The following is a 138,893-nucleotide window of genomic DNA, read 5'->3' as shown; positions in this document are numbered from 1 at the left end:
ATCCACAGAACAACAGCACTGTGGGTGTGTGGAGGGGAAGATTGTGGGTCCCTTTGGTGAGAGCAGCCCCAGAGGTGGGGAGATTAAATTGGAAAGCACACATTAAAGGCCACTCAGCAGCCGTAGCAGAAGGCAAGAGACAGATCTATTCAAAAATACTTCAAAGGATGCAAAGGATCTGTGTGGAAAAGCCACCACGCATAGCCTGATTTTGAACTCCAAATTACCATCCTTTAAAGCTTTGCATATATAGGTCACTGTAGTCTAGGCCACAAATCGTTCTTGGGTGGCAGAGGGACCTCAGAGGCAGAGTGAGAAAGGAAAGGCTTCGGTCGCTTTCTCCTTTGCAGAAATCCAAGACACAGAAAGGTCTCTCTCTCTCCAGGTTGTGGCATGAAGTACACGATTCTCAACGAAGGAATGTCTTGATTCCCAAACACAGATTGGGCACATTAAAACATTCTGGAGCTTTGAAAACCTTTTGGGCTGGGGGCAGTCTTCCTGAACTACAATCCCCATCATCTCTCTCTGGTCACCGTGGTCAGAGCTGATGGGAATTTTATAGCCCAACATCACCTGAAAGGTGACAAGAATGGCAACTTAAACTGACGGAATACGCACAGCTTGCAGATCTAACATAGAATAAGAGAACAAGAACATTTCTTTAAAGAAGATTGGAAAATGTTTATTGAATATATGGGGGGGAATTGTGTACACTTGAAAACGTCGGCAGCATTAAGATAAATTCAACAGTGTAAATAAGTTTCAGTAGAAGTAATAATGGAATACTGAATGGTTTAGTTCATGGGTAGGCAAACTAAGGCCCAGGGGCTGGATGCGGCCCAATCGCCTTCTCAATCCAGCTCGCGGAATCAGCATGTTTTTACATGAGTAGAATGTGTCCTTTTATTTAAAATGCATCTCTGGGTTATTTGTGGGGCACAGGAATTTGTTCTTTTTTTTCCCTTCCAAAATGTAGTCCGGCCCACCACATGGTCTGAGGGACAGAGGACCGGCCCGCTGCTGAAAAAGTTTGCTGACCCTGGTTTAGTTCATATAAATTATGCAGGGATTTATGTTATGCAAAATGAACCATGGAAAGAGAAGAAGGGAAGCCACTGATATTTTAAGGTTGTCTAAATGAATATTCTAAATTGTAAAACATAAAATCTAATACAAATTGTGTGTGAGAGAGGTTATCTTCCCCTGCACTCAATGGAAACAGCAAGCCTTTTTCAATCAAGTATCTTTGCATTCCCTACTTAGGTCCCAGACAAGCTGTATGTAACTTCAACACCTGCTCTGTGACATGTTTGCAATTAATGCAGCAAAAAATACATTGCAACCTTCCCTCAACTTGCTGAAAAAGTCTGCAAATACTAATTGTTGGGTGTTAGCTCCATACCCTGGCACATGCATCTGGTTTTAAGGACCAGCCTGAAGAGTCCTGGACCTGTGTGACCTGGAAGACTGCGATCAGACCAGCCAGACCAACTCAGTGACTCTCCGGTTCTTTAAGGAGAAGCAGAGCCAGGCACAGAGAGGTCTCCCGGCACAGAAACGCTGCGAGGACAAGGCAGCTTTCACCATCCCTCGGCGGCAGGCGCAGTAACACAAAGGCACACAAAGAAGCTATTTTTAAAATACTTTATTTTCTTTAAATATTAATACGGGACATTACAAAAGAATAAAGAAATACAAAAAAACCGCTATAAAACCACTCGGGGTCTCCCTGAAACGGAGAAAAACCCCAGAGGCGCTCCTCCCAGCCCCGCTCTCACCCGCCAGCCCTGCCAACCACCACCACCAGCCTGAGTTTTTTTGTATTTGTTTTAAAAAACACACACACACGTTGGGGGGGGGGGGAGAAAGGCATTGTCTTAACCATTCAAACTGGTTGGTAAGTTCAACACTGCGTTAACAGTTTTAATCTCCTCGGAGAGAAAAATTGCACATTAAAAGGACCCAAAGTGTGAGGTTCTGTACAGCTATACAGGAAGCAGCAGCAGCCGCTGCGCTGCGTCCAGACTCTCTGCCCGACCACAGGGCTAGTCGAGGGTCAGCTCAGGAAAAAAGCCAGGCTGAAGCGGGCGGTCACTCTGCTCGCCGCCACCCCTACCCCCCGGGGCACTGCTGTGGGCAGCCCAGGCAGGCGCCCGTTTCAAGTCAGAGAAAGCAGGTTCCAGACAGGCAAAACGGAAGTCAGGGATCCCAAGGTTTTGGCACCACGTTTTGTCAGGGAGGGGTTTTAATAGGGGGGGTGGGCAAGAGAAAGGGTGCTCTTGCAAAACAGCGTCAAAACCCTTTGGAAGCCAAGCCCACTTCCCAGAGACGTCCCTGCGGGTGGAGCAAAGTCTCAGCTGGAGAGGATAAGAAACACTTCTCTGAAAATGTCCCTCTGAAAAGTTTTTAAAATGCAGCCTCTAAAATAAAGCACCACACAAGCAGGTCTCCCGGCGACTCTCCTCCTCTTCCCCACGCTGGCCTGGCCCTTCCGGATCTCCCTGATAAATGGCACCCCCGTGCCCCTAGCCACGCACACGTACACCCCCCTCGGACCTCTCCTCGGACCCTGGCTCTGAACCTTGAGGCCTACATAGCTTGCACCCTTCTCAGGCCGGCTTCTCCCATCCCAAGGGAGCGCTCAGATGAACCACACCAGACAGTAGAAAGCAACCCTTGCAAAGTTTCTATTAAGCGTAAAAAAACCCAAAAACCCAGGAGCCGCCGAGCCAAGCAGGCCTCGAGCTCCGTGGCAAACGCGGCAGGTTGGCACACCGGCTGGAAGACCCACCCAGGCAGGTGAGCTTGGCTCCGCAGAGCCCAGACGTCTCGTGGGCTCCAAAGCGAAGGTGGCGCGGGAGCAGAGGGCAGGAGCAGGCCTTCTCCGTTCCCCGCGGAGGCACACAGCGACAGAGGAATGGCACCGTGGGGGCCCAGTCCAGGTGTGGACAGGCCCTGCTTCTGCAAGGCAGGATCGGACGGCTCCTTGGCACGTTGCCCAGCGGCAGCCAGAGCAGAGAGTCGCTTAGAGAGGTCCTCAGACCGTCCACAGGAAGCAGGAGAGAAGTCCGGGTCCTATTTACACCGGAGCAGGTTGGGGGTAGCCACGTCCCGGCTGCTTGTCAAACTGCCCAGTAGAAACCCTCCAGGAGCGGCGAGAGGGGTCTCGAGGCTTGTGCCAGGCTCAAGAGGGAGGGAGAGGGGGAGAGAGCGAGTGGGTGGGTGCCAGCCGGGCCGTGGGGCAAAAGAGGGAGTGCGCACACAAGCCAGGTCAGAGCGTCTCTTGGAAAAGGAGGATGTGGGTGGGCAGCCAGGGGCGCTTCCCCCTCCCCGTGCATCGCGAAGGTCGAGTGGACCGCAGCACCCGTGCGTGAAGTATTGCTGCTCAGAAGGCAAGGTGGCCGGCCTGGCAGGGAGGCCGGGGGCCGTCCAGCCCGGAGGGGGGCCCTAAGAGCAGGGGAGGTGCTGCTTGAGGATCTGCCGGGTCTGGGGGGCTATTCTGTCCGGGAAGCGGACTTTGAACTCTACGATCAAGTCCCCGCGCTGGGTGGGCACCTTGGGGAAGGGCAGCCCCTCACCACGCAGTCTCTTCACGGTGCCCGGCTTGATGATGTCGTTGCAGGGCAGCGGGATGACGCGCCCATCCACGGTGGGAATGTTGACGGTGCAGCCGCACAAGGCCTGCAAGAGAAGGAGGAGGAGGAGGCAGGGTTAGGCCAGGCGCAGGGCTTGCAACCAGGAGGAGAAGCGTTGCTCATGCACAAATCGACGCAATACAGGTGGCATGCAAACACCAAGGAACATAGAGAAGATTAAATGCTTAGAAAATTAAAACAATGCAAAATATATATCAAGACTCAGATAATAAAAGTGGCACAGCTTTATTTTAGGCAGGCTCAGGGAACAGCCGCCAGGTGCACACAATACCTGCTTTTTTAAAAATGCACTTTCTTTCAGAACCTTTCTATTATGTCGCCCCTGAACCCCACCTCAAAGGATCAGAAAAGGAAACATCTTGGGGGGCAGAATTGTGCAATTCCAGCCGGCAACTTGCACTGAGCCCGAGTGAATGAGCCAGCACAGGCTAAATTTAGACAGGCTTTACGGCTTAATCCCCAGCAAGGGAACCAGAACTGGGGGGGGGGGGGCGGGCGGCCGTGGCTTCCAGCGCCTGCTCAGCTGTTGCACACACAGCGGCCTTTGCTCAGTTGGCAGCCAGCAGCCTCCAAAGCTCATGAAAGCAAGAGTCGCGGGAGGGGACAGCTTCAGCTTTCAGTGTGGCGGGGGGGGGGTGCATGCTACTTCCAGGAAGTTAAAACTTTCGAGGATCCTCTCCTGCCAGCTTCAAGGATAATGGTCTGGAAGGGCGGAGGCAGCAGAGACAGGCCTGAAGCAGGGCTATTTTTACCCACCAACGCAGAAAGAGAGCGGCCAAAGGGTCTGCCCTGACCCTGACCAGTGTGGGGAAAGAGGAAGGTGGCAGGGCACTCCCTTCGGCACCCTCCTGTCTCTCCCTATCCCCCATACAGTATTTTTCGCTCCATAAGGCGCACCTGACCATAAGACGCACCTAGTTTTTAGAGGGGGAATGCAAGAAAAAAAATATTCTTTAAAGGGAGCGCTGAGCAGAACCTGTATGCATCCCAGGCTCTGCTCAGCGCTCCCTTTCACGAGCAGCACACACAGCTTTTCCGGGAGGTGGGGAAAGGGACTGAGGGGCTAAGCCAGAAGATAGAACAGCAAGAGGGAGCACTGCGCAGCGATCCCTCTCGCTGTTCTGGCTTCTAGCTTAGCCGCGCAGCCTGCATTCACCCCATAAGACACACACACATTTCCCCTTACTTTTTAGGAGGAAAAAGGTACGTCTTATAGAGCGAAAAATACGGTAATTGCACAGCAGGGAACATAAAACTGGCTGAGTCTCTCCGCTTTGGATCCAGCCTAGGCTGCCCTTTGCCTCTCTCCTGATGGGACCCTGAGGAGCAAGCCTTGAGGTTCCGGGCTGCTCTGCCTCCCCAGAGACTCTGCAGGTCTGCTAGGCTTCCCCAGGTACACCAGAGGCAGCTCCTAACTAGGGACATGAAGTCGAGGCCTTAAGGCAGCCTTCAGAACATAGCTGCCCCCTGTGGAAGTGAGTTCCAAAGTTTAACGACAAGCAATGTGCTTGCTTTTATGCTGCCTTCTTCCTGGGAGACAGATGTTGCGCTCAAAGGATGAAATAACGGCGAGATGTTGCATCGAGAAGGAGTCCCATCCCACCTTCCTCCACGTTAGCCCGGCTGCTTCGACAAGAGACCGGGTCAGATTGCTCAAATCACCTGGTCCTGGTGGCACCTTGCAACTGGCTGGCAGCGCCCCAGGCTGCATATGCCAATGTTTAATAGGTCTTTTTATTTTAACGTTCTGTTGGAAGCTGCCCAGGGAAACCCAGCCAGATGGGCGGGGTATAAATAATAAATTATTTATTATTATTATTATTATTATTATTATTATTATTATTATTAGGAGAAAGAGATGCAGCTGCCTTACTTGTTTCCAGCCTCATTCTGTCCTGTTCAGACCCCTTTAAAGCTCTCCCTCAGGTCTGTGGGTCCAGAGAGACGTATCCCATGGCCCCACACACCAGCCCAGAATTATCAGTGTGTCGGCTTGGAAGCCGCTGTGTCTCCAGCTCCCCCTCCCCCTTCCCAAAGAGCCACCCGCAGACTTTTAGGAATGGATAAATTTGTTCCAGCCCACAGTATCTCTGGGAAAATCCACCCGCCTTGGGTCTTCGCCCGCCAACGAGCACGAAGGAGAGAGATTTCACAGCAGATACGCAAATGGCCTCGAATGGCTCCCACCCAAGAGGAAAAGCTGGAGGAGGAAGGCCAGCTGAAGAACTAGGAATGGGAGAGAAGACCAGACAAGCTTCTCCTTCACTGAGGCCTGAAGCCCTCAGGCAGGCCAGTCCAGCTCTGCCACTGAGCAAGAGGGCAGGGCCCAGCTTCCTTGGAAAGCCCCTTTCATGCCGTAAGGTAAAGGTAAAGGGACCCCTGACCATTAGGTCCAGTCACGGATGACTCTGCGGTTGTGGCGCTCATCTCGCTTTATTGGCCGAGGGAGCCGGCGTACAGCTTCCGGGTCATGTGGCCAGCAGGACTAAGCCGCTTCTGGCGAACCAGAGCAGCGCACGGAAACACCGTTTACCCTCCCGCTGGAGTGGTACCTATTTATCTACTTGCACTTTTTGGTGTGCTTTTGAACTGCTAGGCTGGTAGGAGCAGGGACTGAGCAACGGGCACTCACCCCATCGGGGGGATTCGAACCGCCAACCTTCTGACCGGCAAGTCCTAGGCTCTGTGGTTTAACCCACAGCGCCACCCGCGTTCATGCCATAGGGAGGCTGAAGATCACTTGTCTCTTGACACCGTGCAGAGTGCTAGATGACTTCCAGGCCAGAGAGATGCTGCAGGTGGAGCCAGAGGCTTTGCTATGCAGTTCAGCTCCCTCAGAGGCTTGGAGAAAGTCTTCCTTCTCTCTCCCAGCCTCTCCAAGCGATGCAAGCCAGGGCACTCGTCTTCCCAACAGCCCTGCAAGGCAGCTTAAGCCGGGAGGGAGGCGGATGCCCAAGGCCACTCCATGAGCTGGGGGGCCAGGCATGCAGGTCCAGTGGCTGTGACCCAATCCCGCCACCACAACCTGATCCCTACTCCAGCTTCTTAAACGTATTTCCTGTATGCTGCAAAGTGCTTCCCAAACTCAGGTCTCCAGCTGTTGTGGTACTACAACTCTCATCATCCCTAGCTAGCAGGACCAGTGGTCAGGGATGATGGGAGTTGTAGTCCCACAACAGCTGGAGACCCCAGTTTGGGAAGCACTGATGCAGCGTAAAAGGAGCTTGTGTGCCAGTGCAATTGTTTGGGAAAGGGTGAGAACATAGAATAATTTGGTGTTGGTAGGAGAGAGGGGGGAAAGGTGAAGACTCAGGGGATCCATTGGGATCCTCTTGAGCCCCCTCCCCACCTGTCAAGCGCCAGAGGCATCCCTTCTCCCCCTAACTTGCCCTCCGTCTCTCTCCTTAAGAGGAGCACCCAGCACAAGGCTCACATCTTCAGCCAGATTAAAAGGTTGGGCAAAGACTGAACTACACACAAGCTGAGGAATCGGGAGAGGGGGGTAGACTTGTAACAAAAGGCTTATTTTATTTGTTTCCATCAGACAAAGGCCCGTTCTGTGGGGAGGCGGTAAACAAGTCAATCTTATCGTTTCCTTTAACAGCTGCGACCTTGCAGCATCTTTCAAAGAAAGGGGAGAATCGAGGAACTTTTTACATGTCTCAATTTCATTTCATCCCTGATTTTGGAGGAAGCAGCTGCTGCCCGGCCCATCTAGAAGGCTTGCCCTCACCCTGCCTCTCTTTGCCCAGGCCTACTGGAGTCTGCCTCTGCAGGAATCACAGAACTGCAGAGCTGGAAGAGACCCCCAAAGCTCATCTAGTCCAAACCTCAGCAATGCAGGGGTTCTTCAACCCCTTCTAGGGTAGGCTATCCTCTTTCTCTGGGTAGTTTCACAGATGCCTGCCTGCCTGCCTGTACACCTCAAGGCATGAAATTGCCTCCTGAAAAGTCATGTTGCTTCACCACATATCACAGAAGGGACCTCGAGGGTCATCCAGCCCAACCCTCAGCAATGTTGGAATCACAGCCGGCGAATCCCTGGCGGAAGGCCTTCCGCCCTCTGCTTGAAAACTGAAGGAAAGCCCACCACTTTCCCAGCTGCGCTGTCAAGCAGCCCTTGCTGCCAGTGCACCCTTTATCCCAAAGGAACTGCACCCTCCAAAATCCTGGATAATGCAGGAAAGGGCCCCCCCCCACAAAAGGCAGCCTTTGCCAGGACGGAGTGGGGCAGCAAACAGCCGCATTGCCACCAGTCCCTGCCTTCCAGTGCCCACCTCTTGTCTGCGGCACCAGCAGCCCCTCGGGGGACGCGCAGAGCCCCTACCCCGCCCTTCTCGGCCCGCGGACACACCTCTTTCAGACTGATCATGGCCGTGTAGATGATGTTTGTCCCGTCCCTCCGGAAGAGCGAGTGCGGCTTGTCCTTCAGGATGAAGACGATGTCGGCGGGGATGTTGTCGGGAGTGGCGTCCCCTTCCTTGGGGAAGGTGATCTTGGTGCCCTCCTTCCAGCCGCGCTTGATGACGATGTTCAGGATCTTGTCCTCCGTCCGCATGGTCCGGCCGTCCGGGTTCAGCCGCCGGCGGGTGATCTTCATGCGCTTGGTGGCCCCGTGGTAGATCTCCTCCAGGGACACCTTCAGCTCGTGGACCACGGGAGGATCCTGCACCTTCCGGCGCATGTGGATGGGCTCCGGGTGGCGGCGGTGGACGCCGTTGAGCCCGTTGAAGCCGAACCGGCCGAAGGCACTGAAGGGGTCACCGCCGTCATCGTCGTCGATGTCCATGTCGTCGTGGTCAAAGCCGTTGAAGACCCGGGAGCGGCCGCTGGTGAAGAAGATGTCGAAGGGGTTGGAGCCCCCAAAGAAGGAGGCGAAGGTGGCGTGGGGGTCTCCGTGGAAGGTGTAGTGGAAGGTGTTCCCAGAGGTGCCCGAGGAGCCACCGCCGGTTTTGAGCCCTGAAAGAGAACCAGAGAGAGAGCGGGGGACAGTCAGGCAGGTGCTCTGGAAAGGAGTGCTACAAACAGACCAAATTCACTAAGAGAAGCAGGATTGGGCAGCCTGAATTGGCCAGCCAAGAACTTGGCCGCACATTTGATGTCTCCTAGCCAGGACAGCTCTGCTCTGCTGGAAACCACAGGAGAGGAGAGTGGCTCTTGTGACCCTGTGAGAACAGGAGGCTGGAATAGGTGGGCCATTCAAGTGTCTTAATAGCACAAGGATGGAAGAACGAGGAAATCCCGACCAAAGAACTGTGGCAAGGGAAACTGATGGGCTCTGCGGAATTGGTGAAACTGACACACAACCTATGTGATAAGGAGAACTGCGACTTTAAAGAAGAATGGGAACCTTTTACAAAGTATTTAAAGAAACAACAAAACGAACTGGACTCCTTGGCAGGTTTTGAATACACATTCACAATTTTATAATATGCAGAGAACAACATGTGCTGAGAAACCAGAGAGAGGAGCTGAGGGAAGTCTGGGGCAGGGTCAGAGGGTGGGTTTTTTTCTTTTTGGGGAGGGGGGAGGGGAAAAACGGGGTGGGGGGAAGGAGGATGACGTATTTTTGATAAACTGTTATGTCAAAATTCCTAATAAAAATATTATTTAAAAAAAGATAGACTAGGTGGGCCACTGGCCTTATCCGGCAGGCGCTTCTTAGTTTCTTATTCCACCACCACCACGAATCCTGGGAACTGCAGTTTACCCCTTCCAGAGCTACAGCTCCCAGCCTCTTTAAGAAATCCCTTTCCAGGATTCCTGAGGGAGATCTGCTGGAGGCTGTGGGAGAGGAGAGGGCTCTTACGCGTGGGTCCTGCTTGTGGGTTCCTCATCTGGGCATCTGGCTGGTCCCAGGGACAAGAGGAGGCGGGGCGAGAGGGGCCTCTGGCCTCATCCAGCACCATCTTCACAGGTTCCCCAGTGACAGGGCCAGGAACCCAACAGTGCAGGACACTGAAGCCGTACCTGACCCCAGGGCGCTGGTCCTTTGCCTTTCAGCAGAGCCCTCCTTAAAGGGCCTTCAAAACACCCCCGTTCCCCATGGCCTAACCAGACCACACGTCTTGGCAAGGTTTTGCACTGCAAGGAGCCCAGCTGGGAATCAGGGAAACTGAGATTACAGCTGGCATAATTTGGTACTTCAGAACAAGGCTGGTTACAGGGAAGGCGATTCTGACTAAACATCAGGAGCAGCAACTGTCTGGACAGACTCCTGTGGGAGGTGGTGAACTCTCCTTTGTCAGAGGTGTTTAAGCAGAGGTTGGATGGCGGCCTGTCGGGGATGCTGAGATTCCTGAATAGCTTTTAAAGTTTAATAGATTATTGTATTTTAATAGTCTGTTGAAAGCCGCCCAGAGTGGCTGGGGGAACCCAGCCAGATGGGTGGGGTATAAATAATAAATTGTTGTTGTTGTTGTTGTTGCAGGGGATTGGGCTAGATGACCATCGGGGTCCCTTCTAACTCTGCAATTCCATGATTCATAAAGTGCTGGCAAGGGGGCTTCCTCCCCTCTAAGCTAAAAGATGAGCAAGGATTATTGCAAGAGCAGAGACTGAGCGGGGGGGGGGGCGGGGGTGAGGCTGGATGCTTCCAAGCCCAACAGGAGATCCGGCGGCAGGACAAAAGGCCCAGGGGAGACAGGGGTGCCAGGAGCCCGGAACTTGGGGAGAGAACAGGGAGCTTGAGAGGCTGCAAAGAGGAGCAGGGCCAGGCCAGCACTTTCTGGGTCCCCATTTAGCAGCCAGCCTGCAGCTGCAAAGCTTTTAATAGCAAGACATTCTAGCGCAGCATCCTCCACAGCTCTGGCCCCACCAGGGAAGGGGACGGAGCGTGGCCAAGAGAGCTCTCTGGCCTCCCAGAGGGCCTGCTCCGCCCTCCCTCCTTAGCAGCCAGAGCTTTCAGCTTAATCCCATAACCACTGGATCCCAGAGAGAAAGCATCTAAATGGGGCCGGGTTCTTCTGGGGACTTCACTTATTCCCTCAGGAAAGAGAATGGCAGCTTTTAGCTGAAATTACAGCAATTTCACATTGTCAATCACAACTGTGACCTCGTGAGACACACACCCAAGTCCCAGGAGGCGGCAGAGAACACCTGCCAGATCCCGGCTTTTATTTCCAGACCAAAGCTGGAAGCCAGATGCTCCTTCTGGCATCTCAAAGCTTTCCCGGGAGAGCATCCCATCTTCCTCCGGCCCCTCGCCACACTTTGGTCACACGTTAAAAAAAGAAGACTAGCCCTTAAGTTGGCAGAGAAACTGTGGGACTGCAAGGAGGAGAGAGGGAAGGAGCCAGCAGAATGCCCCAAGAAGTCACGGCATCAGCTACTGGCCCACCCCCAGGAACCCCCAAACCCGTTTCCGTGTCCCCTGTCAAACGTCCCCTGCTGCCCCTCCAAATTAGTTTGCAAACTATACTCCAGAAACTAGATTCACATAGAGCAAATGCATGCAATTTCACCCAATCCGTGTCACTTGTTCCCATCAAAGAACATGCATTTCCAGGCCAGAATTTGGATAAACTCTGCTGGAGGTTGTTTATCTGAGACCTTCTGCTCAGCAAGTCCTGGGCAGGACCGGCTGATTAACACCACTGCTATTCCCAGCAGTTCCCTTCCTCCTGCAGAACCTGACATGTTCCCTGCCAACAGGCTGGGTTTGCTTATGAAACAAGGAGCTATTACTAAAATTGGGAAAGGCTCTCTCTCTCTCTCTCTCGCTCACTCACTCACTCACACACGGCAGCATGTACTGAAAAGGAAGCGGAGGAGAAGGAGAAGGCATGAGCCAAGCCTCAATTATGCCACAGGGAAGATGTTTGCACCCACAGATCACGGTGCCAGTGCATTTCCACACACTCCGGGAGGAACCAAGTCCTTGCAAGCAGCGCCATTAAAAGCGCCAGTTTCTCCAGGGAGCTGCCGCCAGCTTTCCCCACAGCCCAGGCCCACAAGGGGGCTTTCCTCCCCACTTAGCCGCCTTTGCACACAGGTGAGTGAGGTGCCTCACAGGTGCCCTTCAAAGGTTATCACAGGGAAGCAGGCCAAGACACTCTCTCCAGCACATCAGGCCAGAGGCTGGGTGTGGGGTCTTGAGCCCTGCAAGCCTGCAGCTGGGCAGGGAGGGGCTGTGGACAGGAGGCAGGCTTAGACCCCCACCCAAATAAACCACAAGCTCCCTGGCCAGCCAAGAGACCCGGCCACCCGCTTACCTTCTTCCCCGTACTGGTCATAGACGGCCCGCTTCTTGGGGTCGCTCAGCACATCGTAGGCCTCTGCGATCTCCTTGAACTTCTCCTCCGCGTTGGGGTCCTTGTTCTTGTCCGGGTGGTACTTCAAGGCCATCTTCCGATAGGCCTTCTTGATCTCGTCTTCGTTGGCTCCGGACTGGATCCCCAGCGCTTTGTAGTAGTCCTTCCCCATGTTGGTGGTGGAGACAGTCCCGGCCGCCGCCGCAGACTCTTTATTCCTGGGGAGGGAGAGGAGAAGGAGGGAGAGGGGGTGTCAGAAAGGACTCCAGGCTGACCACTGAACGGCTCCTCCACACCCCCTCCAGCCCTGGTCAGTCTGTCCACACGGCTGCCCGCTAGCTCAGCACCAACCTGCGCTACTGAGGGGGGGGGATTCGAGGTTCTAGTGCCCCGACGTCCAGGCCGAGTCCTGGGGGAGGCCTCTCAGAGCTCTGCCAGCCGCTGCCCCTCTGGATCTGTCAGCAGTTTGGGTTGGGGGAGGGATTTTAAAGGCGGTTGACTCACCCTCCTGCCGCACAATTCACAGGGGCAGAACGCAGAGCGAGCGAGAGGGGTGGTCAGTGTTGTTATTTGGAGGCAGCACCACGTGACGCTGTAACTGGAGAGGGCGGCCGGTTTTGCCAGGCCACAAATAGGTGTGCAGGGAAGGAGCCTTGGGAAGGACAGAACTGGCGGCCCTTGGACCGGACAGCAGAAAAGCAGCTGCCGTGCGTATGTCGAGGGCAGCATGCGGCCAGGGAGGCGGCAGGCGGCCCTTCCTAGCGCCTGGCCGGTCTCAGCGTTCCCAAAAGGGGGAGGAAGAAGGCAGGGGCAGCGGAATGTATTCAAAGCAGGCTTCATAACGAAGCAGAACGAGAGGTTAATTAGCCAAGGAAGGATTCCTTCCCCCAGCTTTTCTCTCTCCCTTCTGTGCTTTTGCAGATTGCCTTAAAAGAACTTTTTAGAACAATACAGCGCTGGGAGTTCATGCGGGGACATGTTCCCACCATGTACCAGCGGAAAGACGGCAGAGGATGAAGCTGTTAGACAGAGACATCTTGCGATGGGGGGGCGGGGGGGAGTTATTTTTAAAAGTAAGCGCCAGCCCAGCTGAAGACAGAGGAGAGCCTGCGATTTGCAGAGAGAAGCCAGAGGAAGTGACCAGGAAGCCAGAGAGGACACACCCAGGCAAGCAAGGGGGCATGTCAGATCTAAGGGACGGTGGTCTTGCTTTGCCAGAGCTGGTCAGCTTCTCACTGTCCACCCCACGCAAAGGTCTCAGACCCACGTCCAGACAGGTCCTCTTGGTTTTCAGGTGCTAGAGCAGACGAAATCCTTCACAAAAGGGAGTCCAAGACTCCAAATTCCTTCCTTTGCAGAACTTCAGAATTCAGGCAGGGATCCAACTTCCTGTTGCTAACTCCCCTCTCTTTCCGCTGTTTGCAAAACTCTGATGAACTTCAAGGGCTCTCTCACCAACATGCACACAACACTCTCCCTGCCTGTCCCTCTCATCCCAGCGTCTGGAACGGCCACATCACACCCTGACCTCCGAATAAGATGCCAGGTCAGCGACTGCCCATCTTGGGCCAAACCAGAACCATCTCCGGGGCCCCCCACCCAAAGATGCAAAACTCTCCGGCAGGTGCAGGAGGAGCCGCTTCAGCCACGGCCCCACCTGCAAATTTCCCAGTCCGAACTGGTTCCCAACGACCTTTGCATAAGCAGGGGGGAATTCAGGGGGAATTTGGTCAGGAAATGCTAAAGCACCCGTTCCCACTCAGTTGCTAGACTGATGAAGTTCACAGTCTTCCCTATATTACATTTATATATATATAGATTGCACACACACACAAACACACAAAAGCAGGAGTCTTTTCACAGAGACTGCACCCGTTCCAGCCCTAGCAACCATCGACTGGATGTCTGCCAAGAGATTCACACACACAGCACGGAAACAACCTCCTCCAAAAAACTGAACAGCTCTGTGAAGGTCACACGTGAGGCCGTAGCAGGAAAAAAACTCTCCCATTCGGCCCCCGCCTCCCTGTTACCTGCTCAGCTCATGGCCTCCCACCCCGCCAGGTTCCTTGGGGCTTCTTGGGGGAGTTCCTCACCCCAGCCTCCCACATACCAGCAGTGCCCTCCTTCCTCTCTCCCCAAAAATGTTCCTCTGACAAAGCAACCAAGCGCTCCCCTGTCCCAAGTTCCTCCAAGAGGCTCCAGCGGGCACCTGGGGTCACAGGATGAAACACCTGCAGCCACTTTTAATTTGGAACAGGTCAGGTCTCTTGCCTGTGAAGCAAGTCACTGCTATGCCCAATTCACAGATGGGGAACTGAGGCTGATGGAGTGATTGCGGCCAGAAAAGACAAAGACTTGGGTCTCTGAAGCCCAGGGTCTCTCCCTGCCATAAGCACCTGAGAAGAGCATCTACTGGATCCGGCCAGTCCAACATCCTGGTCTCACAGTGACCAATGGGGTGCCCATTATGGGAATGAGCAAGCACCAGAGTCGCTCTCTCCCCTCCAGGGGTTTTCAGCAACTGGGGTTCGGAAGGCCAGGAGCCCTCGATAGCCCCCTCCTCCATGAAGCTGGCCAGTTATCTTTTTAAGTCCTCTAGGTGGCTTGCCCCCGCTGCCTCCTGGGACAGGGAGTTCCGTAGGAGATGATAGGACAAGCACAGGGCAGAGTGGGGCAGTTTGGGATAAGCTGCAAGGAAATCTTGAAGCTGCTCTGGGATACTGAAGGACAGGGTCACAGTGCCTCCACCAGCCAGCCCCAAAGTTCCCCGTATATTTATCTCCCTTTCCTCGTTTAATCCCCACCACAGCCCTGCAAGGTGGGCCAGGCCGAGAGGTAGCGACCAGCCCAGTGAGCTTTAGTCCCCAAGGTCTTGACTCCATCAAGGTCACCCCGTGAGCTCCATAGCAGAGTGGGGATTCGACCCCTGGTCTCTCCCGGGCCCTCGTCCCACACTCCAACCACGACACCAACGCTGACAATTGCAGACCCCTCTGGCCAGGCAAAGCCCCCAAGACGCCCCCTTCTGCATCCGCACGGCTGAGCCCCTCCTTCTCTGCCGGGCAGAAGGTTAAGGGCCCACTGTGGGTTCCCCCTTCACCACCAGACCCACGGCCGCTGACACATGGCGCCCAGAGCACCTCCACACATCACGCTCAGCCCTTTCCCGGAGAAGCATCTTCTGAAGGGTAAGCCGGGAGACAGAAAGAGAGTTGCTGACACAGAAGCAGCCAATTCCCTCTGTTAATTAGTGAGATCACTAGCTGGAAATAAGGCTCCAGCAGGTGGGGGCAGCGCTGACGGGGCTCCTCAGCCCCACTCATCATGGTGGGAGTTTCTATTGTTAGACACGCGGGGACCATGGAGGGAGGGGGCAGGCGCACAAGGCGGCCCACGGGGGGTGGGCTTGAAATGCCAGGCTGCATCGGGAGGGAGGGCTTTCCCAGGCCAAGCGGCTTACCTGGCGGCAGGTAGCAGCTCTGGAACACACTGGCAGAAAGGAACGCGGAATCCGCGGCGGCGACAGTTACAAGCTGCTGCCGGAGCAGACGTTCCCTGCCCAAGTCTCGGGGGCTTGGCATGGCAGCTTGGCAGGGACCTCACCCACAGGAATGGGGCTCCAGCCCCCCAGCAGGGCCCAGGAACAAAGGCATGGACTCAGGCTCCAAGGGGAGCGCATCTCCTTGCTCCCAGCCTGTCTGGGGCGGTGTCACCTTGCAGAATTGAATTCGGCACAACCTTTCTTGGCCAGGATTCCTGACCACCGCTGGGGATCGCCAGTCAAGCAGGGGGTTGGACTGGATGACCCTTGGGGTCCCTTCCAGCTCTACACTTCTACGTCTTCTCTGGAGAGGGAGCCTCCAAGAGCCCAGCTCCACTTTGGACCACAGGGGCCGGAGGCTCACTAAGCAGCCATGCGCAGGTTGCCTCTGAGAGGCCCGCCTGGCGTTAGGTTAAAGGGCAGTGGGCAAGATCCAGGAGTTGCACCTGCAGGAGAGCCAGGGGCGCAGGTTCATAGGGCACAGTGGGGCAAAGCCCCTTGGGCAAGTACAGGGGCAGGAGGGCCGGGAAGATAGAGTCCCCTTCCTCTTTCTCCTCTGAACTACAAACCACCTGGGCTTCCACTGGTGGAAAGGGGGGGCTGGCGGAGGAACCGTAGACTCAGATGGGACCCTTAAGGGTTGTGTAGCCCAGGCCCTGCAATGCAGGAAGGAGGGGTGGAAGGGAAGCGAGGAGAGATTACCCCCAGCCTCAGCAGTGACCCAGCAGGACTGATCCTGCCCGCAGCTCCCCCAGCTCGGAAGGGCATGTGGAAGCGGCCCCCCTCCGACAGGCACCACAAGAGCGGAGAGATCTTCTCTGCGTGGGGGCTGCCTGACGTCAAGCTGCAGGGAAGACTGCCAAGCCTCATAGGTCACCGTGCGGCTCCACCATCCTCTCGGAGCAGCACCCCACACAGATTTTGGTAAAACACGACTCGGTCCCTGGATAACCCCCTCCCTCCCACCTGGAGACAGATGCACAGTTTCAGCAGCGCAAGCCTGAGCGCGCTTCTCAGGAATCCCTGGGCAGCACAGCCCTACTCGAGCGGAAGGGGGCAGGAGCCCAGCCCCCCCCCCAAGACACACACAAAACCACACACACCAGCCCTTTCCACAGATAAATCCACACACAAAAGACTGGACTCAGTCTCTGCTGGAAGCCAAAGGGGGAATGCAAGGCGACCCCCGCCCAGCTCCTTTGCAGAGGGATCCGGACCCCCAAGACCACCCACTAAGCATCTGAAGCACAATCAGTATGCATCTCCAGCCCCTCATCCTGCCCCCCACCCTGGGCAATGTCAGAGCTGGGTCAGGCGGCCAGGGAGACCATGGGGGGGGGGAGAGAGAGAGAGAGAGACAGGAGAGAGGCACAGGCTATCCTCCTCAAGCTCCCCATCCATCGCCCTCCACAGATGCCAGACGCTGCACACGAGACAAAGATGGATGCCAGCAGACAGACCACCACCCAAGCGTGGCAAACGCAAGCAGGCAAGGCGGCCAGCCACTTACCGAAACTTCACAAACACATTCATAGCCCAGGCGCTCATTTTTAAAGGCTCCAGCTTGATCCGGAACATGGCTTGCGGGGCCTGGAGCTCCAAGATGCAGCCGCCGCTAAAAGAGTTGCCCGGGAATGGAGGCGGAGGCGCCTTCACCTGCTCCCAAAGCAGCCCCCTCCCCAGAGCCAGGAGGAAGAGCTGGCCAAGCCGGACAGGGCACTTGGACCCACGACGCACACCTGGACTCCGAAGCCAGCTGTTCAGGAAGAGGGCGAAAGACTCCCCCACAGAGGGAATTTGGGGAGCAGCGGTGGTTCACAAGGCAGCAGCCTCCCAGAAGCTTCCCTTCCTGCGCTTCCCCGCAGCCCCCTCCCTCACCGCTTGCCACAGAAAATGCTCAATGAAATCACTCGACAGTCAGGATTCCTCCTCTAATTGGTTTCTCCGACTGAAAAGCAGACCTTACCAGCCTTCCTGCCCAGCTGAGGGGGGGGGGTCTCTCGCCCTTCTGCTCATCCTCGGAGGCTGGGCAGCAGGTGCACAGCCCCACACCGGACAGCCTGTTGGCGATCCTCTCCCCCCCCCCCCCGAAAGACAGAACAGGGCAGGGAATGGGTGGCCAACTCAGCCCCCAGAGTCATCAGGAGTCAGCTTGGCATCTTCCATGAACTGCGTTTGAGAAGAAGGTGCCAAATTCTTAAGCCTAAGTGGGGAGACAGTCTGCCTCTCGAAAACCCTCTCCCCCCCCCAAAAAATGCATACTTCAAGGCTTCCACACAAGAGACAACCGGCTCAAAGCTAACGCCGTCCCTGCGAGGTCCACCAGTGTCAGAGAACACCAAGGAAAGTGACTCTTGATTGGCGCTGGGTGAAGTTCAGCGTCCGCAGCCCTACAGCATCCATCCCCGAAGCACATGTCAAAAGCACCAGCCCCACGCTGACTCCCGAGTCTAACTAGCACCTGCGCATGCAGTCACTCCACTTACTGAAACTCTGGCGCCCAAGTGAGCGCAAGTAAGCAGGAAACCTCACCGCTGAGGAAAGAGGCAGCTCGGGACGACCCGGGAGCCGCTCTGCTCCAAAAGCCACTCTCGGCTGCCGCTGGACGTCCATCCGAAGCCCAGGCAGCAGCAGCCACAAGGAAGAGCCTGAGAGATCCCCACCCACGGATCCCTCCCGGTCACACTGCCCGATCACCTGGTCCGCTTCAGAGTCCCCAACACCCAGCGGCCACCCCAGGCAGACAAAAAAAAGCAAACAACAGCCACACAATGGTCCTTCTCAAACAATCCACAGCCATCCCCTGAAATTCCAGAGAAGCCCAGACCGGACCAGAGGACCAGATGTCTCCAGAGCTGGGCAGCGGCTCCTCTGCCCCCTAAACAATGGGGCATTTCACCCACCACTGAACCAGAGGCAGGCACAGCCGCCTGGCCCCGACCCCAAAGGGATGCAGCTGGTGCCGGACCCCCAGGGAGGAGGGTGTTCTTCCACATCCCCTGCCTGAGGACGGGCAGGGAGAGCGGAGTCCCGATCCGGGGAAGAGAAAGCGGGTACCTCTCCACGCGGCTCCAGAAGAGCAGAATTGCTGGCATATCAGCGGAGGGAGTCACTCGTGGTGGTGGCAGCAGCAGCAGCAGCGCTCAAAGCCCAAGTTTGGTCAAGGCGCGCAGAGTGTGCGGGAGCGAGCGAGCGAGCGAGGGCTGGAGCGCGCACAGGCACCCGCAGGCAGGCAGGCAAGGCAGGAATGCCGTGCGCTCGCTCGGGCGGGCAGAGGGACCCTTCCAGCGCCACCAGCGACGACGACAAAGACGGCAGGGAGTCAGCGTGCAGAAATGTCATGATTACACTCCGGGTGAATCATCACCAGCCATGCCCACCCGATGCCCACACAGGCAGCAGCGCCAGGGGAGAGGGAGCCGGCAGCAGCGGCCGCCCCCAGACCCCTCCCCACTCCTCCACCCCCGACACACACACCCCGCACCCACAGCAGGGAAGTCAACTCTCGCCCCTCCTGGCAGCGGGCACTGGCACTCCAGATGCCCCTGAAGAGGGGGGGGCTCTGCCCCACTTTGCAGCTGGGACTGGGAAGGGGAGGAGATGTCCAGAGGCATCATGTCAGGACAGACAGCGTGGAAGAGGAGGAGGGGGGAATTTGGCTGGGCTGGGGGGAGGACATCCCCAGGAGACCCCCCCAGGAGACCCCCCCCATTGCCCTGCTCGAGGAAGGGGAGGGTCGTCCTCTCCTCCCCACTCCCCTCCCCCGCAGCAGGGAAGTCAACTCTCGCCCCTCCTGGCCCACCAGACACCCCTGGCGAGGGGGGGGGCTCTGCCCCACTTCGCAGCTGGGACTGGGGGGGCAGGGGAAGCGCCCCGAATGGGAAGCGGAGGAGACGTCCATGGGCATCAGGTGAGTTTAGCTGGGCTGGGGGGAGCGACATCCCCAGGGCCCCCCCCCAGGAGACCCCCCCCAGTAATTGGAGCCCGGCCTGGGCAAAGTGGGGAGGGGGCGACAAGTCCCTGGGGGGCATGATCCGTGTGTGTCCCCCCCCCATATCTACCCACGGGGGGGGGAGCCCACTGGCCTTTTCCAGGGGGCGTTGGGGGGCGGGGCCAGAGCCCGAGCCCCGCCCCCTGCTCCTCGGGGCGCCGCCGCGTCCCCCCCCTCCTCCGCCTCCCCCTCCGAGCGAGACTCACCTCCGTCCCGTCCCGTCCCGCCCGCCCGCCTCCCTCGGCCGGGCCCTCTGCCGCGCGGGGGCCGGGCGCCCGCCCCTGCCTAGCAACGGCCCGCTCCGGCGCCGCCCTCGCGCGCCTATTGGCCCCGCCCGCTGCCCATCTCGACGAGACGCCGCTCCCTTTGGAGAACGAGGAGGAGAAGCTCCGCCCCCTCCGCTCCGCCCCGCCCCGCTCCCCTCTCCCCAGCCTCCCTCCGGCTCGCTCTCTCTCCCGCTTCCTCGATTGGCCTCGCGGCCAGCCAGTCACGCCCATTCTCGCCTGTCATTGGCCCCTCCGCGTGCGCCCTGGCCATTGGCCGGAGCTGCCTCGCGTGCGGGTTTTCGACCCGCCCACCCGGCCGCGGGAGGCTTCTGGAAGCCCCGTGACGTCACAATGGGGAGCGCTCCAACCAGGGAGGCCACGCCCACCGGGCGGGCGGGCGGGGCGCCACATGAGGCGCCGCTACACGCGAGTAGGAGCTGCCTGGCCAGGCGGTCTCCTCGCTGGACTGGGGCTCCGCACGAGCCTGGCCTCCGGAGGTCAGCTGGCGCAGGATCGGGGCCTCGCATGCCGCTTACTCGCGAGGAAGCCGCCCTGGCCCCAGCGGCCCTTGCACGATGCATGCGTGAAGTTTGCGCCTGCAAAGGTTTCGTCCTTTCCGTCCCGTGCGAGTCCCGGAACTCCTGCTGCTGAAAGTGGCAGCTCGTGTCCTGAGCTGCATTTATACAGCAGGTTTTTTGCTCCAAGGAGTTTCAGGCGGCGGACACGTTTCCCCACCCCCACCCCCCTCATTTAATCCCCACAACAGCCCTGCGAGGTAGGGGTGGTTGAATCCTAGAATCCTAGAGTTGGAAGAGACCACAAGGGCCATCGAGTCCAACCCCCTGCCAAGCAGGAAACACCATCAGAGCACTCCTGACATATGGTTGTCAAGCCTCTGCTTAAAGACCTCCAAAGTAGGAGACTCCACCACACTCCTTGGCAGCAAATTCCACTGTCAAACAGCTCTTACTGTCAGGAAGTTCTTCCGAATGTTTAGGTGGAATCTTCTTTCTTGTAATTTGGATCCATTGCTCCGTGTCCGCTTCTCTGGAGCAGCAGAAAACAACCTTTCTCCCTCCTCTATGTGACATCCTTTTATATATTTGAACATGGCTATCATATCACCCCTTAACCTCCTCTTCTCCAGGCTAAACATGCCCAGCTCCCTTAGCCGTTCCTCATAAGGCATCGTTTCCAGGCCTTTGACCATTTTGGTTGCCCTCCTCTGGACACGTTCCAGTTTGTCAGTGTCCTTCTTGAACTGTGGTGCCCAGAACTGGACACAGTACTCCAGGTGAGGTCTGACCAGAGCAGAATACAGTGGCACTATTACTTCCCTTGATCTAGATGCTATACTCCCTGGACCAGAGCAGACCAGGCCCTCCTGTCTTCCACTGCCTCCCACAGTTTGAATAAAAAAATTCCTTCCTGTAGCACCTTAAAGACCAACTAAGTTAGTTCTTGGTATGAACTTTCGTGTGCATGCACACTTCTTCAGATGCACACGAAAGCTCATACCAAGAACTAACTTAGTTGGTCTTTAAGGTGCTAATGGAAGGAATTTTTTTATTTTGACTATGGCAGACCAACACGGCTACCTATCTGTAACTGGTCCCGCAGTTTGGTCAGACTCATGTTGGTCTCTTCGAGAACACTGTCCCACCATCTAGTCCTCCGTCGTCCCCTTCTCCTTGTGCCCTCCATCTTTCCCAACATCAGGGTCTTTTCCAGGGAGTCCTCTCTTCTCATGAGGTGTCCAAAGTATTGGAGCCTCAGCTTCAGGATCTGTCCTTCCAGTGAGCACTCAGGGCTGATTTCCTTCAGAATGGATCGGTTTGATCTTCTTGCAGTCCATGGGACTCTCAAGAATCTCCTCCAGCACCATAATTCAAAAGCATCAATTCTTGGGCGATCAGCCTTCTTGATGGTCCAGCTCTCACTACTGGGAAAACCAGAGCTTGAACTATACAGTGGTACCTCTGGTTACGTACTTAATTTGTTCCGGAGGTCCATTCTTAACCTGAAACTGTTCTTAACCCGAAGCACCACTTTAGCTAATGGGGCCTCCTGCTGCCACTGCGCTGCCGGAGCACGATTTCTGTTCTCATCCTGAAGCAAAGTTCTTAACCCGTCCGAGGTACTATTTCTGGGTTAGCGGAGTCTGTAACCTGAAGCGTATGTAACCCGAGGTACCACTGTACGCACCTTTGTTGGCAAGGTCAAGGTAGTGGTACACACCCACAAAGGCACCCCAGTGCGTTTTATGGGCAAGTGTGTGGATTCGAACCCTGATCTCTCTCAGGACCTGTTCCCACGCTCTAACCACTATGCCACACTGGCTCTCCACTCTGTGACAGCGAAGCAATGGCAAAACAGAAGGATGTTCGGATGGGCCAGTGTCAAATCCACCCCTAAGCTGCTCCTCTGGCTTCAATGACCTGTGGCTGGGTGTCAGGGAAGGAGGCACCCCAGAGAGGCCCTAGGATTGCAGCCAAGCCATTGTGGCCGATGCCCTGGGCTGTGTTCTAATTTTGGCGATGGCTTTGACCCTGGCAACAGCCGCCTGTGGCAGCCTTTGCCTCCTGCTCTCCCTTCCACGTAACACAAAAGAGCTTTGCCTCTTTGAATGGGCGAGTTTAGGAGAGCCAAGGCGGCCTGCGCCACCCGACTCTTGGGTCAGAGGAACGCCAGGGTGGACCAGAGGTCATCCCTTTATTTTTAACAATTGCATAGAATCCCACAAGCAGCATTTGAGCACAAGAGTAGCCCTCTCCGCTCCTGCAGTTCCTAGAAACTAGTATTCGGAAGACGCATCACTGCCTCTGACTGTGGATGCAGTGCATAGCCATTGTGGCTAGTAGCCCCCGATAGCCCCCTGATCCTCCATGAATTTGTCTCGTCTTCTTTTAAAGCTACCTAGGCTGGTGACCAGGGACGTGGGTGGCACTGTGGGTTAAACCACAGAGCCTAGGACTTGCCGATCAGAAGGTCGGCGGTTCGAATCCCCGCGACAGGGTGAGCTCCCGTTGCTCGGTCCCTGCTCCTGCCAACCTAGCAGTTTGAAAGCACATCAAAGTGCAAGTAGATAAATAGGTACCACTCCAGTGGGAAGGTAAGCGGCGTTTCCGTGCGCTGCTCTGGTTCACCAGAAGCGGCTCAGTCATGCTGGCTACATGACCCGGAAGTTGTACGCCGGCTCCCTCGGCCAGTAAAGCGAGATGAGCGCCGCAACCCCAGAGTCGGCCACGACTGGACCTAATGGTCAGGGGTCCCTTTACCTTTACCTTAGGCTGGTGACCACCCCTGCTTCCCGCCTTCCTGCCTTCTACATAGGACAAAGAAGCAACAGACACAAATTCAGAATGTTTCCATTTCCCTAGACATCCAGCTACCGCCTGGAAAGTTGCCTTCATGCAGCAGAGCGACTTGGAGCAAATTGGAGCAAATAACCAAGTGTGTTTCTGTTCTTCAGGGACTGGAGGAAAATAATGGCTTCCTGTCCCCCTTTAGGTGTTAATTTGCTTAGCAGCAAATACAGTTGTTCCGCCACCAATTACCGCAGGTCACTGCTTAATTTGCATAGGTCTAGCCTGTAATTGAAGGGTCACAGGCTGTACTTATTTGCTATTATGTCCCATTGTTTACCATTCTCTCACCTTCCAACTCAGAATGAGACCAACGCGCCACGCATCTGGTGATGTGGACTCTAGTCATAGTAGTCTATTGTGCGGTAATAAATCTCTTCCCCTTTGTTGCTACATAAACCTTCAATGGAAGAGGGTGCATTATTCTGCCGGGGATGAATGAAAAATGGCCCCTTTTGAAAGTCTGCCTTGACGTCGTTCCTTTCAAATCCTTATGTAACAGATCACCTTTAACAGGACAGCATAAGGACATAAAGAGGAGTGGGCAGGATTGGGCCAAATGTCCATCAACACCTGTATCCTTTTCTCACAGGGGCCAACTGATGCCTCAATGGGGAACCGACAAGCGGAAACTGGGTAAAACAGCACCCTCTTGACCTGTGGCCCTAGCAATGCCGTTCAGAGCCTGCATACTGCCTCTGACAGTGAAGCGCAGCCATCCTGGCTAGCAGCTGTCAATAACCCTCCCCTCCTCCATGAATTTGTCTAAAGGGGACGTGGGTGGCGCTGTAGGTTAAACCACAGAGCCTAGGACTTGCTGATCAGAAGGTCGGCAGTTCAAATCCCTGCTTTGGGATGAGCTCCCGTTGCTCGGTCCCTGCTCCTGCCAACCTAACAGTTCGAAAGCACGCCAAAGTGCAAGTAGATAAATAGGTACCACTCTGGTGGGAAGGTAAACGCCGTTTCCCTGCGCTGCTCTGGTTCGCCAGAAGCGGCTTAGTCCTGCTGGCCACATGACCCGGAAGCTGTACGCCAGCTCCCTCGGCCAGTAAAGCGGGATGAGCGCTGCAACCCCAGAGGCGGCCACGACTGGACCTAATGGTCAGGGGCCCCTTGACCTTTACCTCCATGAATTTGTCTAATCCTCTTTTAAGGCCATCCAAGTTGGTGGCCAGCCATCCCTGCCTCTTGTGGGCACGAACTGTGTGCTGTGTTACGTCTTTTATCTATCCTGAAAGTTAAGGATGCAGAGGCTATTCAGCTCCCGGCACAAATAGAATTCAGTCCAGCTCTGCCAGAATCCACAAGAATCAGGCTTTCCTCCAGGAATTAGTGAGCGAGTGCCTGGATCTTACCCTGGCATTTTGGCAGAGGGCAGGGTGAGGCTAGCAGAACAACAGACGGGGTGCCCAGCAGTCCCAGGTTTTTACACTGGGCAACAAGAATAGACTTGGCAGAGCCTGTCCGATCTGTGGAGCCAGGCAGAAAGAGAGTTGAAACAGAAGGGATTGCGTCATGCACGTTGCTCTGCCCATCCCAGAATATGCTCAGACATGGGCTTCTGGTGGCCTCAAGGGGAAGCAGGGCCATCCCAGGGGAGCAGCTGCTCCAGAAAGCACCTCATCTCTCTGAGGATGCCTCCTGCCTTAGAGAGAAATCCACACGATTTCTGGACCCCGTTGATGTTCATGGAGCTCCTTGGAATTTGCTCATCGTTCTGCCAGTAACTCCAAGACAAGGCTGGGAAAGGATGGTGCTTGCATCTTGTGTACACATAGATGCCTGCCGTTCCGGAGATGTTTTCCTTGCCCCGTCTATGTGGTGATGAGGGTGACCATGACACAAATCATTCCCAAGTGATGAGCATTATCTCCGCTCTGTAAACAGAGTTTTAAGAGACTTGCTCACAGCGCTTGCAGAATGACAGAATGCCTCTTCCGAGACAACCCTTTTGCTCAGGCACTTCCATGCTATTTCAGAGCAGGCACAAACATTGCTGACATGTGACAGAAAGCAGAAATGAAGCATGTTTTTCTTTTTTAAAAATTGAATGTACATGCTAGCCTGTATTAATGCTATGTTTATACTGCAGACACCTACAAAACTCACCTCTGTTGACAAGTGTGAAAGTGGTCTAAGCATTAGATCACCACAGCTACACTCCAGTTCCTAGTCCAGGTTCTACCCTAATTCCAACCTAAGACTGGACGGCACCCAGAACCAATAAATCCACCATTCTGAAATTTTGCTCCACCAGACCAGCATTCTGTGTCCAAGAGTGCCCAGCCAGACACCATGGAATGTGAAAGCATAACTCGCTCTCCCCTGCTGTTTATCCCCAGCAGAGCCTAACTGTCCCATCTACTATTCAATGCACACAGGCAGGGGCTGTTACTTGGAAGGAAGACAGAGAAATTTGTTCAGGCAAGGAACAGTACAGGCTCAGCAGCAGACACAGGGCTGGCTCCCGTCAGCAATTCTGCTGCAGCATTCTGCCCCAGCCGCAGCCTTCAGCTCAAGCAGGAGGGAAGCCCCACGCAGAATGCATTGCAGTAATCCAGTCTCTCATTTTGAAGAGGATCTCATTCCGAAGTGTGGGTGCCACCACACTAAAAGCTGCGTGAGGCACCCACAAGAAGGGCCTCAGTCAATCCCTTCAGTGTCCAGGCTAGAAAGACACCCTCTTTATAATAAATGAAACTGCAAGCTCTTTGGGGCAGGGACCTGTCTTGTTTCCCCACATTGTAATGAGAGCCAGTGTGGTGTAGTGACTAGAATGAAAGACTAGGACCCAGGAAACCAGGGTTCAAATTCCCACTGGGCCATGAAGCTCGCTGGGTGATCTGGAGCCAGTCACTGCCTCTCAGCCTAACCTACCTCACAGGGATGTTGTGTGGATTAAATGAGGAGGGGACCAATCATGTAAGTCACCTTGAGCTCCTTGGAGGGTAAAGGTGGGATATAAATGGACTGAATAAATAAAGCGCCATATAAGCTTAACAACAAGAGCAATGGCAGTGATAAGCAAACACACCAATTGGCAGAATCTTCAAATTCACTTGGGCAAGCCCAGGGCAACGTTTCCGGAGGCTTAACCCATTAGGACCCAACTGCAGGATCCTTTACAGACACAAGGGATCCAGTCTGTGGCAGGAGCCCTCGGAAGAGAAAGTCCAGTGGCCAAACACCTCAACCCTTCCACACACAGATGGACACCCTCTGCAACAATTGCAGCCTTGCATTTGAAAATCTCCCCGTATCCCCACTGGCAAACTTTAGCTGCTTAAAAACCCCTCCAAACTCACAAATAAGTTCTCTTCCTGCCTCTCCTTTTGTGGTGGGTCTGGCGATTCCTCTTTCACACCGCAATTTAGTGCAGTCAGGGGGGTCCCCGTCCTCTTTGAGACCTCTTTTTTCAGGGGGGATTTCGGCTCTCCAAGATCTTTCCTGGATGTGGCTCTCGCCTTCTGATGCCCTTCTGCCACCTTCTGTGCCCAGGTACATAATTATTGCCTCTCCTCCTGCCCTGGCCCTCCCCTGTCACATGGCCTCTGGGCTCCACTTCCCAGCTGCTCTGTGGGGCCTCCCCAGTGCCCAGAGGATGACACCCCTCCTTCAGGGTGACGTAGGGGAAGAGAGGCTGGCTATTTGCCACCTACAGGATGTGAGCAAGTGCCATCAAGGAATCCTCTCATCTTGCTGACATGGAGTGTTTATGGGATGGGCTCCTCTTGGAGCCGGCAAGGTAAATATTTTCCCTGGATTATCAGCTGGGATCCTTGAGTCATCGTGGTTGGAACCTGCCACTGGATCCGCCCAAGTCTCCAAAAAGGCTGCTGCACCCAGAGAAGGGGTGGCCGCATCCGGTCTCCATGGCAACCGCTTGAAGGATGCTTTGGTCCATGGTGACATGCAGTTCTGTGCTGCTCAGCCCCCTCGCCCTGGACTGAAATCCATTGAGGAAGTCAATTGGGGGGGGGGTAGGCCCAAATGTTCTCAGTAAGGAGCAGCCCAGCAGGGGGCTCGGCTCCATTCAGGCAAGGCAGGCTGGCTGGATTTCCATTCAGAAAGAAGGCTGGGAGCTCAGGCTGAAAGTGGAGGATTTCAAGAGCCTTCCCTGAGGATAGGAGAAGACTGGGGTGGGCAGGGGAGACTTCCAGGGGCCAGACACAGAGGGCCACATTTAGACCAAGAGCCGGAGCTTCTGCTCAGGCATTTGAGTCCCGCCACAGACTTCTACTCTGCAAGCAAGTCCTGCTCTCACCTTCACATTGCCAGTGGCGCAATTTTTCTGAGACTGGTGAGAATCCTTGTTCTCTCCCTGAGGTTTCAGGTCAAGAGAAGCCTGGCTTGCTGGCTTGAGCTCTTCAGGCACACCAGTGGGACAACCAACTCTCCACCAGCCCTTGTGTGATGAGAGCCAGTGTGGTGTAGTGGTTAAGAGCGGTAGTCTCGTAATCTGGGGAACCGGGTTCGTGTCTCCGCTCCTCCACCTGCAGCTGCTGGGTGACCTTGGGCCAGTCACACTTCTCTGAAGTCTCTCAGCCCCACTCACCTCACAGAGTGTTTGTTGTGGGGGAGGAAAGGAAAGGAGAATGTTAGCCGCTTTGAGACTCCTTCGGGTAGTGATAAAGCGGGATATCAAATCCAAACTCTCTCTTCCGCCTGCAACCACACACAGCACCCCTTCCAAAGTGGGGGGAAGACTTCCCAGTTGCAAACGTAAAGCCTGGTTCATGGAACCAATGTTTATTTTTAAAAAATACACTCCTGCAGAAGAACATAAATATAGCTTGCTGGATCAGGCCAGTGGCCCATCTAGTCCATCACCCTAATCTCACAGTCGCCACCTTCTTTTAAAGCTATCCAAGCTGGCAGCCACTGTCACCACCTTTTGTTAAACCGTGGAACTCCCCACCACTGGAGGCAGCGATGGCAACCAACTTTGATGGCTTTAAAAGAGGATTGGGCAAATCCATAGAGAAGGAGAGAGCTATCAGTGGCTACTAGCAACAATGGCTTTGCTTCCACGGTCAGAGGCAGTGGTGCTTCTGAATCCCAGTCTCTGGAAACCACGGAAAGGGAGATGAATATTGAGTTCGAATCCTGATTGCTGCTTTCCCTTGGGGGAATCTGATTGTCTGCTATAACAACAGCAGATCCTCCAAGGGTCCCTATTTCCCAGGGGCAGTCCCGGATTTACAGAAGCCGCCCCGGTTTCTGATTTGACCCTGGAATGTCTCGATTTTCCTTAGGGGCTACCTTGGAAAGTGATTCGGAAACTGCAACTAATCCAGAATGTGGCGACTGGTGACTGGGAGTGGCCACCAAGACCATATAACACTGGTCCTGAAAGATCTTCATTGGCTCCCAGTACGTTTCCAAGCACAGTTCAAAGTGTTGGTGCTGACCTTGAAAGCCCTAAAATGGCCTTGGTCCAGTACACCTGAAGGAGCGCCTCCACCCCCATCGTTCAGCCTGGACACTGAGGTCCAGCTCTGAGGGCCTTCTGGCGGTTCCCTCATTGCGAGAAGCCAAGTTACAGGGAACCAGGCAGAGGGCCTTCTCGGTGGTGGCGCTCATCCTGTTGGAACACCCTCCCATCAGATGTCAAGGAAATATCCAACTACCTGACTTTTAGAAGACATCAGAAGGCAGCCCTGTTTAGGGAAGTTTTTAATGTTTGATCTTTTATCGTGTTTTTAATATCTTGTTGGAAGCCGCCCAGAGTGGCTGGGGAAACCCAGCCAGATGGGTGGGGTATAAATAAATTATTTATTATTATTATTATTATTATTATTAGGACGTCCATATTTTCATCAGAGAAATGTTAGACCAGGATACTGAAGCAGATGGGCAGTTGCCCTGATCCAGCAAGATCTCCTTCTGCAAGGGAGAAGAACGCTTTTCCCGGAGGAAAGGACTATCCATTTGTGGCATTGGCCACCATGGTTACGCTTTGCCCTAATGGTCAGAGGCTGCCGTGCTTCTCAATCCCAGTCGCTGGAAACCGCAGGAAGGGAGATGAGTCTTGCGCTCAAATCCCGCCTGCGGGCTTCCAGTCTGGGCACCAGTTGGGCCACTGGGAGAGCAGGATGCGGCTCCACGTAGTCACTGCACCGGCTCCTCTGGTGTTCTTCCGCTCAGAAAGCTACGGATTACTTCGTCCTCCGGTTGCTTCGCAGAATCCCCCTCCCTTTTTTTGTTTTTTTGTTTCCAGGCTGCTTCCACTCTTGCCAAGCGGAGGCGGCGTTAATGAACGCTATCCCCATCTCAACCTGAGCCGATTCTCCGCCTGGCGCGCCGCGGCTGCCAGCTGGGAGGTTTCTCCCCCCGCTTGTGTTATGCAAAAGTCATTCACCGCCTCGCCAGCCAGGCAAGTTTCCCCGGGAAGCAGCACAGCCCATTCCTTCCTCTCCCGTTGACCCCTCCAGCTTGCTCTCGATGTGCCAGCCACACCTCTCTCCTGGCGCACGGTCGCTAACTGAAAGGGCTAACGGGCACCCGGGAAGCGCCCACCAGAGGCTCCATCTCGCGCTTGCAAATGTTCCCCACGTTCCCTTGAAACGCTTCCCTCCCTGGGGGGCTCCCGTTTCCTTCCATCCCGGCGAAAAACAGGATGCCGCCGCCAGAGGCGTAACGTGCGCGCCCTGACCCGACCAGCTGCTTCTGCGCTGAGTAAGGCCCGAGCAGGGCTGCTTTCCCCAGGCTGGGTGAGGCCCGCTAGGTAATGAGAGCAATTGGAGGTAATTGGGCTGGGAGAGCCTCCAAATGGGGCAGGGCAGCCGCAGACACGTGTCCTTTTGAGGAGGAGCGGGGAACGTGAGCCTGGGAAAAATCATAGGAAAAGTCGCGTTCAGAAGGACTTTCTGGGGAACCAACCACCTCGGAAGGTGGTGGACTCTCCTTCTTCGGAGGTTTTCGAACAGAGGTTGGATAGCCACTGTCATGGATGCTTTAGCTGAGATTCCTGCATTGCAGGGGTCCGGCTGGATGGCCTTTGGGGTTCCCTTCCAACTCTACAGTTCTATGATTCTATGGCCTCAGAGGGTGGTGGCCTCTCCTTCAATGGAGGTTTTAAAGTAGAGGTTGGGTGCCCATCTGTCAGGGATTCTTGAGCTGCAGTTCTTACATTGCAGGGCATTGGACTCGGTGATCCGTTGGGGTCTTTTCCAACTCTACGATTTTATTATTGTAAGTTGCGGGATGAGAATTGCGACTTAGGACTAGGTGCATTTGAAGCTGTGGCTTACATTGCACACACTCTCAGCTGTAGATTCAGGTAGGTAGCCGTGTTGGTCTGACGCAGTCAAAATAAATTAAAAAATTGTTCAGTAGCACCTTAGAGACCAACTAAGTTTGTTCTGGGTACAAGCTTTCATGGTATCTGAAGAAGTGTGCATGCACACAGAAGCTTATAGCCATAACAAACTTAGTTGGTCTCTAAGGTGCTACTGGACAATTTTATATATATATTGACGACTGTTAATGACTGCAATTAGTCCTACAGGAAAAAGCAAGGGATAGAATGCAGATGGTTAGCATATGTAATGAGACATCTTATTACATATTTCATACATTATTTCCTTGGCATCTGAAGGGAGGGCGTTCCACAGGGAGGGTGCCACTACCGAAAAGGCCCTCTGCCACTAGAGTCTCATTGGCATTTTGTAATATCTGCATTCATTCACAAATACGGAGGCCTCAGGGGAGGAAGCTTAAGGGGAAGGAACCCAGAGACCCTCCAAAAGCTCTCAGACTCTCAGCAACCAGCATGGCCAATGGTCAGGGATGGTGGGGGTCCAAGAGCTCGCCCCCCCCTTCTTCCCTGCCTGACTCTCCTTCACACCAGGACAGTGAGATTATAGCATGCTAAATCTGAACCTTCTCTGATTACTTTCTCTTGTTCAGAACATTCTGGGAAATTTCCCCTATCAAGAAGCAATTGTCTGACCATTTACAGTAGTTCCCATGGCAACACATCACCCATAGTTTGCCTAAGAAAAAAACGGTGTGCCTGGTCCACAGGCTGCTTGACCAGCCTGAAGGAGTCCTTGTGGTCATGAACTCTCCTCTTCTGCAACTCCTGATCTTAAAAGAAAGCCTTTCTTCCCACAGCAGGGAGTTAAACTATGGAACTCACTCCTGCAGGGGGCAGCTATGGGTCTCTTTGAATCTCTTGGATCTCTTTAAAGGACAACGGTCTCCCTTGGAAGGCTGTGTGCTCTCCTTTCTTGGAGGTTTTTAAAGAGAGGTTGCCTGACCATCTGTCATGGATGCTTGAGCTGAGATTCCTGCCTTGCAGTGGTTAGGCTAGATGACCCCCCGGGGTCCCTTCCAACTTGATGATTCCAATTAGACAAATTAATGGAGAGGGTTATTGATGACTTCTAGTCACAGTAGCTATGCTCTCCCTCTGCAGTTGGAGGCATCAATGCTTTTGAATACCAGCTGCCAGAAACCACAGGAAGGGAGACTGGTCTTGAGTTTGAATCCTGCTTGCTGGTTTCCCACAGGCAACTGTTCAGCCACTGTGAGAATACGATGCTGGACTAGATAGGACATTGGTCTGATCCAGCACAGGCTCTTCTTATGTTCTTATATACAGTGGTACCTCGGGTTACAGACGCTTCAGGTTACAGACTCCGCTAACCCAGAAATAGTAAGGTTAAGAACTTTGCTTCAGGATGAGAACAGAAATCGTGCTCTGGTGGTGTGGCGGCAGCAGGAGGCCCCATTAGCTAAAGTGGTGCTTCAGGTTAAGAACAGTTTCAGGTTAAGAATGGACCTCCAGAACGAATTAAGTTCTTAACTCAAGGTACCACTGTACAGCAATCCTGTTAAGGCCTCTGACCTCCCCTTCCTTTGTGAGGCAGATGGCTGGCAACCAGGCCAGGCTGGTGGCAAATGTTTAATCTGTGGGTGATGGGAGGGCACCCAGTTGGGGAAGGCTTGGCTGGAGAAAACAGAGGAAGCTTGACGAGGGTTTCTGTCTGCTGCCTTCAAGTTCCCTTGCTGGGTCTCCTAGAGATGTCTGCCTTGCTCTCCGGGGATTGGCTGCCTATTTTTAGGACTGTCTCTTCTATAACCTATTTGCTTCCAGCACTTGCCTGTTTGTAAATAAAGGAAATATTGCAAAGACACTCCTCTCTCATCCCAAGGAAACAGGCTGCATGCACATGACCGACATATGAAATGCAGCAAAGTGCTTCTCTTTCTCAATCTCTGTCGAAGCTGGTTTGGGGAAACCCCATTCAAAATGCAATGCTTTTTTTGTAAGAAACAACAGGATGGATATAGGATAGGTTTTGTTTTATCCTCTTTTCAAGCAGAGTAAACCAAAGTGTGTGCACAGCCTTATTTGACTTGGAAAGGCATAAGAAACAAGCTCGGAGAAGCAGGCTCAGAAACTTTGGTAGAAAAGGAGAGTTCGCTTCTCCAGAGATCTGTCCAGGGCTGGAGAATCAAGGGGAAAAGTTCATTCCAGATTTCTTGGTTGAGGTTATTGCAGGCCAGAAACACAGCAGAGTCATTCCTCTGGGAATTGGGCAATTGACCTGGAATGACCCTGCAAGGTTACTAAGAACAGAAACTGGTTTCGGGGAAGAAGGAGCGAGCCAAGTCAGGGACACAGCAAGCGCAGCAGCCCTTTCTTTGTGGCTTGAGAAGTGACATGCCAATTGCAGGTTTGGCTGCTGCTGGGAGGCAGCGAAGGTCCTGGGCTGCCTCTTGAGCAGCTGGAGAAGCTAATCACCATCATCAGAACCTGCTCCTGTCGAGCCCTGACCCTGATCTGGGAGGGCAAGGCTGACTGGGGTGGGTGGGACTGCAAAGGGAGCTCTTGTGGGCTTCTCTCCGGCAATTCCCAGAATTAAAAACAACAGAGTGGAACTTGGAACTCTTCCCAAGGCCCTGAATTGCTTGCACAAAGGCTAGATTGTATCTGTTCTTTATTGAGCATTCATCCTGATTTGCCTGCGGCAGGGAGAGAGGTGCTCAGCAATGAGCGTTCGTCCTGCATTCACACTGAATTGCTTGCAAGCTGTTCATTCGTTTCCCCCATTGATCACTCCTTCATCCCACCGTTTTCAGTGCACATCCTCATCACTTTCCAAACTGCAAACAGTCTGATTAGTTTACCAAGCCTGGGGCAGCCTGGGAATTTTTAACTCCACAAACCTATATTTCCCAGGGTGTGCTTGAATTCCCTTGCATGAAACACTCGCGGTCCAGATGTGCCCTTAGTTATCTCCTAAGGAATAAATTCTGCTAAGGAACTGTGGAGTGATGGATGGATTCTGCTCCTCAGGGCCCCTTCCAGCTCCTCAGTTCTACAGTGGCCAACTAGGCACCTCTGGGAATGGCGCAGACAGGACACAAGCCCAACAGCACACAACAGTATTCAAGAAGGCAAGAGTCTGCCTCTGAGCCCAGGCGGGACAGGCAGTTTTCTGCAGAACTCTGGAAATTGTGATTGCTTCTCCCAGTCGTAGGGTGCTCTTCTGCACCTCGGGAAAACAAATGCATGCCAGATACCTCACAAGATTGCAAAAGGACCAGGTTTCCCCTACTCCATACAGCCTTGGGGCTCAGCTATGCCATCGCAGTGATTGACTTCATTTATTCAACATGAAGTAAAGATAAAGGGGTAAAGGGACCGCTGACCATTAGTTCCAGTCGTGGCCGACTCTGGGGTTGCGGTGCTCATCTCGCTTTATTGGCTGAGGGAGCCGGCGTACAGCTTCCGAGTCATGTGGCCAGCATGACTGAGCCACTTCTGGTGAACCAGAGCAGCACAGGGAAACACCATTTACCTTCCCCCCAGAGTGGTACCTATTTATCTACTTGCACTTTGATGTGCTTTTGAACTGCTAGGTTGGCAGGAGCAGGGACTGAGCAATGGGAGCTCACCCCGTCGTGGGGATTCGAACCGCCGACCTTCTGATCAGCAATTCCTAGGCTCTGTGGTTTAACCCACAGCGCTACCTGCGGCCCTCTTCAACATGAAGTACTTGCCCCCAATCAGCAGGGTGGTAACCTGGGCTAGCAAAGTTACCCAGGAGAAGGCAGGCATAGATAGTCATACTACGTAGACCAGGGATGGGGACCCTGGCACACTCCTGAGATGGTTGCAATCCCAGCTCTCTCCAGCCAGCATGTCTAGTGGTCAGCAGGAAGGGTGGTTGAAGTCCCCCCTCCACATCTGGAGGGCCACACGTTCCCCCTCCCCGATGCGCCCAGAAGCTGGTGGCATCAGTTTCGTGTCGGGGCAGGTGAGGTAAACATACATTTCTGTTTAGGGGAAACACGTGTGACTCATGGCGAGAAGGAGAGAGATTTCGGTGGTGAATCACATCGGAAAAGGGCAGGAATATCCTCAGGTAACGGATGCGAGGAAGCAATGGGTTATCCTTAAAGGACTGCGCCAGAGACAGTCAAGAGGCCTCCCAAAGAGATACAGAGGGATGTGTCTCTCTGGGGAAGCCTCCCCCAAACTGCCCCCCCCCAGATATAGCCAAACTACAGATCCCAGCCCCAGCACCCCTGGCCAGAGGCCTTCCTGGGTCTCCATTGGGTCAGCTTCTCCGGGGTCACAGAGGGTCTGATGTGGGGCCATGTGGAGGCCTCTGGCTAGCCAGCGCTGGCACTGGGAGAAAGATGCTGAGCTGGATGCCCCCCGGTCTGAGCAAGCAGGGGGCATCTTCTGTCCTGCTAGGCCAGCCCCTTTGCCAATCTGGTGCCTTCCATATGTTTTGGTCTATAGTTCCCACAAGCTCCAGCCAGCACAGAAAAGGTTGGGCAGGTAGATTAGGGAACACCTCTCTAAAATGGGCAAGGATGGTCTTGGGGGCTTTTCAGTTTAGAGAAAAAGTGAGGCCACAGGAAAGACATTTGCAACATCATCATGGCATTGAGGAAGCGGGTAGAGAAAAGCTTCCCTCCCTCTCTCCTGAAGCTCGAACTTGGGAACATCCACCAGCTGAGTGGATTCAGGACAGATAAAAGAATGTGCTTTTTCATGCAGTGCAGACTATGGAACTCACTGCCACTGGAAGCAGTGATGGCCACCCACCTGGATGGCTTTAAAAGAGGATCAGACAAATTAATGGAGGAGGAGAGGGCTATGGGTTGCTCCTAGCCACAGTGGCTAAGCCCTGCTCTCCACAGCTGCAGCCAGTTTGCAAATACCAGTCGTTGGAAGCTGCGGGAGGGGAGAGGCCTCTGGTGCTCAAATCCTGCTTGTGGGAGAACAGGATGCTGGACCGGCTCTCCTTAAGTGCAAGGGATGCACAAGTGTGCACAAAGCCCAGGTTCCCGCAGCCCCGAGCGGTGGCTGTCATATGCCCGTGCATGGTGCGCTGACGTCTGCGGGGTCTCCAGAGCGACTGCATGAATGAGGCCATTCACTCCCGTCAGCCGTGTGACATCGAGCGGATCCCTCTCTCTCTCACAGGGAAAGGTGTGCCAGTGCGTGGGCGGGCGCGTCAGCGAGGGGGCGTGTGGCAGCGCATGGCTGCAAGTGGGGAGAAGCCGTTCGCCACGTCACGGGATTCACTCGCAGGGTCTCTCGCCCCCACACTGCTGGCTGCGTCGGCTGGTGGGAGCATCTTGCAGCATTGTATAACTTCCGACGCCCCCGGCGCATCGCCTAAAGTGGGCAGAGCGGGAAGCAAGATTTGGGGCAGGGGGAGGAGAGAGAGAGAGAGGCAGCAGTGGGGGGGGGGCAACTCCTGCCCATTCAGGAGCACTTGGTACTCCCCAACCTTGGAAGGCGGAAAGGCAGCCACTCCCGGCCTCTGGTTGCCAAGCACCAGCGAATCTGGTTGCCAAGGGTACGGTAGCCACAGCAACGCAGCCCTGCCACAAGCGATGCACACTCGGAACGTGCCTGTGGCCGTTCACACACAACCTCCTTTTTAGGTGTGTGTGAAAGAATGCAGAAACTGGGAGTTGGTCATGGTGATGCTTGCCCACCCACCACCACAAAGAAAGGGGGAAGGGGTCACCTGAAGCTCATGTAGCTCAGCCTGCTTCTGAGCCCACACATTTTGTTAAGGAAATTAAGATAAGAAAACAGGCTCCCCCAACATGGCGCCCTGCAGAAGACTGGACTGCAACTCCTGTGAGCCGCAGAATCATGGGCTGTGCTGGCCATGGGTAAGGGCACTGGCAGTCCACACACATCTGGAGGGTCCAGGGCCGGGTTTAGGTTTGATGAGGCCCTAGGCTCCTGAAGGTGATGGGGCCCTTTCTATGTCCAGCTGTCCTTTGTCAACAACAAATTGTCTCTGGTTTTTGTGTTGAATATGTGCTATATGGTAATTTATCTATGGTAAGGCATCTAAAACCATTTGCACATAACAAAATATGTATTTTATTAAATGTACATCCAGGGGTTTTTTCCCCCTTTAATTTTTTTAGGGGCCCCCAAGAGAGTGGGGCTTGTTTAGCTTATACGTAACTCCAGCACTGAGGGTCCCTGGCTGGCACAGAGGACTCTCTGCGGCTTCTTGTTCCTGCCTTGCAGGGTGGAAGAACACTTGAGTGCCTTTGCAAAAGACGATGGTCCCACCAGAGGACTTAAGAGGCTGGTAGGGAAGTGGAAGATTTGCATCTGGGACCACATTTCCCTGCGTGACCTTGGGGCTGGGGCTGGGCCGGCCCTGGTGTTCCCTGGCTGTTGCTGGGGCCACAGGAGCCCTTGGGAGATACAGTTCCGTGGTCCTGGGGTTCTGTCAATAGATTGGTCCCTGCTGGCCTGATCCAGCTGCCTCTTTGTACGTTCTCACATCCCTGCACCCTGGGAGCATGAGATGGTCCAGAATCCCTGGGGGTGGGTCCAACTCCCCCCTCCACACACCTGCCCTCCAACATTTCTCTGATGAAAATAAGGACGTCCTACTCAATGATGATGATGGTGATTTTATTATTATTTATACCTCACCCACCTGACTGTGTTGCCCCAGCCACTCTGGGTGGCTTCCAACAGATACAAAAACATAATAAAACACTATGCATTTAAAGGTCTGTATAGTTAAAGCTATGGTTTTCCCAGTCGTGATGTATGGAAGTGAGAGCTGGACCATAAAGAAGGCTGATTGCTGAAGAATGGATGCTTTTGAATTCTGGTGCTGGAGGAGACTCTGGAGAGTCCCATGAACTGCAAGAAGATCAAACTTCTCCATTCTGAAGGAAATCAGCCTTGAGTGCTCACTGGAAGGACAGATCCTGAAGCTGAGGCTCCAAGACTTTGGCCACCTCATGAGGAGAGAAGACTCCCTGGAAAAGACCCTGATGTTGGGAAAGATGGAGGGCACAAGGAGAAGGGGACGGCAGAGGACGAGATGGTGGGACAGTGTTCTCAAAGCGACCAGCATGAGTTTGACCAAACTGTGGGAGGCAGTGGAAGACAGGAGGGCCTGGCGTGCTCTGGTCCAGGGGGTCACGAAGAGTCGGACACGACTAAATGACTAAACAACAACAACACATTTAAAAACTTCCCTCTACAGGGCTGCCTACAGATGTCTTCTAAAAGCTTGGGGGTCGCATAACCTTCCAACATTTCTCCATGAAAATAGGGACGTCCTAAGGAAAAGCGGGACATTCCAGGGTCAGATCAGAAACCAGGACGGCTGGGAAATAGGGACACACTTGGAGGGTCTGCCATCTTCTACAGGCAGAGTGAGGCCTCCGGCTCCCTTGGGAAGATGACATCACATCCTTCCTGCCACCAAGAGGGTTTCCAGCCCAGCTCCTGGCAAGTTTCCCACCTTTACAGCGACAACGGCGACTGTTGAGTGGGAGGACACACATTGCCTTTCATGGCGATGGCGGGGAGGGGGGGAGGCGCATCTCACTTTTCACCTAGAACAATTCCCACGCTTGCCTGGATGCTTATTTACAGCCTGCCAGCCCCCACACCACCCCCAGACACCGCTGAGCTCCCAGCCAGCAGACCTGATCCACAGGTGTCCCCTCCTCTTCCATCAACACAGACGCTTTGCAGCTGCCCGTCTCCAAAGGAGGCTCCCCAAGCAGAAATTCTCCCCCCTGGGGCACCAATGCCACCTGCGCCCCCTCCACCCAGCACCCCTTTCCAAGATGCACTGGGAACTAAAGGACATGGGCTGTTCCCTCTCAAGGGCTCTGCCCGAACTGGGCAGTGATTTATTCTACCACTGAGCAGTGAGCAGCCATGTGGGGGGGTGGAGGAAAGCCCCCCCCCCAATCAGGCTGGAGGGGCTCATCCCATGGTTGTAGCTCCTGCAATGGGGCACATTCTTCTGTGATGCTGATGGAGACATCTCGGTGGCCAGCTGAGGTCAGGAGCACCATCTGGGTTGGGCTGAGGGGCCAAGGCCCCCCCCCCAATTTTCAAGAACAGGGCCGGGGCACCTCCGTATTCTGCAGCGATGTGTGCACGCTTTGTGCGTACTCCATGCGATGTGCTCACGTCACTCATGCCTCATGCCACGCTCAGGTCACATGCCCAGGCATGCGTGTGACACACCAGCACATTGCGCAACAGGCACAAATGATGCCAGCATGTCGGGTGGCACACACAAATGACATCAGCGTGTTGTGCAGCGAGCATGCATGACGTGAGCACATTGCACGGTGTGTGCGCATGGTGTGAGCATGCGCTTGGCTGAGGTCCTGGTCTTACAAAGGAGCTCATCTGACCCATTCCGCATGCTCCTCACCCGCCCTGAGTACAAGACCCCAAGAATTGGAGGGGACTCAGCTCATTTTCCCCAATTAACCCCCCACAACTCATAACACTCTGTGGGTTTCCGTGTGTTGGTGAACTAGATGGAGCAATGGTTTGGCTCACCATAAACAGAGCTTGGCCGGCCATCTGCCATGCCTTCAGTGTAATTCCTGCATTGCAGAGGGTCAGACTAGATGACCCTAGGTTGTCCCTTCTGATTCTACTATTTGGTGATTCCATAAGGTTGTTTTCTGGGCCCACTGGGCCCCTGCGATTTGCAGTCCAAAAGCAACAGGCATGATCAGTGCCATTGCCTGGGCCAGTTACACACACACTCCTTGATTGCACACCGATTTTTGCCCGCTGAACCATGCCAGCCAAACTGGGGGGAGGCCTGCTTGTGAGTCAGGTGATCACCCGCTCTCTTTGCTCAGGGCGAGGCCAACGCCAGGGTCCCTCCCACCAACTCCCACCTGTTTTCGCCCAGGCCTCCTTCCACAAAGGACAAGTCACCGTCCAAGCGGCTCATGTCCCTCACTGCCCCCTTCCACCACCTGGGGGGCTAGAAAGCTGCTGCACCCCCCTCCAGTTCCTGAGCAAGGCATGCGGCTTGGCAGCCTCAGCTGCAGTCAGGCGGGGGATTGTGTATTTGTGTGCTTGCACAAAGCAGGAGGGGGTGTCTGGCAGCGCGCGGCTCCCCGTCAAGACGGCAGGGGCTGGCAGCAAGTGGGTGGCGGAAGCTGGTGGCACAGACATCACAGCTGAAGGGTTCCAAGGCGCCCTCCCCAGGGACGCAGCGCCATCACCGTCTGGGTCTCTGATGCTGCCAGCAAGGCTGCGTGGCGTCCCTGGAAGACCTTTCCCTTTTGAACCCATCGCCTGGCTACCAGGATACCTCTGCCCTTAACCTAAAGGACCCCTGACCGTTAGGTCCAGTCGTGACCGACTCTGGAGTTGCGGCACTCATCTTGTTTTATTGGCTGAGGGAGCCAGCGTACAGCTTCCAGGTCATGTGGCCAGCAGGACTAAGCCGCTTCTGGCGAACCAGAGCAGCGCACAGAAACGCCGTTTACCTTCCCGCCGGAGCGGTGCCTATTTATCTACTTGCACTTTGATGTGCTTTCGAACTGCTAGGTTGGCAGGAGCAGGGACCGAGCAACGGGAGCTCACCCTGTGGCGGGGATTCAAACCGCCGACCTTCTGATCGGCAAGTCTAGGCTCAGTGGTTTAACCCACAGCGCCACTCGCGTCCGTGCCCTTAACCTAGATATGACCAAAAAGAAAGGCACTCTGTGCATGCCCAGAGGTCTTGATCACTTGTTCCAAGGCTTAGCTTTTGCACCGAGAACACCCTGAGGAGCGTTCCCTTTTGCTGTCCTGCAGAGAAAATGGGGAGTCTCGAATGACGGACAGGCATCACCAGTGCCGCCCCCCTTCCTGGAAGAAGTTCTAGGGTTGTGGGGAAGTGGTGAGGTGGGCATCCTTTGCCCTCCCCTGCCTCCCACAACACAGGAACTGGGTTCAGAGGGTGAGGAGGCCTCCTCTTTCCTCCTGACCCCGAAGGCGGTTTGGGGAGGGGCAGGCAGAGGAGAGGGAGCCCCTTCACATTCAGTTGGGGCTCAGAGGGGCAGAAGCAGGTTTGGGAAAGGAGCCCTGCCCCCTGCTTTGCCCATGGCAAGGCCACCGTGAGGGTGCGGAGCAGGAATGGCGCTTCCGCGAGACAGAGGGAGGTCGCTACCTTGGGAGGCAGAAATTGCCTAGGAATGTCGGCCACGGGGTCTGCGAGCCTAGATTCAGCTCCCAGTCCAGTCAGATTTTGTGCACAGAAGTGGGGGGGGGGCACCATCTTGTCCTTTGGCTCGGGCTGCTCCAGGGACAGAGGAGAAGGACTCAAGGTGCCCCATGCCTCAAGCGCCCCACTTGTGGGATGCTCTTCCCAGGGAGGCTCACCTGCCGCCTGCCTTATACACCTTTAGGCACCAGGTGAAACACGTTCCTCTTCATTCAGGGCTTGGGCTGATTCACATCAGATGCTCTTTACAATGTGTTCTTGGAGGGGCAGGGGCGTAGCCCCGTCGCTCAGTCCCTGCTCCTGCCCACCTAGCAGTTCGAAAGCACGTCAAAGTGAAGTAGATAAATAGGTACCGCTCCGGCAGGAAGGTAAACGGCGTTTCCCTGCGCTGCTCTGGTTTGCCAGAAGCGGCATAGTCCTGCTGGCCACATGACCCGGAAGCTGTACTCCTGCTCCCTCGGCCAGTAAAGCGAGATGAGCACCGCAACCCCAGAGTCGGCCACAACTGGACCTAACGGTCAGGGGTCCCTTTACCCTTTACCTTACTCTGGGCACACTGGCTAAAGATTCTAGAAAAGGCCCCTCCTCCCTGCCCAATCCTCTTTTAAAGCCATCTAGATTGTTGGCCATTCTCGTCTCCTGCAGGAGAGTTCCATAGTTTAGCCATGTGTTACATGCAGAAGAACTGATGGCCATTCACTTCTATGGCTCCTGGGCCCCCTGCTCAATGGTGCTTAGGAAGCCAGGGCTGCCAGTGACTCCCCAGTGTTTTGGTCCCCCTGAGAGAAGCCAGACTCCTTGTCCCTCGCTGGGTTCTGGCAGTTCTGCCACTTCCTGCTGCCTGCCCAGGCTGTTCTGGGAACATGGAAACTGCGTCAGCTGACTCCTGGCGGCACAGCCAGTCTCTGCGCCGAAACAGCAGACGGTGCTTCTGCCGCCCTGCCGGCGTCTTTGCCGACATCCCAGATGGCACCGCTCTGGGGGCCGATCAGGGCCATGTGCCCACGCGCTGCTGCCATCAGGGAGAGGGCGCCAAGCAAACCAAAGGCCCAGCCAGGCCACAAAGGGCTGGAGAATGAGAGAGACACTCCTCAAGGAAAGGAGAGCGATAGCCATGGATGGGATGAGCCACAGGGAGGGCACACACTCTTCATAGGACCATAGAATTGTAGGAAGGGGCCTCCGGGGTCATCTAGCCCAACCCCCTGCAATGCAGCCTATACATCGCAAGCTCGCACCCTTTGGCTCTGGATGAATCCATCGGCGGCAGCAGGCACCACCCCTGGCCACGGGCTTACAGTCCCAAGCACAACCCAGCGAGAGGCAGCGTGGTGCAGGGGTTAGAGTGCCTGACTTCGGACCTGAAGGACCAGGGTTCAGATCGTCACTTAGCCACAGGGTAGCCTTGGGGGCTGGTCCCTGCCTCTCAGCCTAACCTTCCTCACTGGGCTGTTGTGAGGATTGAACGAGGAGGGGGAAAACGATTTGGGCCCCCTTGAGCTCCTCGCAGGAAAGGTGGGAATGAAATGCAATAAATAAACAAATCTGAGACCCCAACAGAAGTCTGGATCAGGACTCAGGGGAAAGGGGGAGGGAAAGAACACCGCCCGCCCCCCAAAGGACAGCTCAGCCGCGCCTTGGGCTTAGGAGCAAGTTCTGGCACGAGCATCCTTAACGGGAGAGGGATGTGGGGTTGGAAAAGGAAAGGGGTCGGGCTGGGGTCAAAGATGGGGCGGGTGTTGATAAGAGGGTATTCCAAGCACAGGGTTTGGAGAGCACATGCCAGTCAGGTCAGGGAAGCAGAGACCCCCCAGAGAGGAAAGTGCACGTGTCCCATCGGGACCATCTGGGAGCCCTGCCAGCCTCTGAGCGATGGGAGAGCGCCCCCTGCCGCGTGGCCGGAGAATCGCTGCCCAGGAACGCGGCCCCTTTGCGCACCGGGGAGGGGGAGGGGGAGGCCTTGGGGACCCTCCCTAGCCTTCACTCTTAAAGATGCATGGACCCTGGCCTCTTCTGCCCCACACAACCATTGCGCACAGCGGTAGCAAGGAGAAGCAGCCATCTGGCCCCTGGGCTGGACTCTTGAACCTTGTGAGCTTGGGCGGAACTTGCTTCCAAGTGAGCGTGCATAGAGTCTCACGCTGTTAGGAAAGTTTGCAGCAGTGTAGATTCACACACCCAGCGTGTTTAGTGACCAACTGACCAGAGAAAAACCCTGTGCTTTCAGCGGCAGCTTCATCCCCAGCAATCAACAGATGAAGGTTTTAGCTTAGAGAAAAAGCGAGGAAGCGGCGGCATGACAGAAGCCTTCAGGATTAGGCGTTGCGTGGAGAAAGCAGGCGCAGAAAAGTTCCCATAGCACTAGAAGTTCGTGGACATCCAGGCAAGCCGATTGCTGGAAGATTCAGGACGGAGAAAAGAAAGTCCTTCACGCAGTGCAGAGTTCAACTGCGGAACTCCCTCCCACAAGACTCGGCTGACTTTAAAAGAAGAATAGACGAATTCATGGAAGTGGATAAGGCTACCGGCGGCTGCTAGCCAGGATGGCTATTTACCCCTCCACTGTCAGAGGCAGTTATGTCTCTGAAGGCCAGTCATTTTGCTGGAAGCCACCCAGCCAGATGGCGGGGTATAAATTATAAATTTATCATAATCGTTGGGGATCTCAGGCCAGGCCCTTCGGTTCCCCCAGGCCAGTGCGGATAGGATGAAGCGCCAAAGTACGCAACTTGGGTGAGGGTCGCAGGCTGCAGCCGTGCGCCAAGTTCCTTTGGAATGTGGCCAATTGAATTCAACGGGCTTTTTACTTTTGAGTAAACATGCACAGGATCGGGCCCACAATACCAAAGGGCCCGACTTTTTTGCGGTTTCCCTTCCGGGCGTCCTCAGCTGCAACCCAGAAGGCAGCTGAGATCCCTTTTGCAGAAGCGGCGCGTCCCTTTCCCAGCCTCCCTCAGCACCTGAATCCCATTCCGGTTGTGAGCCGGAGCAGCTGCGCGCGCTTAAGCCCCATCCTCAGCCTCTCCCTCCCTCGCGCAGCCAGAAGCCCCTGCCCACATTTAACGGGCCAGAATGGATCCCCCGGCGGGTGCGGAGGAGCAGGCGCGCGCCTTGCAGCCCACCCTCCGCCTGCTGGTGGGCTTACTCATCCCCTGCCTCCTTCTCCTCTTCCTCCTGAACCTCCTGCTCTTGCTGGGCTGGAGACCCACCTGCCGAAGGGTGGGGAGGCGGGAGCTGGGCCAGGCCCCCCCGGCCTCCCCCCGGCTCTTCCAGGTGGTCTCGGGCAGCGCTGTGCTGAGGCAGGAGGGCAACGGCAGGGTCGTCCTGCAGCAGCTCCTGCAGCCAGCTGAGGGTCCTGGGGGGGGCCGTGCCTTCCCGCTCCCCTTGTCCTGCAGCGGGAGGGCGGCTGCCTCCTCGGGGTCTCGGTCTAGGGGGACGCCCAGGCCCCATCGCAGCAGCCAAGCTCCGCTGAGGGGCCACCCGGGGAATGGGGCGTCCCGGGGAACCGTTTCCTCCTCCAGTGACCAGGACAAGCAGCCCATCTTGGTGCCCCCCAACACGCCCGAGAGTGGCTCAGGGACTGGGGTAAGTAAGCGGTTGAGTTAATGGGGGGGGGGGGGCGAGTGGCAAACATTGCTTGGGGTCTGCTGTTCTTCCTCTCTCCCCGAGGAAGGCGTTTTATGCTGAGTCTTGACCATTTTATCTTTTGTAAACTGCTTGGAGAGTTTTTTCTTTTTTTATTAAGTTTTACAAGTATTGTTTTACAAGTATTTTTGGACGCGGGTGGCGCTGTGGGTTAAACCACAGAGCCTAGGACTTGCTGATCAGAAGTTCGGCGGTTCAAATCCCTGCCATGGGGTGAGCTCACGTTGCTCGGTCCCTGCTCCTGTCAACCTAGCAGTTCGAAAGCACGTCAAAGTGCAAGTAGATAAACAGGTACCGCTCCGGCGGGAAGGTAAACGGCGTTTCCGTGCGCTGCTCTGGTTCGCCAGAAGCGGCTTAGTCCTGCTGGCCACATGACCCGGAAGCTGTACACCGGCTCCTTTGGCCAGTAAAGTGAGATGAGCGCCGCAACCCCAGAGTCGGCCACGACTGGACCTAATGGTCAGGGGTCCCTTTACCTTTACCTTTTACAAGTATTATTTACATTCAAATACAATCAATTTTTATGCATACATAGGATCCCCTGAATCCTTGGACTTCCTCCACCCCTCTGTGGGTTCCATTGTAAATCTTTATCTGCTGTATCTTATAATGTTACCCAAATTTTCTTCAAATTTCCAATTTTAACCATAGAATTGTTACAAGTTTTATGACAATCCTGCTAACATTTTTAAATATTTACAGTGTTCTTGAAGATAACCTATAATTTCCCCCCATTCTTTGTTAAATTTCTTATCTTCTTGGTTTCTGATCCTCCCGGTCAATTTTGCCATTTTGGCGTAGTCTATCATCTTGATTAGGGACGCGGGTGGCGCTGCGGGTAAAAGCCTCAGCGCCTAGGGCTTGCCGATCGAAAGGTCGGCGGTTCGAATCCCCGCGGCGGGGTGCGCTCCCGCTGCTCGGTCCCAGCGCCTGCCAACCTAGCAGTTCGAAAGCACCCCCGGGTGCAAGTAGATAAATAGGTACCGCTTACCAGCGGGAAGGTAAATGGCGTTCCGTGTGCTGCGCTGGCTCGCCAGATGCAGCTTTGTCGCGCTGGCCACGTGACCCGGAAGTGTCTCCGGACAGCGCTGGCCCCCGGCCTATAGATGTGAGATGGGCGCACAAACCCCAGAGTCTGTCAAGACTGGCCCGTTCGGGCAGGGGTACCTTTACCTTTACCTTTATCATCTTGATTATCCATTCTTCTCTGGTTAGGAGTTTATCTTCCTTCCATCTCTGGGCAAAAAGCATCATCACAGCTGTCGTCGCATCCATGAATAGTCTTTTCTGCTCCTTTGGTATCTCTTCACCTATAATTCCTAATAAAAAAGCTTCTGGGTTTTTCCCAAAAGTTATCTTAAACATTTTTTTCAACTCATTTTATATCGTTTCCCAGAATGCTCTTGTTATCTTGCACATCCACCACATATGGTGGAAAGTGCCTTCTTTCTCTTTGCATTTCCAACATGTATTTGCAGCAGTTCTATACATTTTTGCTAACCTAGTTGGGGTTAAATACCATGAAGAGATTATTTCTTTTACAATTGAGGGCTGTGTAGATTTTAGGAAATGAATATAAATAAACTGGGTCCATCTACAGCATTATTCCAGCAGCGCTCTCTCTCTCTCTCTCTCTCTCTCTCTCTCTTCCCTGCCTGGAGATGCTGTTGAGATGCCCTGCATGATAATTGTACGCTCTTCCAGGGAGCGATGCTCTTTCCCTTTAAAACAAAGCAAGATTCTAGCCGGGCAGCAGGGCTTTGCATCAGCACCTCCTTTCAGCAGAAGCTGGGGCAAAGCTCCACCAACCACATTGCCAGGAATGGGAGGAGATCTCCCCATCAGCCTGGCTTTTGGCAGAACGCCACCCCTCTCACCAACTTGGCAGGAGGTGAGGCATTCTGCAGAACTTTGCCACCAGTCCCTATCTGCCCCTAGAAGTTGGAGAGACTAGTGGTGGAGCGGAGTGGCAGAACAGGTGTACTGCTGCTTGAGGAGAGCCATCTGAGGAGGCTGCCTCACCCAACATGTGAGTTGCCCCAAGCTCAGACCACATGGCTCTCACAAGCCTCTCTTGAGTTCCTTTACCAACTACAGTGGTACCCCGCAAGACGAACGCCTCGCGAGACGAAAAACTCGCAAAACGAAAGGTTTTTTTCATTTTCGAGTTGCCTCACAAGACGAATTTCCCTATGGGCTTGCTTCGCAAAACGAAGCTTGCCCCGGGGACAGCGGGTCTTCTCTTTTGAAGCAAGGGGCTGCGGGGAGAAGCGATCTTCTCCCCACAGCCCCAGGTCCGGGGACAGCGGGAAGCGCTTCCCGCTGCCCCCGGACCTCTTTTGAAGCAAGGGGCTGCGGGGAGATCGCTTCTCCCCACCGCCCCTTGCTTCAAAAGAGGTCCGGGGACAGCGGGAAGCGCAGCGCTTCTTCCCCGCTGCCCCCGGACCTCTTTTGAAGCAAGGGGCGGCGGGGAGATCGCTTCTCCCGGTGCTCCGAAGCCGGGCGGGGGGGGAGGGAACACCTGCCCCCACCGCCCGGCTTCGGAACGCTGCTCCGAAGCGGGGCGGGGGGCGGGAACACCTGCCCCCACCGCCCGGCTTCGGAACGCTGCTCCGAAGTGGTGCGGGGGGCGGGAACACCTGCCCCAGCCGCCCCGCTTCGGAACGCTGCTCCGAAGCGGGGCGGGGGGGGGCGGGAACACCTTCTGAAGGCGGGCGGGGGGCGAAAGTCTTTGTCCCCCCTGCCTGCCTTCCCAGGGGCTTTTAAATCGCCCCGGACAGCGGAGAAGTCCTCCACTGTCCCGGGGTTTTTTAAAATGCTGGGGGTGGGAAGAAAAGCCCTTGTTCCCCCCCCCCCCAGCCTTCAGAAGAGGTCCGGGGACAGACTGTCCCCGGACCTGGTCTGAAGGCGGTTTCCCTAGGAACGCATTAATTGATTTTCAATGCATTCCTATGGGAAACCGTGCATCGCAAGACGAAAAACTCGTAAGACGAAGAGACTTGCGGAACGAATTAATTTCGTCTTGCGAGGCACCACTGTATTTAGGACTTTCATCTCTGTCACGAAACCAAGTTTTACTGCCTGTACAACCCCAACCCCCCTCCCCCCGGAATGCTACATGGAAAAGCACATGAATCTGAGAGTTTGTAAGTAAACCATTTTTTAACTTCTCAAATGTGTAGTCTTTTTCTACGCTAGAGGAAGAGGGGAACTTTGGAAGGAACTTAGGGAATATGTCAAAGGTCTAATATAGGCTATTTCCATGCTTTTCTTTGCTGCATAATTTGTGGTTTTAAATCTCTGTTGGGGGTTCTCCCACCACAGAGTACTTGCCCCAAACCTGGATCTTGGCATCCAGTAATTCTCCTTTTATACCTGTTTTTTCCCCCTTGCCACTAACAGTTTCCCATTTCTAGAAGCTCATAGAGCTCTCCTCCAGCACTGGACTTGCTCTCTTGGAGTCTAGTGGTCTTGCTTGTGTAGGCTTTATGGCATAATGGTAACCATAGGGCAAGGCACAAAACGGACCCTCTGCCTTCTCCAGAGAAGACGGAGTCAGGCATGGGTTTCTCTAGCTCAGTACTGTCTACACGGATGGCAGCTGCTCTCCAGGGTTTCAGACGAGGGTCTTTCTGCATGCAAGGCAAATTCCCTATCACTGAGCTGAACTCTTCATTTGGAATCACTCTGTTTGGTTTTCAGGGTATCCCAGATGGCACATTCAGCCGCTGCCACACCAGCACCCAGAACAAGGTTTGCCGCAGTAGCAGGTCAGCATCTGCCACCCACCCACAAGCGGTGCCTTTTGAGCACGGCAGCAGCATCCGATGTGAGGACCAGAGGGCGCAGCTCAACTCTGCAAACTTCACAGCCTCTCAAGGACCAGGCCTGGACTCGGACTTTGGTGCCAGTGCTGGTGAGTGAGTGCCGACACCTCAGGCCTGGGAGTGGGGGCTGCTCTTTACAGAGACTGCCCAGTGGGGGTTAGATTCTGTTGTGGTGTTCAGCCCTGGGCACCTCAGGTGAAAGAAGGTGGCTGGTGGTGGCAGGAAAGGAATTTGAGGGTAGGATAAAGCTCTCGTCCCAGGAGAGCCAGCTGCAGGAAATAGGGTGAATATTGCCCAGGGAAGGGCAAAGTTGTTCCCCCTCCAACAAAGACAGGGCAAGAAATAAGTACATAAGATGAGTTGCTGGATCAGGCCAGAGAAACCCCATGAGCTGAACCCAAAAACAAGAGCCCTCTCCTCTCCCGTGGTCCCAGCAGCTGATATTCAGAGGCATCCTCTAGTCTGAGTTCAATGGACTGAGCATGGGGTGACCCTGCTGCCGTGGGAATGTTGTGGATAGTAGGAGAGGATATATTGATTAAATATTATCCTTCCTCATTCATGCTAGTGAGCTAATAGCAGAGCACATTCCCTTATACATAGTAGGAAGCTAGCTGTTAGATTCGTTTGAGTCTCTTGAGTTAAGCAATTCAGTCTGACTTGTCCAGATTGGATTGTTCCTGGTAAATTCCCCTTTATTCCCTTTTAAAACAATAAGGACACAACAGTCTTCTTGAAAAGCAATGATAAGAAGTTTACTTACATTCAGTTCAGAGTATGATCCTGAAGGCAGGCTTTAGCTTGTGATTACAGAAGAGCGTGTGAGTTTATCCCATATGGGGATTGAGCCCATGTGCTGCTGGCTGAGAGCCAGCAGACAGCAAAAGAACATCAAGAGAACAGCGTCAAGAGAAGAAATGGCAACAAGCGAAAGATGGCTGCATGACTGGCCCTTTTATGGGGTGTCCTAGGGTCACGCTCATCTACCTGGTCACACGCAGAGGAAGGATGCTCCAGACAGGTGTGACAGGAAGTCCTCCTGGCTGGAGTAACATCCCCGTGTGTCCACCCTGGGCAAACAGGTAATGCTGTACTTGACTGCTACAGTAGTATTACAGGTGCTGGGCAGGATGTTAGCCTTGCAGCGCTGGTGCCATCACTTCCTTGAGCAGCTGATGCCCAGTTTCCAATAGCTTCTTTTCCACCTTTGGCATTCCCAGTTCCCACGTCCCTCCCTCCCATGCCCTGTTCAATCCTCTTATTCTTCCTGGTCATCTTCCTCCCAGGCACCAGTTTTTATTTCGAGATCAGTAGGCACAAACGGTCCTTGCCGGTGTGTAATGGCAGGATAAAATGCTTCAAGACAGGCCTGTGGCCCTCTGCTGGTGTTGTCTTCCAGCATATTGGAAAACTTGGTTCCTGTCGAATAATGTTGGGCTCATGAAGCACACAGATCATCTCTTGCTGCTCTCCTTTCCATCAAGTGGATGCATCCTGGGCATTTTCAGAAAACTTGCCCTGCTGTTCTTAAAGGAGAATTGGGGCTAGGTACCAGCACTCAACCCATTAAATATTTCTGGGTGGGGAGAGAGTTCAGGATAGGGAGATAGGGGCCCCCACCCCCACCATTGTTTCCACCTCCAACATTCAATGGCTCAAAAGCACTCAACCATAACATGGAATGATTCACGGAATATGGCCAGCTTCCAGTTCCTGGAGAGTCTAAGTTTAGGCCCCTTTTCTTCCTCTCCCAGAATCAAAGCGAGAATTGCCCACATAAAGCAATTGGAAAATCCAGGAATTTGAGCAAAGCTGTGATTTGGCAGCATGATGTCATTTTCTCTCTTCAGAATTCTCCCCCCTCCCAAGCAGCAAAGACAGGCACTCGTCTCTTTGGCATTCAGTGTGAAACTGGAAGCGGGATCTGTTACGTTCTTTTCGAGGACAATCCATCCCAGGCGACATTGTCCCCCCTCATTGCTATGTCCTCATTGGCATGGCGGGGGGGAAGCACCCTGAAAGTTTTTCTGGTTTTTTTGTCCTGCAAACCTTGGGAGTCCCCCCCCCCCTGCAAAAGCCTGCGGATGCTTTTCTCCTGTGTAGGAATCGGCCTGTTTTGGCTACATAAGGACCCACGACAATTGGGGAACAAAGCAGCCATGATGGTAGCTAAATTAGCAGGGCTGCTGGCATGTTTGGCTCGTATCTGAGTGGCTCCCACCTGTCTTTTGCAGGTGTCTCTGTGAGGATCTTGTCAGATTGCGAAGCAAGTCCAGGAACACCCCTGTTGGGTCGGCTGTTTGAGTGGGACTATTATGACCCCACCTACAAGAGAGAAGACCAGCTCAGTCGGCAGCTGCCTCCCATCCACAGCAAGCAATACTGGCTCTAGCCCAGGGCAGTGGCAGTGGGTGGGTTGTGGGCCATTGGCTCTCATGCACACCCAGTCCTTCCCACAGAGATGCCTGCCCAAGTTTTTAACTTAATTTATTTTTTGTGTGTGTTTGTTTATTTATTGTGCATTTTATCTGTTAAGCACTGGCTGCTAAAAGAAAATTCTTGTCTTAATGTCAAATTCAGAATGAGATTTGCACATCTCCTTGATGCACACTTGATTTGCACTCTCCCTCAAAGCCCTGCATTTCTCTGCACAAATGCAGCCACAAATGCTTGGCTGCCCACCCCGTCAATTGCTAATCCATTCACACAATCGGTTTAAGCAAAGGGACACTTGCACTAGCATGGAAACAAAAAGGATTTAAGGGGAACTGGGACACATTTACAGGAAGGGTCCATCTGAGCAGGTCTCGGGTGGCAGGAACGCTCAACGGGAATTGGTGGCAGGGACTTGCATTAAAGAGAACGCAGATACTCCTGGCACTATTTTTTGCACAGGCATGTCTTGTGCCTGGGTGGGTGGGTGGGAGAGAGGAAGCCCTCTGGGGAGTCTGCCTCCCTCGCTGTATCATGTAGTACCAGACTTGTGTTCTATCAACTTGTGTTTTATTAAAGAAGATGCTGGAGCTTTTATTCTCTGCTCAACTGCTTTGTAAAGAATCACGGAATTGTAGAGTTGGAAGAGACCCCAAAGGGGCAGCTAGTCCAATCCCCTGCAATGTGTGTAGGCAGGAGTGCCCCAGCGTGTTACTCATTTTACCCCAAGGCTCTTGGTCTTACCTGGAAAGAGTGTGTTGAATGGGACCCCCAGAGAAAACATATAATTCATCAATTAGAAAATCCTCAGCTTTTCTCTCCTGCCCCTCCCCTTTTCTTTCACACACTAAGCTTTTGTAGCCTGGAAAAGAGCTTGGAAGTATCTGATGGAGTCTCTCAAGCAGGGGTGAGAAGCAAGACTTGTGGGAAATGGACTTTTGGAAAGCGGAGAGCTGTCCCCTCCTGGCTGAGCAGCAGAAACTGGAATGCAGGTTAAGAGGAAAAACCGAAGTGTGCATCCTTATACATTAAGGGGGCAGTCCTTGACCTTTCCTGCAGATTTCTAAGTGCTGAGCTTACAGAACAACCAAGTTGCCTGGTCTAGAGAAGATCTGAAGTACGCACCTCTCTTGCTGAAATGTGGTAGCTTTGTTCAAGCGACTGGCCTAAGGTCTCGCCCAGTGAGCGTTGTGGCCGAATGGGTATTTAAACCCTGGTCTCCCAGGTCCCATTGTGACGCTCTTAACCACTGTTCATTCACGTATGATACAAGTGTCCCAGCAGACAGGAGTAGAACCTTTTGAGTGGTAGCACATTTCTTGGAGGACGTGCTAATGTGAGGCCTGCCTAACAAAAGCAATCAGGCCTAAGAACACCCTTGAGGCAGGTTCTGAGTAAATTTTATTGACATTATTTCTCTGTGCTTGAAATTTTGTTTTTGCTTGTTTTGGAACCACTGAGAATTGAGTTAGGTCAGCACAAATGAGGTAAAACAGGTGCTTGCTTGAGCCCTAATCCTACTCACAATAGATAAAATGTTCTAGCAGCCAGCTTTCCTGCGTAATTTCAGAAAACAAATGGCTCTTTCCTTTTGCTCTTGGGGAGAGCTTCCAGGCAAACCACTAGCCCACAAGGCTAAAGATCTCCAACTTCAGTTTCCCTTTGAATAGCTCCTCAGTTCCATGGAGTGAAAAGGGGTGGAAATGCAGGACAAAAATAGCATTGGCTGAGCCAATTAAGGGAGTATTGACGGAAGATTCCCATATTCCTATAGCAACCAAAGTCCAGAAAAAAGATTGCTTATTTTCAAGAGTAAAAACCAGAGAAAGTGGCTTTTGAACCTGAACACTCTGAATGCAAAACTGGCAACTGGGTTGATGAGCAGAAGCTCAGGCTGCTCTCTGAAGGGCAGGGTGCAAAAACAAATAGATAATACTATTCTTTATCAAAGCTGGAAAAGAGGGATCCCAAGAGCGGCTGTTCCTTTTCTGCCTTTAATCTGACCCCAAAATTACAACCAGCTTTTCTCAGAGCAGCTCAAAGTAAGTCATAGTGAGGTGTTACTTGGAATTGCTAAGGATTTCTATCCTGCTGATTTGATAAGCAACACAGTCAGTTCTCTACTCAGAAATGTCTGGCTTGATCACAGAAGCAAGATGTCTTTTGCCCAAGGTTCCAAATTGCAATTGTGCTCAATATCACAAAGAGGACACAGAGGTGAGAGCCACAAAACATGTCACAAGTCATCCTGAAGGAGAGGATTATCAAAAAGGTTAGTTTAGCTCTTTCACGGGATGTCCTGTAGTGCTCATCTGTAGGAACACTCAAGGATGAGCCTCTATAAAAAAGCACACCCAAACACTAAGTAAGTTATATATATATTTAAACTAAAGGGTGGCCTTGGTAGATCAGGCTCTAGCCTAGCACCCTCTTCTCACAGCAGCCAACCAAATGTCCTAACGGGCATCTCACAAGGAGGAGACGAAGGCAACAACAGCTGTGCAACTGGCATTCAGAAACATTTTGGTTGTGATACTGCAATTGTGTTTTGTTGCAAGTGGCAGAAAATTTCATTAACTCTGCCCTGTGTAAAAAAAGAGCAAATCTTTCAGTTTAACTGGATGCTCTCAGGTATTATATGAGGCTCCTCCTCACCCTGATCCCATTCCCCTATGACAGGCACGACCAACTCCCAAGAGACTGTGATTTATTCCCAGTATGTATAAAAAAACTGGCAGTGAGCTACAGGTTGTCTTTGGAGGGAGGAGGAGCATGCGTGGGGTGGGTAGATTGCCCAGAGTTCTTGAGCTTTTTTTGCGGAGGATTGCCCAAAGTTCTTGAGCCCAGAGTTCTTCAGCTTTTAACTTTCGGTAAACTTTATTTAATCCCATGATCGATAAGGGTCCTGCAATCTACCAGGATCAGCCGGAGATCTACCAGTACATCGCGACCTACTGGTTGGACATGCCTGCCCTGAGATACACCTCCATCCTGTTGTTCCCAGTTTACTTTTCTTCTCAACTGAAAAGTCACAATTATTGTAAGCTTTCCTGACGGAGTTTCTTCTGCCTCTTGATCATTTTGGTCACCCTTTTATGCACATTTCCCAGATTTACAGTAACTTTTCTGAGATGTGGCAACCAGAACTGTGAACAGTGCATTCAAACCATGGATTTGTGTAGAGGAACCGATGCAAGTTTTAGTGTCACACCTTTTAGTCAGTAAGCCTGAGGGCAGGGACTCTTGTATTGGTAAACAACTTTGGGAACCTCTTTTCAGCTGAAGAACAGGGTAAATAAATATATGCATTAACTGTATTAGCTCCCACGGTAACATTCAATGTACACACAGCTGTGTCCTGTCAGATGTGGATTTGGGAATGAAAAAGTCTATGTGCAAAGGTCTATGTGTGTATCTAATCACTTTGAGAGGTAGCCTTACGCGAGTGCCATCTACAGCAGAAGTGGTTGGGAAAGGGGCAAAACAGGTACTTTTCATTCTATCTGCACAGGGTTACGTGGATCTGTATGCAATGTAATCTGCTCTGGTTCAAAATAACCAGCCCCCAGACCTCTAAAGTTAGCATGTGAACCAGAATCGAAAACTTCAGCTTTAAATGCTGATGAACTAGCCTAGAACTGCATCTAGCAGTGTTTCTGAGCACCGTGATGAGAGAGCACTGGCATTTGGTGAAGAAAGAGAAACCCCTTCCATCCAGCCCAGGTCCCCACCAGATGCTAGCTCTTGGTGCAGACTTTTGACTAACTCTTCTTCTTACCCACAAGGCATGCTGATGCCTACTTCTGATGAGGCATCGTTAAGTTGAAGGGGGTGTCTCTAACATAATTCTAGCTTGTGGTGCCAACACAGAAGGATAAGTAAAAAGGGAAAGAACCTCCACTTCAACCCTTGGATTTCTTCAGAGAAAGAACCATTGTAAACACAAACAAAAAACAGAGCCATATTCCAAGAAGGACACAAGCAAACAGAGTTCCTGAAATTGTAATAATTGGTCTGGGGGTGGAATTCAGCCACCAAATGACAAAAACGGTGAACATGAAGATAATAAGAGGGCAGGCCCAACAGCTTATTAATTGCCAGCTGTTCCTGCTCCGAAATTGTGTTCTATGAAAGTGAGGCCCTTTTCTCAGTATTCCAACATTGAAAGGTTGTTTATGTGCAGATTGTTAGGATCATTTCATCACCAACTTTTGTTTTGTGGTTCTATGCCTTGTAGGGTACAATCCACTGGAAGCTTCTCCTATTCAAGCTCTCCCAGAACACGTTTAAGTTCCACACAGGTGGTCCTACTGATTCATGTCTCAAAAGTCAGCCACAGGGCCAGTATTGTGGAAGTTAAGTGAAGTATGTTGGGTAAATGTGTTTTATTGTCTTTGTACCCACAGAACTGAAGGAACGCTCTGCACTGATTATGCCCCAACAATTCAGGCCCTTCAAAAGCAAAGTTTCAAACCTCTTAATAGTGCAGCTGTTAAAGAGCTGTGAGCCAACAAGCCCCTGGTTCTCCCTCCATTCTCCCATCTATCCCATTTGCCGCTGAAGAGGTACCCACAACTCCAGCCCACTAAATCCCCACCACACACACGACGAGGACAGGTATTCTTTTACATCTGGCAAGCCCATCAGCTGGCAAAATCCTCGCTATCCCCCCTCCTGGCACAACTGCTGCTTTAACCCGAACAGGTCCCTTTCTTCCCCCTTCTTAATCTGTCTCATCTGCCTTCCTTTGGTTTTAACCAAGAACTTTACCAAAGCCCTATAAAATCTCTACCCATCCTCCCCGGACAACTTCCCCATCTCTTTCTAACAAGCAAGTAACACCACCACCAAGACCCCCTTGTCCCTTTATCGGACCACATCCACATTTTCCCCCTATGGCATGCTTGTAAGAACAACTGTGGCAGTAATTTTAAACTGAGCCTGTTTGTGTGTCGTCTACAAAGTCCCTTTTTTGATCCAGTACCTTTATTTTTGCTTTATCTTTCTTTGTCAACTGTTGGGGTGCAAAATTCCAGGGTGCACCCCGGTCTTAACGTCAAAAGCTCCCTAGAACTGTCAGATTCCATGTGAAAACTGTAGGCTTGTGTGCAAACCACAGAGTTTGTAACACTACTAAGTCCTAATGGAGACCATAAACCCTGCAACCAAGAAGATGACACAAGCTGCAGAGATGAAGTTCATGGAGCAAATCCCGGTTGGGGCACAGAGAACGCCTGACCTTCAGGGTGGCACTAACACCTCCCTCCCACAGGTGAGCAAAGCCTTCAAGCGCATCCCCTTCCTCTTGTGACCCTAAAGTACCACCTCTGCTTACAGAAACACTATTATCAGGCATGAGCCTCCACTCCTGGCAAACTTTAATTATTTTCTACTGAAAGAATCCCTGAAGGTCCTGTACAAACTGACTGTTAAAAGCACTAGGGAGTCCTGCTGTCCTACAACTGCACAGGCAGCTTTGCCAAGAGCCCGGATGGCCAAAGCAGCAGAAAAACAAGCACCAGGAAGGAAGGAAGGAAGGAAGACCAGTGCCAACTTGAACTTATGGGATTTTTTTTAATTTATTTTTGTGGGTTTTAAACTTTTAAACTTTTTGTTTTTACAGGCTATTGTACCCGTTGCTAAAGCTGCTGATTCTGCCATAAAACTAGAACAGAAATTTCCCAGAAGTGTAGTCAGTTCCTCAACTGCCCGCCCACCTGCCTCCCAACCAACATTGCATTTGCAGCAGCAGCAACAGACTCCTGCTGACAGAGTCTGGCACGCAGCTACACGGGTCTGACCAAGGAATGAAGAAGCCAGGAGTCCACTGACCATTGGAATTGCCCTGTACAACACGGCCTGCTCTGCAGTTTGGTCCGCTCTGGCAGCACTTTAACCATAGAGGTCGTCGTCGTTGTCTTCACTGTATACGTTCCCACCACCGGCGCCTCCGGTGCCCTGGCTGGGTCCGGCACCACCCTGGTTACCTGATGGGAATCTGCAAGGAACAGCCAGAGAAGAGCAGCTGTTGAATACCTTCCACGGAGCAGGAGGCCATCAAGGCTGCTTGGGGTGAGCCACAGCCACCTTCTTCCCCATGACCAGTTCTCCCTTCGCAGCTGTGGCTCAAAAGTCTCAAATTACCTGACCTGTCAAAGCGGCCCTCAGACAGCTAGCCACTTCTGGGTCTGGCCCTCTGGCCAGATCCAGTTCCCCACCTTTGCTGTGGCACAGAAATGCATGGCAGACGCCCTACCTCAAAGTGCCCTTTCACAGCCCTCTGGGTTTCTGGCTCTCTGGCCAAGCGTCAAGACATCACATGTCCTGTATGCTTCATCCCATTTTACACCTTGCTGTGGAAGGAGGAGCCACACAAACAAATGGGTTCCCCCTCTGCTCAGTTCCACGCAGGCCCTTCACTCTGTCGTGAAGGCACAGAGCTACAAGGGGCACCTCAGGATGACAGACATCCTGGGTAGTGACAGGGAGGGGAGGGGATAGGGCAGCAGTGCTGGGCTACAGAGGGAAGAGATCTAGAAACAGACCCAGTCCCCTCTCACTAAATTCTAAGCACCAAGCAGATTAAACCTGCACAACAGTCATGCCATTTTGGTAAATAAATAAATACAAAATTAATTCACGGATTCCCATAAACATACTCTTCCAAAAGCTGCAAATACCATATTGATGGGGGGGGGGACCCAACACCTCATACTGAGGAAACACGAGTAGCGATGGCAATCACTGCATTCCTCGTCCCGTCTAATGGGAGCTGTAAGCTCTCATGGCAAGATAGGTTTTGGAATGTGGACAGCAGGTACTGTGCAAAGGCCCAGTAGGAAAAGCAGCTCTGTACACCACAGAAGCACAAGTTGCACATTTTTGACACCATCTGTGGTGGACCCCTTTTGGACCTCTCCAAAAACCCAGGGTCATAAATGTAATATGAAGAGCTACTAAGAGGGAGGACACAAAGTACACGCCAATAAGCTCTGCTCACCTGAAGCTACCAAAGCCGCGGCTCTGCTGAAGGGTCTGTGCAAACATCTCATATTTGCGGATATCGTTGTCGCTGACTGAGCGGCGGGCAAAGCGCATGGCCTCCTCAAAGTGATCACGCCGGATCTCAGGGACTGGGTCATCCTCCTCCACTTCCTAAACCGGCAAAGTCACAGTTAGGAGCACAAGGTGCCACCAACAGCCACGGTCAACCCCCCCTTCCCACCCCAAGAGTTAATATCCCCCACAAGTCCAAAGACACTCACCATGGCAGAAGGGTTGGTCTGCCTCTCCCTCTCCCGCCTGATCTCATTCTCAATCGACTCCCGGATGGCCAGCTTACAGGCCCGCTGGCAAATTTCGGTTAAATCGGCTCCTGAAAAGCCATTGGTCATCTTAGCCAGAAAATCCAGGTCCACGTCCTGAGGAAACACGGGAGGTCCCACATTCATTTATTAAGCCAACTTATCCCTGCCCTTCCACTGCATTTCCATCATGCAGGGCAGTGTATGACAGCAAGGAAAAACAAAAGCACCGCATAAAAAGAAATAAAACTGCGTAAAACAAGAGCAACAAAAAAGCAGGCGCAGCAGATAAACGTTTTAAAATGAGGTTTACTACATAAACACAAATCAACTGCCTAGTAAGACAAATGTTGTCAGAACAAAGTAGCTTTAATCAGTTGTCAGGCAGGGGGTTGGACTAGATGACCCTTGGGTACCTTCCAACTCTTAAGATTCTATGAACTGTGAGAAGGTGAATTTTTTTAAAAAATGATATCCCACCCTTTACTCTAATGCAAATAATTTTTCTTTTCCCACCATGAAGAATTGGCAAGCAAATATTTCAATGCATCTTGATTAAAAACTGGAGAGGCGTCAGAAGGCTAAATAAAGTTGCATCATGGTCCAAGTCATGACCTCTGCTCTCTGCAGGACTCCTAAGTTCTCCCAGACACAAAAAGTGACATCTGTACCCCCCCCCAAACAGCATTCCTGTCAGCCCAAAACCTGCCTTGGCCACAGGCGATTTCCTCAGGTTGGCCTTGAGAATGGCCACACGAGACTTCTCATCAGGCAGTGGGATGTAGATCAGCTGGTCCAAGCGCCCAGGGCGTAGGATGGCGGGATCAATGATGTCCGGCCGGTTAGTGGCGCCAATGATGAAAACGTTCTTTTTGGTTGACATGCCGTCCATCTCTGTTAGGATCTGGTTGATGACTCTGTCTGCGGCGCCACCACCGTCCCCTATGTTCCCACCACGGGCCTTTGCAATGGAGTCCAGCTCATCAAAGAAGAGCACACAGGGAGCTGCTTGGCGGGCCTGCGGGGAGGAAGGATGCTCGGTCAGACCTCAAAACATGCAAGCGATAGGAAACCAATTCGCCAGACCCAGCATGGAAATGCCAGTGTGAAAAGGGGCCACCCTGCAGGGGAAATCCAGCAGGGAGAGCTGTACCTTGTCAAAGATCTCCCGCACGTTGGCCTCGGACTCTCCAAACCACATGGTGAGCAGTTCTGGACCCTTGATAGAGATGAAGTTGGCCTGGCATTCGTTGGCAATGGCTTTGGCCAGCAGGGTCTTTCCACAGCCAGGAGGCCCATAGAACAACACCCCTTTGGAGGGGGTCATGCCAAACTTAAGGAATTTGTCAGGATGCTCTACTGGATACTGTGGAAGGAAGAAGATCAGTATCAGCCCCACAAGGTTAAAGGGAAGGGAGGAGAGAACATCCTGAGCTCAGGGCCTCGCCACACTGTGTGGCCGTGGAGCACTTGGGAAGGGCTCTGTAGTAGCAAGCAATGCTTCACTGAGCCACAGAGAGGCAGGGGTGCAACATCCACTCAGAGTTGGACGCCTGTTCTTTCCTCACACATGCTGCTGCTGCTTCTTCTTACAGAATAGCCCAGGAGTATAAGCCGGTATCCCCTCACCTACTGGATGAGCACAAGCTGGTGACCCTGGTAAAAAGGTCTGGGGGTCAGTAGATTGAGGATTTTATGGCGTCATGGTCGTTAATCTCACCACAAACGCACGACCCAAAATTATATAACTGATGCTTACACTGGGAGCAGCCATACGGTGGCCAAACATAAATGACATACAAGTAATGCTGTGAGTGAAAACAATCCAGCTTAAAAGCTCAGAGAAAGTGAGATCTTCTGTTCTGAAGTCAGCCATGAGAACGCTACCCCCCAGGATCCCAAAGGAACATCGCCAGCTGCGTTTATAAATGCCGAGAAAGTACATAAGCCACGTTCTTTGGCAAGTATGTGGCCCTAAACCTGCAGGTCTCATTACAGGGCTCTGAGTTGGGTAAAAAGACTTGGCAGGCCTTAGAAACAGAACCATTCAAGCAAGATACACTTAAACAGTCAAGAGAACAGAGAAGGCTTATGTGCCAGTGGGGCCTCCCTGTTCAGTAACTGGAAGGGTGTGCAAGAGCTATGTGCAGCCCTTAGTCAGGACTCCTACACTTTTAACCAATAAACAGTAGAAGTTCAAAGAACATCTGGTTATCCGGCTCCCCCCCCCCCAAATATCCTGCCATCCATTTATATTTAAAGAACGATTTATATTTCCCTATGCAAAAGAGTGACTGATAACCAATGCTGCTGCCTATGACTAGGCCCTTAGCTTAGTCTAATGATGGTAACTGGGAGTCTCGCATCAACAGCCTCACCTGTACAAGCTCCTGCAGTTCTCGCTTGACGTCTTCCAAGCCTCCAATGTCTTGCCAAGTAACTTGTGGCACTTCTACCACCGTCTCGCGCAGGGCTGAGGGGTTGCTCTGGCTCAGGGCCCACTGCAAGGAGAGGTGGAAAGAGGTGGTTCATTGACACATGCACAATTTGCTGGGATGATCCCCCACGCCCAGAGAGAGAAGACACAGACGCATCCCCCTTACCCTGAAGTCATCCATGGTCACAGCCAACGAGTTCATCACTTCAGCATCAATGGTCTCATCCTCAAGGTCGATGAGATCCATCTTCTTCCGGATGGCCTGGAGAGCTGCCTCGGAGCACAAAGCAGCCAAGTCTGCACCCACATGGCCGTGGGTCTCATTAGCCACCTGAAGCAAGGGAAGGAGAAGCAGGAGTAAGCAGGTGCTCCAAGCCACAGTTCCTTGAGGAAAAGGAACCCAGCGGCTCCAATCACTCAAGAAGACCCCAAAGATCATGACGCTTGTGAGCCTTATCTCATAGGGGCAAGAAAACAAACCAACGAACCTGTTCCAGATCAACATCATCAGCCAGCTTCATGTTCTTGGTGTGAATCTGCAAGATCTCCAGGCGGCCAGTAGCATCAGGAATGCCAATGTCCACCTCCCTATCAAAGCGACCTGCGGGGCACCAAAAGCAACACTGATATTTGCTTCTGTACGTACACCACTCCCCCGTGCACAAAGGCCACCAAAGCCAAGCCCACATGCCGCAGAACAGCAAAATGGGAGCACTGGATGTTAAAAAGATCTCAGGGAAACACGAAAGTTACTGGGCATTCCCCACAAGGTAACAAGATGATGTTTAACAAGTGAAGAAGCTTTATCTCAGCAGTGTGCTTTCAGACTGTTGGCATGAATATTGACTTGAAAAGAAACTCCACTCAATTTCAGAGAATATGTATTTTAAGACCAAGGGAAGAAAACACTGAAAGCTGTCTCTTTCAGTAAAAAAGAAAGAAAAAGGAGGAAGACTAGTTTTGTTTTTGTTTTTTAAAGAGTCAAGTTTAGCCTTCCTTAACATGCTGTTTTTCTACATAGCAGCATTCACACATGAAAATCCCCAGGTGCAGCTGGAGGTGGTGCAATCCAGGAAATGGTTTTTTTAAAATTCATTTCTGCTGCATGTACGAACTAGGCAAGAGTCTCAGTTGGATGGTGGGTCAATCAGCTCTCTGCTATCAAGCAATGTCTGTTTAAAAGGTGCCCACCGGGAAGCGCTCTCTCTCTCTCTCTCTCTCTCTGTTGGTTAGAGCATGGTGCTGATAACACCAAGGTTGCAGATTCAATCCCCATACAGGACAGCTGCATATTCCTGCATTGCAGGGGGTTGGACTAGATGACCCCCAGGGTCCCTTCCAACTTGACAATTCTACGATTCCTCTCCTGTCACCACGTCTGTACCCTCACTATCATGTGAAAGTCTAAGCAAAGGAGCACTGTGATTTGCACATATACAGTACACAGCTTTCCGTTTTTAAGTGGCACTGGGAGTTTACAACCTGCGCAAACCTGAAATTTCTCCCGGGGCTAAAAATACTAATAAATGAGTCTGCACTGCATCCATGCTTTGTGAAGGTCTGTGCTAGTACTTAAGTTACCCACAGACTATTGCATGTATTGAGCCAACACCTACCACACTGTAACACCCTCACAACAGAACAAGCCTAGTTACCAAATCGCCGGAGTGCTGGATCAATGCTGTTGGGTCTGTTGGTTGCAGCCATTACAATCACATGCGCTCGCTGCTTCAGGCCATCCATAAGTGTAAGCAACTGAGACACAATGCGCCGTTCTACTTCGCCATGTGTCTGTGGAGAGAACAGCCGATAGTGTGAAGATCTGCTAGGAAAGTGCCCAATCCCAAGGCACAAGTCGGGGTACAGCTTCACCACAAGCCACCCTTTCCCCTGGCCACCAAAAAAGCAAGCTTAAAAACCAAGTAGTAAGATAATCCAGCCCAAGTAGTAATTCTAGGGCAAACATGGGATCAAATGCAGACTTCAGTTCAGGACCTACGAGATGCATAATGCAAACGGGAGGAAGATGCTGCCAACCCAACACTAACTCCTTTCTGTTGCAAGCTACCCAAAGTGGCTGGGAAACCCATTCAGATGGGAAGGGAACAAGTAATAAATTACTACTCCTACTACAACTACTGTGGCAAGAATTCCTATCATCACCATCATCATCCAGAATGGGTAGGTGTGCTGCCTAGCCCTCCTCTCAGAAGGTCCGTTTACAAAGCAGAAAACCTAACTAGGCCCAGAAATGAAGTGTAGCTCCTCTGCCATGCAACTCATAAGAATGCTAAGCTTCCTTACAATACCTGATTGCAGGAGACAGAACGTTCGGAGAGCTTAAGTCCAGACTGAGGGCCTTCAACATGCCTTGGGACAGCCAAGCGCCACCTGGACCCCAGCCTCTCACTCACCACTTCCTCAAGCATCCCTTCTCAAAGTGCTGTAGCCACAGAACTGAGCTCCATCAACAGAACGGCAGAAGACTCACCTTCTCTCTTTTTGGAGCAATGGCATCCAGCTCATCAATGAAGATGATTGCCGGAGCATTCTTCTCCGCTTCCTCAAAAGCCTTCCGCAGGTTGCTCTCCGACTCACCCGCCAACTTGCTCATAATCTCAGGCCCTGTGGGAAAATGGCAGTATGTTACTTAAAGAGGAAGAAGGTGACAGCAGTCGCAAGTGACAAACCCAAGTCACAGTCCTGTTTAAAGCAGCACTGTTGGTAGGAACCTGAGAAGAGGAAAACCAAAGAGACCCCAGCTTCATCTCATATATCAGGGAATACCCCATCTTTCTACATACAGCGGACTTTAACTTTGGCCTCAGAAATTAGCTAGAAGCAAGAAAGCTATATTAGTTTTGGCCTTCCCAGTAACCTTTTAACCCAGCTTGAATGGGGATGAGCCAAAACTTTTGATCTGTCTGTTACTTTTTCACCCTCCTGACTAATCTCCCGTAAGCAATACATTGCAGTGGTCAGCAAAAGCTTTCAGAAGGCTGCTGGCACCGAACTCCCCTATCTCGTGACCATGTCCTTTTCTCCGACCAACGTTCGACACTCCCATTGTTCTAGGTGCATTTTGTAACAGGGAATTTCATTAGTGCGAGCAGTTTCTAGCTGTGGGTACAATACTGGGCCTACGATTTCAGATTAAAACTGCAGAATGGAAGGAAAGGAGGATCTTTTTCTGCCTCCCCACTGCCAGTTACTCTCTGAAGACTGGAGAAGACCCTCTTAAGAATATTAGGGGGGTGGGCAGGGGAAGGGCTAGACCATGTGAAAAATGAACATAGTATCTTAGCTGCAATTCATTCATTTCCAGCTTTGTTTTTTTTTTTTTTTTAAATTTATTAATCTTTCCATATATATACATTAAATCCGTGTTTCATACATCTCATTCTTTTGGACTTCCTTCAACGTCCTTGACATTCATTCGTATTTATCTCTTTATAACGCATTCCAGTCTTTCGTACTGCCATTAGTACCATCTTTCAGACATTGTTTCCCATAAGCAATACTTACTTCTAGTGTTGTGTTTACTAAACATTTGTTCTCCAGATAGTCCGCAAATTTTCCCCAGTCATCTATAAATTTTTGATCCTTCATATATCTAATTTTCCCTGTTAATTTATCTAACTCCGCATATTCCGTCAATTTTAATCTCCACTCTGTTAACGTTGGGCTTTCTTCCTGCTTCCACTTCTGCGCCACCACGATTCTAGCTGCTGTTACCGCATATTGGAAGATTTTACAATCCTTTCTTTTGATATCTTTTCCGACCATACCTAATAAAAAAGCTTCGGGTTTCTTTACAAATGTGTAGCTTAATATCTTTTTGATTTCATTATAGACTTCGTCCCAAAAGCTTTTAATCTTCCCACATTCCCACCATTGGTGATAGAACGTCCCTTCTTTTTGTCTACATTTCCAACATTTGTTGTCTGTTTTATACATCTTGGCTAGTTTAACGGGTGTTATATACCACCTATATAACATTTTTAACATATTCTCCCTTAGCAGTACACATGCTGTAAATTTTATATTCACTCTCCACAATTTTTCCCACTTCTCCAATTGAATATCGTATCCGAGGTCCTTTGCCCACTGAGTCATCACTTTTTTAACTTTCTCATCTTTCATATTCCATTCTAACAATATTTTATACATACTTGACAGATTTTTCCGATCACAGTTTATTATCTCTCTCTGAAATTTCGATGTCTTTTCATCGTAGCCCCTCTCCTTCACTTCTTTTTTAAATATTTCATTTATCTGATAGTAACTCAGCCAATCGTATGTATATCTTTTTACCTGGTCGTATGGTTTAATTTTCCACTTCCCTCCTTCCTTCAATACCATTTCCTCGTACCTACCCCATTTTTTCCCCATATTGACTTTCTTTACACTTATTAACTCCACTGGTGATAACCAGTGTGGGGTTTTTGGTTCTAGTATGTTCTTATATCTATTCCAAACTTCTATCAAAGGTCCCTTAAAGATATGGCTGCAGAATCCCTTATGTACTTTTATCTTATCTTTCCACAAGTAGGCATGCCATCCAAATTTGTTCTTATACCCTTCTAAATCCAATAACTCTGTATCCTCCAACTTTATCCATTCTTTAATCCAGCATAGGCATGCCGCTTCGTAGTACAGTCTCATGTCTGGTAGGGCGAAGCCCCCTCTTTCAGTAATATCTGTTAATGTCTTAAACTTAATTCTGGGCTTCTTTCCTTCCCAAACAAATTTAGAAATCACCCTTTGCCATTCTTTAAAGTTTTTTGTGCCCTTTATTATCGGAATTGTTTGGAATAGAAAAAGCATTTTGGGGAGTACCATCATTTTGACCATGGACACTCTTCCCCAGAGTGATAATTTCATTCTTGCCCAAATCTCCAGATTTTTCTTAATTTCATTCCACACCGGGATGTAGTTATTTTGGTATAGGTCAATATTTTTGTTGGTAAGCCAGAGTCCTAAATATTTAACTTTTTTAACTACTTCAATTCCCGTTTGTTCCTGTAGTGATTCTATCTTATCTTGGTCTAAGTTTTTAACGATCATCTTTGTCTTATTCTTATTTAGTTTGAATCCAGCTAGCTTCCCGAATTCCTCCATCTCCTCCAGAATTCCCTTTAAGCTGTTTATAGGATCTTCTACCGTTAGTACCACGTCATCAGCATATGCTTTAACTTTGTATTCGTTTGAACCTAATGATATTCCCTTAATTTGTTTATTTTGCCTTATTGCGTTTAGCAGAACCTCCAGCACTACTATAAAGAGCAGCGGAGAAAGCGGGCAGCCCTGTCTTGTCCCTTTAGATATTTTTATGTCTTCTGTTATAGTATTATTTATTATCAGCTTTGCTTTCTGTTCGGTGTATATTGCTTTTATCCCATTCCAAAATTCTTGACCCACTTCCATAGTTTCTAAATTCCTCAGCATGAAGTCCCAGGTGACGTTATCGAAGGCTTTCTCCGCGTCAATAAAAATCAGACTAGCTGGCTTATCAATTCTGTCCGATAAATATTCTATTATATTAATTATGCCTCTTGTGTTGTTTTTTATTTGCCTTCCCGGTAGAAAACCCGCTTGGTCCTCATGCATTATCTTCACTAGTATCTTTTTGAACCTTTTTGCTAGAATTCCCGCAAAGATCTTATAATCTGTGTTTAATAAAGAAATGGGTCTATAATTTTTTACTTGGGTTGGGTCAGTATCTTGTTTTGGGATTATTGTGATAAATGCCTCTTTCCAGGTACTTGGGATCTCTTTTTCCTTTAGGGTCTTATTCATCACCTCAACTAACGGAACCGTCAATATATCTTTCATTTCTTTATAGTAGCTCGCAGTAAACCCATCTGGGCCCGGAGCTTTACCTCTTTTCAGTTCCTTTATCACTTCCTCTACTTCGTCTCTGGAGATTGGGGCATTTAACATTTCTCTTTGCTCTGTCGAAATCTTCCTTACCATTTTCTCTTTTAAATATCTCTCTATTTTCCTATTGTTGTTTCTATCCTTATTCCTGTATAGTTGCTCGTAAAACTCTACAAATCCTCTTCTAATCCCTTTTGGTTCAGTTATCTCTTCTCCGTTTATTTGTATTTTGTTTATTGTGTTTTGTTCCTTTCTTTTTTTGACTTGCCATGCAAGCCATTTTCCTGGCTTATTGGCAAATTCAAAATTTCTCTGTCTTAATCTTTTGATGTTCCACTCAACCTCCTTATTTATCAACATTGCAAATTGTGTTTGGAGGGATTTTATTTCCTGCAATATCCTTTCATTATTTGTTTTTTTAATTAGTTTTTGTTCACAATCCATAATTTGTCTCAAAATCTCCTTAGTTCTTTTTTCTTTATTTTTTCTTTTCCATGCATTTTGTTGGATGAGCAGGCCCCTCATGACTGCCTTACTCGCGTCCCATACCACATTTATTTTAACCCCTTTGTCCAGGTTATCTGTAAAGTACTCCAATAATTTCGTCCTAATCTTTTCCACAAATTTTTGATCATCCCATAGGTTATCATTTAATCTCCATCTGAAGGTTCGTCCTTCAACCCCTTTCATCTCCATTATTATGGGGTTATGGTCGGAGATAATTTTGGCCTGTATTTCAATTTTTGTGGTTCTTACTGTTAATTCATTTGATATCCAAATTTGGTCTAATCTTGATAAAGATTCATTCGGTCCTGAATGAAATGTGAATTGTTTCTCCAGGGGGTGTCTCAATCTCCATATATCTACCAAGTTATAGTTCTTCACCATTTCAAAAAATATCCTAGGTAGTTTCCCTCCTTCTGTCTTAGTTTTCCTTAATCTATCTATTTCTGTTGAGACCACCCCGTTCATATCTCCCATTATTATGATTTTTTGGTCCATGTAATCAAATAATCTCTCTTCCAATGATCTAAAAAATTCTGTTTTATTGCCATTTGGTGCATAAACTCCCACTATTATCATCATTTCCCCTTGCCATTTAATGCGGACTGCGATCATTCTCCCTTCCTCATCCTTAAATAGCTGGTGTGTTTCAATGTTATTTTTAATATATAATACTACTCCTCTTTTTTTCTTTTTATCGGAGGAGATAAACTCATTTCCTAACCTCTTATTGATAAGGATTTTCTTATGTTTACTGGCCACGTGGGTTTCTTGAAGGCATATGATATCTAAATTTTTCTTCTTCAGGATGCGTTCAATTCCGTTGCGTTTTTTCTTATCATTCATTCCATTAACATTCCAGTTCCATAGTTTTAAAGACATATTATTTTAAGTACTACTCTGAGTTAGATGTTACTCTGTGACCTTTCTGTTTCCTCTCCTTCTTCCTCCTCTTCTTCTTCTTCTAATTCTCCTCTACTTTGTTCTTCCTCTTCACCTAATTCTAAATCCTCCCTTAGTCTAGGTCTACCTTCTGCACCCTTCTCCTCTTCCTCTCCCACTTGGAGCTCTTTATATCTTCTTGTGAATTTTCCTATTTCCTCAGGACTAGTCAATCTTCTTTTAACACCTTTATAGAAGAAAGAGACCCCTTCCGGAAATTCCCATCGAAAGTCAATTCTATTCTTTTTAAGTAGTTGGACTAGTGGTTTATACGATTCCCTCCGTTTAAGCAACCTTATGGGGATGTCTTTAAATATGATAATATAATGCCCATCAATATATAATCTTTTTTCCCTGTTTCTTTGCAGAACCAAGTTTCTCATCTCTCTATCTTTAAATGTAACTAAACAGTCCCCTGGATATTTCCTGGCTTTATTTGTTTTAATTTTCATTCTATACGCATTTATAATTGTTCTAGCCACATCCTCCTCTTCCACTTCCATCCACTGTGCTATTTCCTTCACTAATCTTTCTTTTATATTCTCGTTTTGTACTTCTGGGATTTGTCTCAATCTTAAGTTAATCTCCCTCTGTTTTAGCTCATTCATTGCGATGGAGTCTTTAATTTCTTCCTGAATTTTGTTTAACTCTACTATCTCATTTCTCATTCTTTCCTCCTCTCGCTTCATCTCTTTCATTTCCTGCTTTGTCTTTTTTAGTCCCTCATCCACCCTTTTTGAAACCTCTTTAATCTGTCCTTTTAGCTCGCTTACTGTCTCTTCAATCTTTTTGTCCATTTTTCCGATTTTGTTATCCACCTGTTCCAATTTTGTTTCCAGATTTTTTTCGCTTTGTTTTATTTCTGCGAACATCCTCAGTATTTCTGTCCTAAATTCTGTTTCTTGTTTTGAAGCTCTCCTATCAGTTGGGGTACCTCCCTCTGCCCCTTTCTTCTGCGTATGTGACATTGTCCTTAAACCTTGGGAGTTCCTTTTATGTCGGAAAAAATAAGTAAATGTATTCCTTATAGTTAAACTATTCAGCTTTCAATTAGCCCCCAAGAGGTCTTAGTCCCTCGGGATAGTATAAACCTTCTTATATTTAACCACTTGAAATAATCACTTGAAATAACAGAGTCTGTTTCCCCAAAAAATGAAAAGAAAACTATCCCTCCCCTCCAAAGGTTTTAAAGAGGTTAATTAGGTCCACCAACCAAATTCTGATTACACTCTTCCTGCCTCAATTCAGACTCTTCCACCCACTCTTTAACAGCCACTTTAACAACCACTTAACCTATAGAGTCTGAATCTCCAGTTAATCTTTTCCGAAGTTTAGATGCAATGCTTAATTTAGTCCAGCAGGGGGAGTCAGTTCTTAAGCAGAGTTCTTAAGAGTATATAGAGTTAGTCAATTAGTCTTTCCTGTTTGTGGTTTCACGCTGTTTACACTGTTCTTCCCCCGTTCCTTCCTCTTTCCGTAATCCAAATGCTGAGTTCGGAAGAAGATAAAGAAAGCAAAACAAACGTAGCAGATAAAGAAAGCTCCCAAACAGCGATACATTAGCAAGCGTGATTCTGAAGTCCACAGAGTAGTCTTCCCTACCCCCGGAGTTTTCTTGTAAGCCACTTAGTGTAACGTCTCACAGGAGTCTTAGTAAACGTCCTCTTAACAGAAATCTCCTTTTGTCTTTTGTCTTTTTTTTTTATATATATAGTCTGCTCTTTGCAGTTCTGTGTTTCCGTTGCCGTGACGACTGAGTTTTTTTTTCTAGTATCGCATTTCTCTGCCCTCCCTCGATTGTTTCCCTTTCCCGTCTACAGTAGGAGAGAGTCTAGTTTCAACGTGAGTCAATAGGGGAAGGACGGACAATGTAACCACTAGCGGTAACTTACTTTCTCCTTCGGCTCTGCAAAGCACACTGCGTCTTTTCCCGCTGAAGACAAGTTAACGTTGAACTCGGCTGTTTCTCTTCCTTCTCAGATACTTCCTTACGTTTTCCTCTTTGCAGTTTCCAGCTCTCTTTCTGCGTATCTGAGTTTCTTTGTGTCGAGGGCAAGGCGCTTAGCCTGCAGGCTCGAGGCTTCGCTAATTCGCCGCTGTAATGGCTGCCCAAATTGCCGTCTCTCGTTCCGTCGCTCTCTTCGCCTTTATACAAAGACTACCTGACGACCAGACGAGTGACACCTTCGCACTGCTGGGCACCAAGACCTCTGAATACCCTTCAGAGGGTTAGCGGGAGTTTTGTCGCCCTCAAAAACTCCCAAATCAGCCGAAAAGCTAGAGCTCTCTCCGGAGAGACAAACCCTCGCCTGCAACCGGATCCGCGCCCGCCGGAAGTCTCTCCAGCTTTGTATTCTTGTTAAAAAAAGGGGCGCATAGACATTCTGTTGTCACGCCCATAACCTTGGTTTAAGGCGCCCTTTAGCTCCTAGCTTTCATACATCAGTTTCTAACCGTGGTACTGACCAAGTTAATAATCAGCAGAACAAGCTAGAGAAATCCCCAAACATGCCATCATCCCCTTAGCCAGGTGACCAAGTTGGAACCAACGCATTTGAAATGTATAAATCTGTGTGATCCCTGCTGTGTAACCTTTGTACGTGATTTGGAACTGGACTTCCCCTGTATCTTCTGACTGCAGTCTGAATAAACCTTTTCTTTTTCCATCTGTGGTGTGATATTATTTGGCTCGTCCCCCCAGCTGGACAGTTTGTCCGTAACACTGTCCACGTGGCACTCAAACTCCTTTCCAACCCAACACCTGAGCCGATCAACAGTGGCAGCCCCAAACTGCCAGTCTGGGAACTACTCCAGCTGCTCCGTATCCTGGCTTTCCATTTCTCCTCTCTGCCTTTCAATGACTCCATTAACATGCAACTATGGCTTAGTGTGAATGTGCAAGAATGTAGGTTCCTGGAGGGAAGATCGTGGCTGCTTAGCTCCTCTCCCAGTCATGCTGCTGGTGCCGCCCTGCTGTGAGCTAAGCCATGGATTGGATTGGCATGTTCTGTAAACCTCAGTTCATAGACACTCCAGACATGCCACAAGCTGTAACCAAGGTCTACTCTTCTTTTACTGCTTGTGGTTTGTCTGAAACAAGACAACATGCCAAGCCATGGTTCAACTCACAAAAATGCAGCAGCAGACCAGAGGGACAAAGTGGCTGCCATCTCCTCTCCGGGAGCCTGCACACACATGCCAAGTCATGGACTGGCTGAATGTTGTGTGTGAACTGAGCCAATGAACCTCTGCAGACTGATGCAGCTATTTTCGATTCAAAAATAGAGAGTAGAGTCACCACTTTCTATTCTCCTAAAATTGCACTGCATAGATCAAAGTACTTCCTTTAGGCTCCTCAAGGGGCAAGTGAGGTTTCCAAGGAGACAGGTTCTCTATTGACAACTGAGTTTGGCAAAGCCTTTCATAAACACCCAGCACCCAAGGGAAGAATAAGGATCCTCCCCTGAAGCAAGGCTGAGTTGAGATCTTATAACTGAAAATGGGCAGCTGTTTCGAAGAGTTTAGTACTACGTTCTCTGTTAAAGTGGTGCATTTTGATATATTGTTATATTTTATTTACTGTCTACATTGTAATTTTGAGCTGTTGCCGTACATTGTCAGTTGCATTGATAACATTTGCTATTTATTTAGGTTATTTTGAGGTCACCTAATAACTGAAGAGTCTGTGTCAGTTCCTAGACCGAGAAGCATGTGCTCAATCTGGCCTTCATCCAGGATTTTACAGAACTCCCTTTGGTACTAATATCAAAAGGTGGAGGGAAACAGCTCTATAGAAGGAGAGCTCAGCAGGGTGGGGCTCTGCTCCCTTGCTCATGGGCAGCCACCATGATGATCCAGGAGGAGAGGGAGCTGCACATCACTGCAAGCTGGCTAGGAAGCACAAGCATACCAAAAACTGCCCAAAGTCCCCTGGAAGCAATACACAATATGATGCAATCTCATCCTATAGAGAAAAAAGATACAAATACTGAAACTGAGATGCAATTGTAGCAAGGAATCCTCCATACCAAGAATTTAACTCTTGTGAAAGGTCTTGTCCACAAGGAGAGGCATTTTAAAAACAGGCTCTTACTTGAAAGGCTCACTTGCTCTCCACCTCATTTCCTTTTGCTCAATATCAAGCTAGCCATACAGCTGAAGGAGGCAACATGAAGGTGAACATGACCACAACTCAGACATGGTGTCTTCAATGCACTTTATGGGGGGGCTTCCCTTGCACCTGATCCAGAAGCTGTAGTTAGTCTGGAAAGCTGCAGCCCAGCTGCTTCATAGGAGTGAGACCCTGTTAGCATATAATATCTCCGCTCAGAGATCGGCACTGGTTACCCATTTGCTACAAGAACAAGTCCAAGGCATAGAGCCCAAACAGTTTTGGGACCAGTTTACTTGCAGGATTACCTTACCCTAGAGGAGCCCACTCAACCGCTTCACTCTGTGGAACTGTCACTGTCATCAATGCCACACGAGACTCATTCCACAGTTGCAAGTACCGTATTTTTCGCCCCATAGGACGCACCGGCCCATAGGACACATCAAGTTTTTTTGGGGGGAAATAAAGGGGGGGAAATTATTTCCCCCCCAGGCACTTGTGAGGCAGGCAGCGGGGAGAAGCGCTCTTCTCCCCGCCGCCCGCCTTGCGATCAAGTCCAGGGACAGCAGGGAGACGCAGCGCGTCTCCCTTCTGTCCCCGGAGTGGTGGGGCAGGCAGCAGGGAGAAGCGCTCTTCTCCCCGCCGTCAGCCTCCAAACCACTTTGGGAGACAGCGGGATGGCGGCGTTCCGCCTCCCTCTGTCCCCCGACCTTGTGGGGCTGGCGCTGGGGCTCTCCTGAAGCCTGGAGAGCGAGAGGGGTCGGTGCGTACCGACCCCTCTCGCTCTCCAGGCTTCAGTGAAAGCCTGCATTCGCCCCATAAGACGCACCCACATTTCCCCTTCATTTTTGGAGGGGAAAAAGTGCGTCTTATAGGGCGAAAAATACGGTAAACAGAACTTTTTAGCGTGGCAGCATCTAGCCTTTGCAACTCCCTGCTTATGGACCAGGGGCATTATTGCATTGTCTTTCTTTTCATTTTTATGATGTATTATTTTTTTTTATATTGTGATTTTATGTTGTGAACCACCCTCAGATCTGTGGGTATAAGGACGATATAAAATTTTTAATAATAATACAGTGGTGCCTTGCAAGACGAAATTAATTCGTTCCGCAAGTTTTTTCTTCTTGCGAGTTTTTCGTCTTGCGAAGCACGGTTTCCCATAGGAATGCATTGAAAATCAATCAATACGTTCCTATGGAAAGCGCCTTCAGACCAGGTCCGGGGACAGTCTGTCTCCCGACCTCTTCTGAAGGCTGGGGGGGGGGGACAAGGGCTGTTCTGAAGGCTGGCGGTGGGAAGAAAAGCCCTTCTCCCCACCTCCTGCCCCGCAAGCTCCGGGGACAGGACGCTTTGCTGCCGACCGCCAGCATTTTAAAAGCTCCCGCTGTCCCGGGGCGATTTTAAAATGCTGGCGGTCGGCAGCGAAGCCTCCACTGTCCCGGGGCGATTTAAAAATGCTGGCAGGCGGCAGCGAAGGCTTCGCTGCCGCCCGCCAGCATTTTAAGATCGCCCGGGACAGCGGAGAAGTCTCCGCTGCCCCGGGGGCTTTTAAAATGCTGGGGGTTGGCAGCGAAGGCTTCACTGCCGCCCACCAGCATTTTAAGATCGCCCGGGACAGCGGAGAAGTCTCTGCTGCCCCGGGGGCTTTTAAAATGCTGGGGGTTGGCAGCGAAGGCTTCACTGCCACTCACCAGCATTTTAAGATCGCCCGGGACAGCGGAGAAGTCTCCGCTGTCCCGGGAAGGCAGGTGGGGGGGGGAGCAAAGACTTTTGCCCCCCGCCGGCCTTCAGAAGAGGTCCAGGACCTCTTCTGAAGGCCGGCGGTGGGCGAAGGTCTTTGCTCCCGACCACCAGCATTTTAAAAGAGGTCCCCAGAGATTTCCCTATGGGCTTCCTTCTTGCAAAGCAAGCCCATAGGGAAATTCGTCTTGCGGAACAACTCAAAACCGGAAAACTCTTTCGTCTTGCGGGTTTTTCGTTTTGCGAGGCGTTCGTCTTGCGAGGCACCACTGTAATGTGGGTGCCTTCACTACACTTTTCCAAATCTGGCTTAAAACACAAAGGAAAACCTATCCAGGCATGCAGAAGCTACATGTGCTTTAATCTGTTTTAGCTTACTGTTGATTTTAATTAAATACCCATTTTAAATGTCTTTTATTGGCAATTTTAATGGGTTTTTTTGTAAACCAATTTGAGGCTTTATCAAACACTATATAACCTTGGATAAATAAAACAAAAACCATGAAGCTGCTCCCAGGCACTCACCGTTGATGAGGAAGAAGAAAGCTCCAGTCTCATTAGCCACTGCTCGGGCAATCAAGGTCTTCCCAGTACCCGGTGGACCATACAGCAGGATTCCACGGGGAGGCTAGAGAAAGGCAGGGATGTTGCTTAGCATTTGAGGGTTAAATCCAAATTCTGGTAAAGACCTGTAGTGCTATCCAGAAAGCACCTGTGCAATCTGGGATCAACCAGTACCATACACCGCCAGTTTGGCCCTAGAACCGTGGGTGCCTTGGGCCGTGCACGCCACAGGCGCACGAAGTCCAACATCGGCACACCTGCTGGAATGTGCACGTGACATCACATGTGCAAATCAGCAAGCGGGCTGATGTCAGACCGCATGCCTCCCGGCACAAACATTTAACTACAAGAAAGAAGATTCCACCTAAACATTAGGAAGAACTTCCTGACAGTAAGAGCTGTTCGATAGTGGAATTTGCTGCCAAGGAGTGTGGTGGAGTCTTCTTCTTTGGAGGTCTTTAAGCAGAGGCTTGACAACCATATGTTAGGAGTGCTCTGATGGTGTTTCCTGCTTGGCAGGGGGTTGGACTCGATGGCCCTTGTGGTCTCTTCCAACTCTATGATTCTATGATTTGTGGCCAGTCCTGTCATGGGGAATGTTGTAGGGGCTGGAGCACCCACAGCCCCGCACACTCGGCACCTATGTACACCACAGAGGACTAAGCAAGGAAGGGCTGGTTTGCACCATCCTGGTCCGTGCCCGGTCTGCTCTCCCAGTCAGCAAGTGTGTGGGCTTTCACTGTAGCACTCTCTTTGACCTGCATGGTTATCTGCCTGCAGGTAAGTGTGTCTGTGCTGACTGTAGCATGGGGCACTGCTTGATTGCCGGCTGGGTGAATACAGGCAGGAGATGATGCCAAAGGGATTCACCACCGTTTCAGGAGCCACAGAGACAGGTGAACGCCCCCATCCCCATGATATCGAATTGTAGGCCAAACATTATGGAAGAGTCCTGCATCCCTCTCCCAGGGTGAGAGCCTGGTTGGGGGGAAGTTTGGTTTGCTGGGGTTCCCTCTTGCCCCCTGAGTGAGCGGCAGGGGGAGAAGAGTTGGAGTGGATTTATAATCTTCCTTCTGACAGTGTGGGATGTGCATATACCCAGTTTACTATCTGTGGCCCTGATCTCCCAGTCATATACAGTGATAGAAGGTGGCACTCATATTTGCCTGGGTGGGCAGGTGGCAATGAAGATGCTGCCCCAATTTTCACCTTCATTGTATTCTTCTGGTGCTTGCTAAAAACAGTTCTGTTTGGACAACCCTACCAACATATGTAGAATATTTACATGCATTTTAATCTGTCTTTAGGTTATTGCTGATTTTAATGACAATCTGAAAGCTTTAAACAGCTGCTTTTACCAACATTTTTGTTATTTTATTCTATTTGCAAAGTACTTTTGAGATTTTCCACAATCAAGCTATATACAGATTTTATTAAATATAGAGATACACCAGTGCATGATATCAGAGCACTCTTGAAGCAGGGCTCTAGCATTCATTAGTACATGAACACCTGAGCAGAAGAAGCACCTGCAGGACATGTTTGCTACCCACACAGAGTCCAACCCGTCATGAGTGGGGTCAGCTACTCACCTTCACACCAATAGCCTTGAAGAGAGCAGGGTGCCGGAGAGGCAGCTCAACCATTTCCTTGATCTGAGCCAACTGCTTTCGACAGCCGCCAATGTCATCATAGCCCACTTCATTCAGGGACTCCTCTTCATCCTGGCATGTTTTCAAGGGACAGAGAATAAATGCACCGAGGACTTCATGGTCAAAACAGTATGACAACCATATCAGATAAATTCAGAAATGCTAAGTCCCAAGCATACTAATATTTTTATGAGCTAGCTCATAAAAGGACTTAAGGACCAAGATCCAGTCAAGTTGGATGAGTGCTTATTTGTGGCTCAGGACCACAATACCTCAAGGACTGCTTCTCTACATATGAACTCAGGCCCTGCAATCATCACTGGAGGCCCTTCCTCACGTGCCTCCTCCACAAGAGGTCCGGAGGGTGGCAGCATGAGAACGGGCCTTTTCTGTGGTGGCTCCCCACTTGTGGAATGCTCTCCCCAGGGAGATTTGCCTAGTGCCTTCATTACATATCTTTAGGCACCAGGCAAAAACCTCTCTCTTCAACAGGCGTTCGGCTGATTAACATTTTATGGCTTTTTAAATGGGTTTGTGCAAGGGAAGGGTCTATTTATATTTGTTTTATTATGTATTTTTTATTCTCATTTTGTACTTTCCTGTTGTTAACTGCCATGGGATCTTCAGATGAATGGTGGTGTACAAATAACAATAATAATAATAATAATAATAATAATAATAATAATAATAATAATAATATTTTCCAACATGGCCCTTAGCCTATGTTATCAAACATTTTCTTTTCCTCCTAACAGACAGTATGTTAAAAACCAGCCGGTCACTATTCGAGATACCCATTTGGGTGGTATGGCACCCAAGGAAGTGATCTCAGTCTACAGCCTTGTCCAGTTCATCCATCATAGGAACATGTGCCAAAGCTACAATAACCACTTTAGCTGGGAATGGGAAATTCCTGTGACAGGAACACAGCACATGGCTGCTTTGGTATGCAACAGCTCTGCCTTCCTTCCCAGAGGGGGACTTTCCCCCAAGAACCAAATAGCAGACAGTGCTTTTAATCCTCAACTTTGTTTCCCCACCACACCGCTTACGGCCCGCTCTAAGTCACAGAATGAGAGCTGTGGAAGAGACCTGCTCAACTCACCTCTCGTTTGATAGGCTCTCCCTCACAGTGAATCACGGTGTCTGGAGCTACTATGCAGTATGGGCTGGGGTCTGTCTCCACCACTTTGAACTCGACTGCACGCATCCCTCCGCGCACAAGGAAGATGTCCCCTGAAATTATCAGCATATTAATGAGGGTCAAGACACCACTCACCTCCAGAACAAGTACTCTCAAGAGTTGTAACGGTTCCCCATCCCTCTACTTAAGAAAGCTCAGAACTGAGGGAGCAGCTGGAGGTTTCCAGAGGAGATGCTTCCTTTACTATAGACTCACAGTTTAGGACAAAGTCACCGTGGCACTAGTAGCTCTGGGAACTTCCCCAAAGGGAACAGGAATGGCAGATGTTGCTACTAGGAGAAACGGCAAGCCAGCCTGACCCCTACTACCGGGGGGGGGGGGCAGAACTGCACGGTCTCGCCTCACTTGACTGAATAGGGCCTACAGAATTGTAAAGTTGGCTACACACCAGAAAAGCTCAACACAAGGCCCCTCTGCTCTTGGCTACTTCTCAATGCTTCACAATCAAAAGACCCTCTAGACTTACGGCTTGGACACTGACAGCTGTTTTGAACAGCAAATAATGGTCTAGAGGCAGTTTCTGCAACACCACTGCTCACTGCACATGGCAGGAAGCCACAGACTTTCATTTGGGGCAAAATAGAACTGGGGAAAATTAGTCAAAGACACCAGCTCACAAGCAACCCAAATAAAAGTTTATAGTCTTGGACTAAAACTGTTCAGGTGTTTTAGACTCCAGCTCTCATCATCCCTGACCACGCTTTACCAACTGAAAAATTCAGTTGAAGGGAGGCATAAAAATACAATTAATAAAATAATAAACATGCATCTGGATGACAGCAGGTTGAAGAAAGCTTGTCTAAAGTATTCTCCACAGCAGCTTCTCTACTGGTTTAGTGCCCTTACCTTTTCTGATGGGTCTGTATGCTTCCAGGAAGTATGGCTTGAGGTACACCTCAAACAGGTTCCCTGTGATCCCTTCCACTGTGTCATCAATGGGCAGCACATGGATGCGCTTGCCATACTTCACATCTGGACAAGGCTGGATGCTGAAAAGAAAGAATGTGCCTTTGTGACCCTCAAGTGGCCCCCGATTTGCGAACTAGAAACATCTACAAAAAACAAATTCCCAGTCTTGATGAAAAGGACAGGCCAGTCAGCTACCTTTTCACTTCCTTCAGACTTCCTATTCATTTCCAACTTTTCGATGGTGGACTTAGGAACATCGGAATCTCTCCCATCCAGTCAGGACAAGGGGACATCTAGCTTGGTATTGTCTACATTGACCAGCAGCAGCTCTCTGGAGTTTCAGGCAAGGAATCTTCCTCAGCCTGACCTGGAGATGCTGGTGACGGAACCTGGGACCTTCTGCATGCAAAGCAGATGCCCAGTCACTCAGATACAGACCGTCCCTGTCATCCCCCTTCCATCCAGGAAGGGTCCCGGCTCAGGGGTACACCGTCCGCTCTGCATGTAGAAGGTCAAGACTGAGTATCTCCAGGTAGGGCTGGGAGAGGCCCCCACCCGAAACCCTGCAGAACTGCTCACCAGCTCACTTAATAAGGAGCTACACGGTCCAGCGGTCTGTCTCAGAATGAGGCAGCTTCCTAGACAGTTGGTTTTCTGCCCCACCCCACCCTCCAGCTCTTCGGACTTTTTCTTCCAATTTCCTTCTCTCCCCCACCCTCTACAAAAGGACTGGAAAAAAGGCTTCAAACTCGACAGCTCTCTCAAATTCAGCATAATTTATAGAAATAAGCCAATACTGACATAATTTTTTCCAAGTGAAGAACATTATGATAATAAGAACCCCAGAACTCATGATAAAAAGAATTCCAGAGACTCCACTGTTACATAGGTACACTGGATTAATGAGGTAAGAATATGATGGGGCAGCTTCAGCAGGCAATTTGTTTTGGAATGAGGCAATTTGTCTTGCAATGTCAATTTAAAGGGGACATTGTTTACCCCCAAATGGAGTAAGTGTCTCCATAGGTCACAGACTATTCAAAGCATACCAGTTCATGTGATTCCCTAGCCCTACCACATGCTCCCTTCCTCTTAGCAGGGAACACAGAAGTTAGCTTCTCGGCAGTTTTCCTGTTCAACTCTGTTTATTCTAGGACTAGGTAACAACTGTGTCAGATTAAGCTATTAATCAAGCTCCCCTTGATCAAGTTATTAATTTAACCCATCAATACCTTCATAAACAAGTCCACACCAATGCCACTAATGTTGACAATTCCCTTTACCAACAGGCAACAATGACCAACACAAGGCAGCATGCTTGGAAGAACTCTTTCCACATATTAGCCACAGGCTTACTGACCAAATTAACTCTGTGTGTTTAACAGGACATGCAGACCTCACCTGATCACGTCTCCAAGGCGCACCCTCAGATTGTTGCGAACAACCCTGTTCATGCGGATTTTCTCATCAGAGCAGGTGTCATCAGACAGGACGATGCACACTGCCTCTCTCCTCTTCTTCCCTTTCAGCAGGACTGTATCTCCCCTAAACAGCTGCAATTCATCCATTTTGGCCTGAAAACAGTAAGTGTGAGAAAGCAGGTCAACAACTGAATTTTAAAAACAAATCGGTATATTAATTCTGCTGATCTGAAATTGACTACAACTGGCAATGTACTAGTTTGATAAAAGCATCCAGTTAAGAACAAAATATTAATCAGCAGAAGGGATACAAGGCCGAATAAAGACAAATTTAGGAGAAAGGGTGTCCTGTTGGGGAAACCCACAGGTACCCGGTTGTAACTGTGTGGGGGTGTTAGATATGATGTAAAGCCTCTTCCTGAAAACCCACTGAGCCACTAACAGTCAAAATAGGCAATACAAATAGCCTGTTCAGAGACGGCTTCCTCCATTCTGTGTCAGTCAAAGAGTCACCAACAAATTGCACTTATCAGTGATATAGCTCTCTATTGATAATGTTGAACACACCTGTGACAGTGACACAACACTGTTGTCCTCGTTGATTGCTTCATCAACAATTAGCCGATTGGGCCTGTTCTTCTGCTTGAGAATTGCAGTTGACAAGTCATCAGCTTTGGAACTGTAACAAGAGAAGACAAGAGTTGTTAAGAGCATAGGAGACAGAGCCACACCCTTGTTCAACCATTTTCATTCTATGGATCTTTGTTGCATTTTCTCTTAGGCAAACCTTAGTTGAAAGGCAAGTACAACTTTCTATGCAACAAAACTCAAAACAAACATGAGAGCGCAAGGTGTTCTCCCACAGTGCCCTCTACTCTGTTTTCTACTGAGCAGTTATAGATCAGAAACATTCAGAAACCACTTACCATTGAAGAAAGCAAGCAGTGTGGCAAACAACCCACATACAAAGAGCCCCCCCATTAAGTGATAGTCCCTAGGCAAATCTTGACACTTATTCTGTCAAAATGTTTGTGTAGACTTCCCAGAAGATGCCCAAGCTTAGTCTGCATCAGAACACCAAGAGAGGGGAGGAATTAAAGGGTGTACAATAGCCAGAGTCCTTCTGCAAGCCCTCAACATCTCATTTCCCACATGGAGGTCAAAATTCAACACAGATTAATTGCTCAAATCATTTAAGGTTCTGTGAGCTAAAACCAGCACCTGACTTGCGCCCTGGAAGTGCAGCTGCCGCAGCAATAACACTGCTGCATCAAGCTCCCTAACAACCCCAAAGTAGAGGCACAGAAAGGGTCCCACAAGCACTTCAAGGTTGACAGTTGGGGAAGTTGGACCCCATCAATTAAGCCTTGGTGGGTCATAAACTGCCACGAGTCCCCCTTTACCATCACCTGCAGGCAACCCCCCTGCCCAGATACAGAGCAAGATCAAAGACTTGATAACCTAGAGTCCTGAAGGATCACACAGCAAAGGTTCTAAGAAGATAAAGAGCAGCCCTATCCCATCACTTGTTGCTCTACAAACACTTCCACTAAGAAGAGGCAGAATCACTGAAGAGTCTCTTTACAATATCCAGTTTGCAGTCCAAATTGTCCAAGGTTTTTTTTTTAAAAAAAAAAAACTAAGCAAGAACTTCAACACGAGTCTGAGAATGTGTGGAACTGAAAGAGGCCTGGGTAAGTTTCATTAGCTCATCAGTTCCACCCTTAAGTTGGAAACTGACACATCATAGCTTTACATTGCCAAAAACAAAAGTGAAACTGATCGTTTCTTTTGCAAAGTTCAAGCAGAAAATACATGAATGGTATGAAAATGGGAGTTCTTCAAGTATTTTGTTCCCTGGCAGATATGCTTATAGGCAAAGCCTAAAAGAAGAAAACCCCTAAGAAACTCATGAAAGGATAGTGTGAAATGAGTGAGCCTACTGGAAGTGACTGGTAGATGCTTTGCAGGACGCCAAATAGGACACCAAGCCAACCCTCTTAAATCTGCCTTCAATGATATGCAGCAACTGAGGAAATACAGATGAGATTACACTAGTTAAGACTGACTACGAAGATGAAGTACAACTGTTATGGTACCAGCAAACCCAAACTTGGAGGAGGGTGAGATGCAGCACCTGGGACCAACTCTCTAGAGAAGAGCCAGATATTGTTCAGGCAACTTAATGTGCTCAAGTGTGATGCGGTCAAGTAATGCAATGTGGGGGTTTTCTCCACCATCATATTTTGGCAGGGAACGTGCCATTATTAGACACAAGTTGCTTCATAAAATTGTCAGTCATATGATGAATAGAAATAATGCAATTCAAACTAAGCAACTGGAATGGATTAAGTATCAGTCAGCCCTAAAAAGGTTGTAATCGATTCCCCATCCCCCATTGCATATGCCTGGAAAGCACAGCTTCTCAGGTATGTTAAACAGTTTTCAGTGCCTTCAAGTTTTCTTACCTCTAAATAATGAAAGGGAATAACTTAAATGAGTGGGAATATCATTAAATGTAATCAGTCTGCACATCTTTAAAAATTTAATTCCAGTAAAATAATCTTGACGTAAAGTATTGAATATGCTTTGGGGTAACATTTAAGTACTCTAACTGCACTCTTCTAATAATGTTTTTCAGTTCATTTACTTTGGGCTATTGGGAAAAAATTAGTATTTATGCAGAACATAAACTTTAGTTGGGTGGCCTTAATGTAAGGCAAACAGACATGCTAAATCAAATCACAAAACATATCTGGAAGTGGAACATTGAGAAAGTTCTCTGGAAAATTTTCCAGTGCAAGAAAACCCACATTCCTGGTGGCAGAGGAGCAACTCCAGGTCCCTCTTACCAATCAAGAGAAGTGAAGAGTGTAAGTACAATACTGGGAAATGTAAGGAGCTATCAGAGAGCTACAGGGAACTGATTTTAACCCTCTTCATGACTTTTGGAATGGGGCACTACCCAGGCAGCAGTCTTCAGAAGAGCAAAGGAAAAGACACTGAGGACAAAAGCCTCAAGATCCACAGCTGGCTGTACCAATCTAGGTCACTTCCTCCAACAGAACATGCAAAAATTGAAAACTGAAGAAAACACAAATGTGAATAAGCAAGCATTGTGGCAATGAAGTTTCAAATAACAGCATGGTGGCTACTACTTTCTTAGAACCAGGCCATCAAGATTCCTGACAGATCTTCAGGAAGATACTTGGCTAGAGGAAATACTGGAAAGCCAAGGGACCAGTTAGCTCTACCACAGAAGACACTTCATTTGGAATTGTAACTGGAAGCAGATTATGGAGGAAGAGATCTGTTGTTTCACAGCTAACCGGAAAGTTGTGAGAGACTCACTCGGTTCCTGAGGCCATGGCTGCTGTAACTGCATTAAAAATAGAAGGAAGGATGTCAGCAATGACACCTGTGAATTTCAAGCAGCTGGTCTTGCCTCACCCATGTCACCTGAGAACAACCAGGTTAAAAGAAAAACAAATCAGCTTCAGCCCACAAAAGGAAGATGAAGCCTAGATTTGCAAATAATAATTTATGAAGGTTCAGGAATTTTTCTAGGCAACAAAGCTAGTAGGAAAGGGTTCAGCTGTCTGTTTACTATTAGTTAAGAAAAAAGCTAAAAACTGTTAGATTCATGTATTCGAGGCCTGTATGTTTAAGTAGAGGAACCAATACTTGTATTTTTGACTGGAAACCAGAGAATTCCACAGGAAGAAAATACTCAAGCATCTACCTACCTGCCAATTATCTTCCTGCTCTCATGCAAAGTCATCCAGACATACTTTACAAGGTTTTAAAAAGGAAGTTTCTGGCAAAGCTCCTTTCACCTCACAATGCTCGCCAAGTTGAGAAGCACCCAGTGATGCAAAATTAATTCCAATACTGATTAGTTAAGTTCTTGTGAACTCAGTGCCCCCAAACTTATCTATTCCAGCCATCATTTTTTTTAATGTAGCAGAATTAGAAGAAGGAACAAGACTTCTATTGTTATTCCATTGTTAAAGAGAGTGCTGTTTTCATACAAGTGTGTTTTTAGGATGTGAAAAGGGACCATAGTTCACAGGAGCACAAAATACCCAGATTCAATCCCCGACATCTCCAGGTAAGGCTGAGAAGACTTCATGCTTGAAAGCCTAAAGAGCTGCTGCCAGTCAGCTCAATACTGAGCTAGATGGACCAATAGTAAGAAACAACTCTGGCTATTGTTGGACTGTCCCACCACCCCACTTCCCAGCAGATGCTTCAGGATTCCTGTTTTTAAAAGGGCATGAGTTTTTTTGCTGCATAACATCAGAAAGCCAAATCAGAGCGAGGGCATGAAGCAGTTTGCTCAGAGCAGGCTTTGTACCAACTCCACAAAGTCAATTAGTTGTTGTGACATCATGCCAAATAAGAAAACAATGCTTCCAGACCTTACTGTTAATTGGCAATTGCTATTCATATTGCAGGAAATCTCCCCCCACCCCAAAAAATGGACAGTACATTTTTGCAAGGTGACAATGTTTTGTGAAATGCTGTTTCTGTTGTCACTTAACCATGACCGTTTCTCACCTCTCCCAGCATAGCTGTGGAGAGCCCTTTTAAGACAGAATTTTTTTAAATTATCCTAAGCCTTTAGTTACTCTACCAACAGCATAAGACCAGCTTGAAAGCCCTAACATGTTTCCCTCTGATAGCCAGTGGAGCTCAAGCCAAAATGGAAGAGCCTAATCAGCAAGTGATGTGCAAATTGGTTTTATTTCCATTCCTTGTTCACTTGAGAGTTAAGACCAGGAAGTGGTGAACCTAAGGAGTCCTTCTCTAGCTGGTATCACATGACCAATGCTTTGTGGCTTCCATATGACAAGATGGCTGCCACAGCTAAGAATTCCTACTGAAGCACCCCAGCATGCTACTTTGCTTACTAGCGAGAAAATCCCACGAGGCAGTGTGTTTTGCTAAGTGGAGCAGGTGCAAGTTCAGCAGCCACAATTCTCCCTTGGAACAATGGAAGGTGATGACCAGCCTGAGCATTGTATACTCTACTGAGTCAGCCACATGAGGGGGGACCTGGCTGGAAAGTACCTAATGGCAGCAAGGCCAGTTACCCTGCTGCTGTGCGCTGGGGAGAAAGAGCGCAGCTGCCCAAGAGCCTCGGAGTTCAGCGGGCGAAGCATTCTCGCCAGTGTGGCTTGAGGATCCATCGAGAACCATAGAAGCATCTGGCCTGTAACTTGACAGCATGTTGGAGAAGGGACCCCCCCTCCCCATACCTGACAAGTGTGAATCTCAAGGCCCTCGCTTCTTATTAAAGAGACTTGTTTCTTATGTGAAACGAAAGATCACTGGAACCCCAGGGGCTCCTTGCAGGTAATATTCTCCTTTCTGGGGAGGCCCCCTTCCTGCCCCTCCTCCGTGATTCAGCAACCCTTCGGGAGCCCCGTTCAGAAGCTGCCCGGCGACGCCCCCTGAACCGGCAGATCCAGCCAGGGCCGCAGCCCTGGAGGCGCCTGGCGGGGGGAGGCGGCGAGGGGGGCAGGCCGGGGAAGGGAGCCCCACAGCCCCCGGCCTGCCTCTCTCTCCGCCCTCCCAGCGCCGGCCCAGGAGGCGGCGGGTGACTCGGCAGAACTGGCGGAGCAGGAAGTGGCCTCGCCGAGAAGGAAGCGCCGCCTCCCTCCGGCTCCGTCCCCCCCCGGGGGCATCGCGCCCCCCCCGGACCCCCCACAGAAAGACCCCTCAATGAGAGGCTGGGGGGGAGGAGGCCAGGAAGGAGCCGGCGCCCCCTCCCCTTGAGGAAATGATGGCGCCCCCCCTCCCCTCAAGGAAGGCTACGGCGGGGGGGGGATGGCGGCGCCTGAGGGAGGGGGGGAACGGGGGGCCTTTTCTGTCTCCTCAGTCCGCCCCCCCCCCGTTCCAGGCCTCGTATGGCCGGGTGAGGGAGCAGAGAAGGCGGCGAGGCCTTCCTCAGGCGGCGGCCCGGAGGGTCCGGGGGGGGGTCCTTCTGTCAGGCGGGTCTCCTCTCCTCCCTGCCCCCCCCCCGGTGAGAGACTCACTCGGCTCCCGAGGCCATGGCGGCAAGGCTGGGCTGCAGCGGTCTCGAAGGGTGGCTGGGCCTGGGCGCCGCGCTCGCTCGCTCGCTCTTCTGCTCGCTCTCTCTGCTCGCTTTCCCCTCACGGATCAGCGCCGACTCATCGGGAGTGACGCTCCGCCCGGCGTGCTAGGCCGCGCTCTGCCTAGCAACAGGTGCCGCGGCGGCCAATCGGAAAAAAGGAAACCGGCCCCGCTCGGCCAATCCGGAGGAGGGGCGGGAAAAAAAGCCGCAAAGCTGCCGGACCCGGAGGTTGGAGGGAGAGGGGGGTCATCCGGGTAGCGCATTCCGTCGGGGACGGGCGGACCAATCGGAAAAATCCCTCGATGCCTCGAAAGGGAGAGGGGAATAAAGGGGGGAGCGCCGCCCGGATTCCTTTTCTGCCTGGCAACGCAGCGCGGATTGGGTGGAGCCCCGAGAGCGCCGCAGCCAGTGGCAACGTGACAAGTCGATGATTGGCGTGGCGGGGCAGCCAATGGGAGAGCGCGTGCCCTGCGGACTCTGCGCAGGCTCGGTGCGGAGCTGCGTGGCCCCGGAAGGGGATTTCCCGCCCTCGGCTTGCGGGGCGCGTGACGTCATAAAGGGGAGGCGGGGCTGGGGAGAGAGTGCCTCTGAGAATGTGCAGAGCGCGCCGCAGGGAGAGGCGCTGCTGCCGCTGGGCGGGCGGGGCTGCTTTGGCGCCGGGAGGCCTCCGAAGGAGAGGGGAGGCTCGGAGCTGCGGCAGAGAAGCCGGGAGCAGCTCTCTCTCCGGCTGCAGCCACAGCGGCGCGGCGTCTGCGTGGGATCCTAGAACCACAGGGTCGCAGAGGGTTATCTGGCCCAGCCCCCTGCAATGCAGGAATCCCAGCGACGGCGTCTCTGACAGATGGCTGTCCAACCTGCTTTACAAATGTCCACCGCCTTCAGAGGCAGCCCGTTCCACCGTTGTTGTTGTGGTTCCCCCCATAAAATTTTATTCAGGCTTTTTCTTAATAGAATATACTAAAAAACTAACCTAAATAAAAACAGAGAAAAGAAAAAACAGAGAAAAGAAAATACAGAGTCCTTTCTTAAATACAGTAGTACCTCAGGTTAAGTACAGTGGTATCTCAGGTTAAGAACTTAATTCATTCTGGAGATCTGTTCTTAACCTGAAACTGTTCTTAACCTGAAGCACCACTTTAGCTAATGGGGCCTCCCACTGCCGCCACACAATTTCTGTTCTTCATCCTGAAGTCTGTAACCTGAAGTGTATGTAACCTGAGGTACCACTGTATAGTTCTTAACGCAGAAAGGGGTGCACCCTTCCAGATCTCAACTAGGAACTTCCCTTTCTTCCCCCAGCCTCCCACTCAAGGACTTCTTCCCTTCCCTGCCTCTCAGGGTCTTTCACCAACCATTCATCACCATGTGTGTATAATCCCAATAATGTCCCAGAGGAGAGGACACCATACAAAACAAAAGGGGGGAAAATTGAAGAGGGAATATAAAAAGAAGGGGGGTGGGGTAATGGGAAAGGGGATAAAAAGGAATTCTGCTTTTCCGCCTATCAGTTACATAAAAAGCATTCACCCTAAGATGACATCCAGTTTTTCTACCTTCTGCTAAGCAATTATTTCCCCAATCTTCAGACCCACATTCCTGCACTGCAGGACCCTTGAGGTCCCTTCCAACTCTACAGTTCTATGATTCTATGAAATGTCTCAAATTTTCGTTTCCACACAAAAAGTCTAAAAGGGGTTGTCTGATTATTAACAATAAATGTCAACAATTTTTTTTCTAATGACACGTAACAGCTCTGCTTCCAAGCATTCCTCCATATTAAGGCTGCTACATCACTTCTGAAACTTAGCACAGAGATGTGGGAAGAGTGAGGCACTTTTCTGCAGTCCCAGTGCCAGGGCCAACTGCTCTTTGGTCCCTCCAGTTAGCAGGTAAAAAAGTAAAGGTAAAGAGACCCCGACCATTAGGTTCACTTGTGGCCAACTCTGGGGTTGCGGCGCTCATCTCACTTTATTGGCCGAGGGAGCCGGCATACAGCTTCCAGGTCATGTGGCCAGCATGACTAAGTCGCTTCTGGCGAACCAGAGCAGCGCACGGAAATGCTGTTTACCTTCCCGCCAGAGCAGGACCAGTTTATCCACTTGCACTTTTGATGTGCTTTCAAACTGCTAGGTTGGCAGGAGCAGGGACCGAGCAACGGGAGCTCACCCCATCGCAGGGATTCGAACCACCAACCTTCTGATCGGCAAGCCCAAGGCTGAGTGGTTTAACCCACAGCACCACCCGTGTTACCAGGTAGATAGTCACTATTCGTGAGAGGGAGAGTTGATACTTTCAGTTCGACTGACCCAACAGCTATCTTTCCAGGACTCCTAGGGCCACACTATTCCCTCATTAGATGAAAAACACAGGATAGTATTCAACTAAATTTTACTCAAAAATAGAGTCATTGAGATTAACGAAAAAGACTTAAATTGGGTCCATTTACTCAGAGTACTATTTTGCTGAATACCACTCACAGCAGGCATTGCTTCAGACTTCATCCCCTCCACGGCTCTCTTCAAATAATTTAGAACTAAAGATTTCACAAGAGACATTTTGATAATAAAGAGATGAGTCATTAAAAAGAAATACAGGCTTTATAAATTCTTAAGTACCCTGTATGATGATCAGGCAAATGGAAGAAAATAGCTTATACAACACATCTTTCAAAAGGGGAGCTGGGGGGGGGGAGCAAACCTCTGTGTCACCCAACATCTTTTGGGCCGCCCCAGTACAGCTGGGAAAGAGAAGCTACCCAGAATCAGATGAACAGGAAAGCTGACAATTGTGCCCACAGACCAAAATGGAGACACCACAAACCCATCTGTGTGCTGTTACCACATGGTGCTATGTTTGCAATTGTCTCTCTTGTAAATGCCAAGCAACATGACTGATGGAGACCTGGGCATAAAGGATAAGCACAAAGGAAGAGGCAGCAAGAAGACAGAGCTAGGCTTGCTTCTACCTCAGGAATGGATTGTTTTGTTGCCAGTTAAGAAAGCGCCCCCTCCCCACCCCTTCCTCCCAAATCTGCAGCAAAGAGCACCTGAAGATTTTCACAATACTGTGGGACTTTGTTTTACAAATACCTGGACCAGAGTCACCCCTCTTTGCTTGCTTCCTCCTTCCGCTAAGGACATAATCTCAAAAATAACGGAATCATACAGGAGCAAAGACATGTGGAGCTTCTGCAAAAACCCCACATCCTTTCCACTAGGACGAGGGTCACTGTCATTACTTGTCTTTGGTGACTGCAACTGAAACACTCCCCTTCCCAAAGGCAAAGCGGAGCCCTGGAAAATCCGCTGAGGAAGCTGTCTGGAAGAAGGGCCTGGCAAGGACAGAGGAGAGGAGAGGAGAGGCAGCGGCAGCAGCAGCAGCAGCTCCTCTAGGGTCCCTGGCTGCTCGCCGCAAGGAAGCTTCCCACATTCTTGGCGAGGGATTCTGTGTGAGGAAACCTCGTCTGCCTCATACATGGCTGCAGGTATATCGGGAAGGATCTGAAACATAAGGAGGGAGGGGAGAAGTTGGTGTCAGTGGTTGCTAAATGACCGAGGGTAGGAGGAGAGCATGTTCTATGGTGACCAGTGCCGAGGGCAAGAGGGAAGAGATGCCTAAATTGTTGCAAGCAGCCAAGAGACCAAGGCCCTCCCTGCAGCCTGAGCATCGTTGGTCAGGTGTATGTATGGGTGGAAAGTCACAGCAGCAGAGTGGGAACGTGGATGGCCTCCTCCCACATCCAATACTGCGCTTCCTCATCCTCTGTTCAGGGGGCAGGGACAGGATTCAGCAGCATGCACACACCTTTCTGCCTCTTCCTCCAAGCCTCCAGCGTTCACATGGAGCTTCTGCCACTGGGCAGCTGCCTCCTGCCTTCGGTCCAGCTTCCAGAGGGTGTGCGTGAGGTACAAATTAGCAGAGGGCCTGTCTGTAAAGCACAAAGGAAGCGGCATGACCAGAGCTGGCCTCAGTGCCGCTGGGGACCCCAGGAGAAATCCCAACATGTCCCTGCCCTCCCCACACTGGATCTTGCTGAGTGGCCCCATCTCGCCCACCGCCTTGCTCCACGCCCTCCCCTCCCTCCACCAGGGGCAAAAAGGGCCTGCATTTAGTCTGCCCCAAAGAGCTCCAAATTCTGTCTCCTACTTTACAGAAGTTACCTAAGCATACATCTAAATACTTACTCTGCATAATTTATTTTGCATGCTATGAAAATTACTCGAGCCTCCCCACCCACTCCTTTAACCACTGGACTGACTGGAGGCCAGGCCCCTCCCATAGGTAGAGGATTCCTGGCTATGGGTACCTGGACAGACAAGCAAGCTGTGCTGGAAATCCGCCAAAGCCTCTTTATTCCGCCCCAGATGCAGGAACTGGATCCCTCGTCCAGTCAGGGCCAGCTGCCTGATTTGGGGAAGCACCTTTGCTTCTGGCAGCCCCATCTGCTCTGCCTCCTTTCCAGTGCTGCTATTGCTGCCTGGCAGAGAAAGAAGACAGTTGCCCTTGGGTTTCGCTCTCCCAGCCATGAGCCAGAGAGGTCAACAGAAACAAAGCCAATTCTCTGGCCCTGTTCTCTCCCTGCCTGCTGCCCTTTCTGCAGAGTCTACTCTTGTTCCCACATGCAAGGGGGGGTGGCGGTCAAGAGAAAGAAAATGGAAGCAGAAACCTCTCGTGCCAAGTGGCTGGACTTCAACTTGTGATGTCACAAAAGGACCAGTCTGGACTCATGGCATGATTAAACGAGAGGTGAGGACTCTCCTAAATCATTCCCACCTTGGGCAGCAGTAGGTTAGCTCTAGCCCTACAAAAGGGCTTTCCCCAGCTCCAGAAATCGCTCCAGCCAAGAGGAAGGCAGACAGAAACTGGCGGTAAGCATCCCGATCCATACCTGTGGTCACAAAATGAACTCTCAGAAGATCATTAAGGCACCTGTTGGGGAAGGAGCAAAGCACCATCACCTTAGGGCTCTCAGATGAAAGCCAGAGTCAAGAGAAATTGAGGGGCTATTCAGGTGATCTACTCAGTTTTCCTGACAGAAGGGGGAACAAGCACTTATGGGCATGCTGGTGGGTTTTGGCCTGCATGCAACCAGACCACACAAGCACAGAAACTGGACCCTGGGTCCGGCTTCTCATTTCAAGGCTGCAAAGAGAAGCTCAGGGGTGGAAGCAGGACTTTCAACACTCTTTGCAGCTCCTCAGCAGACTCCATGGCAAGCAGAACCAAACCAGGAGGCATGCAGTTCTTCCTTTGAGCTGCGGGATCTGGGGTCCTGGGGCAGAACACGGAGGTTTTAAGTACCAAGGTAGACACAGCCTTCCTTAATGGGACACACCCATGAATATCCAGGGCAAGTCCCTGGACAAGCAGGATGAGGGCTGCATCTAATGCGCCATCCTGTCTCACAAGGCCAGTTCTCTTCAAACGGCTGCAAGAGAATGCTCTCCTAGCATCCAATTAAGGGACGGACAGGAAGAGGCACTCAGAACCATCTTCCCTGCATCACAAACCGGGAGCCCGATTACCTGCTCAAGTGGCTTATGGCTTCCTTGGCTTCTCCTAGCCCAGCCCATGCCAAGCCCTGGATCAAACAGGCAGCTGCTCGCCAAAGGACGCAGAGCAGGCTCTCCCTCTTCCGCTTCAGGAGGTTGCCAGCAGAATTTGTCAGTGAGGACCCAGCAGGCCCCGGGAGGTCCTCTGCAGCCCCCAAGTCCAGCTCAATTGGCAGCCTCTCGGGGATCAGTCCATTCATCCGGGTTGCCACCTCTTCGCACACTGCAATGGCATCTCGATGCCTGGCGAGCTCTTCCAGGGCGGAGGCAGCCTCTAAGAAGACCTCAGGGATCCTGGGCAAGGCCAGCTCACCACACAGAGACACCTGCAGAGGAGGAGGGCCCCACCCAAGGATCAGAAGGTGCTGGGTCCACAACAAGGAACACAGCACAGGCACTAGAGGAAACACTGCTTCAGAGCCAAGAGTGCTCAAGAAATTGGGCAGGCTCGGGTGCAAATGTCTCAGGCCACCATCGGCTGCTGAAGCCACCATGGAAGCCAGGATAGCAACTGATACATGAGAAAGACTGGGGGGGGGCTGAATCCCTCACTTCTTTATCGTTGCTGACAAGGGTCCTCCTTGGCTATGGCTGCCCCAGAAAGATGCTGGGGTCACTGGGTGTATTGGGGCAAGTCAGCACTGACTTACCCAGAGGGTTACTGTGAAAGGACACAAGTCTTCAAAGTCATTTGCACACAAGGAGAAGCATCAGCTCAAGGCTGAATGGCCACCGTGACCTCCGAGTGCCCTTGAAGATTGCAAAACATTGCACTCATCTCCCTGGGACGCTTCTGGCACTGGCTTCCTGTTATCTTCGAGAGACTGTTCAAGATGCTGCTGCTGACCTTCAGAAGGCAGAATACCACCACCGCCACCCTCTGCCCCAGTAACTGAAATCTTTCTCTCGACAACTGCACACATGCAACACATTGGAAGAGCAAGGAGCGTTACCAAGCCCTTGCGGATTAGGAAGCACAATTCAAAAAGCAAATGTAAAACAGTCTGTCAAGCTCCAGTTGGAGAACTATTTAAACTGGTAGCTGCATAAACCCCATACATTTATGCCAGAATTCGGGGGATGATTGCATTTATCTTGTTTCTTTATGGAGCTGTTTAAGTGGACTTTCAAGCTACTTGCTACATTTGTTATTTGATTTATTGTTAGCCCATTCTCTGCTATTGTTGAGAGTGGGAGGCTTGCACATTCCTTCAAACAAAAACCAGCAGATGGCATGAAGATTAAATAGCTGCAAGGTGCCAACCTGGTGAAGAGGCCCTTCCTGGAGCAGAGCCAAGAGGTCCAGGTAGTGCTCCACTGCCTCACTCACCCTGCAGGAGAAAAGAAAACAGTTTGCTTCCACGCCTAATCCAAGGTGCTCATATTAGTATTTAAAGCCTTAAATGGCATAGCTCCACCCCAATATCTGAAATACCCTCTCCCCCTCTTTAGCTTGGCATCTGGCAGTTAAGGTGTTTTTGTTTGGGGTTGTTGTTTTTGCCATATTTATACTGCTCTGGAATGGTTTTACTTGTTTTTATCACTGTGATTGTTCCATCTGTTTTTATAATTGAATACTGTATGGTTGTAACCTTCCCTGGGCCCTAATGGTGGATAAGGAATCTGATAAATAAATGAAAATAAACAACAGGAGCTGCAAGGACCTACAAGGACATCCCACGGGCCTCCTAAAGACAGCTCCCTGCCCTCATTCAAAGTGAGCTCATGAGCTGATGAACAATTTCCTTCCAGCAGGAGTCTCCTGTTAGTAATTTGAGATGCCTCAGGAAAGTTCTCCCTAGAGAAAACTGAAGCCAACAATTCCCTCCCCAACTCAAGTGAGCAACCAGGGAGATTTACGTAACAGGAGGGGGGGCACTCACCTCCCTGCCTGGAGGTTTCTTTGTGCCAGCAAATATTTCACATCTGACAGACAGTTCTTGACAAAGATGCTGCTCAGTTGTGAAGCGCTGGTGAGCAGCTCCATTTGGATCAGGAAGCATGGACTGGCAAGCTCTGCCGTTACCCGTGCAGGACCATCCAGAGCCTGAGGCAGGGAGGGGGGGAAACGGGAACATTGGTGATTTCAGAGGCAGAGCTAGCTGCTCCAGCACCTGTGCACCCAGGGGTGGGGCCATGGGGACGGGGAAAGCATCCTGGGGGGCACCGCAGGGAGCATCTCAGGGCAAGACACCCATGGGGGGTGGAGCGAGCCGCCCATGACGACCTGCTTCTTGGGGGGGGAGCCTGGGAGTGGGGGGCAACAGTGCAATGCCCACCCATGACTCCTAAGCCTCCCCCGAGCTGTCAAAACAAAGGGGGAAAGGCCGCAGGCAAGGCGGCACAGCTCTGCCCCTTCGCCCAACGGCTCGGAGTAGGCTTGGGAGTCACAAGCGGGCGGTGTGCCAAATGATGACACCCAGGGCGAAGCGCCCCCACTGCCCCCCTTCCTCCGCCCCTGGGTGATTCACAGAGTGGAATAGTGCATCGAAGGAGAGATCTGCATTGGCTAATTCCTCCTGCCCTTCTTCATGAGGGGATATTGGACCCTGAGAAAGAAGGAAGGAAGGAAGGGAGGGAGGGAGGGAGTCCAAGGAAAATGGCTGGTCTGCCTGGACCAAGGGCAGGCAGGTATCTATAGCCACCTCCTGGCCAGTCGGCTCCCTCAGGGGACCAAGCCAGAAGCGCAGCCAGTTCTTCTCAGGCAGAGCAGTTGCAGTGCCAATGCAGCCTCTTGGCATCATCATGCAGGGATAGGAAACCCTTAGACACACCTGATACAGCAGCCCCAGGACCTCCAGCTCAGCCTCCAGAAGCCCCAGTTGGTGGTACAACAGGGATGCTTGGTACAGGGCAGGGAGGAACGTGAAATCCACCTGCAGGGCTCGTTTCAGGTACTGAATTGCCATCTGTGGCTTGTCCTGGAACACAGAGGAGCAGATGCAATACGAAGCGCCAAGATCCAAAGGTGCTTTGCTTTAACCTGGGGCATAAAACTACCTTCCAATAAACAAAGGTGCATAGCGGAACTCCCATAATTCTCTGCTTGTGCATTTGTTGTTCTAGAGATCTGTGAAAAGCTGAAATAAAAAAATTCCTTCCAGTAGCACCTTAAAGACCAACTAAGTTAGTTCTTGGTATGAGCTTTCGTGTGCAAGCACTGTGTGTATCTGAAGAAGCGTGCTTGCACACGAAAGCTCATACCAAGAACTAACTTAGTTGGTCTTTAAGGTGCTACTGGAAGGAATTTTTTTATTTTGACTATGGCAGACCAACACGGCTACCTATCTGTATGTGAAAACTGGTTTCTGGTCACAGGCTGAGGGTTAAGGCCCCCCCCCCCATTGTATAATCGCAGAAATGCTTTTATTGCTTTTAGTGTTTGTACCTACAGTATTTCATCATGTTTTATCTCATTGCACACCACTTCAAGAGTGGTATTAGTAACCCTAATTTACTAAATTCGATGTTTAACATTATTTATTAAAGGATATTTCTCTAAAATATTTCTCAATATTTTAACATTATTACTGCTTGGCAAGAAAACATTTGCAATGCGTATGTTTTATCGCAAGATGAGAAATTGCAGTATGAGAAATTCTACCCACCTGGTTCTTTTGAAGCATTGCCTTTTAGTTTAGAATTTTTAATTCTTAATTTTTAATTCTTATTTTTAACACACAGAATTTTAAATGTTCTACCATGTATGCTTTTTATCACTATGAGTTGCTCTGAGATGTTTTTGTAGTAAGTGACAAATGCATGTAATAAATACATAATTTTAGGCCTTTCCTGCTTAATAAGCCAAATTCCTTGCTCTCTGGCATTAGCAGTGCTCCCAACAGGGGAGTGGCAAGGCAGAGCACCCCCTGGCAAGGGGAAAAGAGAACTTAGACCAACATGGCACTTTCTGCTGCAGCTCTCAGAACCGCTAGAGGCCCCACACTTCAGGGGCATATTGACTCAGTTTTGCCCTAATAGCAACACTTTCCCCCTTTCCTTCCCTGTGCTGCGTTCACAAGCTGTGCCACCCTGCCACCCTGTTACCCTCTCCCCCCCTCAATGCACCCATACCATTTTCAGGTTGCAGCATCCCATTAAGGTGAAGATCTGGGCAAGGCGTCGCCTAGAACAGAGTCCCGTAGCAGCTGTTTGGAGAAGGGCAACAGCGGCAGGGAGATCACCGGCTTCCAGTTCCTGAACTCCTGGAACAGAGAGGAAAACCTCAAGCTAGCCCTGTTCCCACCTACTGAGTAGAATTTGACACAGAACTCCAGGAGCTGCATGACCAAAGCAGAAAAGAGCGTGGTCCCCCGTCTTTTGTTTCGACTAGGGTTTACACAGAGAAGTATTTTGTGCTATGGGGTTTTTAAAAATAGGTCTTAAAAGCTGCTATTACAGTTACTGGACATTAGCAGAAGCTCAACAGGAAGAACACTTAAAACAACAGAATCAATTATCTTGGTGGGTGCTGGGCTCTCCCTCACAGGAGGCTGAAAAGCCATCTGTTGGTGGGGAGGGGGGTGCTCTAAATCTCTGGTTTCCCCCCTCTGAGAAAGGGGTTGGTCTAGACCAGTGTTTCCCAACCTTTTTTGGGCAAAGGCACACTTGTTTCATGAAAAAAATCTCGAGGCACACCACCATTACAGCCCCGTGACGTCAGCGCGCAGCGTCGCGCCGGGAGGGACATGAATTGCTAGCAAATTACATAATCACCTCCTTGAGGGCTGGCTCATCTTCTCCGAAGGCAGAACCCCATTAATTAACAGCACAGACTCACACCATAGCCAAGACGAGGGGGGAAAACCTCAGTCATGCACAGTCATGCACATGTGGGGGCTAAATGAGGACGAAGACTGGGCAGAGAGCAGGGTTCAAATCACCCCACCTGGCCAGGACAATCCCTGGGTGCTCCCTTGGGCCACTCGCCTGACCCACCTCGCAGGGCTGTTGTTGCGAGGATAACACGGGGAGAACCACGCGCGCCCCCGGGAGCTCCTTGGAGGAGAAAGCGGGCGATGAATGCAATGCACGAAATATATGAGAGGCGACCAGGTTTTGCAGGTGAGGGGCCCCCGCCAGCCTCCGCTTCCAACACCCGGCGCAACGACGCCGAAGTTTCCCCCCGGGCTCGGCTCGGGGAGCAGCGCTGCTCCCCCCCGGGCTCCCCTTCGCCCTCCCGGCTCTCTCTGCCGCCCACTGGGGACCCCCCTCACCTGCCAAGTCCGGAGCGCTGGTGGAAGTTGCATGCAGGGCGCCGCGTTGCCATTGCATTGCACTCCATGCAACGCCTGCACGCATGCATTGCCTTGCACGCCCTCAAGGGGTCTCCCCGCGGTCCGATGCGTCCCCTCCGGCGCGGATGCAGCATTGCAAAAATAAAAAAACCCCGACGCAGCCCTACCTGGGGGGCAGCCTCCGCCTCCGCCGCTCCGCCTCCGCGGGGATCCCCGGGCTCCATCCTGCCACCCGATCTCTGCGGGGGCGCAGGCAGGCTGCGCGGGGTCTGCGCGGAAGAGCCCCTGCCCGCCCGGCCACCGCCGCTGCGCTCATTCCATGGCCGGGAGAAGAGCGCTTCAAACAAAACGCCCGGCCCGCCAGGCCACGCTGGGAAACGTAGTTCGCGCACCCCGCGCGGGCGCGGAGCCCAAGGGCGAGGGGACTACGGATCCCGGCAGCCCCCGCACCAGGGACGGAGGGGGAGAGGCCGGGTGCAGGGATGGAGGGACGGGTGGGCGAGCGAGTGAGTGAGTGGCAGCCGCCAAGCCTTGGCCGAGAGCCAGGAAGGGCCTCCCCGGAGGAGGAGGGAGGCGCAGAGTGGGAGGGAGGGAGGGAACCCCAGGGGTCATCTAGTGACGGCGCCCCAATCGAAAATTTGACTTTTTAAAGAAAATAAATCTTTCGAATTTTTTAATTTTTCCCGCGGCACACCAGGCAACCTCTCGCGGCACACTAGTGTGCCGCGGAACAGTGGTTGGGAAACACTGGTCTAGACTGCCTACAAGACCCACCCCCCATTATACAATTCTATTATCCAGACTTTGCTCCTGAGACAGAGTGGAAAGCAATTAAAACAAGTCTATCTAACATCCGAGCCAGAAGAGCAACTGGGAGTGCTATGGCTTTGTTATAATCCAAAACCACATCCTCCTCCTCCTCCTCTTTCTCAGAGGAAAGCATTTAATCTGCCTTGGCAGAACCAATCCCTGACTTAAGTACCCTGCAGACGGACTGATTTTGCCTCCCTAGCAGAAGCAACAGTAGCTGCCAAGGTGCGGGTCAAAAGAGAGAAGGCGTACAGAAGCAGCAGGCATGCGGAGAGTGGGAAATCACAGCCCCACCTTGCAGAAAGGCAGCCGAAGTCCACAGGATGCCTTTCAACTCTTGGACACTCTGCACAAGGAGGGGGTCAGACTCTGCCATGTCAGGTGGCTGCCACATCTGGAGCAGGGAAAGGAACTTGTTCTGATGGCCATGGCAGGGAGGAGGCCTCAGGCTCTGGAAAAGGAATGACGGTTCATGGTCAAGAGTCCTGCGGCACTTTAAACACTAGCAAATTTCTTGGAAGAACAGAAGAGCAACTCTGCTGGATCAGACCCAAAGGGGGCACACCTACTCCAGCATCCTGTGACTGCCATGGCCAACCGGATGGCTCTTCCAGAAAGCCCCAAAGCAGGACTCTCCCCATCTGGGCTCCCCTGTAACTGGTCCTCAGAGGCATCCTGCCTTCAGGACTGGATGTGGTGCCATTCTCTACATGCCAGCCAGGCTGGCAGCAGGGAGAGTCAGAGGAGAGGCTGGAGGCAGAGGGGAATGCCTGCTTCAGACTATAGGCAGGCAACTGGGCTTACCAGGCGGAACTGCAGAAGCCCTCCTGTTCTTTTGCTGTTCCTTTTCCTAGCCCATGGCCTCTCAGGCTGGTTACTGGTGTGTGATTCAACCAGGGCCAATGAACAGTGCATGCCAGGTCTTTCATCAGAGCTCCTTGCAGAAATTGCAGTCCCACAATTTAAGCTGAATGGTCATGTAGAGGTTGATGAGAGGCCCAACTACCTGCTGCAGCACCGCAAGCTGCCATCCCATTTGCAAAGGGTGGGGAAAGCTTTCACTTAGGAGGGAAGGGCAAGCAGTGCCTCAATACAGACGCTATGCAGCTCCAGGCTGCTGTTAGCTACCTTGGCGCCGTTCAGAAGCTGAAAGAGGCCTTCCGCGGTTGCGAGGCGGTTTGCTGCAAGCCACAGCACCCCCTGCAGGGCAGCCAGTCGATGCAGAGGGGCCTGCAGTTCTTGAAGGGTATCCTCCTGGAGCACCCTCTGCCAGTGGCCCTCTGAGCCAAGTCCTTGGCCAGAAACTGCGCACACCTCTAGAACTAGAAGACAGACAGAGGAAAACCTGCATGGATATAACTTTCAGTCAAAGGTGGGGTTGGGGAGAGAAGTGCTGCACCGCAGGATTCTTTGCACATAGAGAAACCAGGCTCCCTCTAGAGTTACAGGGGGATTTGGAACCTGGGGGGAGAGGAAGAGTCCCCTCCAACTCCGGCATCCCACTTCCTCAAAAAAACAGCGCTAGCAGCAAAAGCATCCAGGTATGTATTTATTCATGACTTTGATTCTACCACCCATCACTCGGAGAGCACGTGGAGACATTTCTCTTACCCCTGCTCAGCCCATGATCTATCGCTCCCAATAGTTTCTCGCCAGAGTTGCTGGAGAGGCAGATATCAAACACCAGGGAATTGTAGAGGATAGCCAGCTCCAGTGGCAGAGCTGGGAGTGCAGCCGGAAGCCCTGCAAAACAAGAGGGAGAATTCAAAGGTGAACCCTTCCATCCACCTGAAGAACTCACCAGGTAGCCCCATGTCAATGGTCATTGGGGGTCAGCACCCAAGGGGTTTGCAGGATCTGAGCACCCAAAGTCAGGAAGGGCAGGCAGGCGCTTTCAGGTTCCAGACTTGGCAGCAGTGAGGTTAAGGAAGGATGGCCAGCCAGAGTTCGGGAGTGAGAGTCTAGCTGTTCACACAAGACAAGAAGCCCATCCCACTCTGGAGCAGAAGATGCAGCTCTTTTTGCTGAAGCTAAGCAGGCCTGGGCCTGGCCTGTGTTTGGATGGGAGACCACCTGGGAACTGCCTTGATTCTCAAGGTGGAGAAAAGCAAGAGATAAAAGGGCTAAATAAGCAAATCATACTTTTCCTGTTGCCATCACCTGGACAGTCCTCTCTTGAGAACTGAGAATGTGGGGAACCAATCCAGCTGGGCTGAAACAAAAGCAGTTTCTACTACTCCAGCCATTTTTCAGCTTAACTTGTGGAGGAGGAGATTGTTCACCACCCTCTCCAGGGCAAAAAAACCCAGCCAGAAATGCGTGAAGAGACCAAAGCAGCAAGGAAATCCAGATTCCTTACAATCAGCTGGGGTGGCCCTGTTGGTGGTGCTGCCACTGGGGTTTCCTGCGACAGGGCCTTCTGGGTGGTGGTCCTCTATTTGTGGGATGCCCTCCCTCGTGAGGGTCTTCTGTCTCCCTCACTATTAACTTCTAAGAGAAAGGGACTTTTTTAAAAAAAAGAACAAAAAACATCACTGTTTAAGCCATCATTTGATGGCTTAAAGTTCTATCCCTGGCTACTCTGAAATTATTGGTTTGGGAGTAGGTGGTTGCTTTTTAAATTGTTTTATAGAACACTGCTATTCATTGGGTTGTATTTATTAGAAGTTTTAATTGTATTGTTTTAGAATTGCCGGGGGGTTCTTTGGAGGAAGGTGCAGGATACACATTGAATATTCACCCTTTTCCAGCTGCACTGGCTCCCGGTGGAGTATCAGGTCAGGTTCAAGGTGCTGGTCTTGACCTTTAAAGCCCTTTGTGGCTTAGGGCTCTCATACTTACGGGACCGCCTCTCCTGGTCTGCCCTGCAGAGGACCCTAAGTCCATGAATAATCATAGTTTAGAGGTCCCGGGCCCTAAGGAAGTCAGACTATCCTCCACCAGGGCCAGGGCCTTCTCAGTGGTGGCTCCAACCTGGTGGAATGCTCTGTCCCATGAGACCAGGGCCCTGCAGGATTTATCTTCCTTCCGCAGGGCCTGTAAGACAGAACTATTCCGCCTGGCTTTCAATTTGAACCTGGCCTGATCTTTTGTTCCCCTTCCTTCCCTCCCCTCCCCCCTTTTTGTGAAGATTGCACACTCTGGGATTCCACAGCTGGTTCTCCCCTGGTCTCCTCGCTGGCCCAAGCAGGATTTTGATTTTTTATTTTATTGTTATTTACGCTTTATACCGTATTTTATGCTTTATTTGTATCATCAATTAAGTGTTTTAAATTTGTTGTTAGCCACCCTGAGCCCGGTTTCCTGAACCGGGAAGGGCGGGGTATAAAATAAATTATTATTATTATTATTATTATTATTATTATTATTATTAAATAAAAGATGCAGAAGGAAACCAGGCTTAACCCCGTATGGCACCAAAGCCCTGCTGGCTTCGGTTTCATCAGGGAGAAGTCAGCCCAGAACTTCACCATGAGCTGCCCCACACTTGTGCCACAGAGGGGGCCTGGCTACTGCCCATTTTCCGGCCTACCAATAAAGGTTTTTTTCCCCTGAACTGCTACCTTGGATCTTCTGCAGCAGCTTAGTGAAGGCAAGCTGGCACTCGTGAGCCGTTTGCGTCACTGAACTGTCAGGACCTGGAGAACTTGTCACCTGCCGAGAAAAGAGGAGGAGGGAGCTTGAAGGGTGCAGAGGTCAGAAACAACGGCCATGAACAGATTCTAGGACAGGAGCAAAGACACTTTACAGTAAGATGGGGCTCTCACAACAATCAAAAGTACAGTAGTACAGTCGTACCTCGGAAGTCTAACAGAATCCGTTCCGGAAATTCATTCAACTTCTGAAACATTTGGAAACCAAGGCGCGGCTTCCGATTGGTTTCCGATTGCGCAGGCACGCTGGAAACAATAGCAGAAGCCACGCTGGATGTTCAGCTTCCAAAAAAAGTTTGAAAACCGGAACACTCACTTAGGGTTTTCGATCGTTTGGGAGCCGGAACGTTTGATTCCCAAGGCATTCGGGAGCCAAGGTACAACTGTACTTGTTAGATCTCACACAGAACTAGCTGGACCACCACAGAGACACTGTACCAGACTCCTTTTCTTCTGTAAGCCCAAGGGCAGTCTATTATTACTGATACTACTCCACCCTGAGAGTCATTTTGGCACAACCGTGGGGTAAAAATGCTTTAATTAATAAATGTATCTCCTTCAGGTTAAAGCCAGAGCTTGTATGCGAGGGCCTAACTGCAGGCAAGGCAGCCTAACATCACCGCCACAAACCTCATTATCCACCGTATGTTCTCACGCCTGTGAGAGACTTCCATAGGAATGTCATTGCTGATGGAATGCTCCAACTGGGTAACATAAAATAATGTAGTTTAAAATGGGGGTGGGAGTAACAGGGTGGACTTTGCATGCAGGCTGGCATGAATCTACAAAAGCCATTTTCCTAAATGGCCATTGGGCCTGCTCTTCATACATTTTAACTGTATGATTACAAACCACCTTGAGGCTTATTATTATTATTATTATCATTATCATTTAGTTATATATAACCACCCTTTTTCCTGACGTGGACTTGATGCAGCTTACAGATAAGATATTCAGTTTTATCAGCTAATGCTGTATTTCTCAATTTCTCTTCCATGGTGTTTGTTTCATTGTTTTCTAAACCATATGCAAAATTAATAGAATCGTAGAGTTGGGAGGGGCCCGAGGGTCATCTAGTCCGACCCCCTGCGATGCGGGGATTTAATAAGAGTATTAAAAATGAAAATAATAATACAATAAATTAAATGTAAACATTTCTTTTTTAAAAAGGGCTTCCGTAATAACAACAATCAACTTATTTTGTGTTTGTGGCGTTTCAGTAACAGCCAATATTATGATCAAAACACGGAGAAGGGATTGAAGCGCCGGGCTTGAGGGGGACCCTGCCGCCGCCCCCCCAAAAAGGGCTTGTGGCCCCGAGTCCAGGAGGAGCCCCCGCTCGTGCCCAGCAGCTGAGAGCGGCTCGCTCCCTCGGCTCCGCTTCCAGGTGTTCTTGGACTACAACTCCCATCAGCCCGGCCAGGAGGTCCATGGTGCGGGGCTGAGGCTGCGCTCGCGAGGCCTGATGGGAATTGTAGTCCCCGGCTCCTGAAGGGCCCCCGGCTGCCGTAGCTGAGCAGCCGCTTTTCCTTCGCCCTCGGTCGGGCGTCGCTCAAGGGAGGCCGCCGGGAAGAGGTACCGTCCGCCAGCGCCGCGCCAGCCCGTCGTTCTCGCCCCGCCAGAGGTCCAAGCAGCTCCCGCCGCCAGCCATGGAGCAAGGCCTCGCCGCCGTCGCCGCCATGGAAACAGGCCCCACCCCCGCTGTTTCTATTGGCCGCGCTCAGCGCGCTGGCGGCTCCCATTGGGCGGGCGGGCGGGTTGCCGTGACGCTCAAGCGCGGGCGGCAAAATTGAGCAGGGCCGGCGGGACGGCTACGGCGCCCGAGACGGCCCATAAAGCTCTCGAAGAGCAGGACGATCCGAAGTCTCTAAGGCCGCCTGCTGTCTCGTTGCGCGGCTGCCCAGGCGCCGCAGGTTCGATCCCCAGCAGCTCCAGTTCCGGAGCCCTCGTGTCATTTTCATTATATTCCCCCCTTTTCTCCCAAAGAGCTCAGAGTGGTGCGCATGATTCTCCAACCTCCCCCTTTAACCCCCAAAACTGCCCTGTGGGGTATGTGAGGCTGAGAGGCAGTGGCTGGCCCAAGTTCACCCAGTGAGCTCCATGGCCAAGTGGCAGGATTTGAACCCTGGCCTCCCGGGTCCCAGCAGTCCGACCCTCGCACCTCAGCTTGCAGGAATGGGAGAAATGTCCCCCAGAGAGCTGCTGCCAGTCCAGGTGCTGAAGGAACAGCCGGGAAATGCAGATTTTTTGGTGGAGGTTCTAAGCCAGAAACTCGGGCGCAGGGTGATGAGAGATCAGCATTAAGCAAAACTCCCTCACCTTTCTAAGAAATATCCTGTTGACGAGTCCCAGCTCAAATTAATCAGCACAGAAAGATCCTCACATAGAAGCGGGGCCACTCAGAAGAGGATTCTGGGCTAAGCCCAGGACTCTTTGGCCTGATGCAGCTTCAGGGCTTTTCCAATGTTCTCAGTCCTATACCTGCTGTGAGAACACCGGAAGAACCCTGAAGCAGAATCAGGCCAAAGGGAACCTGCTTAGCCCAGAATCCTCTTCTCCCAGCAGCCAACCAGATGCCCATTATGGGAATCCCACAAACAGGATCTGCAAGCAGCAGTGGAGCTCTCCCCACGTGTTGCTTTGTTCTGAGGCAGCAGGGCTTTCCTTATTATTATTATTATTATTATTATTATTATTATTATTATTATTACACCACACATCTGGTTTCCCCAGCCCCTACAGTTTTACACACATACCAAGGACATAATTTCTTACCCACCTTCACCATGAAGTCCCAGGGCTGGTTGCAGCAATATAGAAACAAATTAAATCAGATCAAACCAATTACAGTCGAGAGAAGAGGGTGAGATATCTCTATGTACAGGTGTCAAGGCCAGGCTAAAGTGGTACATCTTCCTCAGGCGACAGAAACCATACAATGAAGGTGCAAGATGGACCTCTGTGGGGATCCTGCAGCTTAGAAGCTGCCACTTCCTGAACTCCTCAGGATGGTGGAACTGCCAAGGTTGCCCTCTTGGCTTATCTGAATGCTCAAGAGGGTGTCTGCAGAGAAGGAGGTGATCTTTCAGATATTTCAGGCCTAAGTTTGGGAGGGATCTACCCCACTCTTGATGTGGTCAGCACCTTCAGCACCACACACCGCCCACAGCAGGAGTGGGAAGCGTGGCCTTCCCTTTTGGGGGCTCCCAGCATTGGCAACAATTAGAAGATGGTAGGAGCTGGAGTCCAGCTACTGACTGGTCAGGCAACCCACCCTAAAGTAAGGACTGCAGGAGCAACAAGGTTCAGAGCTGGTTGCAAAAAGGGAATGCTGGCAGAAGATGGCACTGCCCACTTTGAGAGGTGCCTTGACTTACAAGGAATAAGACAGTTGTTGCAGACTCCGGGGGGCAAATAAAACTTACTGCCTTTTCCCACCCCAGCATGTTCCTTTCTTTGGCCCCTGCACATCCCACCCTCCAACACAGTTTAGTCTCAGGCTCACTTGCAGCCCCCCCCAATTCATCAGCCCCTCTTTCATCACTAGAATGCACGCGCAACCTTCCTTCCTTCCTCCCCACCCAGGAACAGATCTTTGTTTACGTCAACAAAGAGGCAATTTTCCATCGTTTGGGATCAGACATTTTATTTACAGCAGTTTTAGAGCCAGCCCTGGCACACGTCTCCCCTTTCAACCTTGTGCACTGAAAACCCTTTTCTTAAAAAAAAAACACTTTCAACACCTACTTTTGACCCTCCCCAAAGGAAGTTAACAGGATGACTATTCAGCATAAAAGGACCAACTCAGAACTACTTGCTCGTGGGTTTTGGTTTCATATTGCAGAAACAAAAAAGAAGCTGCAGAGTTATTCTATGCAAAGCCACTCCTTTTCTTGGTCTTCCCATAAAACATACCCTAAGAGGTAGGCCAGGGTATACCCAGTTTTGCACGTCAGGATAGAGAGGCACATAAGGTGAAAACACTTGCCCAAGGCAATAATGGTTCCAGCGGGGAGAGACTACGGACCATAGTCTGGTCTCCCTCAGAGGCAGGAGCAGGCCAAATAAAGGCACTGGAGGGTTTATAACTACTCTCAGTCTTCTGCTACCCTTCCAGATCTGAGAATTCTAGTATGGATGGCTCCTGCTAGGAATCTATAAGTAAAGTGACCATGTGCAGGATGGGCAGGAGTAAGCCCACCTCCAGCTCAGAACGAGAGATGTCCCTGGTCTGAGCCACAGAAGCTCCTGGCAACCTGCTAAGTGTGATTTGTACATATCTATAGGGAGGGCAAAACCCACAGGGCTGGCTATTTGTGGGTGCTTCCTTAACACTAAAATACACCAGAGCATTTTACAGAGAAGGAACAAGCATTGTGGCATGTAGCAGCAGAACTGCAGGTAGAAAGTCCCCAGGTCCTCTAAGGGAGAATTATCTATATACTATGAAACAAACATCAGAAAACCCAGGATATAAAAACACAGAAGTATTTCTCTTTTGCTTTTATAGCCCAAGAAAGAACACAGGTCCTGACGGATGGTTTCAAATGTTTGAACGTAATTCCTTCCCATTTGAAAAGCGGCACTTCTGATTTTGAAGCCCAGATTTTCTGACATAATACTTCATAGTAAAATCAACTGTCCCTTAGGAGACTGGGTGTCAAGATCTCATCAGCTGGTTCCTCCACCTTGCAGCTCACAGTTCCCTCTAACAGTAGATGAAGCAAGCCGTCACCTGTAGAAATTCTGGCTCTTTCAGGGCGGTGTAAGGAAAACCTGGCCGCCAGATCAGGCCAAAGGGAGCCCATCCAGAGCCCTTGCTATTGTGATGCCCCAGCAAGTGGTATTCAGAGGCATTTACTGCCCCAATCCTGGAGGTAGTGTGTCGTAACGAGTAACCACTGAAACTCTTAGTACGACTTCTGTTCTTTTTAAGCTAAAGCCAGCAGTGCTAACCTTGAGTAATTTCAAACCAAACAGCTGTGAAATCATGGATGGAGAAGGATGCTGACGAGAGCAACAAATCATGTTTAATGAGCCTGGATCTGCCCCTGCATGGAAATGGTGGGTACTAAACTTCAGAGCAAGTGCTCAGAACTGACAAACGGGCTACTTAGGGGACACTTAAGAATACTGACTGATCAGGGGTTGCAAGGAAGCAGGCATGTGAAATTTGAAGCAAAGCCCCAGACATCTGCAAAACGGCAAGAGATGCCAGGAGGAAACCTCTTGGATTGTGCCTAGTTTGGGGCAGAAAAATGTACTGGCTTGGCCTCTCAGGCTCTCAGAACCAGATCCCAGGTCTCAGGGAAGCTTCAGCTAATGAGGATTTTAAGGCACCAATTCTGTGTAGAGAGGGAGAAGCAGCCAACACACCTGGGCTGGCAGGCAAGGCTGAAAGTCTCGCTAGCATTGCTTTACTGGGCAAGAAAAGCCAGAGAGAATGCATAGAGTTTGAGGGGGCTGGAGAAGGTCAGGCCCCCCACCAGCCCCACCTGTTTGCCTGCAGCAGCCCCAACATAAAGCATGTCAACCACAAGCCTTTGCAACCACCTCATGGAAGTCGTTCCCTGTGCACTGTGTAAGCTGGCCATAAAAATGAATGTATCTTCCATGACACAAGAAGCACAGAAGCATAGCAGCATCAGGGTCACTCCCGTGGCTCAAATACCCTGAAGCAGCCGAGAAAACAGACAATGATAACAGACATCAGAGGAAGGTGTTGACCATTGGGAGTTGCGTCCTCCGTTTTCCGAGGTATGGTAAGGCAGAGCAAAACAAAGATCAGGGATGACTTAGCACGGCCAAATCTTGCAGCGTTCAGTGGTACAACTGCTCAGCTGCTTCCAGGCGCCTGTCCATTCCACATCCACTGTGACGAGTTCCCTGGGCTGAGGCTGCTGCTACACCATCCATCCATCACAAGGAAGCAGCATCCAGCAGGCCAAGTGGCCCCCGCTTGAGCAGCCTCACATGCACAATGCAAAGCTGACTCCTTGAAGGCATTGAAGAAAACTCAAAATGGGACTCCGGACGCAACTCCCCTCTTCCCGTGCAGATCCTCTGAAAGCAGCCCCACCAACCCACGTCTTTGAAAGGCAACCCATCTCTGTTTTAGCCAAAGCAAGACCCACAACCTTCTCAAGGGAGACCAAGCGGCAGAGCAGGAATCCAGCCTGCCAAGTCCTTGACAGAACATGGATTCTGAAGCAACAAACAGAAAGTCAGAGCAGATTCATTTGATGACTTCTTTGCTAACAAGCCCAAAGGGAGGAAGAGATGTAGCCAAGGATAAAGAGGGCCTCTCTTGCGTCCTCCTCCTGAGCACAGAGCAGGTTCAGGCTAATCGTGGCTGGAAATGGCTCTCCCCAGAGCTTTCCTTCAAGGAAGGGACCTTTGGGCTCGATGATCCAGAGCAGCCAGTGAGGCCCAGAACAAGGGGTCTGCCCCCAAAGGAGGAGGAGAAGCAGGGAGGTGGGTTCTGGCACCATGCGGAAGTGGCGCTGAGTTACACAGAACACTACTGCAGGCATAAAAGCAGGGGCGGGGAGGCAGGCCGTGGCTCAGTGGGACAGGCACATGCTTCGCATGCAGTAGGTGTGGGATCTTCAGGTAGCAGACTCGGGCAGAAGTGATGAGGCCGGGAAAGCGTGTACGTCTGAGCAGACGACACTGCCTGGGATGGACTGAGCAGCTTCCTTTGTTGCAAAGCCAGCGCAGGAAACTACCAGAACACCCAGCCAGAGGCTGCCAAGTGGCCATGCCAAATTTCACCTTGTGGAGAACTGGAACTCCAATTTTTTCTTCTTCAAAAGGCCAGATTCAGAAATCTGGAGCTCAAAACAGAACCAAGTCTCAGCGACGAAATGAGACTTAGGCTTCAGCACCAAAAAGTTGAGGTTCTTCAAAACGTTGGGTCCCGAAAGAACTTCTGGCCAGTGCTGGGGGCCACCCGGGTGCCTGCAACCAAGGAGGGTGTTCTGTTCCTGCTGCAGCCTTGGTTCTTGGAGGAGAATGAAGGTGCCACCAGCCACCAGTTAGAAACAGCGGCAGCATTTAGTCCTCAAAGAGCAGTCCAAGCAAGACCTTCCTCGGGTTGGCAAAGAATCCGTTGGCAGTCAGCTCGGAGGGTGCTTTTTCCTGGTCCAGAATCTGGCCTCTCCAGCTCGGGGCATGGATTTCCCTTTCTGCCATTCCCAAGAGGTGCCCAAAGCCTTTCGCCACCCCCACCCCCGCGTGCAGCTGCTCAGACTCCAGACTCATGAAGGAGCCAAGGAGAAGCAAGTAAGTCACCCGCAAGAGCGATGCCCACAGATCTGGATCTCAGCCGCACACGCCCGTAAGGGTTCTCTTTGGAAACAAGGGGCAGCTCCCTCCGCATTTCTCTCCCCCCCCCCACTCACAGACCAAAAGGGCCACTCCCCAGTGATTCACTGGCGACCCACAAGCTGTGAGTGGCAAGTGAGATCAGGGCGTGTCTCTTTGGAGCGTGGGAAGGCTCTTTCTGCAAAACAAAAGACCCGGCAACCGCCACCAAGCTGAAGACTTATCTCCCCCCCCCCCCCGCTCTGTCACTGACAAATAGAGCTCCAAGCCCTACAGGAAAACCCAGGTGGGAGAGACCAGAGAGAACAATGGCTCAGCCCACTGAGTTGTGGGCAGCGCGAGAATCTCCCCAAGGCTCTCTCTGCGGTTGCGTGGGGGGGGGCACTTTGCCAGAAGGCCCCTCTTCCTCCTCTCGTGCTACCTGGACTGAGCAAGGATGAGCTGCTTGAACCACAGGCTGACGGCGCAGTCCACCCGCATGACCAGGCCGATGCCCAGCAGGAGGAAGAGGCTGCTCACCATGAAGCCCAGAGCTTCAAAGAGGAACCTGGAAGCGGAAGAGAAGCCCCAGGTGAGGAAAGTACCGCAAAGGCTCCACGGAAGGCGCTCTGCATGCGAGAGGCCCCAAATTTAACCCTTGAGGGAAGAGGGGCACATTGGGGGGGCAGCTAGTGAAGAAACTACAGGGGCAACTGGCCTAACTCAGGGGCAAGTCAACTACTCATTTCTGTGCTGGGTGGTAGGGCTAGGCAATATATCGTCCAAAACCGCTTTGAAGTCCTTATCATGATACTGGTTTCATAATTTTTGACCTGGCAATATATTGCGAATCATGATGTGTGCATGTGCTATGCAAAAATCACAATGTGGGGAAAACCCTGAAGCCGGCCAATGCGTCTCTCGATTCCTGCAGCCCAGGTCAGCGCTTTCTCTTTCTGAATAGTATTGAATGGAAGAATCTTATGTTGTTTCTGTCACTGTCTTTGTTTTGTCTTTTTCCTTTTCTTCTGTTTGTTTCATTTTATATATATATGTAGAGATGTACAGTTATTAAGTCTGATATTATTTGATTTGTGTAGTGGTTATTAATGCATGTGTCTGTTATCTATGTATTTATTTGTATATTTGAAACAAAAAAATAATACAAGAGAGAGAGAGTGTGAGAGCAGCCTACAGCTGACAGAACTCTAACTCAGACCACCCTTTTCCCATCCAGCCTTGCAACTCTGCCCGGCAGCCCTGGGCTCTGAAACACCCCACCCTTTCCCTGCTAGCACACGGAGGGGACTGAGCTCCAGAGCCACAGGACACTTGCACAACTTACTTGGGGGCAAACACCTTCCAGACCATAAGGTGCCTTCTGAGGATGATCGCTGCCAAGACACAGGCCAGAATCTATGGGGGAAAGAAAAGGAGTTCAGGCTGCAGGTAAACCTCCTGGCGTTCATTCCTTGTATCCTCACATGCAGAGCCCACCAGTCCCCATCACCGCCTCTCCCTCCCTCTCTCTGGCTTGCAGGCACATACCTGAACCCCCAGAACAAGCAGGTACTTGAGCCCCAGCTGCAGAAGCGCTGCTGAAAACTTCTCTGGGGCTTCCCGGAGCCTCATCTCCATCATCTGCTCCTCCCTGTCTGGAGGTTCTGCCTTCAACTTCTTGCCCTTGGAGGCGGTGGGCATTTCACAGACAAATGGCCAAAGCAGAAGCAAAGGGCAGCCGGCTACCTCGAGGAAAGGAGGAGGAAGAGAGAGGGGTCACTGGAGAGAATGCCGGGGACCACCAGCTGATGGAACCCAGAGGAAAGAAAGGGGCAAGAAGATAAATCCCTCTAAATCAGTGCTTCCCAAACTGTTTCGGGGGGCCACCCACTTGGTTCCATCAACGCAGCCCCAGCACCTGCTACCCTGCCTATAAAAAGCATTATTCAGAATAGTGTTTTGCACAGTCCACTCAGGAAGAAAATAACACAGTACAATTCAAAACAGTAACAATTAATTGCAAATTCATTCAGAATCCAAGTGAAACTATTCAGTTTAATTAATTCAACAAAACTGATGAGCTTGATCCAAGGATATCAGCTTTTTGAAGTCAGGTAGCCATTTACACCTCTTTGCCTCCCCCCTTAGGAAACCCCAGCGCCCCCGCCAGTACCGCCCACTTTGGAAACCACTGTGCTAAACAATCCCTGGGGGGATTATGCCCCCCCTTCACCATTCACGCTCTGCCTGTTGCAAGCTCAGAGAAAGAGCCTTGGGGCCTTTCCCGGAGGCAGCAGACTCACCTGCAAAGAGGATGTGGGAGGCGAAGGTGTTGGCCCCAACCAGGAGCGCCGGCAGCAGGTTGGTTTCATGCCCCTGCTGGAAGCCGACAAAGGCTGCGTTCCAGTGGATGGCTGGGAAGACTGGCTGGTGGCCTGTGGCATAGAAGAACTGGGCGGCAGCGAGAGCCCAGGCGATGAGGGCGTACCAGGGCACCACGAAGGGATCTGGGGTGGGAGGACGAGAACCGTCAGGGCCAGCAAGGAACCCCTGGAGACACAACGCGGCAGAGCTTCCGCAGCGGGAACCAGAATTACGTTCAACTAACCCACCCCATCAGTGCAAGGATTTCCACTTGCCTGGCGAGACTCCCCCCTCCCCTGCCAGAGGTTCCCAAGTGTTTTGGGGCAACCGCCCTCCCCTCAGTTCCATAAACTCGTCCCCACCTTTTAAAAAGAGTTATTCAGAATAGCTGTTTGCATGCCCCACTGAAGAAGATAACAAGACAAAATTCAAAATTCTGATAGTAAATTGCACATTTATGCAAAATCCAATGGAAAGGTGGGGAAGATCCCATTGCACAAGCAGAAATCCCTGGTCTCCCAGGTCCTAGTCTGCCTCGCTTTGCAGTTTCTGTGGCCTCCTCCTGCTCCCCTCTTCCCGGGGATCCCCCTGCCGATTCCTAGGGCACCATTAGGCCTTAACAGCTGGGCCATGTTTAGCTTCTGCCACTTCCCTAGGAGCGAAGCCCTTCCTGCAAGAGGACGCTGTCCACAGCCCTGGCTGAGGAGGAGCGGAGACCCAGGGCCGTGCCCTTACTCACCAGCCTGCGAGGAGGAGGAGAGCGCCATGGCACAGGCGTGCATCCAGAGCAGCGCAAAGGCCTCGAGGAAGAGCAGCAGGAAGGCCAGGCTGAGCCGCTCGCTGTGCAGCGTCATGAAGAGGAAGCCCAGCAGGGCCAGGCAGATGAGGAGCGCGGCCGAGTAGACGCTGCCCAGCCCGTAGGCGGCCACCGTGGCCCTGCCGCCCGACTTGGCCTCGTCCAGGCGGCTCTTCAGGGACTGCTGCATCCGCCGGTAGAGCTGGGGGATGACGTGCTGGAGCTCCGCCTGGGAGCTGGGCGAGACGATGGGGGCCTCGGCCGGCTGCCGGCTATCGCGCACAAAGACGGTCACGGGGTCCCAGAGGACCAGCAGGAGCCCCACCAGCACCAGGCCGAAGATCCCCTGGGGGAAGGCCACCAGGGCCAGCTGCACCCAGGCGTGCAGCTTGACCAGGGCCTCCTCGGCCCCGGAGGTGATGGCCCAGTAGCCCCCCACGCAGATGGCCAGCAGCGGGAAGCCCCAGCGCACAAAGAGCACCGGGGCGCTGGGGCTGTTGAGGTTGCCGTAGTGGCGCAGCCAGCGACGCACGCCCCAGGCCAGGAGGGCCAACACGGCCAGGCAGAGGAGGTAGCAGGAGTTCTTGGCGCCCGGGTCCTGCAGGCTGGAGAGCGGGGCCAGGAGCGTCGAGGAGCGGCAGCAGGGGGTCTCCTCGCGGCACTGCCGGAAGAGCGCCGAGAGGCGGGCGCAGGCGAGGACCACGCCCAGCAGCCCCAGCAGCCGCAGGGCCGGGGGGGAGCCGCCCTCCAGCCGCCCCTCCCAGTGCAGGCGCAGCACCAGCAGCAGCACCAGCGAGGCCAGCAGGAAGGGCGCCACCTGCGCCTCGGCCACCACGAAGCTGTCTGAGAGCATGGCGCCGCAGCGAGCCAGCAGGATGCCTCCGGGCAGGCCCAGCCCCGATGCCCGCAGCCTCTGCCTCAGGCTGGTGCCCGCAGAGGGAGAACAAGCGCTGGCCGCATGGCTCCTCCACGGCCGCTTGGCCCAGCAGTGCCAGAAGAAGCCGCACTGGGAGGCTGCTGCTCCCCAGGAGGAGAGCAGGACAAGGTCCGCAGCGGCCCAGCCAAGGAGGTGAGCCAGACTGGGCAGGGCCACCCCCACCACACCCCAGAGGACGGGGTAGAGGAGGAGGCGGCGGTAGGAGAAGCTCAGGCCCGAGGCCACCCTGGAGGCAACGTAGCACAGCACACAGGAAGACGTCAGCAGGGCGCAGCCAGCCAGCATGCGGGCCGGGTGGAACCGGGCCCAGGACTCAGCGCAGATGGCCCTCGCCTCCTGCAGATAGCGCCGGAAGCGGCCCCGGAGGTGCTCCAGGTGAGGCAGAGCAGGGGCCCCCGGCTGGGCGGAGAGCTGCTCGTGCTCCTCCACGGCAGCAGAGAAGAGGTCCTGGAGCCGCCGCAGCTTCTCCACCGAGAGGTCCTGGGCTGCCCGAGAGTAGGAGCGCAGGAAGCGGTCGACCTGCAACGCCAAGTGTCTCCGTCACTGAGCGCAGGAACACTCAAGGGGTGGGGTAGGCTGGACTCTAAGGAGCCTTTCTCCTCAAGATCCGGCCGCCGAGCTCCTCTTACCTGCCGGGCGTTGACGCTGTATGCCTCCAGCTGGGCGAGGAGCGAGGAGGCAGCGCCACCCTCTGCGGCAAACAGCTCAGCCATCACTTCCCCGATGTTGCTGTAGGGCACTGGCACCCCCAGCAGCAGGGCCAGCGTGGGGACCAGGTTCACCTGCGGGACGGTCTCTGGCTCCTGGAGAGAGGGAGGAAGCGAGGGGTCCGGCTGCTGAAGGGCAGGGAGAACAGCGCCCCGTGGGGACCCCAGGACCCCCACCCACCCACCCACAGCAGGCAAGCAGCACCAGCAGCACAGGAAGCCGCCTGGTACACAGTCAGACCCTTGGGTCCCTCTGGCCCAGTTATGTCTACACTGTCGGGCAGCAGTGACTCTCCAGGGTTGCAGGCAGGAGCCTCTCCCATCCCGCCCAAAGGGTGCCATTGGGGATTGATCCTGGGGCTCCTGCACCCACGACGGAAGCCAAGCCACTGAGGCACAAGTCTTTTGCCTTCTCAAAAGCCTCCCACCTTCTCCCCCACCCAGCCAGCCAGAAAGAAGCTGGCAGGCAGCCATGACCACACTCTTCAGCTCTAAAAGGTAAGAAGCCTGAAAAAGAGCAGCAATCTCCTTTCCAAAGCACAACTGGCCAAGGGGTTATTTGCACCAGTTGCAACAAGCTCTCAGCCACATAAGAATGTAATTTAGAACCTGCTGGGTCCGGCTGATGGTCCATCTAGTCCAGCCTCCTTTCTCACAGTGGCTGACCAGATGCAAAAGGTGGGAAGGGAAAGATCCCAACAGAGAGAGAGAGCGCGCCTGCCTGCACCTGGCTTACCTGAGGCGGGTGGCTCTGGAACAGCTGGGCTTTGCTGTACACAAAGAGGGCTGCGTTGACCTCCTCTTCGCTGTCTCCTCCGTGGTCCCCAGTCCCCGTCATGCCGTGGTCCCCTGCTACCAGGAGCAGCGTGTCATTCGCCAGGTGGTCAACCAGTGACCTGTCCATCAACAATACGGGACTTCAGCCGCCTCCCTGTGCCAGCGGGTGCCCCCCACGGCAAAGTGGGGGGTGGGCGCCAGCCACGTTGCTTAGGCAGGACCTTCAGGGGCACCTGAGCCCAAATGCAGGTTTGACGGGGGACTTTCTGACTCACAGCCTGAGATGCTCTCCTGCAGCAAACCAACTCAGGGGCTTAACTTCCAGGGTGCAGGTCCTGGGGCCCAAGGCCAGCTGCTTCCCTTCCAGGCAGGGCCAGGGTTCAAATCCTGGTTGGGGCAGCCTTGGCCAAGTGGCTCCAGTTCAAACTGCCTCCAGGGGGTCCTTCCGAGTCTGAATCAGAGGCTCATCCCAGAGCACTCTCGAAACAGCTTCTCTACAAGGAGCTCAAAAGCTAAAGTTTAGAGGGACGTTGACACAGCTGTCACCAACCTGGTCCCTCGAGGTGCTCTGAACTACAACTCTCTGCAGAATCATGCTAGCAGGACCCAATGCACTCCAAAACGTCTAGTGGGCACCAGGTTGGCAAAGGGGCCCCTAACATAATGCAAACGTCCAAAGACCTTTGAGGTCCCCAAGCAGCTGGAGCCCAAAGCAGAGGAAGGAGAATAAAAGAAGCAGGAGAACTCCCACTTCTGCCCCTCCCAGCGCTGGCCAGGACAATCCACCTTCCTCTGGAAGGCCCAGCTGCTGTTCTGTGGCGGTCCATCCTGCTTCAATCCTTGGCACACAATGGGCTGGTGCTGAGAAGCCAGGGGCACCCACATGACCCGAGAAACCAGCTCACCTGAGCATGTCATTCATCTGCAAGAGCTTCTTGGCCATTTCGGGGTGGTCTGGCCCATGCTTATGGCCACAGTGATCCACGCCCAAGAAGTGGGCAATCAGCAACTCCCACTCGCCACCATCGACTGCGCCACCACAGAGAAAGGGAGAGAGAGGAGGAGAAGCATGAAGACTTGCCCCTTCCGCTCTGAGAGGCAGCCAATGTTTCTTTCTTCTCTGGTGCACTTTACTGAGGGCTGAGAGGAAGAGCAGGAGCAGATTTCTCCCCCTCCCCCTTCAATGCACACCTTCAGATGTGCTCAGGGCCAGGCCTTGAAGACACAGGGAGAGACAATGAGAGGCAGGCAAAAAGCCAGCAGACTTTTCAGACTTTGCTGCCAGCAGAGGGCAGGGGGTGACAAGGGCTGGCGGAGGATGAGTGGCTTCTCATTGGGAAAACATCCACATGGAAAGGATTTCATTGTGGGTGAAGAAATTCCATTCATGCAATTTGCAGAGCTCTGCTTAGTCCAAAACAAGTGGTTTCAAAAACAAAATTTGAGGAGGCAGCCTACTTCCTTTTTAAAGCTGACATAAATTCAAGGCAAGGCAATCCATTTTGAGACAAGTGTTTTCCCATTCAAAACAGACTTTTAATTGTTCAATGTTCCCCCTTTTGCAAAAACCAATTTTGAATAACTCTTTTAACAATTTAGAATGTCTCTCCCTCAAGGATTCTGGCTGGCACAAGGGGGCTCGAGCCACACCAGAGCCTGGAGCCTGCAAGGTCACACCACCCTTCAAGGTTATGGACGGAGAACGTGTAGGGCAGACAGAGGGCAGGCCACTCCCAGCAGGCCTCTCAGCTGGCTGCAAAGCGCCTCTGCCTGCTCCGCCTGTTTCCTCCAGCAACCTGGCATGAAAAGGGAGCCAAGAACTCCGGCCCGGGACAGCGGCTCACCTGTCTCATACAAATGCTGCAGGATTCCATCATCTACAGTGTGAAGATCCTTCACGTTGAACGAAGGGAAGAAGTATGAGCGGTGGAAGGCCTGGGGGAAGAGCCCGTCCCAGGTGTCGTCCCCCATGAACACCACTCTTTTCCCTGCAAGGGGGCGAGAATGAGAGAGGGGTGTTTAGAGCACAGCAATGAGCAGGTCACCAAGTTAGGGAGCCGAAACCTAGTCAGCGGAGCCCAGGAGCTCCAGGTTCCGTTTCTCTTGGTTCCTTTCTAGAGAGCTCAGGAAATCCATCCTCAGATCCACCCAAGCAGAACCTTCAAGGCCAAGGAGGGATATGCTCACAGCTCTCCTCCAGCTCAAGGAAACAGCATCACACAGTCACTACAGATCAGCCCCTTTGAGTCGATAACACAGTGGTGCAGTTTCTTTCTTTCTTTCTTTTTTGTTAGAGCATTTATTAATTTTCCAATAAAAAACATCCAATTAACATGTCAAATCATAATCCAATAAAAATAAAAAACTAAAATAAAAAAGATCAAATTGTCTTCCGAATTGTAATTTTGATTTTACAGCTGAAACTCGAAGCATATCCAAATCTCAGTCCTGCCTCTCATCGACACAGTGGTGCAGTTTCCACCTGACAAAAGTTCGGGTTTTCTACAAAAATATACATGGGAAGAACTGAAAGCCACAGTCTGCTTTCCTTGAGGTGTTGAGGCAGCTTCAGCAAGGATATTGTTTATAGTTTCTACATTGTACCTCACTTAAGAAATTTCTTTAAAAAATATTAAGCCATTTATAAATGTGTTAAACAAACGATCAACAATGACCCATACTATTCCACACATTTCATGCCCACATTCTGCCTTGGTAGCAAACGCAGCGCAAACAGACCCCTGCAACCTCTTGAGTTCTCCCTGCTGATTTGAGCTGGTGCTCAGTGTATGTCGCCACAAAAGAGGTCCCTGTCTGAACTTTTCCTCCAACCTGCATCATCAAGCCACAAAGGCAAAAGTCCCCAGAATATATAAGACCACATCAAGAATTAGTTCAGTCAATTTTGTACTAATTTATTTCCCCACGTATTTCTGCAGTAGTCTTTTCAGAGTAACCTGTCAGTCTGAAACATAACAGGGAAGAAGTTGCCTTTGTACAACATCCCCGCCTAGTTGCTTTGGAGGCCATTTCCCCTCACCACAAGCAGCCAGGCAAGTGGCAATTGAGAAGCCTGGATAACGTGCCATGAAGTCATATGCCCAGCCTAGAAGGGTGGCTGGCCTACTCCCAGATCCAGCCACTGCCTCCAAACCACAATATACACCACAGAGACCAGGGCCCTGGCTTTCATGTTCGGCAGGTCAAAGCAACCCCATCCCAAGTGGAGCAAAACTGAACTTGCCAGACGCTTCTTCCCAACCTCAAATATAAATCTGCCTGCTCTCAACTCCCGAGTCATAACCTACGAGGAAGTAGCACATGATGCAATTCTACACCAGAAACATAAAGGGAACCATTTTGTCACTAGCACTTACAGGCTAAGTCCCGAGAGAAAAATAAAATAGGGAGAAGAGTGCATTTGAGGAAAAGGAAGGAAGAAATGAAGATGAAGAAAGCCCTTCCCTTAGTCCACAACAGCTAGAATAAGAGAGGCAAGACATTCTGCAAAGAGCCTGCCCTCACTGCCCGCTTCTGGAGGCACCCACCGTTCTGCGCCAGCTGCCAGAGCAAGTTGTCCTCCTGGATGGCGTAGGAGGCGAAGTTGCTGCCTGCGTCAATGAAGGTGGGCAGGGAGCCGGTGGTGATGCCCTTGATGCGCTGCATGGTGGTGGTGGGAGGGTCGGCCCGGAAGCGGAAGAGGCGGGCATGCAGGGGCTGCAGACTGGCCAGCTGGTGCAGGAACCCCAGCTTGTTCTCGTAAGGCCGCGGCTCCCGCCTGGAGGGGTCATACTGGGCAAACTCAAACTTGAGGGCGTCGATGATGACGAGCACGGCTTTGGGGAAGCGCCTTGGCAGCCAGCAGGAGCCGAGGGGGCCCCTGGGCCCTGGCAGGGAGGCGGCCAGGGGGTCCGAGCAGCTGCTGCGGTTGGCCAGCTCCACACGCATGAGCAGGAAGCCGCTGGTGAAGAGCCCGATGGCCGAGAAGAAGAGGAAGCAGGTCCAGGCAAGGAAGAGCAGCACTGGTACTCTCTGCATCCTGCGGGGGGGGGGGGAGAAAGGACCAGTGAGCGGTGGGTGCCCCTCACACCCCTTGGGTGCTCAGAGTCTACCGGTCTCACCAGTGTTTTCGTAGCAACAAGCAGTATGACCTGCATAAGACGTAATATAACACAAATCATCGCCTGGGTGAAACATGAGATAAACGATGCATTGCTCTATGCCAGCAATGTCCAACTGGTCAACAGCGATTGAGATGGAGATCACTGGGGTGTTCCAGGTTGATCGCTGGAGTTAAGAAAGTGATTGGCCGGTTGCTCACGCCGCGCCCTGCGCCTGGTGCTATGCCCCATTCTCTCTGCTGGTGCTGCTGGGAAAGCTTATTAGCCCTGTATTGGTGCCGAAAAAGCCCAATTACTCCGTTCAATCCTTCCCCCCAAAAGCTGAAGAAGTGAGGTCACTCCCCCCTAAAAGAAGCTCAGCACCTCTTGGCAATTGCTCCTAAAAATTGTTCCTTTCCCCTTAAGAAAAGTTCAACCACTCTGGTCTCTCCCCCCTAAAAAAAAGCTTGGCAAATATGGGCAATGCCAATGGGTAGATCACTGCCAGTAGATCGCAGTCTCTATAGAGTTGGACGTCCCTGCTCTATGTCAATGACCAAAGGCAGGCACCCCAAACTCGGCCCTCCAGCTGTTTTGGGACTACAACTCCCATCATCCCTCGCTAACAGGACCAGTGGTCAGGGCTGATGGGAATTGTAGTCCCAAATTGTAGGGCCGAGTTTGGGGGTGCCTGGCTTAAGGGCTTCGTGGCGGCTGAGGGCGCCGGGCGGGCGAGGGACCGGGGCTCCCTCCCTCCCTCCCTCCCTCCCCGGGCCGGCGGGGTGACCTTGGGCTGCCCCTCCCAGCTGCCTCCGCCAGGGCAAAGCCCTCCAGGGCGAGAAGACGCCCCCCCAGGAGGAAGGCCAGGGCGGGAGAAACAGGGGATAAGGGGGGTCCCCCGGAATGCTGAGGGCCAGGTGCCTTTGGCCCAGGGACCCCGGCAGGCAGCCCTGGGCCCGAGGGGGGAGAGGCTGGGCCGGGGGGGGCACCCCTCTCCCCTCCCCCAGAACCGGGACCCACGGGAGGAGGGAGGGAGGGAACGAGGGGACCCCACCTGCCTGCTGAGGGGGGCAGACTCCGCCGCCGCCGCCGCCGCGCCCTTCCTCGGCCTGGGCCCTCCTCTTCCTCCTCCTCCTGGTCCGCCTGGCCCCCCGGAGGCCCGTTCGGGGCTGCGCCGGCCCCACCTGGCGGCCAGGTGCGCGTGGGAGGGGGGAGGGAGATCCAGGGCGGCCCTTCCGCCTCCCTTCCGGGAAAGGGCGGAAGCGGAGGCCAGCGAGAGGCGGGCCAGAGCGGCAGGAGGGCGCCCCCGCGCGGCCGGGAAGAGCGAGGCTGGCCCCTGCCATGTGGCCCCTGACTCCCCCTGTGGGGGAGAGTTCAAAAACAGGCACACCTTTCTAAGCTCTCCCATAGGAGGACACGCCAGCCTCTGCAGTCTTTCCCTCGCCCTTTTCTGCACCTTTTGCAACTCGGCAGCATCTTCCCCCAGGTTGTTGCCATTAGGAGAAAAGGGGGAGAAATCTGTGGGCCACCTTGAGCAACCTGGGGGGGGGGAGGGGGGACATAGCTGCGGCAAACAAAGAACCCAACAGCAGCAGGTTTGTGTCCTTTTTCATATCCTGGAAGCTGCTCTTTACCCAGTACCTGGGATCCCTCCGAGTGACCAGAGATCTTCTTCCTGCCACTTCTCCTTCCGCAGTGGGCAGTTTTGGACAAGCACAAATGCAGCAGGGATGATTTGCTCATCAAAAAAGGTAAAGGGACCCCTGACCATTAGGTCCAGTCGTGGCCGACTTTGGGGTTGCGGCGCTCATCTCGCTTTATTGGCCAAGGGAGCCGGTGTACAGCTTCCGGGTCATGTGGCCAGCATGACTAAGCCGCTTCTGGCGAACCAGAGCAGCGCACGGAAACGCCGTTTACCTTCCCGCCAGAGTGGTACCTGTTTATCTACTTGCACTTGACGTGCTTTCGAACTGCTAGTTTGGCAGGAGCAGGGACCGAGCAACAGGAGCTCATCCTGTCACAGGGATTCGAACCGCCGACCTTCTTATCTGCAAGTCCTAGGCTCTGTGGTTTAACCCACAGCACCACCCGTGTTCCTTTTGCCTATCGAAGGTCCCCCTTATTCTACCCATGTACTGAAACTGGGTTCAGCGATAGAGTTTGCATTTAACTTTGTGGCCCAATTGCTTTAGTGGTTGTTTGCGGTGCAGCATTTTAAAATTTCCTAGTAGGATGGAAAGGTAGTGCAGGAGAGGGGCTCAGAGATACCGAAGTCAAGAAGACGTCCTAAGAACAGCAACAACAGGCAGCTCATCACTCTGCAAAGTTCTTGTGTCCCTGAACCTCTCCCTTCACCGCCGGCTGAGCCAACAGGGACTGAAGCCTGTTTCCCTTTTGTGATGGTGCATCGAGAGCCCCCAACACTTTCACTGGGCGCTTCTTGTCCACTCCAACCTCGAGCTCAAGGCTAGCTCACACCAATAGATATTCCCCACCATGGCTAGAACACCTGGTCGGGAACAGATGGCAGGTCCTATAGCAGAGAGCACTCAGGATGGGGCCCACTGGATGGCACCAAGGAGAAAGGCACCGCAGGGTTGCCACTGAGCCACAGGCCTCTTCCCCAAGCAGACTGCGCTCTGCCAGGATCTGGTTATGGTGTGATGAGGAGCTCCAGCTGCCATGCAGAGCTCGCCACCGATGCTGCACAGGAGAGGGCAGAATGAGGGCAAGAGGTGGGGGCTGTAGGAATGATTGTTGGGTTGGGTAGCTCACTCACAGATAAGGCCACAGCTGTCTGAACATCTTTTGTCTATGTGATGGCCTGGGATTCCGAGTCTGAGAGTGAACCGGAGGAATCCCAGCCGGCACAGGAGTCCCCGCCTCCAGGGCTGGCTGAACTGGGGCAAGGCCTAGATGCTGAGGAGCCTGCACCTGTGACAGATCCTCAGGGGCAGGTACCAGGTGAAGCCATTCTGGCCCCAGAGGTGCTGGAGGACTCAGTGGCTACAGGTGAGCCTCCCCCGGGGCCCAGTAACCCTTCGGCCTCTCCTGAACTGCAGAGGCTTAGGGCAGAGAGGCAAAGGGAACTGGTCTCTCCCAGGAGGAGTGCTCGCCTTAAGGCCAGGAGAGGCGGGGCTCCTGGGGGCCGGGACCGCCCCCAGCCTTAGAAGAAGATAAAGGTCAGGCAGCCCGGTCCCAGGTTGCAGGAGCAACGTCGTTGTGGAGTACCTGCTTTACCCAGACCTAGACCTGCACTCCCGGTGTGCCTGTTCCTCGCCTGGCTCCCTGCTTCTGCTCTACCAGCGTTCCTGCTTCCCCGCCTGGCTCCCTGTTTCGGACCTCGCGTCTCATCTAGTGATCGTCTACCCGGCTAGTGACTCTGGACTGAACTTCGGCTACGGTATTAGTACCTCCCCCCCCCCCTCGGGACCAGCACAGTCTAACCTTTTGCGGTCTCAGCAGTCCGCCGTGTCCTGTCTGTGACAGTTGTCTCTGAGACCTTTGTCTCCTTCGTCATACACTGTGCAAGGGGAAAATGACACGGTGGAAACAGGTGCCAAAATAACTTTGCACCACCCCACGATCTCGGGACTGGAAGATGTGTAAAGGTCACACCCAAAATGTATCTGTCTGAGGACTTCCGGGTTAGCGCCATCCGCAATGGCGGAGTTCCTCTGACCGAGAGGAACCCGCTCTGTGAGAATCGGGTCTTTCCGCCGCGGCGAAGGCGGGGACCCCTTAAAAATCCCAGGCGGAGGAAGCCTGGTAACGTGGGATTCGGCGGGCACCAAGAGCACCTCCCCTACTCGCGGGGAAACCCATTTTGGGGCTCCGGAGTGAAGTGGGGTGAGCGGCGTGGTGCTTCGAACTGATTGCTACTTTCACGGAGTGAAGCCTTACAGCTGTTGCCGGAGAGCGCTGACTTTTTCCTGTGGACAATTGGATTTAAAAGTAACTACCCGTGAGTAAAGTGAAGAATTGGAGTTTTAAAAGTTGAATTAATTTGGCACTGAAGCGGGAAGGTCTAAACCGGAAGTCCGCCTTCCGCTTTGTAAATAGATTGAAGCAAAGACATTGCAAGCTAAAGTCTGGAAAGTCGTTTGCAAAGGACTAAATTTTCATCAGCTAAAAACACCAAACCCCCCTTGGAAGCAGGAGAAGAGGGGGGAAATCTTAGATTGTTTAAACCTGCAGGAGAGAGAGTAAAGAAAGATAAATTTCCACCGTCTTGAACCTGGGAACGGGGTGTCAGAGACAGACGCTTTGGCGAAGTTCATTGACTGTGAATAAAACGTTTTTTGACAGATAGTTAAAAAAGAGAAACATATTGATTCCAATGTTTCCTTCTGCATATAAAAAGGAATAAAATATCTGGAAAACGAAAGTAATTTTGTTGCTGGAGCTGCTTTCAAAAAGATGGATACAAACAGAAATTGTTTCCTCTAGAGGGAGCTTGTGATACTGTTGCCGGAGTCGATCTGGGGAATTTTACAGCTGCAGAGATTAAAGATCGTGGGAACCAGACATTGACCTTGAGCAAGAATGTGTCTAGAAGAAGTTTTAGTGCTTGCTCTTTGCAAGACAAGCACTTTACTGGAACAGCTACATGAAAAGATGGATTTGATGACTGTTGCAGTTAGCAATTTTGGACAAACGGTGAATACCTACATAGAAACTACTCAGGAACCATCTCAGGAATTTGCTTTGACAGGGCAAGTTGTGCAGGAGACAAAGGAGGAGGTTGTTGCTGAACCTCAAGTAATAGAAATGGAGAGAGCCGCAGCCTTGCAGGAAAATAAGTTGTTGTTTCTGACGACTGAACCTGGAGAAAGTCAGATTGGGAGAGATGGAGTACTGTTTGGTTTGGAGATGGGAAGCTGGATGGATCCCCCTATGCAGGGATGTTCTGACTTTTGGGATCTGGTTGTGGGCCAGGGGGAGTTTGGAGTTGTGGGGGCCCTTAACTTTAGAGGGACTTTGAAACATGCCTTCAAATATCTTTTGGATTTCAGTGCTGACTGTGGAGAGTGGGCTGACCTGTCGAGAAGGGATAAAGACATTGTCAAGTTGGAGTCTCCCAGAGATCTACCCCTCAGTGAGAAAGGAAGGAAATTAAGAATAAGATCAGAAGATAAAGTAAAGTGCAAGTATAAACATGAAGAAGACCTGCAGAAGGGACATGGAAAAGACTTAAGAGCCTCGGATAGAAGGTCACCAGGTTGATGGACTAGATGGAAGGGATGGAAAGGACTAACAAAACCCGAGACCAGGAAGAAGAGACGATGGATGAAGATTGGAAGAAAGTTTAAAAATTCATTTAGAGAATTATTGTAAAATTAACGAGTGTTAGAAAAATGCTGGAATGAAACTATTTGGCTTTAGTAGAAATACTATAAGGAATTATGTATAAATAAGTTTTAAGTTTTAAGCTCTAGGGCTTTTTATGGTAAGATAAGGTTAAAATAAATTAAGGTAATTTAATGATAGAATATAGTGAAAGATGGAAAGGATTTGCTGAGATAATTAATAATTAGAATACAAAAAAGGGAGGTGTGAGGATGTTGATGAAACAAGTTAACGAAAGATAAAGATTTGGGAATACTGGACTTGTTTTTAAATTTTTTGTTTTTCCTTTTTGTTGTTGTTGGTTTTGATGTATTGCGTGTTTTGTATTTTTCTTTTTTTCTTTTTATTGACTTGTATTGCTTAATTCCTTGTTTTTCTGATTATATATATATATATATATATATATATATATATATATGCAGGTTTTGGTGTCTTCGGGTGTCTTCCCGTGTAAGAGTCGGGGTGTCTGTGCGACGTTTCGACGAGGTCTCACTCGTCATCTTCAGGCTGGTGCTTTCGGCTTCTTGTTACTGGAACAGAGCAGAATCTGGTGTTTGAGTTCCTATAAATACTGTTGAGGGGTGTGGTGTATAGCCTCCAACGTTCTGGGCAGAGAGGAAGTTCCTAGATTAGTGTGCCTTTTCTTCTTTTGTTCCTTAATTACTTGAGGGATATCTTGAGTGATTTCATGAGTGATATTCTGAATACCACTGGGTGGGTCATTAAGTGTAGATTAGTTGCTAAAGCTTTCGTGTCTTGACCTCTTGAGCTTGTGAAGAGTTTTTCTGAGAAGATGGCTGTGCTGCATTTAGTTGTGCTCTGGCTTGGCTTCGTGTATAGGGGCGAGCTGTGGTTTTGTGCCTTGTGCCAGCCAGATCTGTGTAGGGATTGCAGGGGGGTGCAGCATCCGGAGGTGCCACTATAGTTTGGCTACTGGATGGAGTCTGTGATATGTCTGTGGAGAGGGTCTGGGTTTGGGTCTGGTGTGGTTGATTGGTGACGGCGTTCTGTGTGCCTCTGGTTCTGGTGTCGGTTTTTGTGGGGAGGGCTAATTTCCAGATGTCTGGCAGGCGGGACGTGTCGTCACGCTTGTTCATGTTGTGAGGGTGTTTCTCTATCTCGATGGCTTCCATGATTATTCTCTTGTGGTGATGTTCCATGTTAAAGAGCAATTTGGAATCTGCAAAATTAATTTCGTGTCCTGTTTCTTTCATGTGTTGGAAAAGAGAGGAAGTTTTTTCTTCTTTTTTGACGGCATTCTTGTGTTCTGCGATACGTGCATTTATTCGTCTGTTTGTTTGTCCAATGTACGTGGCTGGGCAGACTTTGCAGGGTATTTCATAGACCCCTTGGTTTTCCAGCTGGATTTTGTCTTTTGGGTTTCTGAGGATATTGGTTATTTTTTGGTTGGTGCAGAAGGCTGTTTTGATATTGTGTTTATGGAGGATTTTGCTGATTTTGTCTGTAGTGCCCTTGATATAAGGAAGGAGGGCCATGCCATTGTTTTCTTCTGTGTCTTGGTTTTTGGGGGGTGTTTCCCAAAAACCAAGACACAGAAGAAAACAATGGCATGGCCCTCCTTCCTTATATCAAGGGCACTACAGACAAAATCAGCAAAATCCTCCATAAACACAATATCAAAACAGCCTTCTGCACCAACCAAAAAATAGCCAATATCCTCAGAAACCCAAAAGACAAAATCCAGCTGGAAAACCAAGGGGTCTATGAAATACCCTGCAAAGTCTGCCCAGCCACGTACATTGGACAAACAAACAGACGAATAAATGCACGTATCGCAGAACACAAGAATGCCGTCAAAAAAGAAGAAAAAACTTCCTCTCTTTTCCAACACATGAAAGAAACAGGACACGAAATTAATTTTGCAGATTCCAAATTGCTCTTTAACATGGAACATCACCACAAGAGAATAATCATGGAAGCCATCGAGATAGAGAAACACCCTCACAACATGAACAAGCGTGACGACACGTCCCGCCTGCCAGACATCTGGAAATTAGCCCTCCCCACAAAAACCGACACCAGAACCAGAGGCACACAGAACGCCGTCACCAATCAACCACACCAGACCCAAACCCAGACCCTCTCCACAGACATATTACAGACTCCATCCAGTAGCCAAACTATAGTGGCACCTCCGGATGCTGCACCCCCCTGCAATCCCTACACAGATCTGGCTGGCACAAGGCACAAAACCACAGCTCGCCCCTATACACGAAGCCAAGCCAGAGCACAACTAAATGCAGCACAGCCATCTTCTCAGAAAAACTCTTCACAAGCTCAAGAGGTCAAGACACGAAAGCTTTAGCAACTAATCTACACTTAATGACCCACCCAGTGGTATTCAGAATATCACTCATGAAATCACCCAAGATATCCCTCAAGTAATTAAGGAACAAAAGAAGAAAAGGCACACTAATCTAGGAACTTCCTCTCTGCCCAGAACGTTGGAGGCTATACACCACACCCCTCAACAGTATTTATAGGAACTCAAACACCAGATTCTGCTCTGTTCCAGTAACAAGAAGCCGAAAGCACCAGCCTGAAGATGACGAGTGAGACCTCGTCGAAACGTCGCACAGACACCCCGACTCTTACACGGGAAGACACCCGAAGACACCAAAACCTGCATTCCTGTACCCGTGAAAATCTACGAAAGCATATATATATATATATATATATATATATATATATATATATATTCTTTTTTTCTTTTTCTTTTCCTTCTTTTTCTTCTTCTTCTCCTTCTCTCTTTTTTATTCTCTGTAATTTTAAACTTTCAATAAATATCATTTAAAAAACAAAAACAAAATGTATCTGTCTGGGTTTGCATATTGTGACAATAAAAGGAGCCGGCAGCTTGCTTGCAGCTCACCTGGGCGCAGCTCACCTGCATTACCAACTTCCCTTCAGGGGGACACATTCTGCTCCAGACCACAGGGGCAGGCTGGCAAACAGTAACCAAGACCCCTGTCCCGAAACCGCTAGGGTGGAGAGCGGACCTGCCCTCAGCCTCACGGCACCCCCAACCCTTCCTGGGTGCCAATGGGGCACGGACAGTTTCCTGCCAAATTCCTCTGCAGATTATTTGCGCCCTCCACAGGATTTGGGGCCGATGAGCCCAGGGCCTTCATCCTCGTGTGGTTGAAAATCCCAGTCCAAGACAAGCGAGGTTCCCCCCAGAACAAGGGGAGACGCTGGTTCCTGGCCATCTCCTTTTATTACATGATTAAATCCAAATTAGAAAATAATCCAAAGAGGGGAAGGACAAGAGTCCAAGGGCGGGGGGCAGGGGGGGTTTCTCCGTTAGCTGGTGCTCGGCTGCTGCTCCTGCTCAGTGTACTCTATGCTTGGGGGCGGAGGGGGGGCCTGGAGGGCGGGAGGAGCTGTGGCTTCCGCAGAGGCCGCCTTGGTGGGCTGGGGTTTGCTCAGGGAGCCATAGATTCCCATTGCCTGGCGAGAGAAAAGAGGGAGGGAGGGAGGGAGGGAGGGAGAGGTCAGAGCCCCTCAAAACAGCACATGGCATGGAGTACACAACACAGAAGTAGCTGGAATGATCTGCCCTCACTCTACCCAGCAACCCAGACTGCAGGCTGTTTTGCATTCTGCAAGAGGACCTCACCATACTAGCCCACCCCCACCCCAAGGGGAAATGGAGCCCTGGAGTGGATGACAACACACCGGTTATGCCGGGGGTCAGGTCAGAAGCAGGTTCAACTTGCAGGTCCAAAGTCAATCGTTGCTTTCCAGCACTGCAAGGCCCCTGCTCCACTAACCGGCCAGATCATAGCACCAGCTTCAATAATAATAATAATAATAATAATAATAATAATAATAATAATAATAAATTATTTATACCCCGCCCATCTGGTTGGGTTTCCCCAGCCACTCTGGGCAGCTTCCAACAGAATATTAAAATACAATAACCTATTAAACATTAAAAACTTCCCTAAACAGGGCTGCTTTCAGATGTCTTTTAAAGATAAGATAGCTGCTTATTTCCTTCACATCTGAAGGGAGGGCGTTCCACCACCACCACCGAAAAGGCCCTCTGCCTGGTTCCCTGTAACTTGGCTTCTCGCAGTGAGGGAACCGCCAGAAGGCCCTCGGCGCTGGACCTCAGTGTTTGGGCAGAACGATGGCGGTGGAGACGCTCCTTCAGGTCTACTGAACCGAGGTCGTTTAGGGCTTTAAAGGTCAGCACCAACATGTTGAATTGTGCTTGGAAACGTACTGAGAGTCAATGTAGGTCTTTCAAGACGGTGTTATATGGTGTGAGAAGCGCCCAGCTCTGATGGGATGAGGCTGCAAGATGCCTAATGGAGCCTCCTGAGCCGAGGTGAGGCATTCCTTCCACCAGATACTTCCTCTGTTCCTACCTCCCCAATCCCTGACCAACAAGGAATCTGCTGAATTCTTGCAGCCTTAGAAGCCTTAAGCGGCTGTTGTTTCATCTGCACGCAAGGATCTTTTGCTCTTGCGATGTTTGAGCCAATCTCCTTCCTTATTGGACTGCACCCCTGCAAGCTCCTGCCCTCCACTGGTGTCAGCGGATCCCAATCTGTCCGCCTGCCTCCTGGCACACCAAACTCACCTGGGCAACCATGCTGGACATGTCTCCCGTGCTGGATGGCAGAAGAATGGTGTTGGACTCTTTTGCTAGCTTGGAGAAGGCAGCCACATACTGCTCAGCCACAGACAGAGAAGCTGCACTGTTGCCGTTCTGGCAGGGAGAGAGGAGAGGAAGTGAGATGGTACGAAGACGCAGGAAAGAAAGACCAGGAGGAGGAAGAGAGGGAGAGAAATGTCCCAGAATGGGGCTCTCCTCCTCCAGCCTGCTTGGTGTCGAATAGAATAGAATTTATTATTTATACCCCGCCCATCTGGCTGGGTTTCCCCAGCCACTCTGGGCGGCTTCCAACAAAGTATTAAAATACACTAGTCTGTTAAACATTAAAAGCTTCCCTAAACAGGGCTGCCTCCTGATGTCTTCTAAAAATCTGGTAGTTGCTCTTCTCTTTGACATCTGCTGGAAGGGAGTTCCACAGGGCAGGTGCCACCACCAATAAGACCCTCTGCCTGGTTCCCTTGTAACTTGACTTCTCGCAGTGAGGGAACCGCCAGAAGGCCCTTGGCACTGGACCTCAGTGTCCGGGCAGAACAATGGGGGTGGAGACGCTCCTTCAGGTACACTGGACCGAGGCCGTTTAGGGCTTTAAAGGTCAGCACCAACACTTTGAATTGTGCTCAGAAATGTACTGGGAGCCGATATGGGTCTTTCAAGACCGGTGTTACGTGGTCCCAGTGGCTGCTCCCAGTCACCAGTCTAGCTGCTGCATTCTGGATTAGTAGTAGTTTCCGGGTCACCTTCAAAGGCAGCCCCACGTAGAGCGCATTGCAGTAGTCCAAGCGAGAGATAACTAGAGCATGCACCACTCTAGTGAGACAGTCCGCAGGCAGTGAGGGTCTCAGCCTGCGTTCCAGATGGAGCTGGTAAACAGCTGCCCTGGAGGCAAAATTGACCTCCATGGACAGCTGAGAGTCCAAAATGACTCCCAGGCTGTGCACCTGGTCCTTCAGGGGCACAGTGACGCCATTCAGGACCTGTCCCCCCAAAACAGTACTTCTGGTGTAACAGAAGACACCATTTTTGAGGGATGAGGAAGGACCAAATCAAGTCCCTATCCGTCTGCTTTGCAATCCAAGCACTTCCATCTTCTCTTGCCCAGACGAAAGACAAAAAGGGAGGCCGTTCTTAGGCTCCGGAGGGGCCTGGCATATCTCCTTCCTCCAGAGGAGCCGAGGGTGGCCACTTAGCCAGACGTTGGCTGCAAGGCCTTAGGAGAGCCGCTCCAAGCTGACACCAAGTGCATGCTGGGAAACTCCCTCCCAAGGGGTCTCCCCAGGCAGGTGCTTCCCTTGGGGACCCCCCCCCCATCACCTGCTGTGCCAGAGCAGCTGCCACGACTCGGATCGCTTCTGCTTTGGCCTGAGCCTTCACCAGAATGGCACTGGCTTCCCCTGGGAAAGGAAGACAAGGACTGTCAGGCAGGTTCAGGGGAGCCCCAAAGAACACGAAACCCCCCGACTCAGTTCACAGCACAAGCAGTGCAGTGGCCTCCTTTCACCAGGACCCCTTCCCCAATTACTCCAGACACTTCCCCGGGTGTAGGAGATAGGAAGGAAACGAGGCAACCTCCCCAAACCGTCTGGAAAGAAGCCCCGGTTCCCAAGGAGTGGGTGATATCCAAGCAGAAATAGGAGAAAGGGGCACCTCCTATGGGTCAGAGTTCTGCTGGACCATGGGGAACAATGTCGTCTTTGGTGGGTCGGGATCTGGCATCCTTTGCACAAGCAGCATCCCCCAAAATCCCACCTCTGTATTTCACAGCAGGTTTCTAGATCTCAAGGCAGATATCCTCCTTCAGGGATGAACTGTCATGCCTGCCCCACAGGACGGCTCTCTATTCCTTGGCCGAGACTCCTGGCTGCTTCCTGCTGCACATTTATCCTTTGCTCACGTTTCACCTCCTGCCCCTCATCCATTCCTCCCACAAGCACCAGCACCAGAGGCTCTGAGTTATGGGGCAGAGGAGGAGGGAGGCAGCCTCAGAGGTCTCCCTGCCCTTCTCTGCCTTTAACCGGGAGAGGCCTCCCGAGGTTACCGGAAGCCTGGTTGATCTGCTCCGCCTTCTCCGCCTCCGAGGCCAGGATCTGAGCTTGCTTCTTCCCCTCCGCCACGTTGATGGCTGACTCCCGGGTCCCTTCTGACTCCAGCACGGTTGCCCGCTTGCGTCTCTCGGCCTCCACCTGGAAGGGAAAGCGCTGCTTGGTGAGAGACCCGCCAACCTCCTGGCAGAAAAGCCGTGCGACCCTAAAGAGGAGCCCCGAGGCACACAGAGATCATCGCTCCCAGGATTGATGGCTCCCACACCACAGGCAAAAAAGTCCTGCGTTCCAGAGCCTGCGAGGACGGTACCCACGCCAGGGAGAGGGAAATGCAGCTGAGAAGCATCGCCAGGACAGACTGCGGAGTCCCGTTCCCAGTCCTCAGCCAGATCAGAGAAAGCAAGCTGGACCACGGGCGGAGGAGGCAGAGGGAATGGCAGTCTGCCCCCAGCCTCAATACAAAGAAAACAGAAAGAAAAGAAGAAGCAAGAAGTGGTAGAAGACATCAGGAAAAATGAAACAGAATTATGTAAGAGACCAGATGATGCAGAAATAAAGAAAAATATTAAAATACTACAGTCACAATATTCTATGATAATAAATGAAGAAATGGAATGGAAATTAAGATTAATGAAACAGAGAAATTTTGAGTTTGCTAACAAGCCAGGCAAATTACTGGCTTGGCAGCTAAATAAAAAAGAATGTGAAAGGACAATTAATCAAATCATAATTGGGGACAAAATAAGAAGTAACCCTAAGGAAACTGAAAAAAGATTTGCGGAAGTTTATAAAGAACTCCCTAAAGAAGTTCCCCCCGAGAGGCTTCCAGGGGCTGCTGACCTGCATCTGCATGGACTCCTTGACGCGAGGGGGAACGTGGATGTCCTTGATCTCATAGCGCAGGCACCGGATGCCCCAGTAGTCTGAAGCCTGGTTGATGGCGTCCACGATGCTGGCGTTGAGGTTTTCACGCTCCTGAGTGGGGAAATGTGGGGTCAGCGAGGGCGACAACCAAGGAAGCTGCCTGCTTTGCCCCAGGCCAGCCACCGCCTGCTCTGACCGGCAGCCATGCCACTCTGGAGTCCTGGGCAGGGAAGGACCTTCCTCTCCACCCCTGACCCTTTGCAGATGCTGGTGGCTGAACCCAGAACTGGCTGCAGGCAAAGTATGAGCTCAACCATGAATTCTTTCCCAGGCCTGGCTGTTCTCCAGCCCTCGCTGCCTGGGTGCTCTCACCAGCCAGAGGACCTGGCGAAGCAAAGCCTGTGCCCCAGATTCCTCAAAGCAGGCAACCACCCCCACTTCACCCAGGCTGTGCCACACGGGGCACCTGCAGCACACCTGAACCTCCTTGTATCATGCCGTATCCACACCCTGCAAGCTTTCTCTGCAGCTCCCCCAGAAACCCAGTCTGCCGCCCCTCCTGTTCTACAGCCCTGGTCTCCCGCAGAGCTCTGGCCTGCCCATTTCTACCCCCCAGTGCCAGATACACACCCCAGACCTCCCCCCGCCACACACATCCCCCCGCTTCCCGTGGCTCACCCGAAAGACTTTATCGAGGGTGAGCTTGCCCAGCTCAGACCTCATGGTGGTCTGGGCAAGCTGGGTGACGGCGTATTCAGGGTCCTCCACTCCGTAACTGGCCTAGAGAGGAAAAGCAGGAGGCAGAGGGATGGAACAGGAAGGCAGCACTGGCTGCCTGACACTCCCAGGGCCAAGGACAAAGGGAAAGGACAAAGGGAAAGACCTCGCCCCCTCCTGGCCCCAGAAGACGACAGAAAGCTCAGCAGACGCCCCCCTTCTTGGCCTCTCAGCTGCGCACCCCTAAACATGCACAAGGTTTACAAGAGCTGCCGAGATGGGGGGTGGAATCCTTTGCTGTGTCCCAGAGGGGCTCCTGGCTTGATTAGGCCACAGTCTAGTACCTTGTAGGGGTCCATGACTCGCAAGTAGAGGACGCCGTCGATCTGGAGGGTGACATTGTCTGCAAGGAAACAAGGAACAATTTCATGAGAACAAGGCAGAGGGCCCACCGCCCACGATGAAGATACAGAGAAGGCCCAACAGCAGGGGAACGAGGCAGCAAAAGACCTACGCTCAAGCAGGTGCAGGTACAAGCAAGAGTTTTCCCAACCAAATAGCGAAGGTCCTTCCAACACAGAGAACAGAAAGTCTAGGCCGCCCTTTGTTTGGAGAAGGGTTAAGAACCAGGCAATTGCTCTACAGACATCTGGTCAATATTTTCTGAGGTAGACCGATTCAATTTGCAAAGGCCTTGGATGAACACAGACAGACAAAGCTCTGTCTTCACACATGTAACTATGCAAAGGAAAACTAAAGAACCCGGGTTATCCAGCACTGGCAAGGTTTTGCTGGCCTGGACAGAGATGGACCACCCCACAAATTACCCACTCCAGGGCGGCCCCCAACTCAGCCCTGTCCGGCCCTTCCTCTCCTTGCCTCCCCAGCCAAATCTTCTCACCAAGGGTAACAGCCGACTGCTCTGGCACATTGATGACGATTTCCTTGAGGCTTTGCACGTAGCGAATGCGGTCGAGAAGCGGGATGAGGAAGTTCAGCCCCTGGCAAAAAGGGTTAGCAAAGGGGAAAGTATTTCTCCAGAACAGTCACCTCTTTCTCCATGCAACTAGTTGCTCCAGATTGCTGAATTACCTGAAAGCTGAGCTTACGTTTTACACTGCTGTAAACCAGGGGAGTGCAGACCCTGCGGCCCTCCAGTTCTTGCATGACTCAAGCTCCCCCCAGTCCCTGGGGCCAGGCTCCTATGCCTCCTGTCTTAAAACAGCCTCACTGTTTTCCAGTTTGGTTCCCAGGATTAATTTAAGGTGCTCACGCTAGAGTTTAAAGCCCTGAATGACTTAGGTGCCAAATATCTGAAAGGTGGCCTCCATCCCTACAAACCTTCTCAGGTGTTAAGTGCAGCAAAGGGAGTCTCTTGGTAGTTCCATCACCCTCAAAAGTGCAACGAATGGTGACCTGGGAACAGGCTTTCTCTGTAGCAGCCCCTCAGTTGTGAACTCCCTCCTCACAGTAGTGCATCTAGACTCTGTTGTACAGCTTTTTCCATATGCCAAAGAAACCTCTTTATGCTACCTTTTGACACATATAATTTTTTTGTGGGACTCACCTCTTCAGTTTTGTTTAGTTGATACTGTGCTGCTTTTGCTTGGAATTGTTTTAATTGCTTACTTTCCCAAAAGATATCCAGTTATTCACATGGTTGCAACTGATCAATCCCACGCAAGTTTCCTGTTAAAAACCGCCCCTTTGGAGATGCTATTTCCAGGCTGAACTTCAGGGGGGTATTTTTGACAGGAAAATAACACTGAAGAGTGAACTTCTGTGCAAGACACTGTCCCTGGAACCTGCACTTGCTGCTATTCCTTTTTTTTTTTAATGTCTGGGTAAAGGTAAAGGGACCCCTGACCATTAGGTCCAGTCGTGGCCGACTCTGGGGTTGCAGCGCTCAACTCACTTTACTGGCCGAGGGAGCCGGCGTACGGCTTCCGGGTCATGTGGCCAGCAGGACTAAGCCGCTTCTGGCGAACCAGAGCAGTGCACGGAAACGCTGTTTACCTTCCCGCCAGAGTGGTACCTATTTGTCTACTTGCACTTTGAGGTGCTTTCAAAATGCTAGGTTGGCAGGAGCAGGGACTGAGCAATGGGAGCTCACCCCGTCGCGGGGATTCAAACCAACGACCTTCTGATCGGCAAGTCCTAGGCTCTGTGGTTTAACCCACAGCCCCACCCGCGTCCCTTTAATGTCTGGGAGAAACCATCAAATGGTAAATATGTTAACTGCGTTGTCTAATCTAATTTCAGCATTTGTTTGTCTTTAAAGGGGCTACAGGACCCTTTACTTTAGTTAGCAATGAGCTCAATCTCCACTACCAGCCCAACCTGCACTTTCTACTTTCATCCAATGCCAGGCAACACACTCTGCTTCCCTCTTTTCCTTCCTTTCCCTCCTTCAGAAGAGGGGCCTCCATTTTGGCAGTCTTGTGAGGTTTTTTGTCCATTTCTCTACATAGGAAAGCCAAGGACACCCTAACTCTTAAAACTTGTAAGCCGGACTGCTGTTAAAACCCAGCTGGCACCCCACTGGTTCCTTAAAAGTCTCCCTTTGCAGATCCACCCCACCCCCCGATTGCTGAAAGCAGGACTGTTCCTTACTGGTTCCAGGATGCGATGGAACTTGCCCATCCGCTCCACCACCCAGGCTTCCTGCTGGGGCACAAAGAGGACCACCGTGTTCATAGGGAGGCTGGAGGACCGTCTCTGAGGCACTCTGGCCAGCCACACTGTGGGCACCGGCCGCCTGCTGCTCTGCAAAGACATTTGGGGGGAAAGTCTGAGAATGTGCAGAGAGAAGACTCCACCAGCTGTTGGGAGAAAACACCAGGGAGCACACAGAGGTATGTGAATGTGCCACCCCAAAGCTTCAGGCAAGTTTTGGCACGAGTTGCCCCATTTTAGGACCCACCTTATATTTTTAGGGTTGCTTCAAATTGCTTTTAATACTGTGCTTTAATGCTGCAACCCACCCTGGGACCTTAGGGTGAAGGGTGGGTAACATTCCTGCCTTTCTAGCCCACCTTTTTCTCCAAGGGGCTCAAGGCGGCATATACTTCGCTTCCCGTTTAATAACCACTTCAACCCCATGTGGCAGGCTAGGCTGGGAGGAAGCGGCCGAGCCCCAAGGTCACCCCCAGAGGTCTTAATGGCCGAGTGAGGGCGATGTGAACCTTTGCCAGGCCACAGTCCAACACTACCCGCTGCATCCCTAAACAAACAATAAAAAGCGGGTTTAGAAAAGCAACATCAGCCGGGACCCTTCCCCTAAGACCTACCACCTTCTTAGCCCCCCTGGCCACTGCTCTATGCCTCCCTCGAGGAGAGCAAGGGGGCACCGAGTGGTGGGAAGGATAAGGAATCTCCACCTCTGCCCCCTCTGGCTGCCCCACTCCCACCGGCTCCAGAGAAGGAGTCCCACAGCTCTGCCTCCCCCAGCCCACCCACCCCACCTGCAGCCTTTCCTAGCCCTCTCCTCCAATGCCTCTCCTGTGTGCTTTTATTGGAGACCCTGAGGATCCTCCAGCCCAACTCCAGCGAATAGATCAGGCTTCCTCAACCTCGGCCCTCCAGATGTTTTGGGACTACAACGACCATCATTCCTAGCTAACAGGACCAGTGGTCAGGGATGATGGGAGTTGTAGTCCCCAAACACCTGGAGGGCTGAGGTTGAGGAAGCCTGGAATAGATCCATGGAGATCTCGGGGGCGAAGAATATGTTGTCGAAACAGAGGCATAAAATGAAGGGAGTGGAGCCCCGCCCCGACCCCCCACCCCCCAGGGCCAGGCTTGCAGGGCAGGGTCTCTGCCCCGAGGAAGCAGCAGAAAGAGCAGCAGCAGCAGCAGCGAGGCCCCCCTTTTCCCCCCCCGCCCCCTCCCTGCCCCCTCGCCCACCTCCCGGAGGAGGACCCCCCGCGCCGCCCGCAGCGCCAGCATCTCGCTCTCGCTCGCCCTCGCCGCCGCGCCGCCTCGCTCTGCGCACGCGCCAACGCCGCCGCCGCCGGAAGCCGGTCCGGCCCCGAAAGCCTTCCGCCCGGCGCCAGGAAGAGGGCCGGCCAAGGCGCAGCGCCGGCTCCCGGGCGACTCCGGGGGGGGGCGACCTCGGCGCGGCCTCCTCTGGCTCGGCCCGCCGGGGGAAGGGAGAAACGGGGACTGCGCCGGCCTGAGCCGCCTCCGCCCCCAATGCCTCGCTCTCGCCCCGCACATGGCGGCGGAGGAGGCGCCGCGCCTGCTGCGAACGGGAACCGGACGTTGAGGAGAAAGGGCCGGCCGCCCGCGCGGGAGCGAAGCAGGTCACCTGCGGAACTCCCTGCCACGGGAGGCCGGGCACCTTCAGGGAGGAGGCGGGCGGGCGGGGGCTGGATGGTGGGGCCTCAGATCTGTTTCTTTCTTCTGTTTTGTATATGGCATAACTAACGTCTGTACAAATCGCTTGCTGAATTAACCCTGTGTTCTTTTCAAACAGGCACAGGCAAACTCGGCCCGCCAGATGTTTTGGGACTACAACTCCCATCATCCCTGACCACTGGTCCTATTAGCTAGGGATGATGGGAGTTGTAGTCCCCAAACATCTGGAGGGCTAAGTTTGCCTGTGCCTGTTGGAAAAGAAGGCTGGTTTCTGTCTTGGCTCTTGCAAATGAATCTGTCAGGAGCTTATGGTCCCAAACACTGCTATCTGCTCTTTGAAGTACAGTAGCTTAGATCAGGGGCCGGCAACCTAAGGCCCGGGGGCCAGATCCGGCCCAATCACCTTCTAAATCCAGCCCTTGGACGGTCTGGGAATCAGTGTGTTTTTACACGAGTAGAATGTGTCCTTTTATTTAAAATGCATCTCTGGGTTATTTGTGGGGCATAGGAATTCGTTCATTCCCTCCCCCCCCAAAAAAAAATACAGCCCGCCCCCCCCCCCAAGGTCTGAGGGACAGTGGACCGGCCCCCTGCTGGAAAAGTTTGCTGACCCCTGGCCTAGACTATTCTTTGTTTCCTGTGAAAGCCCATTAATCAGCCCAACTGTCCTTAGCAGCTTTGCTCTAGCCAAGGAATGTAAAAGAGAAAGGGCCTCTGTTAGAATAGGCGTGAAGGAGTTTGTCTCCTGTGTCTCGAAGTCAGGCTGGTCTAATTACAGTCAGACCTCGGGTTGCAAACGCTGCGAGTTTTCGGGTTACGGACCGTGCCAAACCCAGAAGTGCCAGAACGGGTTACTGCCGGGTTCCACGCTTTGCGCATGCGCAGAAGCACTGAATTGCATCACGCACATGCGCAGACACGTTCGCAACCGGAGGTTCCACTGTACAGCCAGGGAGGGAGGAGGAAGGGGGGGGAGGCTTATAAAGAAAGGAAAACTTTTTCTCAGTGGGAAATTTCCAATCCTTTGTTTGGATGTGCTTGTCCTCTCTTTGCTCAGCTGAATAAAGGTGTGTTCATTGGATCTCCCTATCTCTGTCCATTATTGGTTCTCTGTCCAAGACAGCTCAGGTCCAAATAGGGGACCCAACAAGACCCCCAGGCCCCTCTGGACCACCTCCCTCCTGCCTCGGCCCCCCTGCAGTGGGAGAAGACGACCTCTGGCCGACAAGCCCGACCCACGTGGCTCGACAGGCTCTGGAGGAACCGGCCCTTTCCATTCGGGTTCTGCAGATCCCTTTTTAAGTGGTTCCCCCCCTTGATGTTGTCCCCTGGTGTTTTACAAGGGGACATTATGCAATTATTTTTATCTACTTATAAACGAACCTATTGCTGCATCCTGTCACGGCTTAAAATTGGCCGCTGTTTCTTTAATGCTGAAAAAGCTGGGTCAGCATGAGTCAGCGGCCTGCACCGGTTGTATATCTAGAGTGAGAAATGTTCGTTTGGTGTTGGGTTGGGTTGGTGAAATCTGGTAATGTTGAGGTGTGTATAGTTCGACTTTTAAGAATAAAAGCAGAAAGTACTCTGCAGATACTCTTCTCGTGGACTCTTTTATGCCGACAAGGGTCCAAGGACCAGGCTGAGGCAAGGAAGGGAGGTCAGAACCCTTTCTTTCTTTTTGCAAAGACTGACACATCCCTCTGCTGTACTGGGGGCTGTTCCATGAAGCTCGTTGCACGCAAGACCCACTGAAATTCATGGACCGAACAAAAGTCACATCATCCGGCGATTAAATGAGGTCTGCTCTGGAGCAAAACTTAAGCGGAACATCACCTGTTGTGTAACAGTGTGGGTGATGATTTTGAAACATGCTGCTTTGGTAGGATTTTGTCCTGAGGAGTGTTTGCTGGAAATACAATTGCAGAATAGTATAGTTGGAAGGGGTCCCGGGGGTCATCTAGTCCAACCCCCTGCAGTGCAGGAATCACAACTAAGGCATCCCCGACAGATGGCCATCCGACCTCTCCTTAGAAACTTCCAAGGAAAGAGAGTCCACCTTCCCTTAATGGTCAAGGCCACCTGTAAACCGAATCTCCTTTTGTTCGTTTCTCTTAATTAGAAGACATCTGAAGGCAGCCCTGTATCGGGAAGTTTTTAATGTATGATGTTTTATCGTGTTTTTATATGTGTTGGAAGCTTCCCAGAGTGGCTGGGGCAACCCAGCTAGATGAGCAGGGTATAAAAAAATAAAAAAATATTATTTAAAATGTTGAACAACACGGAACCTCGGTGTCTCCCTTGTTAAAAGTTCCCCATTAATTGTGGCAGCAAGGCCATCTTCCAACCTGTTTTTTAAAAAAGGTAAAGGACCCCTGACAGTTGGAGTTCTTTGTGAGGCGGCATCATACACCATGCACAGAAAGCCAGGCTGAAGTCAAAGGAAATTACTACTGCTCCCTCAGGCCTGAAAACAAGGAATTTCTGCCAAAGGAGGGAAAGGGTGAGCTGTTTTTAGTTCTCTGTTGGGAGCCACTTAGAGTGGCTGGGGATACCAGATGGGTGGTGTATAAATAATAAAATTATTATTATTACCTCTGATGGAAACTGTAACCCAGCGACATTTGAAGGGCACCAAAGTGGCTCTCCTTGCTCTCAGCTGATTATTATTACACACAAAAGCAGCTGCGAAAAGAAACGCCTGAGCAGTTGAGGACTGTGATGCCCGTTTCCCCACTAGTCAGGGTCCTTTGGCTACTCTGCTGGTGTGACAGAGCCACAAAGGGTCTTGGCAACATCTAGTCACATTCCTGCCAAAAAAGGAAGGTTTTGGTGCAATGGCAAAAGGTCCCCAAAGAGGAGTCCTTAGGTAGTTTGAAAGCCAGGCCAAAGTGACAAAGAAGACCTTCTCCTGCATTGCTGCATTTCAAAGGTGATTATACTCACTCTAATGTGTGGGATGCCATGGAAAAGTATTTGGAGATTGCAACTGGCCCAGAATGCAGTAGTCAGGCAAGAGTTCTAAAGTGCAATAGGCTGAAGTTCTGTTTTTTACATTTAAAGCTCTAATGGTCTGGCACCAGGATATTTGAAGGACCGCCATCTCCTGTTCAACACCGTATATGCACTGAAGCTATCTTTGGAGACCCTGCTCTGGGTCTTCCATGCAGTAGGCTGCTGTGTGGGACACAGCCTTCTCAGCAGTGGCACCTACATTGGACAGGACCAGCGAGGGCAGAGCCGAGCTTGTGGCGAGTGTAAAAGCCCTTCTTGCAAAGCTGTTCCTTTCTACATGATTTTGTGGCTTCGTGATCTTTTGAAGACGAGGAGGGCAAATGAGGAGAGAGCTAGCCATGGCTAATAGCTAGGCTAGCTAGATGGGCCTCCTTGGACAGAGGCAGTCTACCTCTGAATACCAGTTACAA

General features: G+C 51.5%; 6 protein-coding genes across 16 annotated transcripts; 1 reads left to right on the top strand and 5 right to left on the bottom strand.

The window, feature by feature from the left end:
* Positions 1-1,633: 1,633 nt before the first annotated feature.
* Positions 1,634-26,541, bottom strand: DNAJB5 (DnaJ heat shock protein family (Hsp40) member B5). Of its 7 annotated transcripts, none has more exons than XM_082191716.1 (4): positions 26,383-26,541; positions 11,873-12,129; positions 8,014-8,618; positions 1,634-3,684 (listed from the first exon to the last, which is right to left on the bottom strand). In XM_082191716.1, the coding sequence occupies exons 2-4, from the start codon at positions 12,081-12,083 to the stop codon at positions 3,451-3,453; spliced, it is 1,050 nt and encodes a 349-aa protein (XP_082047842.1). In that variant the 5' UTR covers positions 12,084-12,129; positions 26,383-26,541; the 3' UTR covers positions 1,634-3,450. The 7 variants fall into 7 exon arrangements, with proteins under 7 accessions (XP_082047842.1, XP_082047843.1, XP_082047840.1 ...); XM_082191717.1 differs by lacking the exon at positions 26,383-26,541 and adding an exon at positions 19,653-19,747; XM_082191714.1 differs by lacking the exon at positions 26,383-26,541 and adding an exon at positions 18,513-18,871.
* A 21,024-nt stretch (positions 26,542-47,565) lies between these two features.
* On the top strand, positions 47,566-50,539 carry LOC309514610 (protein huluwa-like). The gene is made up of 2 exons (XM_082191781.1): positions 47,566-48,142; positions 50,288-50,539. Exons 1-2 carry the CDS (start codon positions 47,788-47,790, stop codon positions 50,443-50,445), a joined length of 513 nt encoding a protein of 170 aa, XP_082047907.1. The 5' UTR covers positions 47,566-47,787; the 3' UTR covers positions 50,446-50,539.
* Positions 50,540-56,040: 5,501 nt separating this feature from the next.
* On the bottom strand, positions 56,041-85,359 carry VCP (valosin containing protein). Its single transcript, XM_082191791.1, has 17 exons — positions 85,199-85,359; positions 79,725-79,836; positions 79,138-79,310; positions 77,674-77,816; positions 76,729-76,859; positions 75,564-75,695; positions 73,933-74,035; positions 62,719-62,852; positions 61,883-62,018; positions 60,716-60,828; positions 60,394-60,558; positions 60,169-60,291; positions 58,944-59,156; positions 58,500-58,808; positions 57,752-57,907; positions 57,487-57,641; positions 56,041-56,484 (listed from the first exon to the last, which is right to left on the bottom strand). Exons 1-17 carry the CDS (start codon positions 85,213-85,215, stop codon positions 56,379-56,381), a joined length of 2,421 nt encoding a protein of 806 aa, XP_082047917.1. The 5' UTR covers positions 85,216-85,359; the 3' UTR covers positions 56,041-56,378.
* A 2,476-nt stretch (positions 85,360-87,835) lies between these two features.
* FANCG (FA complementation group G) lies at positions 87,836-102,222 on the bottom strand. 3 transcript variants are annotated; one of them, XM_082191769.1, is made up of 14 exons: positions 102,089-102,222; positions 100,420-100,510; positions 98,468-98,599; positions 97,985-98,178; positions 97,151-97,307; positions 94,884-95,014; positions 93,584-93,730; positions 92,693-92,856; positions 92,074-92,140; positions 90,783-91,135; positions 90,146-90,186; positions 89,564-89,734; positions 89,062-89,185; positions 87,836-88,757 (listed from the first exon to the last, which is right to left on the bottom strand). In XM_082191769.1, the coding sequence occupies exons 1-14, from the start codon at positions 102,188-102,190 to the stop codon at positions 88,646-88,648; spliced, it is 1,986 nt and encodes a 661-aa protein (XP_082047895.1). In that variant the 5' UTR covers positions 102,191-102,222; the 3' UTR covers positions 87,836-88,645. The 3 variants fall into 3 exon arrangements, with proteins under 3 accessions (XP_082047895.1, XP_082047896.1, XP_082047897.1); XM_082191770.1 differs by having other exon boundaries at positions 97,184-97,307; XM_082191771.1 differs by lacking the exons at positions 87,836-88,757; positions 89,062-89,185 and having other exon boundaries at positions 89,591-89,734; positions 90,031-90,186.
* Positions 102,223-107,900: 5,678 nt separating this feature from the next.
* On the bottom strand, positions 107,901-118,738 carry PIGO (phosphatidylinositol glycan anchor biosynthesis class O). 3 transcript variants are annotated; one of them, XM_082191742.1, is made up of 11 exons: positions 118,550-118,736; positions 116,944-117,434; positions 115,240-115,383; positions 114,301-114,424; positions 113,355-113,514; positions 112,541-112,714; positions 110,918-112,430; positions 110,118-110,321; positions 109,363-109,556; positions 109,160-109,230; positions 107,901-108,382 (listed from the first exon to the last, which is right to left on the bottom strand). In XM_082191742.1, the coding sequence occupies exons 2-11, from the start codon at positions 117,431-117,433 to the stop codon at positions 108,253-108,255; spliced, it is 3,204 nt and encodes a 1,067-aa protein (XP_082047868.1). In that variant the 5' UTR covers position 117,434; positions 118,550-118,736; the 3' UTR covers positions 107,901-108,252. The 3 variants fall into 3 exon arrangements, with proteins under 3 accessions (XP_082047868.1, XP_082047869.1, XP_082047870.1); XM_082191743.1 differs by having other exon boundaries at positions 118,554-118,736; XM_082191744.1 differs by lacking the exons at positions 107,901-108,382; positions 109,160-109,230 and having other exon boundaries at positions 109,381-109,560; positions 118,550-118,738.
* Positions 118,739-126,063: 7,325 nt separating this feature from the next.
* On the bottom strand, positions 126,064-134,502 carry STOML2 (stomatin like 2). Its single transcript, XM_082242166.1, has 9 exons — positions 133,726-134,502; positions 132,014-132,113; positions 131,457-131,515; positions 131,074-131,175; positions 130,372-130,506; positions 129,528-129,672; positions 128,804-128,883; positions 127,457-127,585; positions 126,064-126,315 (listed from the first exon to the last, which is right to left on the bottom strand). Exons 1-9 carry the CDS (start codon positions 133,888-133,890, stop codon positions 126,169-126,171), a joined length of 1,062 nt encoding a protein of 353 aa, XP_082098292.1. The 5' UTR covers positions 133,891-134,502; the 3' UTR covers positions 126,064-126,168.
* Between the last annotated feature and the right edge of the window lie 4,391 nt (positions 134,503-138,893).

Source organism: Podarcis vaucheri, assembly GCF_965113315.1.
Source record: "Podarcis vaucheri genome assembly, chromosome: 11".
Taxonomy (NCBI): Eukaryota; Metazoa; Chordata; class Lepidosauria; order Squamata; family Lacertidae; genus Podarcis; species Podarcis vaucheri.
The sequence above is the reverse complement of the archived record's forward strand: the minus strand, read 5'-3'. Positions and strand labels throughout refer to the sequence as shown.

Coding starts and splice junctions, on each gene's coding strand:
- STOML2 (XM_082242166.1), bottom strand. CDS start 133,890: ATGTCTTTGCAGAGCAGCAGGCGGCCGGTGCCCACAGTGTGGCTGGCC. Junction 129,673..130,371: donor AGGAGTCCATGCAGATGCAG/GTCAGCAGCCCC, acceptor TTTCCCTTCCAG/GTGGAGGCCGAGAGACGCAA. Junction 126,316..127,456: donor TGTCCAGCATGGTTGCCCAG/GTGAGTTTGGTG, acceptor TTCTCTCGCCAG/GCAATGGGAATCTATGGCTC.
- PIGO (XM_082191742.1), bottom strand. CDS start 117,433: ATGCAGAGAGTACCAGTGCTGCTCTTCCTTGCCTGGACCTGCTTCCTC. Junction 113,515..114,300: donor CAGATGAATGACATGCTCAG/GTGAGCTGGTTT, acceptor GTTGATGGACAG/GTCACTGGTTGACCACCTGG. Junction 108,383..109,159: donor TGGAAGGTGTTTGCCCCCAA/GTAAGTTGTGCA, acceptor TTCCGCTTCCAG/GTTCCTCTTTGAAGCTCTGG.
- LOC309514610 (XM_082191781.1), top strand. CDS start 47,788: ATGGGTTTCTCTAGCTCAGTACTGTCTACACGGATGGCAGCTGCTCTC. Junction 48,143..50,287: donor GGACTTTGGTGCCAGTGCTG/GTGAGTGAGTGC, acceptor TGTCTTTTGCAG/GTGTCTCTGTGAGGATCTTG.
- DNAJB5 (XM_082191713.1), bottom strand. CDS start 17,033: ATGTTCCGGATCAAGCTGGAGCCTTTAAAAATGAGCGCCTGGGCTATG. Junction 12,130..16,965: donor AATGTGTTTGTGAAGTTTCG/GTAAGTGGCTGG, acceptor CTCCCTCCCCAG/GAATAAAGAGTCTGCGGCGG. Junction 3,685..8,013: donor CCATGATCAGTCTGAAAGAG/GTGTGTCCGCGG, acceptor CTTCTCTTGCAG/GCCTTGTGCGGCTGCACCGT.
- FANCG (XM_082191769.1), bottom strand. CDS start 102,190: ATGGCGGCGACGGCGGCGAGGCCTTGCTCCATGGCTGGCGGCGGGAGC. Junction 97,308..97,984: donor AGCTTCTGAACGGCGCCAAG/GTAGCTAACAGC, acceptor TTCCTTTTCCAG/AGCCTGAGGCCTCCTCCCTG. Junction 90,187..90,782: donor GCCATAAGCCACTTGAGCAG/GTAATCGGGCTC, acceptor CTTCCCCAACAG/GTGCCTTAATGATCTTCTGA.
- VCP (XM_082191791.1), bottom strand. Junction 76,860..77,673: donor ATACAGACCCATCAGAAAAG/GTAAGGGCACTA, acceptor TGATAATTTCAG/GGGACATCTTCCTTGTGCGC. Junction 62,019..62,718: donor TTGCTCCAAAAAGAGAGAAG/GTGAGTCTTCTG, acceptor TTCTCTCCACAG/ACACATGGCGAAGTAGAACG.